Source organism: Dromiciops gliroides, chromosome 2 (genome assembly GCF_019393635.1).
Source record: "Dromiciops gliroides isolate mDroGli1 chromosome 2, mDroGli1.pri, whole genome shotgun sequence".
Lineage (NCBI taxonomy): Eukaryota > Metazoa > Chordata > Mammalia > Microbiotheria > Microbiotheriidae > Dromiciops > Dromiciops gliroides.
In genome coordinates, this window is record NC_057862.1 from 192809421 (window position 1) to 192926105 (window position 116685).

At 40.3% G+C, this 116685-nt stretch overlaps 1 protein-coding gene across 1 annotated transcript; it reads right to left on the reverse strand.

The window, feature by feature from the left end:
- Positions 1 to 845: 845 nt before the first annotated feature.
- EHD4 (EH domain containing 4) lies at positions 846 to 111006 on the reverse strand. The gene is made up of 6 exons (XM_043988956.1): positions 110771 to 111006; positions 94939 to 95115; positions 68314 to 68411; positions 31406 to 31818; positions 16512 to 16676; positions 846 to 3823 (listed from the first exon to the last, which is right to left on the reverse strand). The coding sequence occupies exons 1-6, from the start codon at positions 111004 to 111006 to the stop codon at positions 3287 to 3289; spliced, it is 1626 nt and encodes a 541-aa protein (XP_043844891.1). The 3' UTR covers positions 846 to 3286.
- Positions 111007 to 116685: the final 5679 nt, after the last annotated feature.

Sequence of the window (116685 nt, forward strand, 5' to 3'; positions counted from 1 at the left end):
ATGCTAAGATGAGAAACTGGCATTCTCCCATCTTTCCCCTATAAAAGTTCTTCACTTTTTCTTCCATCAGTCTCTCAAGAGGAACAATTTCCTCATGTTAGACAAATGGAAAAATGGAAACATGAGTTTCTTCTGTTTGCTGTTGGTAAGGGCAATGCTGAAGCCCCAAAGGACACATAGACAGATATAACATGGCACTCCATTTCTTTCTGAGAATCACTCATGGCAGACACTGCATCCTGGAATCTGGAATCCTTGGGTCCATGCAGCTGTATCCTCACTCCAGCCAATATGGGGCAGTCAGCCTCTGTGCTCACCCACATTTGTACCTGCGCCCTCATCCTCCTCCCCATTCCCTTCCATCTCTTACTCAGAGAATTTCTAGAAAGGGTTTATTAATCCACTGCCCTGTGGCAAAGGCTCATTGTTTTTGTTTCTCTCAGATCCTAACTCCATCAGAAAAACCTCCTTAGGTCAGTCAACTAGCATTTATCAAGGTCGTACTATGTGCTAAACACTGTGTTAAGTGCTGGGCATTTAAGGAAAGGCAACCCCCCCTAAAACCCCCCACAAAACCCATAATCCCACCCTAATAGACAAAAACTCCAAGAAAAACTTTCCTAATTTTGCCTTTTATCCATAGCACTGAACACAGCACTTGGTATATGTTTCATCATTTTCAGTTGTGTCTGACACCATTTGGGGTTTTCTTGGAAAAGATACTTGAGTGATTTGCCATTTCCTTCTCCAGTTCATTTTTCAGATGAAGAAACTGAGACAAACAGGGTTAAGTGACTTGCTCAGGGTCACACAGCTAGTAAGTGTCTGAAGCCAGATTTGAACTCAAGAAGATGAGTCTTCCTGACTCCAGGCCTGGCACTCTATCCACTGTGCCACCTAGCTGCCCTTGTAAGTGCCTAATAAATGCTTTTCATTCACTTATATCTCACACTGGGCTATCACTCAACTATCAACGGTCCAGAAAACTTAATGATTCTTTTTGTACAAAATACAAAAAAGTTGAGTCTTTTGGAAAAGGCCTTGGAAATCATTTAGTTCAACTTCTGCATTTTACAGGTGAAGAAACAAGAAATGATGTGTCCAACGTCAAAAGTTATAAGGGTCTTTTCAGAAGTTCTAGGATTCAAACCTTATTTCCTCTGATCCCAAATCCAGTGTGAAATTCGCTTTACTATGCTGTTTTTACACACATACATATACACACACACAATCTCTGTGTATAAAGTTTATATATGTATGTCTACATATGTTCATGAATATATGAAAAAACACCGTTTTTTATATATATGACAATCAGTTGAATAGTTAAGAGAATAAAAATAAATCTAAATAGAGAATCCAGCAAACTTCAGAGTAAGCTTTTGATCAATTTAATGCCCCTCCCACCCAGCCTCATTTTGTTCTTAAGTACAACACTATTGTGGTCCAAGAACTGAGCCAACGCTCACTCAGAAATGGGGGGAAAATTTGCTTTGGTTTTAGTACTGGGCTTATAAATGCTGCCCTAAATTATGTTTTAGAAGTTAATTAGTTAAAAAAAGAAGTTCATTAGTGGAAACAATTTGCATTGTTAGACATTTAATTTCATTTAATATAAACATAATTTAGAAAGTTAAGCTAGGGAGTATGGAGATTGAGATAAAAAAAATCCAAACCAGAAACTTTTCCAAACAAATAGTGATTCCTCTGAATTTAATATTTCTTGCTTTGGTACTTCAGAAGACAGAGAAAGGGACAAACAGGCGACCAGTTGGTTTTTTTCTGGAAAAGCCGTGGGGGACTGTTAGGATTTCATTCATTTACTTCCTATGACTGTTGGGGCTTCGGCTAAATAGACTGAAGTCTTTGCTGTTTTCATCTAATTTTAAAAAGATCACACTGGTGATTTCCCCATGCTGGTGCCTAGGCAGAGATCTAACTACTACCCTCCTCCAGACACAAGAGTGAACAAAAGGTCCAGAGAAAACAGGGCTACAAGGAACATTAGAGGGGGGAATATAGTCAATTTTTGGTTAAATGCAAACATAAAAATGCAAATCCCATCGGAATTAAGGCATTGTTACATATCATGCCTGAATTTTTAAAGAAAGTGGTTAGTGAACCATCTTTGGAACAAGGCTTTTATTCCACCACCACCAGCTGACCCCCTTTTTTTGCTGTTATTAATAAAACCCCCTGACTTAGAAAACAGTAATTGGCTTTTGACACCAGCTGATGATGTGGGAACTTCGGTCTTCTAAGTCATTATAACACTATATAATGTCATTACGACATTTCAGAGAAAAACCTCTTCCACTGAGGGTCATCTAAGGAAGACAGAATCTGCTACATATGACTGGACACACAAACAAGGAAACGGTAATCATGAGACCTGGAGGGTGTCACAAAATGGTGGCAGGTACACTTTAAACTGACACTATTTCATATGGAAGTAGCCAACTAGTTGCTGACTACCATCCTATGCTACTATTCTTGCTTATGGTTAGAGAAATGTTCCCATTAGTTTCCTAGATGAATACAGGTTTGGTAGAGGGGGAGAAATGGTCTCAATCAGCCTTGGGGTTTGCCGTTTCAGACTTCATTCACTTAGGCAAGGGTGAATGCTCCAACCCTTTAGGCCCAGAGCAGGGATGTGAATACATAGACTGAAGAAAACTTCTCATTTTCAAATCTAAGTTTTGAGGGTTCAAGAAGTAATTTTCTTCTAGTTAGTAGGCAGTTTGGCAATTGTGGAGACAATCCCTGCTCTCTTTTTAAAGACGGCAGAAGCCAAATAAATAAGACCATCCCTCTTTCTCCTCCTATGACCATGAAAGGTAAAAGCAGCTACAGAAGTCGTTGACTGATGCTAAACAGACCTGGGCCTGTGCAGAAGGCTTGCTGCAGATGGTATTTTTGGTGGTTCAAGTAGAAAGTGATATATGGTTGAAGTTACCACAAAACCCAATTTCATTTCATGATTCCTTGAGGATTCTGAATAACCTATTGGACAATTTTACTCTCTTCTCATTCTTTCTCCCATAACCCTTTTTTCTGCCCCTGACCTAGAAAAGAACCGTTGAATTCTAGAGATGGGAAAAGAAATTGAAAAAGGTATCTAGTTCATCCTCCTTATTTTAAAGATGAGGAAACTGAGACCCAGAAAAATGAAGTCAAAGTCACACAGTGAGAGAATGGCAAATTGAGGTCTAGATCCCAGATCTCTAGATTCCCAGTCCAGAGATCTTTCTACCATATCCCATGGCCTCATTTTGCTTCTTGTCTCTTAATCTATATTAGACAGAGATTTCCGGTGGGATGGGGGTATGAGGTGAGGGGGCAAGCTGCTGGGCAATTCATAACCATCTAGTTTAATTTTGATGAGATGTTTGGCCAATGCAAATTCTTCCTCATCCAACATGCCATCATTGTCGCAGTCCGCGAGTTTCCAGATCTTGCCCAAGACGCTGTTGGGCAGCTTGGAGGTCACCATTTCCTTCTTGGCATTGACACCTGATATCTTGCCATTGACGGGTGACAGCGTATAGAAAAGCTCATCGTAGGCTGGTTTGTCCTTGGCTACGACCCACTCCTCCTCGTCGGCTCCTTCCTTGGCCCCTTCTCCATAGCCCTGGTTGAAGGGCCCCTCGGTGGTCCCATCGAAGGCCCCACCATGCACCATCTGAGTGGGCATGTTGAGTTCTTCTTGGCTGATGAGGTTCATCAAGGAGGAGATCTTGTTCGTCAGCATGTTGTCCACAGCTTCAATCAGTTTGGGCTTCAGGGAGTGAAACTTGGTGAAGTCATAGTTTTCCAACTGCTCCTGTCAAACGACAAATTGCAGACACATTTAGACATTCTCCCAAGGTGGGATAACATAATTGCTTTTCTTTTCATTAGTGGACCTGGGGAAATGACTTTTCTTTTAAAGCAACTTTCAAATATTTAAACCCGGATGTACACTTATTTTCTAGAGCCTCCTCCCTGGTGGGGACCCCGAGGTCTGCCCTTCCCACACACACAAATGATTTTCAAACACAGAGCACATTTATTTTTTTAATATCTTTTTTTTTTTTAAGTGAGGCAATTGGGGTTAAGTGACTTGCCCAGGGTCACACAGCTAGTAAGTGTTAAGTGTCTGAGGCCGGATTTGAACTCAGGTACTCCTGACTCCAGGGCCGGTGCTCTATCCACTGCGCCACCTAGCTGCCCCACATTTATTTTTTTAATAAACAAAACTAAAGCTTCTCTAGACATATCTTAATTTTTTAATAGAGGCATTGTCTTCTGCATGTTAGAGTAATAATAACAATACCTAAATTTAAATATTGTTATATAGTCTTTAAAGCATTTGCACGTCATAACAATTCTGGGAGGAAGGAAGAGGAAGTATTACTTTCCCCAGTTTACGGATGAGGAAATCAAGGTCTGAGGTTGACTGTCCTAAAGTGGTTGCCTAGCAAATTAATGGCTGAAGCAGGACTAGGATTCAGGTTTCTCTACCTGTGGTCCAGGTTTACTACCATACCATACTGTAAGTCAGAGTCATTGTAGTTATGAGACTCAACTTTATTTGGGCTAAAATTATTCTAAAAGAAAATAATTGTCCCATAGATGTTTTTCTTCCTAGTTAAAAAACAAAACAAAACCCCAAAACCCAAACCAGGCAATTTCAGATGGCTTCTAGCTTGCTTAATTTTTTTTATCTGTATATTTTGTTTTTCCATCACCTTCTTTCCAAACATTCTTCCCTTGCAAGTTATCTCTTGTAACAAAGAATAAACAAGAAGGGGGAAATTCAATTATGCAAAACTAGGTACTATATTAACTGAGTTTTCAACACCCATCGTCCTCCACCACTGTGAAAGGGGTTGGGTGGGTGGGGGGAGTGGGGAGGGAAAATCTCGCATACTTTTACAATTAGACATCAATGCTTCCTTTCACAAGGTGAGCTAACAATCTCGGTCTAGTGTTAGGCTGAGCTTTATGATCTGAAAGTGGCTATAAACTAACTATTACACAAAGGGACTAGTTAGAAGCCTTGATACTACATCAAAAAGGTATTTATAGCAGAGGCAGGGCTATTAAAATACTCTGGCCACTGAGCTGTCATATCTATTGAATCAGCTGTTGTTCCAAGGGAGTCAGACAAAGTAAAAGCAGAAAATAAAAAGAGAATTATATGAAAAAATTTAATTAAAAAATAAGTTGGATCAGAGTTTATAAAGCCTCTCAATTTAAGTAGCATGTCAAGACAAAAGACCTACTTGTGGCTCCTGGTGAGGGGCCCCTCCCCATTGGAGGGACTAGGACTAAGACTTTTGAGTGGGCCACTGTGGAGAAAGACTAGAACTCTCCACACTGGCCAAAATCAGACAACAAAACCTCCCTGAAAGCTCTCCAAGACTCCTATAGAAGGGCTTACATTTTGCTGAGGATATCTATTGTACCCCACTTCTAAAATCACTGAGGCTGTATGTCTCTTCTGCCAACGATGCCGGACAGTCAAGCAGACTTGGAAAAGACAAACAAGCTTGCCATGACATTTCCTTAACCAAGAAGCAAACTGAGGAGGAGGAGGAGGAGAAGGAGAAGGAGAAGAGCCTACACAAAAATGCCAGGACTTTGGTGATCAACAAGTTAAGATTCCTCTGGGGCGGATACACACACCTACCCTATCTCCTTAGAAACCACACTCGAGCCCTTTCTCCCAGGGATGCTAAGACAGCACAAAAGAATCCTTTCATGGGGGGGGGGCAGTGGGGGGGGAGCAGACAGACAGGTGGGGGGAGCGGGAGGGAGGGAAGGAACCCAGGCCTGAGGGGCACACATATGGTGAGGGCAAATATGTGGACAGCTGGTGGGGGGAAATGTCAGCGATCTGCAGTCAGGAGGCAGGAAGTTTCTACAGTGTCTATGCTGGGGAGCAGACAGGAAATGAATCCCCGCTGCTCCACTGCCTGCTCCACTGCCCGGGTCCTCATAGACAAGCCTTCCACAGCCCCTGCCCCCTAGCTGCTCCCCTTCTAAAAGAGACTCTTCCTTTTGAAGGATCATTTCCATGCACAGGCTTCCCGGTTCTATCCATCCAGCCACAATGTCTCCCCCGAACTTTATTCCTGCCTTCTTTACACAACTGCCATCTGACTATTCCAAACTCAACATCCCACAGGCATCTCAAATATAACATTCAGAACTCATTATCCTTCCCTCCCCGCAAATCTTCCCTCTCTCCCTCTCTCCCTCTCCTTCCCTCCCTCCCTCTCTCTCTCTCTCTCTCTCTCTTTTTCTTTTTTTTTTTTGGGTGAGGCAATTGGGATTAAGTGACTTGCCCAGGGTCATGCAGCTAGTAAGTGTTAAGTGTCTGAGGCTGGATTTGAACTCAGGTTCTCCTGACTCCAGGCCTGGTGCTCTATCCACCATGCCACCTAGCTGCCCCTCCACTCTCTTTCAAACTATGGCCCAGTATGGTTCTCCAAGTCTCTTGGGTCTGGAACCTGAGTCATTCTGGACTGTGGCTCTCTCCCCGACAACACAGGCAAACAACCTGCGAATCTCTCAATCTCCATAAAACACCTTCTAAATCTGAGCCCTCATCTCTGCTCATAGAGCTAGCCCCTTAGCTCAGGCCCTCGACACCACTTACCTGCCTCCTAATGGGTTTCTCTGCTTCAAGTCTCTCCCCACTCTGGTCCAACCCCTACACTGCGGCCAAAGTGATTTTCCTTCAGTGCAAATCTAACCATGTCATTTCCCTTCTCAAACAAGTCCAGGGGCTCCCTGTTGCCTCTAGAATACAATCCAAACTTTTCTGTTTAGCTTTTAAAGCCCTTCATAAATCTATTGTTTTAGGTTCCTTGGTCACTACAGATCCTCCAGAACTCTGATACAGTTGAACTAGTCATCGCTGTTTCTCACATACTCAATATTCACATTCTCAATGTTCCATCTCCCATCTCTATACCTGTGCACAGCCTGAGCCTCATGTCTAGAATTCCATCCTTCCTCAGCTCTACCTCACAAAATCTCTCTCCTCCTTCAATATGTACCTCAAAGAACACCATTGACAATATGCCTTTCCTGATTCTGATAGTTCCCTCCCTCCCAAATTACCTTGTATTTAACTATTTTGTATTTATTTTCTTTATTTTTATTCCATATATGTACTTGTCTCCACCATTAGGAGGTAAACTCCTCAGCAAGTAGGGTGTGTTTCATTCTTTGTACTTGTACCCCAGCACCCAGTATAGTGCCTAGCATATAATAGGTGCTTAATAAATACTTGCTGAGCACTGAAGTGACTGAGTGCACACTACAGAGTTTGTTAGACTTATCTGCTATCTTGTTCTATTCGATGCTGTGAGGCTCAGTGTAGAGAATAGACTTGTACACCGGGAAGAGTTCTTGGAAACAGAAGACTTGGGTCTCCTGTGTTTGTGTGTGACCTTGGGCAAGTTACTTAACTTCCTTGGGCTTCACTTTCCTCATCCATAAAATGAGGGGGTTGGGTAGGATATATCCACATCTATAATCCTATGGCCCATCCATCAATCAAGCAAGTAGATTAAGCACCTGCTAAATTCAAGGCACCGAACCAGGTAGTGGCAATACAAGGACAAAAATGAAATAGTCCCTGCCCTCAAGTAGCTTACAGTCTATTGTGGGAAAACAACACACACACACACACACACACACACACACACACACACACACACACACACAGAGGAAGTCATTTGTAGGCGGAGGCATTACTAGCTGCAAGGAAAATGATGCCTGAATTAAGCTTTGAAGAGAATAGTGATTAGGTGACAAAGGAGTACATAACAGTTGGGGCTACACAAAGACATGGAGTCAAGAGATGTGGTGTCATATATGAGGAGCAGTGATGAGGCCATTTTTACCAGACTGTAGGACACACAAAGGAGATTGATGACTGATAAGCTAAAGAAGCAAGCTGGAACCAGGTTGTGAAGGGCTTTAAATGGCAATGGAAGAGGGGCAGCTAGTGGCAAAGTGCATGGAACACCAGCCCTGCATCCAGGAGGACCTGGATCAATTCCATTGCCTTTTTTTTTTTTTTTTTTTTTTTTGGTGAGGCAATGGGGGTTAAGTGACTTGCCCAGGGTTACACAGCTAGTAAGTGTCAAGTATCTGAGGCCAGATTTGAACTCAGGTCCTCCTGAATCCAGGGCCTGTGCTTTATCCACTGTGCCACCTTGCTGCCCTCATCATTGATTCTTGAGGTAATAGGGAGCCAATGGAATTTACTGAGTGGTAGACTGATATGGTAGGGCCTTATCTATGCTTTAGGAAAATAATCTTTCCAGGAAGCAAAAGTCAACTTTTTTTTCTCAATTTAAGCTTTGTTATTCATCATTTCCTAATTTAGAGAAAAGATAAGGCTCCCTTAATCATGTTCCTTTGTACTCTCTGGGTGAGATGGGCCTACATGTTTCACCACAACCTTAAGTTAAGAAGACAGGGACCCATGTTTGTGAACTATCAATGTTCACAGGGCTCTTTGAACCTCAGTTTCCCCATCTATAAAATGAGAACGCTGTACCAGACTCTCCAAAGTTCTTTTCAGTTCTGAAATCTTAAATCCTACATAATAGAACAGCATTTCTTTTTAAAAAATTATTCTTTTAAAAATCCCTTTCATTTCTAAATATATCCTTGCCCCTCCAATCATCCACCCCTTGTAACAAAGACTAAAAAAGAATATGGGGGGGCATTTGAGCAAAACCAACCACACATCATGAGGTCTGACAATATATGCAATTTTCCACACCCATAGTCTCCCAGAAATGTACTTCTGCAAAGAAATGAAGGAAGGTGTATTTTCAACTCTTTGGGGGAGTGTGGGGGTGGGTTGAACGAAGGTGGAGGGGTGGGTGGAAAGCAGAGCCTTTCAAACCTGAGGTCCTTAACATCTAGATGCAAAGATAAAGTTCTGCTGCCCTCTGCTGTTGTAATGCATACATCAGCTTGCTTTTCAAAGCTCTCCTAAGTAATTCAAGGTTGTTTCCAGTCATCAGTACAGTGGATTAGTCATATATTTTCCTGCATTCTGCAGGACTGACACATCCATGCAGTAAAATTAGCCTAGGTTTGAAAAACAGAGTCCTATTTGCACCTTGCTAATAAGGCCACAGATTAAGCACTTGCTAGCCTTGGACAGCTGGAGGAGGATCAAGAGCCTAGAGTCACATTTGTGCTTTGACATTCAGGACTCTGGACAAGTCATTCGATCTTTCTCTTCCTCACTTTCCTCATCTACAAAATGAAAGGGATTTGTCTAGGTGACCTCTAACGTCCATTCTAGCACTGAGTCTCTGAGCTTTTCAAAATGTCTTTAAAATAAATGTTCGTATTATTTTCACTTTTGTTTCTTCTTCTTCTTCTTCTTCTTCTTCTTCTTCTTCTTCTTCTTCTTCTTCTTCTTCTTCTTCTTCTTCTTCTTCTTCTTCTTCTTCTTCTTTTGTGGGGTAATGGGGGTTAAGTGACTTGCCCAGGATCACACAGCTAGTAAGTGTCAGGTGTCTGAGGCCGGATTTGAACTCACGTACTCCTGAATCCAGGGCCAGTGCTTTATCCACTGTGCCACCTAGCTGCCTCCTGTTTCTTCTTTCTTGAGGTTTCCCCCTTTTGTTCTGATTCTCCTCTTACAACATGACTAATGTGGAAATGTGTTTAACATGAATGTAATGTATAACCTATATCAGATTGCTTGCTGGCTTCAGAAATGGGGAGGTAGGGAGAAAAATTTGGAACTCAAAATCTTAAAATGAATGCTGAAAACTATCTTTACATGTAATTGGAAAAATGAAAAAAAATACTATCTTTTAAAAAAATAAACAACTTTAGCAAAGTAGCAGGATATAAAATAAATCCACATAAATCATCAGCATTTCTATACATGACCAACAAAGTCCAGCAGCAAGAAATAGAAAGAGAAACTCCATTTAAAGTAATGGTAGATAATATAAAATACTTGGGAGTCTACTTGCCAAGATAAACCCAGGAACTCTATGAACACAACTACCAAACACTCTTCACGCAAATCAAATCAGATCTAAATAATTGGAAAGATATCAATTGCTCATGGATAGGCAGAGCTAATATAGTAAAAATGACAATACTGCCTAAATTAATTTACTTATTCAGTGCCATACCAATCAGACTACCTAAAAATTATTTTATACAGTTAGAAAAAATAATAACAAAATTCATCTGGAAAAACAAAAAATCAAGAATATCCAGGAAAATAATGAAAAAAAACTCACAGGAGGGTGGGTTAGCGGTACCAAACCTGGAGCTTTACTATAAAGCGGCAGTCATCAAAACTATCTGGTACTGGCTAAAAAATAGAGTGGTAGATCAATGGAATAGGCTAGGCTCAGGAAATGCAGTAGTAAATGACACTAGTAATGTGGTGTTTGATAAACCCAAAGACTCCAGCTTCTGGGATAGGAACTCAGTATTTGACAAAAACTGCTGGGAAAACTGGAAGATAGTATGGCAGAAATTAGGCATAGACCAACATCTTACACCTTATACTAAAATAAGGTCAAAATGGATACATGATTTAGACATAAGAGGTGATACCATAGGTAAATTAGGAGAGAAAGGAATAGTGTACCTATCAGATCTTTGGAAAGGAAAACAGTTTTTGACCAAACAAGAGATAGAGTATATTATAAAATGCAAAATGGATGATTTTGATTATATTAAATTAAAAAATTTTTGTACAAACAGAAGCAATGCATCCAAAATTAGAAGGGAGGCAGAAATCTGGGAAACAATTTTTGAGGCCAGTACTTCTGATAAAGGCCTCATCTCTAAAATATATAGGGAATTAAATCAAATTTATAAGAATCCAAGTCATTCCCCAATTGAGAAATGGTCAAAGGATATGAACAGGCAGTTTTCTGATGAAGAAACCAAAGCTATCTATTCCCATATGAAAAAATGCTCTAAATCTCTAATGATTAGAGAGATGCAAATTAAAACAACTCTGAGGTACCACCTGACACCTATCAGATTGGCTAAAATGACAAAAAAGGAAGATAATAAATGTTGGAGAAGCTGTGGGAAAATTGGAACACTAATGCATTGTTGGTGGAGCTGTGAACTGATCCAACCATTCTGGAGAGCAATTTGGAATTGTGCCCAAAGGGCGATAAAGCTGTGCATACCCTTTGACCCAGCAATTCCACTTTTAGGTCTTTTTCCCAAAGAAATCATGGAAGGGGGAAAGGGACCCACATGTACAAAAATATTTATAGCTGCTCTTTACGTGGTAGCAAGGAATTGGAAGTTGAGGGGGTGCCCATCAATTGGGGAATGGCTGGACAAGTTGTGGTATATGAATACAATGGAATACTATTGTGCTGTAAGAAATGATGAGCAGGAGGAGTTCAGAGAAACCTGGAGGGTCTTACGTGAGCTGATGATGAGTGAGATGAGCAGAACCAGAAGAACATTGTACACAGTATCATCAACATTGAGTGTTGACCTACTGTGATGGACTATATTCTTCTCACCAGTGAAATGGTACAGAAGAGTTCCAGGGAACTCATGATAGAAGAGGATCTCCAAATCCAAGAAAAAAAAAAAAGAACTGTGGAGTATAGATGCTGATTGAACCATACTATTTCTTTTGTTTTGGGTGCTGTTGTTTTTTTTTTTTCTATTTTGAGGTTTTGCATCACTGCTCTGATTTTTTTTCTTGTAACAGGATTAATGCAGAAATAGGATTAATGTTATTATGTGTATATATATATGTGTGTGTATATATATCTATCTATATGTATATGGATATGATATATAGATATATAGATATAACCTATATCAGATTACCTGCTGTCTAGGGGAGGGGGGAGGGAGGGGAGGGAGGGAGAAAAATCTGAAATTGTAAAGCTTGTATAAACAAAAGTTGAGAACTATCTTTACACGTAATGGAAAAAATAAAATACCTTATATGTAAAAAAAAATAGAAAAAGAATGTTCAACTCTGTAGAACTATAATGATCAAGCTCAGGCTCAGAGAAAATGCAGCTCCGTTCCTTCTTTCAGAAGTGGGATCTGTGGGTGTGGTACTGAACTGCTTTTTTTTTTTTTTTTAAATAAGGGATGGTTTCCTGGGTAGAGGAGGAGGAGGAAAGTAATATGTTTGGAAATAAAGATGATGTAAAAAACAAAAGATATCAATAAAAATGTGAGGAAAAAAACAACAAATGTCAGCTCTTAGATATAATTTCTCTCTCCTAAGCTTGTCTGAAAACTGTTGCTGACCAGCTGATGTTGGTCAGTGTGAACCTCATTAAAATTAAAAGGATAGGAAAACAATAATAAAAGGATAGACTCCAAAACGCTAAAAACAAAATAAAGAATCTATAGCCTTGGACACTTACTGGCTGTGTAATCCTGGGCAAACCACTTAACTTTTTACGTGACTCAGTTGTTTCATATGTAAAATGAAGGGGTTGGACTCAAGGACCTCTAAGTTTCTTTTTAACTTTAAATTGAGGATCCTATGTTTGATACTGTAAAAATCCCACACAAATGTAAGGCATCATTCTCATGAAAATGATTAGTGAAAAAAAACAAAACAACGATTAGTAGAGAGAGCATAGGGACATGGATTCTCTCCCCAGTCAGGATTCCTCTCCTCCCTCCCTCTCTTCTAGGAGATGTCAGCCTTCTCTTCATCAGTGGCTCCTGCCCCTGACAGCACTGGAAAGCACCAGAATGTCCCAAGGTTCCCCATGTCCACTCCAAGTCTAGTAAGGAGAACTTTGTTCCAAACAGCTCTACTAAGAAAAAATGTTAAGCTAGCAACAGCCATATGAAAATGTTGCAAATCACTAAGGGGAGAAATGCAAATCAAAACAATTCAGAGGTTTTATCAAACTCATCAAACTGGCAGATGATAAAAGGTGGAAGTAGCCAGAGTTTTGGGCAGCTAGGTGGCACCATAGTGCACAGAGTAAGTACCTGGCTCTCATCTTCTGAATTCAAAACTGGCCTCACACACTTGCTAGCTGTGTGACCTTGAGCAAGTCACTTATCCCTGTTTACCTCAGTTTCCTCATAAGTAAGATGAGCTGGAGAAGGAAATGGCAGACCACCTCAGTATTTTTGCCTAGAAAACCTCAAATGGGGTCATGAAGAGTTTGATGTGATTGAACAACAACAAAGCCAGGCTTGCAGGGACTGTGGAAAGTCACCAAACAACAAGCTTTCACATTCTTTGAGCCAGTATTCCCCTACTGTACATATATCAGAAAGATGGCAGGCTGGGCATCAAAGACAAGAAACAAAGAACACACATATTACAAAAAATCCATGGCAACACTTTTTCTAGTCACACCCCCCGCCCAATATCAACCCTAGAAACAAAGCAGGTGCCCATCAGTGGGAGGATGACTGAACAAATTGCAGCGTGTGAATATGATGAATATAATGGTGCTGTAAGAAATGCTTAATATAAGAATTCCAAGAAACTTGGGAACACCGGTATGGACTGATGCAGAGTAAAGGAAGGAAAGAGAATATGTGATAACTGTTATATGTATATATTCAGTCATTTTCTTTCTTTCTTTTTTTTTTTTTTTAGTGAGGCAATGGGGGTTAAGTGACTTGCCCAGGGTCACACAGCTAGTAAGTGTGTAAAGTGTTTGAGGCCGGATTTGAACTCAGGTACTCCTGACTCCAGGGCCAGTGCTCTATCCACTGTGCCACCTAGCTTCCCCAATTCAGTCATTTTCAAAGACACTGGAGTGGTTTGCCATTTCCTTCTCCACCCATTTTACAGATGAGGAAACTGAGGCAAACAGGGTTAAGTGACTTGCCCAGAGTCACAGTCAGTAAGTGTCTGAGACCAGATTTGAACTAAGAGACATGATTTCCTGACTCTAGGTCCAGTGCTCTAGCCACTGTGCCACAAAAGACCCTTAAAATGCAAAGTCAGATTTAACTACAACAACATATCTTGGCTTTACTCCTCTTGGTAAAAAGGTGGTGGGGGTGTATGTGGGTAACTAGGTTATGGAATATTGCATGCATTGTGAGATAGTTGTTTTGTTTGTTGGTTTTACTTAACTGGTTTTGTTTTTTGGTTTTTTGGAGTTTTTTGGTTACAAGGAAGGGATTGATTGTGCATATGTAAGTGAGGCCTCATTTTCCTCATCTGTAAAATGAGGGTGCTGGACTAGATCGTCTCTAAAGTCCTTCCTGGCTCTGGATTTATAATCCTATGTATGGCTGACACCCAGAGAAGTTAGATAGCTTACCAAGGGTCAAATAGATAGTAAATATTTGAGTCAGAATTTGAACTCAAGTCTTTCTGACTCCAAGTTCAGCATTCTATATCCAATATGCCAAATGATGGTGGTAGTAAGCAAACAAAACAAAACAAAACACAAAACCCTCCTTTGTGTGTGTATGTGGTCATAGTTATATTATTCCTCCACAATATCTTTTTAAATTTAAGTAGGAAAATTAATTCTTTCCATGAGTATCTGAAGAATGCAAACACCCAAATAACAGCATTGTTGTTTATTGAAGTATAAGCCATAACCAAAGACATGTGAATTAGAATGAGGGCATGCCTTCTATTAAAATTATTTTTTAAAACCCCACAAAACAAACAAAGAAAGTAAAAGTATTCAGAGGGGCAGCTAGGTGGCACAGCGGATAAGAGCACTGGCCCTGGAGTAAGGAGGACATGAGTTCGAATCTGGCCTCAGATACTTGACACTTACTAGCTGTGTGACTCTGGACAAGTCACTTAACCCTAATTGCCTCACTCCCCCTCCCCCAAAAGTATTCAGATGCTAGGTGGCACAGTGGATAGAACGTTGGGCCTGGAATCAGAAAGACCTGAGTTCAAATCTGGCCTCAGGCACTTGCTTGCCATGTGATCCTGGGCAAGTCACTTAACCTTGTTTGCTTCAGTTTTCTAATGACCTGGAGAAATGGCAAACTCCTCTAGTATCCTTTTGCCAAGAAACTCCCAAATGGGGTCATGTTCAGTTGTCAGCAACGATTCAGATGATGGGATTTTTCATATTATGGAAGAATTTCTTTAAGCCACCAAAAGAAAGAGTGAGTCAGAGTATCCGAGTTTGAATCCCAGCCCTACCACTTCCTACCTGGACCTCACTCCTCTACAAAACCAGATGGGCAGGACTAGATGATGTGGGAGGTCCCTTCAGCTCTAATCCTGTGAGATGGCCCTCAAATTAGCCACTCTTGCCCAAAGATAACAATTTGTTATTATTTATGAGATTATCATATGGTGCTTGAACTGAGCCGAGCTTTGAGAGGAGCTAGGTAAAACTAAGAGGTAGGGTGGGGGGGAGGAGTGCATTATTGAATGAAATAACTGAATAACTGACTCACGTAAGGAAACACAGTCTAATGGAGTGGGGAGAGCCTTGTTAGCAGAAGATGTGGCTCTAAGTCTCACTCTACCACTTATCAGCCACCATGAACTTGGTTTAGCAAGTTTGTTGTTGTTCAGTTGTTTCAGTTGTGTCCAACTCTTTGTGACCCCATTTGGGGTTTTCTTGCCAAAGATACTGGAGTAGTTTGCTATTTCCTCCTCCAGTTCATTTTATGGATGAACAAGCTGAGGCAAACAGAGTTAAGTGACTTTCCCAGTGTCACAGAACTAGTATTTAAGATGAGAGTTGAACTCAGGTCTCCCTGACTCCAGCTAGTGCTCTATCCATAGCAGCACCACCTAGATGCCTGGTTTAGCAATTTGCTTGCCTGAAAATTGGGATGACACTGCTTATTCCATCTACCTCACAGGGTGATGATAAAAATCAAGCTAAATCAAGTGTTATATAAACATAGGCTCTTGTTGTGGCTTTGGCACTGAGCTTGGACGCAATACCAAATCCCAGTAGGTTGGTGCGGCACAACTTACACAGGCAGAAGAAGGGTCAGGCTGAACGACCTGCTGAGCTATTTGTCATCCAGCCTCTGAGAATCTAATCAGGAAGAAGTCACCTGCAGGGTGTGAGTCATGCAGTTTGCTACATGGCTCCATAGGCTGTGATTAAGGTCCCTGAGTTGCAGGTCTGGAAGCCGATTGCTAGAATGTAAGAGCATACAACAGCTGGAGAAATACACCTCCTCCTTCTTCCCCCTCAAGAAAGACCAGCAAGGCACCAGTTCCAAGTCAAGACAAAGTGCTCTGGCAGAGCCCGAGAGGGCTGCCCGCCTGCCTTCTCTCATAACTTGGCACACAGTCACAGTGTGGACACTTCAGAAAGCTAATTTATTCTTGCTGCTTCTGCAATGCCTAAAGGGAGGGAAGGATGGTTTAAAGAAAGACTTGGTGAGTTTTTACCTTATTTGCAAGGACTCACAGGGTGCTTCATTTATCACACTTTCCTTGGCCCTAAGCCATATGAATCTCATGCACAGCAAACAGAGAGCCACCAGACACAGTCTACCTTATTTCCATGGAATTAGCCACTTTGCTTCTACTATACCTGCATCAATTTGACGTCAGGGAAATCGCCTGCTGAAATCTGGTATTCTCGCTGTAGTTGGAGATAGATTTCTGGTAACCTATTGATAAGCTCTCTCTTCTTATTCTCCTTCCCGAATACTGCCGGCATCTCCTTCTTCAGGTGGCTGATGATGTAAGCATGTACCTGAGATGAAAAGATGGAAACTGAGTTGTACTGAGCTTATAATTTTTAAAAAATGATTCTTTGTGGGGAGAGGGGGAAAGGGAAGAACAGAACTGTGATTTTATTGATGTAAGGGACTCCCACCATCAAAACAGACTGGCAACTCACCTGTAGCTTTTAATGTATAAGGTATTTTATTTTTTCCGTTACATGTAAAGATAGTTCTCAACTTTTGTTTATACAAGCTTTACAATTTCAGATTTTTCTCCTTCCCTCCCCTCCCTCCCCCCTCCCCTAGACAGCAGGTAATCTGATATAGGTTATGTCTATATATCTCTATACATTCACCTGTAGCTTTTAGTCCTAGAGAGACGCTGAGACAATTACTTGGGGCACCATGAAAGGTTAAGTGATTTGCCCATGGTCGAACACCCAGGAGGTGTCAGAAACAGGACTTAAGCCTAGGCCTTGACCCCAAGGTCAACACTCTCTCTTTTGTACCTTCTCTGCTTTCTATAAATCATCACAAACTAAGATAACCAGTTCTACTTATCTCGGAACTGTGCCTTACACCAGGTCTGCTCAAAAACTGTTTTTCAATGACAATTCTCTGGCCTTTCTTCTAGCCTACCCCTCATTTAAGATTGACCTTAAGATTACAAAACTTAATTATTTATTAGCAAGTTAGTCCTGCTGAAATATAATGATTCACTTTCTTAAAGGAGAGGGTCTAGTTTTTGATTTGAAATGACAGCTGCTGAGAACTTCATTAGAATTCCAAGGGGCTGATTGTAGTGGAATGGTATTGTGCTATAGGAAATAACAAACAGGATGATCCCAGAAAAACCTGGAAAGACTTATATGAACTGATGTATAGTGAAATGAGCAGAACTGGGAGGTCATTGTGTATAGTGACAGCAATATTGTTCGATGAGCAATTGTGAATGACTTAACTACTCTCAGTAATAGAATGATCCAAGACAATCCCAAGGGACTAATGATGAAGCATACTATCTACTTCCATAGAAAGAGCTGATAAAAAGAGCACTTGTGGATTGAACATATATAGCCTATACCAGATTGGTTTCTGTCTTCTGGAGGGGGGAGGAAAGGGAGGGAGGGAGAAAAATTTGGAACTCTAAATCTTATGAAAATGAATGTTGGGGGCAGCTAGGTGGCGCAGTGGATAGAGCACTGGCCCTGGATTCAGGAGGACCTGAGTTCAAATCCAGCCTCAGACACTTGACACTTACTAGCTGTGTGACCCTGGGCAAGTCACTTGACCCCAATTGTCTCACCAAAAAGAAAAAAAAGAAAATGAATGTTGAAAACTACTCTTGGGGCAGCTGTGTGGCACAGTGGATAGAGAACCGGCCCTGGAGTCAGGAGGACCTGAGTTCAAATCCAGCCTCAGACACTTGACACTTACTAGCTGTGTGATCCTGGGCAAGTCACTTAACCCCAATTGCCTCACCCCCCCCCCAAAAAAAAAAAGAAAAAGGAAAACTATCCTTACATGTAACTGGAAAAAATAAAATAAATGTTTGTTGCAAAAAAAAAAAAAAGAATTCCAAGGGGCCAAGAGTGAGGCAACTTGGAAGGAGGTTCTGAAGATCTTGGATGAGAGGATGGGAAGAGAGTAAGGGCAGACATCTCTCTATTCCCCAGCCTTGTCTCTTCACTGAAAGACTCCAGTCAACCCATTATTCAGTAAACATTTATTAAGCTCCTGCTATATGTGCCAAGCACTGTGGTAAGTGCTTGGGATACAGAAAGAGGAAAAAGATAGCCCCTGCCTTCAAAGAGCTCACAATCTCATGGGGAAGACAACAGACCATAGACTTCCTTTGTGGTTTTTTTTTGGGGGGGGGCATGAGGGTTAAGTGACTTGCCCAGGGTCACACAGCCAGGACCAAAGACTTTAAATGACATCGCTGTAGCTGATCAAATTATACATGACTGCCAAGGAGGAGACAGTCAGTCTCCCACTGAGGTCCCACAGACCCCCTTTCTGCTCTAGGGATGCCCCCATCTTCTTTTCAGCTCTCCTTTACCTTTCAGTCTTGTCCAGGCAGAAACAAAAGCTCAGGCTGAGGAACTGGGCTGGGGAAGAAGCCCCATAGGACCTGGCCCTTTCCTGTTCTCTCTTGGTAGCAAAGACTTTAGGAAGTATATCATATTATTATCAAATTTTTTTTTGTGGGGCTATGGGGGGTTAAGTGACTTGCCCAGGGTCACACTGCCAGTAAGTGTCAAGTGTCTGAGGCCGGATTTGAACTCAGGTCCTCCTGAATCCAGGGCCGATGCTTTATCTACTGCGCCACCTAGTTGGCCCCAGTATACCATATTATTAACCTAGAGGGTAAAGTTTGGCCCAAGGCAGGCCACCCCCAAACTTGTCTGAGGGGGTTTCTTTTTGAAATACCAGAAGAAAAACCTATATTGCAAAGTAGAGAAACTCCCTGTTGTTGGATGTTTTCAGCCAAGTTTCAGGCAGACAAATGGATGACTATTTATTCAGGGTGCTACAGAGGGGAAGTTCCTTTATTAGGAAAAAGCTGGATTTGATAATCCAGCAAGTTCTGAGACTCTGCAAGCTTTAGCAGAACACCACTTTGTCAAGTAACCATCACCCCCAAGGTTATTATTAAAGTGTGGCTCCAGGATATTCTACTGTTTGGTAAGCTATTATTGGGAGGTGTATCCATTTGTGGTTAATGTAGTTATTTGTCAAATGAGACACTATTTTTAAAGCCCTTAGCACAGTGCCTGGAAGGAACATAATAGGTGGTTAATAAATGTTTGTTCCCTACCCTGCTCCCCTTTCCAACCTGTCAATTTACCAACATGTGGTTTCAAGTGTGACACTGATTTGGCTAGTGCCACAGTAACTGAAAGAGAATTTTGTTTTAGATTTATTCAAACATTTGATAACGATCTCTTGAATATCTACTATGTGCAGTCGGTGGTGGTTGCAAGGACAAATAATCCCAATACTTGACCTTAACAGATTTAGAATCTTGTTGGGATGACACATGTACCATTAATTGTGTTACAAATGATGCAAGGCAGAATGTGGTGCCATGAGAAATAGAGACACATCTCATCCTTTGCTGATGTCCCCTCATACTGGGGCTTCCCAACTCATCAACTTTCTCTTTCCTCCTGAGCTACACATTACTCTCCCTTGGCCATACACAGGGATGGATCATACCCTGGATCTCATCATCATGCACATGTGCTTCCCACCCATATTCCATAACTCTGAAATTCTTCTATTGGGCCATACCCTCCAAACCCTTCCTCCTCTCCCTGTGTCTCACCCTTCCTAAACTTACTTTGTCCTCACTGGAACCTCCATGTCATCCTGTTTTGCCAGGTCATCCTCACCACCCCATATCCCCTCTCCTCCCTTCCCTATTGTGGTTCACTTTCCTATTTTTAGAATCCTGACTTTTTAATTGGTCAGTTTACCTTTACGCTGTTCTTCAATTTGTATTATATGAATGTAATGGAATAGTATTGTGTATGAGAGATGACTTCAAAGAACTTTGGGAAGTATGAACAGATTCAGAGTGAAATGAGCAGAACCAGGAAAACAACTTCTATAAAGGCAGCAGTAATGCAAAGGAAGAAACAAAACTTTAAAGGCCTAAGAATTCTGATGAATTCAATGGTCAACCATGGCTCCAAAGGAACTACGATGAGGCATGTTACCCATCCTTTTTGACCAGAGTGAAGGATACAAGGTGCAAAGACACACACACACACACACACACACACACACATATATATATATATATATTTGGAAATGGCCACTGTATGCATTTGTGTTGCTAGATATTACTTATTTGTTACAAGGGCCTTTTTCTTTCTCTTGGGTTTTTTTTTTTTTTTTTGGCAGGGCTATGGGGGTTAAGTGACTTGCCCAGGGTCACAAAGCTAGTGTCAAGTGTCTGAGGCCAGATTTGAACTCAGGTCCTCCTGAATCCAGGGCTGGTGCTTTATCCACTGTGCCACCTAGCTGCCCCCTCTCTTGGTATTTTAATTGGAGCGGGAGGAGGGTCAGCAATCATAAGGCCAAAAACAAAAGAAGGTTATTGTAATATTTTTTTAAATGCACAGAAGAAGAAGGCAGCTAGGTGGCACAGTGGATAAAAGCACCGGCCCTGGATTCAGATGGACCTGAGTTCAAATCCAGCCTCAGACACTTGACACTTAGTAGCTGTGTGACCTTGGGCAAGTCACTTAACCCTCATTGTCTCGCACTCCTCCCCCCCCCCAGAAAAAGCACAGAAGAAAACAGAAGGAAGCAGAGATATGCTCCCCCAACCCCTGCAAAACCTTAGACTCCTTGACTCTTAAATCCCATGACCTATTGCCCATTGGGAGCTCATCCTTTTCTAAACCCAAACACTGAATTACTTCCAGCTAAGGAAGAAGCTCCCTCACATCCTCCCCTCACATTCTCTCTCAGCAGGTACAGTAGTCTGTCTCATCAGCAGCCACAGCTATTAAAGATTCAAAACAGAAAGCTGTTGCCATAAATTCCTTGGCAGTGTCGAATGACTCCACATCGGAAAATGATGTAGTTTTATTGGTAGAAACAATAAAGAAGATATATTATCAGCTACTTTGCTGCGGGCAGCCTAAGGGCTATGGGTCCTTTGCATCTGACTTGTTGCAGTTTCCCCCTGTATGGGCGGCTGCCCCCCACCCCTCACCTGCACTCCATTAGAATGTAAGCTCAGAGAGTGGGGACAGCTTTATTTTTTATCTGTATCTAGGCCTAGTATTTAGCACACTGCCTTGCACATAGCAAGTATTTAAAAATGTGTTTTTATCCATTCAAGAGGAAGTATACCATTGTACTATCCATTTGAATGTAAAATTTAGCATAAGGCAAATGCACCCACTCGAAAACCTGTCCAAAGGGGTTTATTATTGGAGAAAACAGCTTTCTCTACTCCTGCTCACATCTTGCTGAATGCCACTGAGGGAAGTTACACAACCATGCTAAGTGGGCCCACTATAAACTTGTTATCCAATCTCACCGATAGATGCTTTTACGCTTCTCTGATTGGCTCTCTACACCACTTTAATATTGTTGTTCCCATGATATGATCAATAAGCATGAAGGCTCACTATGTACTAGGCATTGTGCTAAGCACTGAGGGTACAAAGACAAAAAAAAAAGATACATTTTCTGCATCCAAGAAACAAATTCTTTTGGGTAGCTACGATGTGTACACATATAAGTAAATAAAAGGTAATTTTGGAAAGGGAACCACCATCTTTCACAGGTTTGCAACCTCAGAGTCTTCCTTGACTCTCATTGGGGAAGGGCATTCAACACGGAAGGGGGAACAAGAGAAGAGGCACACGGGGAAGAAAGTACACTGCTGTGTTCAGGGAACAGCAAGTATTCCTGTTTGCCATCTACAGATTAGTGAAAGGCTAGACATTTAGGCTGTAGCTAGATCACGGATGGCCTTGAAGATCAGGCAAGAAGTCCAAACTGTGTTCAGTTGGCAATATAAAATTATTGAAGGTATTTGAGCAGATTTTTGGATATACTAATAGTCATCCTAATGTCTGTGCTGGGGATAAAGAAATCTAGAACAGCAGATGTGAGATCTCTACTACCCAAAATGCAGGACAAAAGGGAATACAGAAGTGCAGAGAGAAGGGCTTGGGGAAAATCCTGTGAGCAAAATACAGGAAAAGTCATTGAATACAGGAATAAGAAAACACTTTTGAACATGAAGTAATGGATGGCTGTGCCACAAAAGATCTTTTCTGGGACTCAATTCTTATGGTCACTAAGCAACAAAATGCTTACCTGTGCTAAGTGCTGAAATAATGGTCAACCAACAATCGAAGTCCTACTGGGGTGGTTAACCTGAACAAAGCAAGTAACCAGACCTTACTTGCAATTATCTCCCTGTATGGAGTTTATACACTGCAGCAAAGTAGTAATGTAGGGTTTTTGCACTATAATTAGATGACTGTGTTTGTGCCAACAGCATGGAAGAAGTAACCCCCTTTCCTGACTCTTCTGCTTTTCTATAGCTTTTCATTGTTAGGACATATTCAGAAATGTTCCCGTTCAAAGCTAAGTGAAGTGTATAGCTGGCACCTTGAACTCTATAAGAAGTAATACTCTGTACAAGTCAAATAACTAAAACAAGAGAGGATGAAAACCAGGAGAGTAATTACGGAGAAAGACAATGAGTTATAGGAAGTTGGAGAAAAATGGACTCGGACTATACTCTTGCTGGCACAATGAAAATTAATGAAGGAAGTAAATAGATACCTCCATGGGGGCTCATCACTGGTCACAGCTAGTATGTGTAGGATGCATGCACTTCATTGAGGCATTAACTTAACTGCTAAATAAAATCAACAAATATAAAAACTGTGCTTCCCAAGGGCATGGATTCTAGCTGTTTGAAGGGAGAGGAACAAAGAGTAACCAAACAGAGGGGTTTTTTTGGTAACATAATGAACTTTTGATTTATTGAATGCTGGCTTCATCCCATTCCCCTTCACACAGCCGAGGGAATGTTATTTTAGCTGCTTGACACGCCTCGACACAAAGCACCAACAATGGAAAACCAAATTTAGAAAAAAAATCAAACTTGTTAGCACTTGACAACCACTGTTTATCTTTCCTGTTTTTCTAGCTTAAGAATACACTTTTGGTAGTACTTGCTACTGTCTGTATTATTCTTTTTTGGGGGGGTGAGGCAGTTGGGGTTAAGTGACTTGCCCAGGGTCACACAGCTAGTAAGTGTTAAGTGTCTGAGGCTGGATTTGAACTCAGTTTGTAGATTTTAAGTGATTCTAAAACTTCATTTCAGCTATTAAGTTTCAAACATCTCCCAGAAGGACTGCTAAGCACAGTGGATGGTGTGCTGGCTTTGAATCAGGAAGACCTGGGTTAGAATTTTATCTCAGCTAGTTATCAGCTGTGGGACTCTAAGCACGTCACTTAAAATCTATAAGCCTCAGTTTTCCTATCCACAAAATGAGGATAATGATAGCACCTACTTCACAGGATTATTGTGAAGATCAGATGAGATAATGTTAAGTGCTCTGCAAACCTCAAAGTACTCTATAAATTGTTGAGTTGTTTTTCAGTCATGTTCAACTCTTCATGACCCCATTTGGGGTTTACTTGGTAAAGATACTGGAGTGGTTTGTCATTTCCTTCTCCAGTTCATTTTCCAGATGAGGAAACTGGGGCAAATGGGGTTAAGTGACTTGTCCAGGGTCACACAGCTACAGTAAGTATCTAAGGCCAGATTTTAACTCAGATCTTCCTGACTCCAGGCCCAATGCTCTATCCACTGCCCCCAGATAGCTGGCTAACTCTATAAATGTTAGCTATTAAATGTCTCTTCCAACAAACCTACTACAAAAGAACAAAATCAATTGGAATGAACTTCAACACCTCTTCATGTCCTTTTATATCTTTTGCTTCAGTGGATACTAGGCACCATCATGAACAAATGGCAAATAGCAAGACAAGTGAGTCAATCTATCAATAACCATTCATTAAGGGCCTACTATGGCCTAGGATGGAGCAACTAGGCAGTGCAGTGGATAGAGTAGCAGGCCTAGAGTCAGGAAGACCCCTCTTCCTGAGCTCAAATCTAGCCTTAGACATTTACTAGCTGTGTGACCCCAGGCAAGTCACTTAACCCTGTTTGCTTCAGTTTCCTCATGTTTAAAATGAGGTGGAGAAGGAAATGGCAAACCTCTTCAGTATCTTTGTCAAGAAAACCTCCAATAGAATCATGAAGAGTTGGACACAGCTAAAATGACTGAACAGAAGGAACAAATGTCCTAAGAACTATACTAGGCACCAGGGATGCAAATACAAATTTAATAATTAGTCCCTGTCCTCAAGGAGATTAAATTCTATCATATCACAGGCCTGGATACTCAAACTGGATGACCAAGAGTTGGACTCCAAACAGACAAATCACAAGTCAATAGCACTGACTTCAAAGACACATTCTTGGGGCAGCTGGGTGTTGCAGTGGATAAAGTACCACCGACCCTGGATTCAGGAGGACCTGAGTTCAAATGTGGCCTCAGACACTTGACACTGGTTGTGTGATCCTGGGCAAGTCACTTGGCCCTCATTGCCCTGATAAAAAACAAACAAAAAATTCCACTGTACCTGTCACATCCTCGGCCCTTAGAAAAAGTTTATTTAAAAAAAGACTCATTCTTATATAGATGGATATGTTTCTAGAAATTGGAAAATCTTGAATTCAGTGTGTTGTCAATAATGGCGGGGCCAGGGGGGGGAGGGGAGGGTATTAGGCATGGGTGTCCAGTGGGGGGTGGGGTGGGAAATTTGGCATATTTTGGTCCCCTGAGACTTATTCAAGGGTCGACCTTGAAGTATCCCTTGATTGGTCACCATTGTGTGGGAGGGTATGACCTCTGGAGGAGGTCCATTCTTAGGGAAAAGGGAAGAGCTTCATTAGGAAGCATTAGGCAGGCAGCAATTAGTTATACCTTTCGTGTGAGGGCATTTATCTTGGCGTTGGCCAACTTCCCTCTCAGTGCCTGGATTCCTGAGCGGCTTGACTTTTGTGGGCATCAAACTGACAAAACTCAGCCCAGGGGAATGGATGCAGGGCATTCCTCAGGACACAGAGAAGCCAGAGCAAGATACAGGAAATCAACACAAATGGATGATGGATTCTCATACCTGCTGTGTTGTTCAAGCTGCTGTTGCAGATAGTTTTTTAAACCAGCTACTACTAACTGCCTACTAGTTTGTTCTCTCTCTGTCTCTCTGTCCTATTTCTCTGTCTCTGTCTGTGTCTCTCCCTCTCTTTCCCTGTGTGTGTGTGTCTCTCTCTCTTTCCTTCTCCTTCCTTCCCTCCCTCCCTCTTTCCTCTTTCCATTAATTCCACATTCACATGGGAAAGACCCCAAGTAAGGTTTCCTACCTCACCATTGTACAAGCTTGAGTAGGATCTACCTGGACATTCAAAATCTGGCTCTCTGCACATATACTAGTTTCCATACATGTGGGCCCTAAAGCACATACATGTACATGTATACATCCACATCCGCAATGCACTCACACACACATGGACATTTTCATCAGCATATGAATATTATTTGTCCACATTTTTAAAAAATCCCACAAAGTAGCAGCCATTACACCTGGAAGAATAGCAAAAACCTGTGTGTGAAAGGTTCTTACAGTTCCCCAAAATGTCCAACTTAAAACCAGGAAGTAACTGACACAACTCAATGAGTCTGGCTCAGGGCCAGATTTATACTCCCAGAGATGACTATAATGGAAAGGCCTTGAAGACTAAGCCCATTCTATATAACTTCTAAAATACCCAACCCAGCTTTTTCTTATTTCTCTGCAGCTTTTCCTTCCTCACATGTTGACTCATTCTCGCTGTGCATAAATCCATAAACAATTGAGTTGGAACGTTTCCTATGCTATTGAAAGGTGTTTTAAAAAAAGGGTACAGGGGTCAGACAATGAACACAGCTCACCCTCTGCAGCTCACGCCTCATTTTCCTGCCAAAATATTATTCATAACTAATTAGTAAGTTCCTGTATTTAGTCTGATTTTGATTAGTAGAATTCAAGAGAAATCTACTAAGAATTCCCTACACACACAAACACACACACCTTAAACACTTCTTTTATCTTTTCCCAGAACAACTTTAAACTGTCTTTGAAAGAATAAAACCAGTGATCATGGATGTCTATGGATAAAATTGTCACCTTTAATTGACCTGTCTCATTGGTGCATGAGCTATGGAAAGACAAAAGTGGTCTTCTCAAGTGAGAGAAAGAGCTAGTTGGGAATGCAAAATGTTCTTGGGAAACAGTAGAGTAGAAACAGCACCAGATTTTGTATCAGGGAAGCTGAGTTCAAATCCTGACTCTGCCACTTATTAGCTGTGTGGTCTTAGGCAAATCACTCTACCTCTCTGGGCCTTAGTTTCTCCATCTGTAAAATGAGAGGATTGGACTAGATGATCCCTTTTAGTTCTAAAAAATTTATGACTGTATGATTCCCTTAGGATTCCCAAACAGACACTACTGAAGGGTTTTCCTTTATTTTGAAACACAGAGTTTTAAGGAAAGGTATCAACATAGCATAGGCAATTCAGCAAGAATCATATGTATTCTGACAAAATCAGAGTCGTTCATATCATAAGACTATCTCCCAATTTCCATGGTTTTAACACCAGGATGTGTGAAAACACAGATGACTGTCAAACATTTCTTTTATCCTTTTCCAGAACAACTTTAAACTATGTTTTCAAAAGAGTAAAACTGGCATGTCCAGACAAGACACTTGGCATAGTAGAGGGAGCACTAGTCTTGGATTTGAATTTTGCTTAGACAATTAACTAGCTGGGATTATTGAAAACTCTTTTTATCCTCATAATTTTAACTCCACTTTTCTCCTGTGTATCTCTATATCCTCATGTAGTTTCTTTGATGAATGTGTCTGGTAGGGGCCAAATTTAACATGTGGAGAGTTACTCACTTAAGGTGATTAGAGCCTTATGAAACACAAAGAAATGTGAATTAGAATGACTGAGACTTATTTCTGGATGTGTGATGAATTCTTGCTGATTATGAGGCTACTGACTTCAGTTACTGACCTGTCACCATGATGAACAGCTGTATACTCTATTTCAACTCAGACCCTGGAACTCTCAGTCTCTGCAAATTATCCTCTGTGCCTCCCCCTGCTCCCTTCTCTAAATATATTTTATTGAAACAGCTTGTATTCTGAAGGAATAAAGACTTTTATGGAATACATTGAATGCATGATTAATATAAAAAGCAAGGAAGCAATTAGAGTACTATCTCAGAGGCTTGATCTATAGTGCATGTACATGTAAATGTTTGGAAAAGGCTTCTTGTTTAATATTTCAAAGTGTACATGTGAAACAGAGAAATTGAATCAGGAGGGACATAAAGACTGACCTACCAAAAAAAAAAAGAAAGCAGGTTTCTATAAAACATAAATAATCTAAGGAGAATAGTTCAGGTGCTTCATACATTTAAGCAAAGGAAAGCTTCCCTAGCTAGAATCTCGTATTACAGGTAACATACGTGCAAAGGGATCCAGTGTGGTGTGGTGGAATGCACACTGGATTTGGCATCCAAGGATTTTAATGGAAAATTCCAGCTCCAACACTTAATGCTTTGTATGAACTTGGACAAATCTCCCGACCTCCCCAGCCTCAGTTTCCTCATCTGTAAAAATGAGAGGGTTCGACTAGATGATGTTGAAGGTCTTTTCCAACTCTAACCTATTATCTTCTGCCATCAGTTATCTTCAAAAGATTGTATAATTCAGACCCTTGCTTCTTATATACTTCCCCACAAAGAAAAGAACCTTTTCTGTGACCCTTGCTACTGTCCACTTCTCTCTTCCTACAACTATCCCATCATCTCCCTAGTTAGTATATACTAATCTTCACTCTATTTATGGTGTAAATGTTTTTACATTATAGAACAGAACACACTAGACAATGTTCTTAAGGAAAAGAAATCTCAACTTTCCTCCTTTAAATGTCTGGGTCTTTTTCGGGAAGGCTGCTCCTCCTTCTAACGACCCAAGGATCTTCTGTAATTTACAGTGCTAGGATACATATGTTTGTAGCAGAGATTGACCCCTTAGCTAGGAGTCCCTGCACTAGCTCCAAAAGAGGGCTTAACATCTCAGGGAAGGTGCTAAAAATTTAATCACTTAGAACTTGGGGAACAGAAGGCTGAATTTGGAGTGAGGGGAAACTGGGTTCAAATCTTGTTTCTGCCACTTATTACCTATATGACTGTGGGCAGGTTATCTAACCTGTCTGGGCCTCAGTTTCTTAATCTGTGACATAATGGATAGAAAACCTCTGCTGCCACTTCCAGCTCTGGTGGGAGGATCCTATGAGTTTTTCAGTGATTTTGCTTCTCAGTTTCCAGTACACTATACTCATCTGCATACATCCAGGAGAAGGTAAGCTCCCTGAGGGCAGTTTCATGTCAGTCTTTGTCTCTCTGGCACTCATAAAAGCTATTTATTTTTCTGTGGGGCAATGAGGGTTAAGTGACTTATCCAGGGTCACACAGCTAGTGTCAAGTGTCCAAGGCCGGATTTGAACTCAGGTCCTCCTCAATCCAGGGCCAGTGCATTATCCACTGTGCCACCTAGCTGTCTGCCCCATAAAAGTTTTTTACACATGAAGTAGGCAGATGTTAACTATGTGTTTACTGATCTAAAGTAATTTTTATTTCTGTTCCCTATTTGTAAGATTGAATGCAAGTACAACTCAAACCCCCTTTCTTAGAAAGTTACAAAGTAAAATACTTCCATCACCTGCTCGAAATCCTATCAGCCCACGGTCACCGGACTGTTATGTTCACACGGTACTTTGTGGCTTTCCTATTGGATAGGTAGTTATTATCATACTCATTTAATGAACAAAGAAATGGCTTCAGCAAACAGGGAGAAAAAGTGACTTTACAGGTGCAATGCAGGACCTGGATTCAGGAAGATCTGATTTGAAGTCTTGCCTCAGACACCTACTAGTTGTGTGACCCTACATGAGTAATGTAACCTCTGCCTGCCTTAGTTTCCACAACTGTAAAAGGGGGATAATGATAACTGTCACCTCTCAGAACTGCTGTGAGGAGAACTGAGATGATATTTTTACAGTGCTTTGCAAACCTTAAAGGGCTATAGAAAAGCTGGCTGTTATCACCATTACTAATTGTTACTATTACTGTTTTAATATTACATAGCTAATGAGTGACAGAACTAATACTAGATCCTGGCTCTTCTGAATTCTTTTCCAGGGCTCTCTTCACTATACTAAGCTGGCTCCTATCATGAATGTTAAATAATAAGTTTGAAAGTTTCTGGAACCTGAAAAGGAGGTGACATGGTTTTACACCCACTCCAATAGGCCAGTCCATAAAAGTAGGCTTGTTATGGTACCTGCAGGTTGGCAGGCTACCACCTCGCTGGATCATTTGGGGTAAGGGAAGACAATACATGCAGAGAATTCAAGAGAATGGACTGAATTCATTACATCATTTTTTTTTTTGGTGGAGCAATGAGGGTTAAGTGACTTGCCCAGGGTCACACAGCTAGTAAGTGTCAAGTGTCTGAGACCAGATTTGAACTCAGGTTCTCCTGAATCCAAGGTTGGTGCTTTATCCATTGCACCACCTAGCTGCCCCCTCCAAATTCATTACAAGGGAAGACGTTTTCTCTAAGAGCAATCATAGATTTGGAAAGAAAGCAACTTGTACTGGAATGAGAAACATTTGTTAAAAAAGGAAAGGTAACCAGGAGAGTACTCACCCAATTACTCGATAGTTGTACATTAGCTGAAAGATATGGGTGGGGGCAGCTAGGTGGTGCAGTAGATAAAGCACCGGCCCTGGATTCAGGAGGACCTGAGTTCAAATCTGTCCTCAGACACTTGACACTTACTAACTGTGTGACCTTGGGCAAGTCACTTAACCCTCACTGCCCCAAAAGAAAAAAAAAAGAAAAATATGAAATGCATGTCTTTTAGGCAGAAGTTGATAAATAGACAGATGGGGCAGAGGAACCAAAAGAGTTATTTTTATTGACAAAAGAAAGGTGTGGCTATGAAAGCCTGCTGGCATTAATACAAAGTCAGCCCAGATTAGAAACAGAAATGGAGGAGCTTGCGAAAGGTCGTAGTGTTCCCCGGGGGGGCTGAGGGGAAGGGGCATGGTATCCAAAGGAAAGTGATGATCAGATCCAGAATGGTGACTGACTAGGCACCCAAGGTCAGCAGGAGATCCTGCTATGATGTGGGAAAAGGAGGGAGAACTGACTCACTCTCTCCAGAACACAATAAGGGACAGGCAACGGCATTCTCTTCCTAACAAAAACACCGATGATCTAGATTTAGAGGAGGGAAAGGTTAGTTCCACTGTTCTCATCCCTTGGGATCTGAAGGGATGGGAACAATGGGAAGAACAGTGGACCAGGAGTCAGAAGATCGGAGTCCTGGCCACATCACTGTTAATGAACTAAGCTGTGTGACCCTGGGCATGGTCTCTTGTCTATAAAATGATTACATCAGATGATTTCTAAGGTCTCTTCCAGTTTTATGATGCTAGAGGGAAAAAAATGCTTGACTAGGGCAAGTAATGTAACCTGTCTGAGACATATCTGTCAAATGAAAGGGTTAGGCTACCACTCCAAGATCCCCTCCAACTCTAAAATTCTGCCCAAACACTTTTTCTATATTTTTTCTCTTGCAGGGCTTATTTCCTTTCCCTCCACAGAATATCTTTAATGGATTTCTTTTTCTCAGGTGGCCTGAGTGGGAAAGCCTTGAACTAACCATCTCCAGAATGCCAGGGATAAGATATAATAATTTCCACAGGGTCATGGTCTGTTTAATGATCTCCCCTAAATCTTCACTCCATGGGCCTGTAAACTTTGATGATAACTAAATGGTGACCACCCATTACTCTTTCCCTGTCAGCAAAGCCATAGGAACCACTCAAAGGGAGCTACTTTAGTATGACTACAGGACCTTCCTGATTTCTGGCGGTCATTAGAATTTTGTTGAAAATCTCCATGTCATGATTTCTCAGCTTCCCTGGGAAAGAGAGCCCTCCCGTTTTGGAGAAGGGGAAAAGGAAACAATTCAGAGGAGAAAAGGCTAATTCCAAAGGCTATCTGTTGGGTTACCTTGGCCAGCCTTGCTCTCTTGATGAGGTCATTGAGTTTGCGCACAGCTGCCTTTTGAGGAAGGCTTTGGATATCTCTGAAGAGATCCTGTGCTTCCACCTCAAAGAGTCTTCGGTTGTCAGTATTCTGAAGGGGCTGGGCCCAGAAGGAGCCAATATAGACTCGGAGCACTTCCGGAGTGTTGATCACCTTCCCCAGAGACCACATGAGCGCACCATAGACTCTCATAAGCTGCTGAGTGTCTACTTGGTCAGCCTTGTTCAGCACAACACGGATCTTATCATCCTGGCCTCGGAAGGCTTTGATGGCTTCTGAGAATTCATCAGAGATATCAAGTTTGTGAGCATCAAAGAGAAGGATGATTCTGTCAACCCGCTCTGCAAACCACTGGAGGACTTGGCAGAAGTCATAACCTTTAAAAAGAAAAGAAAAAAAAAAGAAATGTAAGGAAAAACGTGTCAGTGTAGAGTCCTGAAGAATACTTTTTAAAAAAAAAAAAAACCAGAGTGGTTTAAGTATAAACCCATACCTGAATATTCTTCCCAAAGACCTTTTCTCACTTTAGCCCAAGGGAAAAGTCCAGCCTCAAAAGGAGGCAATGTCTTACACTGTTTCAGAACCATTCAAAACTGAGATGACCTAGCAATGGGCCCACGGAAACAGTCAAGTTCTTGTTGGATAACTTGGGAGATCTTATATAGGAAGAAATTTGGCTTAAAAAGGGTTATTAGATCTAGAGTTTTTAAAAGTGATTTTTAAAAATGTACGTTTTGCCAAATGACAGACCATGAGTCAAATGTTCCCAGCGCTATCAATGTCTTGGTTCTCTGAAAGACTCATTAGGCACAGGTTCTGAGCCAAATGACTAAGTGGTAGGATGTGAACTGGCAGCTATGAGAGAAGGAAATGACACCAAAGAGAAAACAAGGCAAAAAGCATTGGAGACAGGAGCAAGAGATTTCTCATCTGTGCTAGGCGGTGATCAGTAATTGTAACAACAGGAGAAACTTGTTCTTTTGATCATTTGAGTTGTAGAGTTTTAAGGAAGGTGGAAGATTATCCTTTTGATATACAAGGCTCTTGATACATTGTTTTCTCTAATTATGCCTCACAACTTGTGAGGTAAAATGTTGTCCTTCACCTTCCAAATGATTGTTAAAGCACCAGCTTTGTAAAATCTTGATTTGCATTTGCTCTTCTAGTGCACACTTCTCCCCCACTCTCAATCTCTTCCTGCTTCTTTCTAATGTTCCCTAAGTCACTTGGCCAAGTAAATGCCAGTATCGGGCTACATAGTAGCTCCTCCTACCAGAGTTATCTTGTATTTACTTACTATTTTATAGCTACTTAATGTCAACATGTTCTCCATTCGCCCCAACAGATTGCAAGCTTCTTGATAGCAGGGATCTGTTCCTTTTTTGTCTGTGTATCCTCAGTGCTTAGTGCATAGCAGACAATACAATCTTGAGACACTGATACTGATGAGAACCCAAGAAAAATAAAATACAAAGAAAAGGAAAACTACAACCCATTTCTCTTATGCCTGATTAGCGTCTGAATTGCAGAATGTTTGAACTGTAAGGAGCCTTCAAGATCTTCTAGTCTGATAACCCCATAATGTTACAGAAGAGACTCACATCACCCAGCAGAGGCCAAACTAGAACCCGGATGTCCTGACTCCCAGGCCCATATTTCAGCCACTTTTCCATAAGACCTTTCTTGGCTTACCTGGGTCTTCTGGGGGGTTTAAAGATGAGGGTCAAATTCATTTTCATAGCTAGGTGCTCCCAATTTAGAATTGAGAAAAAGTAATTACGAGTTAAAGGAGGGGGCTACACTGTGCTAAACCAGGACTTTAACTCAAGATTTTAATTCCTAGTTTTAAATTCAGTAGATGAGAACAAGCATCTCCCAAGTTAACAGCAAGTCCCACTGTCATCTGAGACCTATTTCTGCACCAGGAAGCATCAGCTCCGCAGATATTTTATCCTTAGATAAAAGAATGAACGAGCTATTGTTTGTACACAAAGATGACACGCCAGCCCCCTACCCTGATTAGGGCAGGCAGACTGGAATTCTCTTTCCAATAGTTGTGACAGATTTGCACAGATGGATTTCTTTTACCTGGTTTCCATAGTGACCAATGAGGCACAATTAGAGGAAATCGTTACTTCTCTCTTGGAAGACAGTTATAAACTACAGGTCATTCGGAGGGTGGCTGGTTTAAGCTGAGGTATCCTCTGTGACCCTATCAGAAAGTAGAGCTAATTTTCTAGGAATCCAAAACCTTGACCTCATTAGTGGGATGAGCAAGCCAGACACAGACACTCAGATAATAGCTAATCAAAATCATGTCAACTGCACTGTAGAAAATATTAAAACTTTTTGTTTGTTTTTGGTTAGGCAATTGGGGTTAAGTGACTTGCCCAGGGTCACACAGCTAGTAAGTGTCAAGTATCTGATACTGGATTTGAACTCAGGTCCACCTGACTCCAGGGTTGGTGCTGTATCCACTGTACCACCTAGCCGCCTCATTGCTCACATTTGAAAACCAGATCAACATCCCCAAACCAATCTCCTCCTTTGTAAAGTTCCTTTGAGATCCAATTCTAACAGTCTAAGTTCAGGCACTCCCTAGCTTCTTAAAGTCAATCAATTAACACGCATTTATCAAGCACCTACTACCAGGATTGCTATGTATGTGCTAGGAGCTGGGGAGACACATATAAAGAATGAAACAATCTTTACTTGCAAAGACTTTAATGGGGGCAGTCCCAAGCAAATATAAAGCATATGCAGTATAACAAAAAGTTTAAAACAATATAAACATATACAAAGTCATTAAGTACAAGGCAGTTGGATGGGGAGGGCCTCAGCAGAAGATGATGCTTCAGCTGTGTCTTCAAGGGAGAGAGGGATTTTATGAGGCAGAAGAAAGAAGGGAATACCTTCCAAGCATGGGGCTGGCCAAAACAAAGGTCTGGAGACTCATAATGATAGCTAACATTTATATAGCACTCTCTATGTGCTAAGCCCTTTACAATCATTAGCTCCTTTGATCCTTTCAACCCTGCCAAGTAGGTGCTATTATTACCCTCATTTTATAGTTGAGGAAACTGAGGCAGGCAGAGGTTAAATGAGTTGCCCAGGGTCACAGATAAGGAAGTATCTGAAACTAGATATGAACTCAGTCCTCTTGACTGCAGGCCCAGTGTTCCATCCACTTCAACACCAGCGGTATTGTGTTCAAGGGTCAGCTGGGCTGGATCTCAGCGTTCTGGAGGAGCAGTTGTGCAATGAGGCTGGAAAGGAAGGCTGGGATGGGTTGGGGAGTTTTTTTTGTTTTGTTTTTTTGGTGAGGCAATTGGGGTTAAGTGACTTGCCCAGGGTCACACAGCTAGTAAGTGTTAAGTGTCTGAGGCTGGATTTGAACTCAGGTCCTCCTGAATCCAGGGCTGGTGCTTTATCCACTGTACCACCTAGCTGCCCCCTTGCTGGGGAGTTTTAAAGAAGAAACAGAGGCATTTATGTCCTCTTTCTGAGGCAATAGGAAGCCACAGGAGTGGAGTGAGCAGAGGAGTCACAGTCAGATCTCTGCTTTGGAAAAATTACTTTGACAGCGGCTTGTAGAACAGAAGGAGCAATGAGGAGGCTGATGCAATGAGTTAGGCAAGAGGTTACATAGGCTTTTACTAAAGCAGCAGCTGTATGAAGGCAGACTGCAAGGTTTTGGCAATTGACTGGATATGTAAGGGGAAGGGAGAGTGATGCGTAAAGGATAATGTCACAGTTATGAACCGGAGAGATTGGGATTATGGTGGTGACTGAGAGAAAGGAGGAAGTTTGGAAGAGGGGAGGGTTTGGGAAAATAGAGAGAGAAAAGAGAGAGTGAGAAGAGAAGAGAGAGAGTGGAGAGAAGAAGGGGGAGGGAGGGAGGGAGGGAGGAAAGAGAAAGAGAGAGGAGAGAGAAAAGAGGAGAGAGGGAGACAGAGACAGAGAGAGGGGGGACCTTGGACAGAACCTTAGGGATCACCCACAATTGGGGGAAGATGGTGTGGGTGATGAGCCAGCAAAGGAGCCTGGGGAGGAGAGGACAGTGTTAGGAAAGAGTGTATTCAAGAAGTCTTATGCACACGGCCTGAGCTATAGGACCTAGGTTTGGCTCCTGCAAAAGCCTCAGAAGGTAAAAAACATGGATGGATGGAAGAAAAGAAGGAAGGGAGGGAGGACAGAAAGGAAAGAGGAAGGAAAGGACAGAGGGAGGGAGGAAGGAAGGAAGAAAACATTTCTTAAGCACTTCCTATGTGCAGGAAGTGTGCTAAGTACTTTAAAAAATAGTATCTCATTTGATCCTCATAGCATCCCTGAGAGGTAGGTACTGTTATTATCCCTATTTTCACAGTTGAGGAAACTGAGGCATTTAACTTATATTAAGGCACTTGCTAAGGGTTATACAGCTAATAAATGTTTGAGATACGATTTGAACTCAATTCTTTCTTTTCTTTCTTTCTCTCTCTTTCTCCCTTCCTTCCTTCCTTCCTTCCTTCCTTCCTTCCTTCCTTCCTTCCTTCCTTCCTTCCTTCCTTCCTTCCTTCCTTCCTTCCTTTCCTTCCTTCCTTTCTTTCTTTCTTTCTTACTTTCTTTCTTTCTTTCTTTCTTTCTTTCTTTCTTTCTTTCTTTCTTTCTTTCTTTCTTTCTTTCTTTCTTTCTTTCTTTCTTTCTTTCTTTTTTGTGCAGGGCAATGAGGGTTAAGTGACTTGCCCGGGGTCACACAGCTATTAAGTGTAAAGTGTCTGAGGCCATATTCGAACTCAGGTCCTCCCGAATCCAAGGCTGGTGCTTTATCTACTGCCCCACCTGGCTACCCCGAACTCAATTCTTTCTGACTCCAGGTCCAGCACTCCATGCACTACCCCTGCTAGCTGCCCTGAGACTACTACATTAACAAGCATAAATTCATGTAGCCCTTTTCATCTGCAAAGTGCCTTATATATTTTCTCATTTGCACCTTACAGAAACCCTATGAGGCAGGTCAGAGGGGAAATCTGCACTGAGGCTTCAGTGAGTCCAGACCCAGCCCTCTATTCACTACACCAGGCTTCAGGACAACTGAGGGCTCCCAGCAGGTGCCATATTCATGATACTACCAGGTTCCTTTCTTGTGTGGATGGGGGAATGAATTTCCCCACAGAAACATCATAAATGGTTAGGTTCCCATGAATACCACAGTTGAGCCCCAACATTACAGAGTGAATAGATTTTATGGGCTGGGCACATTTTTTTGTTTGTTTCTTTTGTTTTTTTTTGTGGGGGGGGCAATGAGGGTTAAGTGACTTGCCCAGGGTCACACAGCTACTAAGTGTCAAGTGTCTGAGGCTGGATTTGAACTCAGGTCCTCTTGAATCCAGGGCTAGTGCTTTATCCACTGTGCTACCTAGCTGCCCCCCTGGCACATTTTTGGAACACAGCTTGTTGGTGTGGCCGTACCTCTTCTTCTTCAAATTTAACATATTAATTTAAATATAATTGTTGTGCACCCCACGAGACCTTTGGAGTTCTGTTAAAGGGATACAGTTCAATAAAACTTAGTCTCACTAAACCTGTTCTAAGACATGCGTCTCCACAAATGGATCAAAAGGCACGGAAGTAGAAATGCATTGGTGGCTTGAGCCTACAATAAAGAACAGATCTGTAAGTGGGATCAGTTTCTCTATTGACAGTCACATTTAGTTGAAGAGAGTACCTTAACTCCTTGGCCAAGGTCAGGGTTATGAACTACTCACAACCACGACAGTACACATCTGACTATTTTTAGAGGTCTTATGAGCAGACACTTTGCTAAGTGTCCTACGTTCTGACCTCTCTGATGATGTGCCCCTCACAAGGGCCTGGGAATGAACCCCCAGTGCTCCAAGGTTGTGGAAATTGGTTCAGTGGGAATTGGGGCCAATGCCATGTACGCTCCTATGGTGGGGGTCTACTGGCAAACTGGATGAGAAATGGGAGAAATCCCAGGTGAAATAATAAAAAAAACCAACCCTAGGCTGTGGTGCTCGCTATTTGGGGCCAATGAAACTTTTGCACAATTTAAAATGACTAAACTGGGGAGATTACAGTTCTGTAAAGAATACAAATCAAACTCCAATCAACATGGGGGCAAAACAAGGATAAAAAAATCACCAATTTACTGCACTTACTATTTGTAAATACCATATAGTATCTTTCCACGTTCTGGAGGCCCAGAAACTTTACATCAAGACATAAACACTATATCCTAGGGGCCGGGGGAGGAGAGGATATGCTACTTAGGAGTTTGGATCTTGGCACACAAATATTCTGAGAACTGAGGGTGGAGGCAGGAAGGAAGGGGCTCGTCCACCCAACCCACACTTCCTGCTACAATCTCCTATATTGTGGACTTAAATCTTGGACTCAGGAGAGAAAGACACTATCGGGAAACAGGGTCTGTATTTAGATCAATTGTTACTTGGCACAGGTAAATATAGGGTGGAGACCTTACGGAAGCAAAGCTGATGAACTATTTCTAAGCGAACAATTAATTTAAGACGGACTATTCTGTCAAATGGGCTTCATCAAACTAATGTACAAAAACAAAGCACAAGAGAAAAGTTAAGTTGAAATATCTTCCCAGAGCCAAGTTTCCAATTCCATTTGTTTAAAATAAGATTCTAGCTTAACAATAGACTTCAGGACTGATAGTCACATGAGCCAGGACACCAAAATGCCAAACCTGCTCCTCAGCCTCCCCCAATCCACTACTCCATTTTCTTCTTCTCTGAGTAATACTTCACATGATTTAATGACTTCAGTCCTAGACTAAGTAGTAAGCTTAAACCTTTGTTTGGTGAGTCCTAGGTTGGTCAGAAAGTTGGGAGACAGATAGCTGAGCAGAGACAGGAATAGCCTAGCTAGGAGATAACAGCAGCTTCAGAGAGAGCAGGGATTGACACTTGTCTCTGGTGCTGTTATCAGAGTATTGCACCAGAGTCTACTTTAACTTTTCATAATTGATGTCCAGAAGATTTTAACTATTAACACCTTTGCCCTAATCAGGTCACCACAGCAACTGCTAAAAATGCCTCACAATCTAATATATAATAAAGAGATCAAGTTAAAACAAGATTATTGGAGGGAGCAGCTAGGTGGCACAGTAGATAAAGCACTGGCCCTGGATTCAGGAGGACCTGAGTTTGAATCTGGCCCCAGACACTTGACACTTTCTAGCTGTGTGACCCTGGGCAAGTCACTTAACCCTCATTGCCCTGCCAAAAAACAAACAAACAAAAAAAGCCCAAACCACCACCACCACCACTGACAACAACAAAAAACAAGATTATTGGAGTAGGGCTGAATTTTGAAGGATGTGAAGTAGATGTTGAGCTAGAAGAAAAAAAATTAGAGGAGCTACACCTGACGCTCTAAAAGAAAAGATCTTTTTCTTCTCATAGACCAAAGAGGGAGCTAATGAAAATAGAATAAACTTAGATTAGAGTGTCAGCAAGGGAGAACTAACCACAAAGACCCCAAGGGTCAGGGTTGAGAGCAAGAGTTCAGCAGAAGCAGAGGACTTGGGTCCTGCTACTTCCTTCCTGCATGACCTTGGGCAAATCAACCTCTCTGTGCCTCAGTTTCTTCATTTGCAAAATGAAGGGATTGGTGGTGGGGTTGGGGTTGTTGGTTTTACTGGATGGCTACTGAGGTGCCTTCTCCCTCTGGCCTTCCCCCTCTGACATTCTATGACTAGATATGTTCTCTGAGGCTCCTTCTAGTTCTAAATCTTCAATCCCTTCCCATCCTGGTCCTCACTGAAGTGCCAGATGATCCAAGGTTCCTGACCTGTAACTACAAACTCTGGGAAGCCTCCCACTGACAGCTTTCTGTTTTTGTTTTTGTTTTTTTTTGTGGGGCAGTGGGGGTTAAATGACTTGCCCAGGGTCACACAACTAGTAAGTGTCAAGTGTCTGAGGCCAGATTTGAACTCAGGTCCTCCTGAATCCAGGGCCAGTGCTCTATCCACTGTGCCACCTAGCTGGCCTGCACTGACAGCTTTCTGTGAGCAGGCTTCTCTCATATATTCATTAGTCTTCCTTGTCCTGCCCCCAATCTCATGCCCTCCCCTTCTTCTGGTGTTCTGGATCTAACAGAACTGTTTTTCATCAGATGGACATGTCCATCAGATTCTCCAGGTTATCTGGAGCCGAGAGCCTCCTAAATGGCCTTGGGGGCATCTTACTGAAGCCCATCTGAAAGCTCTCCAAGACCTTTTCTCATCTCCAAATGGCTTGATTCTGCTTGGTGCCAAAAGGCAGAACTAGGGAGCAATGGAAGATGAAGACTTAAGCTTCGTGTCAATGACGACTTCTTAACATTTAGAGCAATCCCAAAGTGGATGAGGTGATAAGGGAGGTAACGAGTTTCTCTTACAGGATGTCTGTTCACGAAGACTTCATAGCCACTTATTGCGGTATATTATGGAGGGAATTTTGTTCAAATTTGAAAGCTCCCTTCTGACTCTGATCCTGAGATAACTAGTTTCCAACATGACTCTTGGGAGTAAATGATATTTTTCAGAGGCTTCATTTTTATCTAATGGTTGTTCTCCCAAATCCTCAAATTAGAGGGTTGAGATATATTTTTAAAAGGTGTGAGGTCTTAGGAAAAGGAGTATCTAATTATTTCTGGTATTAAAACTTGCAAGATAAGCTAGCACCGAAGTTGCATAAAATCTCTTCTACAAGGCCAAAGTAGCCTCTGCACTGAATAGGGAGCCTAGGTCTGTGTGCATTTCAAATCAGCAAAGGCGGGGCAGCCAGGTGGTGCAGTGGATAGAGCACTGGCCCTGGATTCAAGAGGACCTTAGTTCAAATCCGGACTCAGACACTTTACACTTACTAGCTGTGTGACCCTAGGCAAGTCACTTAGCCCCAATTGCCTCACTAAAACAAACAAACAAACAAATAAACAAATCAGCAAAGGGAAAAGTGGGCTTTTCTGAAAAGAGGTTAGAGTTTAGCTTTATGCCATCGGATTAATAACATTTTCATTCTGGAGGTATTCAATAATATTGTCAAGAATTCCCCTTTTCAGCTAAAGATGCTTAAAGAGAGTCTGAATTCCTAAGTCCTCTTATGCAAGGGTTGTTGCAGTCATCCCCATAAGGGTTACCCCTCAAGAAGACCCTGACAGAATTACTTTGAACAGCTTTGAAGAAATCCTTACTTGGGGGCAGCGAGGTGGCGTGGTGGATAAAGCACTGGCCTTGGATTCAGGAGGACCTGAGTTCAAATCCGGCCTCAGATACTTGACACTTACTAGCTGTGTGACCCTGGGCAAGTCACTTAACCCTCACTGCCCCACCAAAAAAAAAAAAAGAAAGAAAGAAAGAAAGATAGAAAGAAAGAAAGAAAGAAAGAAAGAAAGAAAGAAAGAAAGAAAGAAAGAAAGAAAGAAAGAAAGAAAAAAGAAATCTGCACTTTTTCAAGGCATTAACTAAGGAACTCACCCACACCTCAGTCTACTCCAGCCCTGAGTCTCCCAACTGGTTACAAAGAAGCCAATGCTTGCAAATTATTTGCCTTTGAAATCAAGCAGGACAGATTTTCTTCTTTCCCTCTTCTCTTACATTCCCTTCTTCCCCATCCCCTTCACACTCCCTGGTTTACATTGGACTAGATCTTCATCCTTGGCATAACAGATAAGACCTAAATTCAAATCTAGTCTCAGACACTTACTAGTCGAATGACCCCAGGCGAGTCACTAAATCTCAGTGAGCCTCAGTTTCCTTGTCTATAAAATGAAGATAATAATAGTATTTCTATCCTAGTGGATATAAATATAACCAAGTGTTTGTGAGGATCAGCTAGATGAACCTCTATAAGTAAATGGGTATGTATACATATAGATGGTGTGTGCATGTATATAATATACACATATGTATACATACCTCTTTATATATCCCTTGACTAATGTGTGACTATACATATAAATGCATGTGTGAATATTCCTATTATTATTACTCAATCAACCAACATTTATTAAGCACTTACTATATTCCAGGCACTGTGCTAAGCATTGGGATATGAAAAAAAGCAAGAATAGTGCCTGCCCTCAAGGAAATAATATTTTACTCAGAGAGGCAAGATATAAATCGGATAGAAAAAAAGATATATCAGATTAAAAAAGATAAACTACAGAGTACAAAGAAGGAAACCTTAGAGGGGAGGCCCTAGCACCTGGGGTGGGTGGGTGAGTGGAGAGAAGTGGTACCTGAGCTGAATCTTAGGGGAAGCCTGGGATTCTAAGACAAGGAGGAAGAAGGCTGTAAGTTTCAAAATTGTACACAATAAGGAAAATAAGTATTTTAATGAGAATTTTTTTTTGGTGGGGCAATCAGGGTTAAGTGACTTGCCTAGGGTCACACAGCTAGTAAGTATCAAGTGTCTGAGACCGGATTTGAACTCAGGTCCTCCTGAATCCAGGGTTGGTGCTTTATCCACTGCGCCACCTAGCTGCCCCCTAAAATAAGTATTTTGAGGGGGTTCTTAAAAAATGAAAAAACAAAGCATCTTATCCCATTATTGCAGACAAACTGGGGGGATGCAGATAGTTAGGTGTATTCAATTTGGTATAGTAAAGGGTGCTACACTTACAGAGGACCTGAGTTTAAATCCCAGCTCTGCCACTTACTGCTAGGGTAACCTTGGGCAAATTACTTAATGCCTCTGGGGCTCATTTTCCTCATTTGTAAAAATGAGGGGGTTGAACTAGATGACTTTTATGGTCCCTTCCAGCTCTATAACCTATGATTCAGATCTTGAATGACTGGACCCAAAGAGTGGCAATTAATAGATGGTTCAATATCAGCCTGGAGGAAGGCTTCTTGTAACATATCCCAGGGATATGACCTTGGTCTTATTCATGCTATTAGGATGAAGAGATGAATTATATACTTATAAAATTTGTGGATGGCATGAAGCTGGGAAGGAGAGCCTCTACTTGGATGACAGAATCAAATCTCAACAGGCCAGAACAATGGTATATCTAACTCTAAGATGAAATTTAAAGGGGCAAATGCAAAGCCCTATGCTTGAGTTTTTTTAAAAAATCAACTATGCAAATACGAAATGGAAGAAGACATGTCTAGACATTCTGTACTCTGTACATAGAAGGTATTTAATAAATGTTGAATTGAATGTGAAAAACACAGGGATTTTAGAGAGTTGCAAACACATGCAAGTCAACAGTGTGACAGGCTGGCTAAAAAAAGCTAACATAATCTTAGGCATTATTAATAGAAGTGTGGTATTCAGAATGAGGGAGGTGATAATCCTGATTTACCCTCTCCTGGCCAGGTCATTTCTGGAATTCTGTGTTCAGTTCTGGGCCCCACATTTTATGAAAAACACCAACAACCTGGAATGTGTCCAGAAAAGGACAAACAGCATGGTGAGAAGCCTCACAATCATGCCCTGTAAGGATGATGATAAAAGAAGAATTTCCATTCTTATAGTACACTTTAAGGTCTGCCAGATGCTATCTGTTAATAATGGAAAGAACTAGGGTTCTTCAGCTTGGAGAAAAAAAGCCTAAGGGAGACACGAAAGTTTTCTCAAGTCAGTCCATCAGTAAGCATTTATTAAGGGCCTGCTACAAAAGTATCAGAATGGCTATCATGTAAAGAATTGGCATTGTACTACTTATCTGTCCCCAAATGAAACAACTAGGAACAATGAATAGATGAGGTACAGGGAGATTTGGGCTCAATATAAGGGAAAAAAAAACCTTCTGAGCACAAAGAGACATTTAATATTGCAAATATTGATCAGCACCTACTATGTGCAAGACACAGTGCTAGACCCTAGGCATACAAAGATTAATTTTTTTTTTTTGCAGGCAATGGGGGTTAAGTGACTTGCCCAGGGTCACATAGCTAGTAAGTGTCAAGTGTCTAAGGCTGGATTTGAACTCAGGTACTCCTGAATCCAGGGCCAGTGCTTTAACCACTGCGCCATCTAGCTGCCCCACAAAGATTAATTTTTAAAAATTACACTTTCTGACCTCAAGGAGTTTACATTCTACTAAGTCTCTACTACTTGACCCCAAAATGGAATAGGATGTTCCTTAGGGGGTGAATTCTTTACCTCTGGAAATCTTCCAACTAAGGCTGGATGACTACAGATTTAAAGAGAAAGGGGAGCTTAGAGATCTGGGGACTAAATCTCCTTATTTGAGTAGCAAGAAAGACATTGCAGGGGTGATTGCTGCTCAGGCACAGAAAAGCGCTAGAAGATTTTTGAGGCTCTCCCAAACCTATCATTCTCTTGTCTGAATGTTTGTAGAAGTACGGGGCCCAGATCCTAGGTCTAGCTAGTTCTGGAATCCCTAACAGAAGCTACATGGGAAAGGTTGTAACCAGTGGTGTGCTGGTAAATGTTTAACAACTGGCTTTCTGGGAAAGAAAAATACACACAGGATACACCTTTAAGTTTAATCTGCATTATTAATATTTTCTAAATCACTTTCTTGAGTCTAGACAATCAACAAAATAGTATATCAGTAGCATTTCTGAGGTGTAAATGTTCACACTAAAAATTTAATAACAAAGTGCTGACTCCAGCATACCCCAATTGTTTTTTATTTTATTTTATTTTTTAGTGAGGCAATTGGGGTTAAGTGACTTGCCCAGGGTCACACAGCTAGTAAGTGTTATGTGTCTGAGGCCGGATTTGAACTCAGGTACTCCTGACTCCAGGGCCAGTGCTCTATCCACTGCACCACCTAGCTGCCCCAGCATACCCTGATTGTAAGCAGCTGCCAGGTAAGGGACACTTTAGAGAAGAAATCTATGTGCTTTCCTATTGGTGGTAAAGTTTCTATTTTGTTCATCTGTATGTGAAGAACGGTCACGTGGCTTCAGCATGTCCTTATTCAGGCTGTCCTCCAAGTCTGTGATGCTCTCCTTTTTTGGAATTCATAGCTCCCTTCAAGGACACAAGGAAGGCCTCAGGCCCCACATGAAGTCTTTCCTGAATCTCCCCATCCCCACCTCAACCCTCAAATTGTTAGGACTCCTTTCCTCACCTCTGCTCTTCCCACCTGAAACTGTTGTTGCTCTGTCATTGTAGTTGTGTCTGACTCTTTGTGATACCATTAGGGTTTTCTTGGCAGAGATACTGGAGGTCTTCCATCTCCTTTTCCAGCTCATTTGACAGATAAGGAAACCGAGGCCAACAGGGTTAAGCGACTCTGCCCAGGGTTAAACAGCTAGTGTCTGAGGCTGGGTTTGAACTCAGGTCTGAGGGGCAGGTAGGTGGTGCAGTGGATAAAGCACCGGCCCTGGATTCAGAAGGACCTGAGTTCAAATCCGACCTCAGACACTTGACACTTACTAGCTGTGTGACCTTGGGCAAGTTACTTAACCCTCATCACCCCACCAAAACCAAAACCAAACTAAAACAAACAAACAAAAAAATGAACTCAGGTCTGCCTGACTCTAGATTAGGCACTTTATGCACTGCATCACCTAACTACCCACCTGAAAATACTGTGTCCATATTTTTTGTATTTTCTTTTCTTTGTTCATGTTTTTCCCCAGTAGAATGTGCGTTCACTGAGAGCAGGAACCTTTTCTAAAATCTTTGTAACCCCACAGCCTAGGGCAGTGTCTGATGCATAGTAGATATTTAATATATAACTTGCTGAATTAAATGGAAAGTTTTCAAATACCAATCATTGATCCTCTGGTAAATTTCAGTATTGGCTAGAATGACACTCCTGCTTTCAACGCATCCTGATATATTTTACTGATGCTGAAAGGGCATCCTGTGGAATGCACAAGCAAAGGGCTGACCCTGGGAAAGGATAGTGTCCCGGTTATTCTTATCCTCTGTCTCCTGTCATCTCTTTGGGATTTGATCCAAGAAACTGTAATTTTATTTTTCTGTGTTTATTTCCTCATAAAACAAACAAGCCCATGATCATAACCTGTCCCTCCCTACCTCATGAGGATGTTATAAAAAATAACGTCCTGGCAGATAGATGACTGTGATGTCCCTCTCAACTCCAGGAGTACATGAGAATATAAATAAAAGCAACAGAAGATATTATTACATTTGAATTTTATAGATAAGGGAACCAGAGAAAGAGTTTTACTTTTTGGTTGAGCCCACCAAAATATTTTGACTTTTATGTTTATGTCTATACCTGTGATTTCATTGTGATTCTGGCATCATGAATTCCCGGGAAGGAATTCCCATTGATAATTATTCTGCAATTTATAATATTAGGGAATTTGCCATTTCCAGGTCAAGTTTCTTGGCCTAGGCAAGGCAATATGCATCAAAAGGCAGGGCTTGAGGGGCAGCTAGGTGGCACAGTGGATAGAGCACCAGCCCTGGAATCAGGAGTACCTGAGTTCAAATCCGGCCTCAGACACTTAACACTTACTAGCTGTGTGGCCCTGGGCAAGTCACTTAACCCCAATTGCCTCACTTAAAAAAAAAAAAAAGGCAGGGCTTGAAATGAAATTGTCTTCCAGACTCAAGGCTGGCTTTCCAAACACCACACCATATGGCCTCTGGTCATGAGACCTCACAAAAGGGACAATTTGAATGATAAGATGGGATATTTTGCCATTTTTCATTATTGAAATGAAAAAAAAGATAATGTGCAGAAAATACTTCAAGAGAAGGGTTTTAAGGGCAGAGAAGACACTAATGTTATCACTTTCTTCATAAATACTCAGGAAAGTAGAGTACATGAATAGAATTAGACCCATTTTATAGATGAGGAAAATAAGACCAAATAAAATCAAGTAGCTTGCAAGGTCTTGATTGTAAATGTCAGAGCCAGGATTCAAAAGCAAGTTTTCAGCCTGACTCGCAGTCCATTGTCCTTTTGAGTACACTGTCCAAACATGGCTCTGGAAACATTACTGGTAAAGTCTGGAACTACTGGAGCCTAAGGTTAAATGCTCAGGGAACTGAATTTGGCTCATGTCCTCGAGTAACAAAACCCAATGGCTCAGGCACTGACCATTTACAGTGCTGATCTCTCATCGTAAAGAACATTTCAGCTTACTGTGCTTTAAAGTGCTGAGAAATGATTAAGTGGGATGAGAAGAATGTTATTAGATGCTTAGCGGTGCGTCTCGCAGCCCTGCTATAGTGATGCCTTTTCCTGACTTCCAGCTATTGGTGCACATGCTCACTCACACTCTCATTTGCACATTCTCGTTCTCTCTTCTCTTCTCTTCTCTTCTCTTCTCTTCTCTTCTCTTCTCTTCTCTTCTCTTCTCTTCTCTTCTCTTCTCTTCTCTTCTCTCTCCCTCTCTCTCTCTCCCTCCCACCCACCCTCAACTGACTTTCCCTAGATTGTGTGGTTATTTCCCCTTGTACACTATATTCTCCCAGGAGAAGGTAAGTTTCTTGAGGGCAAGCACTCTTCTGGTTTTTGATCTTGCCTTCCCTGGCACCTAGCACAGTGCCTAATATTTGGCTTATTCAAAAGAACAGTGAGTTAGGAGAACCGGGGTTAGAATCTTAGGTCTGCCACTTACTACCTGTGTCACCCTGAACAAGTCACTGGACCACTCTGGGGCTCCTCAGTTTCCTCTTCTATAAAATGAGGGGTTTGGACTTGATGACTTCCAAGTTCCCTTCCAAAGCTAAGGCTATGATCCTATAAATGATCAAACTGAATTGAATGTCCCCCATCTTCCCAGCACTACCCCCTGTCCTCCATCCTGTATACAAACAGTTCACCTTTTGAAACCAAATGTAGTCATTCATGGCCAAATTGGATGGGTGGGTTTGGTGTAGGGAGGAGGGAGAGAGTAGACCATTCATATTGTAGAAAAATATTAGTTACCCAAATTGAATTGTTTTTGACAAAATTCCATTCAGTTTTCTACTGAAAGATCTTACTAGTTGGGTCTTACTTTTTACAAGAGTCTTGAAACCACATTCAGGAATCTAAGTGTCCTATAAACGGGAACAATACCCATCCCCCACTTCTCTCAGGGGGCTTTGTGTACCACAGACAAGAATTTTACACGCAATGTGTCTATTAATCACATGGAGTCAGTCCAGCAAACAGTATTCCTCAATTTTTTCAAGGCAAGTTGCCAAAAATGTACAGACTCCACCCAAGAGCCACATGGCCAAGCAACAATTCAAACTCCTGGAAAACAACAATACATCTTGTCATCTTGTGGTTGGTTCAGAAGGGCAGAAAGACAATGTTCTTCAGGTCACTGAGTTCCAAAAATGAAAAAAAAAAGTGAAGTCAAGACAGAAAAATTGGGGCTCTGATTTTCTAAGAATTTCTAACTTCCTTACTGTTCCACCCTATTGCTCCTTTTATTTATTTATTTTTTGGTGAGGCAATTGGGGTTAAATGACTCGCCCAAGGTCACACAGCTAGTAAGTGTCAAGTGCCTGAGGCCAGATTTGAACTCGGGTCCTCCTGACTCCAGGGCCAGTGCTCTATCCACTACACCACCTAGCTGCCCCAGCCCTATTGCTCCTTTTAAACAAGAGGCAATTCAATATCACTGATAGAACATGTTGAATCTACCAGTTAGGAGATCTATGTTTTAATCCTACCATATGCACTTATAATAATAGTTGGGTGATCACGGCAAGTCACTTAACCAATCAATCAACAAGCATTAGTAAGCACTTACTATGTATCAGGTGTTCTAGAGACAGATATAACGAATGAAACAATTTCTACTTGAAAGGAACTTCTATTAACCTCTCAGAGCCTCAGTTCCTTCATCAGTAAAATGGGGAGAATAATACTTGCCTCATGGAATCTAAAAATGTTTTGCAAACCCTGAAATGCTACAGATGTGTTACTATATGTGATGTAGACATTTTAAAACTTATTTTGGACAATAGTTAAATAAAAACAATTATTCATACCTACAGTCCTCTCTTCTTCCTCCCTCCCTCTCCTGTCTTTTCCCTCTCTCCCAACTGTCTGTGTCTCTCTCCTTCTCTCTCACACACATAGAGGTATTTTCATTTACAGTGAGTATTGAAAAAAGGTGAAGCTAAATCTAGAAAAAGGAGAGTTGGCTAGGTATAAAGAAACACTTCCCAACAAGTAGATCCAACCCATCCCAAAGTGTAAGAAGTTGCCTTTGGAGGTCATGGATTCCCCCTCACTAGCAGCCATGCAATGATAGACCTAGGGCTAGAAGGAATTTCAAAGGCCTTTTAGTCCACTTCCCCTAATTTCACAGATGAAGAAACTGAGGAATGACTAGTCCAAGGTCACATGGGTCCTAAGTGGCAGAGGAAGGATTCAAACCTAGGATCTTTACAAATAAAGGCTGGATGACTACTTGTTTAGAAGGGATTCTTGTTCAGGTGTGGGTTAGATTCTATGTTTCTGATGTGGCTTTCAGTTCAGAACCTTGTGACTTTCACTATAACGTGAAAGAATGGGCTGCTTTATGGCAGTTTCTTTTCTTTTTTCACTTTCTTCTATTTATTTATTTATTTAGATTATGTAAAACATTACCGCATTTGTAATTTTGTACAAGGAAACTTGATTAAAAGAAAAAAAATGGAAGAAAGTGAAAAAATAGCGTGCTTTAGTCTATTCCACCAATATCAGTCCTTTCTTTGGAGGTGGATAGTATGTTTCATCAATAGTCCTTTGGGATTTTCTTGGATCATTGTATTGTTGTGAATAGTCAAGTCATTCACAGTTCTTCATCAAACAATATTGCTGTCTCTGTGTACAATGTTCTCTTGGTTTTCTGCTCACTTCACAATATATAATTTCATACATGTCTTTCTAGGCCTTTCTGAAGTCATCCTGCTTGTCATTTCTTATAGCACATAATATTCCATCACCACCATATACCACAGCTTGTTTGGCCATTCCCCAATTGATGGGCATCCCTTTGATTTCCAATTCTTAGCCACTACAAAAAGAGCTATGGCAGTTTCTAAAGAGCAGACTCCCGAAACTAGGTAGTCTTGGAAAGCTTTCCACTACCTAGAAAAAAGAAAGGGCAGGTTGCCCCTCCCTTTGCATGATGAGGGATCATGAGTATGGGACACTAAATATAATGTCAAACTTAGTTAAGGTGTGGGTCAGTTTTCCTAACATGTTTTTTTTTTCTCTTTTTAAAAACTGTTATAATAGCTTTCTGGGAAGAGACAGTGTTATAATGATAAATGAAAGTAAGTTAAAAAACAAAAGATACACCTAAAATTTAAATTAAAAATTAAAAAGAAAGGGGAAGAAAATTTCTCTTTAACACCTCATCTTGGGATTCATGTTCTGGACCCCTTCACATCTCCTTCCCTACCTCGTCCACTGAAGACACAGTCTAAACTTTTTTTTTTTTGGGCGGGGCAATGGGGGTTAAGTGACTTGCCCAGGGTCACACAGCTAGTAAGTGTCAAGTGTCTGAGGCCGGATTTGAACTCAGGTACTCCTGAATCCAGGGCCAGTGCTTTATCCACTGTGCCACCTAGCCACCCCCACAGTCTAAACATTTTAATACAAAGCAAGAGGATCTGAGCATACAAATCTATCCAAATGAATACAGGTCTTATGTAACATGGTTGCTTAGGCACAGATTTCAAACACTAGTCACCTCTCCCAGTTTCACAATCACCTTTAGTCCAGAAGGTGCCTTTTGGAGTTTCAGGGTCATAGATTTTAGGTTCCTTAGTGCTGATCACACCCCCTTTATCTATATATAGTGTGGGAAACCCAGACCCAGAGGTGAAGATATATAACTAAGGGAATACAAGTAAACGGCAGAGTTGGAATCTGAAACCAGGTCATCTGACTCGCTTGATGATCTCATCGGTTCAAAATAGGTTCAGTGATCACCTCTACTATACATAGGACTCCCAGGTCTATACATATCTCCTAAGCTTTGGTCAGACATTACCAATTGCCTTTTGGGCATCTTGAACGGGAAGTCCCATAACATAGGCTATCAAACTTGACATGTCTAAAACAGAATTCGATCTTCCCCCAGACCCTCCCCTCTTCTAAACTTGGTTGTTATTGTGAGGACCCTACTGTCCTCCCAGTCATCCTGAACTCTTCTCTCACTCTCACACCAAATATTCAATCTGTCACCAAGTCTTGGCATTTTCACCCTTACAACACCTCTTGTGTAAGCCCCCTTCTCTCCAGTCACATAGCTACCATTACCCTGGTGCAAGCCCTTGTCTTTTCATGCTTGGACTATTAAAATAGCCTTCTGGTTGGTCTCCTTGCCTCAAGTCTTCCCCCACTCTAATCCATTCTCCATTTATTAACCAAAATGATTTTTCTAAATAAAGTGTAGGTCTGACTGTATCAGATAGCTACTGGGCAGCTAGGTGGTGAGGTGGATAGAGTACCAGGCCTGGAGTCAGGAAGACTCATCTTCTTGAGTTCAAATCTGGCCTCAGACACTCACTAGTTGGGTGACCCTGGGCAAGTCATTTAACCCTGTTTATCTGTTTCCTCTTCTCTAAAACGAGCTGGAGAAGGAAATGGCAAACCATTCCAGTATTTTTGCCAAGAAAACCCCAAATGGGGTCATGAAGAGTGGGACATGACTGAAAAATGACTGAACAACAAATAACTAATGCAGTGATCTCCAGTGCTACCTGTAACCTCAACTCAGATTCTTCTTTTTTTTTTTTTTTTGGTGAGTCAATTGGGGTTAAGTGACTTGCCCAGGGTCACACAGCTAGTAAGTGTTAAGTGTCTGAGGCCGGATTTGAACTCAGGTACTCCTGAATCCAGGGCCGGTGCTCTATCCACTGCACCATCTAGCTGCCCCCTCAACTCAGATTCAACTCAACTCTACTCAAATTCATCTCAAATCTACTACACCTACTCCAAGAGGCCTTTTCAGATCTCTCCTCCCACTAATGGCCACTGCCTTTGGAGATGACCTTCCAACTGCTCTTTATATATCACATGTATTTAGTTATTTTCATGTCATCTCCTCCATTAGAATGTGAGTTCCTGGAGGCTTAGGCCATGTTTTTTGCCTGCCTTTGTATCCATGAGGCTTAGCATGGTATGTGTCACATAGTAAGACACTTGATGCTTGTTGACTGACAAATTCACCTTCCCACTACATCATGGTGGGTGAGATTCATTTATTTTCCTACTAATTTATTCTGCTTCTAACCCACAGTCCAAGGGGGGGGCATGTTTCCTTTTGGTCTTTGGAAAAGCAAGGTTCTTTTCTGTCAGAGCCTCAGGGGTCTCTCCCTTCAGTTTCAAGCTTAAACTGCGGACCTTTGAAGCCTCTTGAATTCCAACTCCCTGGACCTTTTTTCTCAAACTCTGTGACTAGTATTTCTTCTGTTCTAGGCTGTCTTCAATTTCAAACACCATCTCAGGTTCAACCCAGTTTCTCCTTTTCCACTTTACTCATTTGTCCTCTAAATTTTTTTTTCAGTTTATGGACAACTATGTCCTTCAGAATCATCAGACCACCAGAATGGAAAGTGGCAAATTATCTAAACGTGGGATGTGCCAGCAATGTTCTTTACTTTATAATATTCTTGTGCTTAAAACCCTACATTTACATTTTAACACATGTACTTTATCAGTCTAGCGTCCACCATCAACACACACTAACTTTTTTTGGGGGGGGTGGGAATAGTCTTTGCTGAAAGCAGCAAGGGAAATTTATGTTAAATAAAATGGAGCATAGGGGCAGCTAGGTGGTGCAGTGGATAAAAGCACTGGCCCTGGATTCAAATCTGGCCTCAGACATTTGACACTTACTAGCTGTGTGACTCTGGGCAAATGACTTAACCTTCATTGCCCTACAAAAAATAAATAAATAAAATAAAAGGGAGCATTTCTCACTATTGGCAGTGAAGGTTATTATACTTCTGAGTGGATTATTGAAGATTTTGGAAATTTTTCTCTTTAAAGAGATCTTTAAAGCCACCCAACAGTGAGCTTCTACTTTCTTCCTTAACACTTCAACATTTCTGTCTTTACCCAACGCATCCTTCTATCCTGTTTCAAAAGAAGAGGTGGTTTTCCTTTTTTTGGCAAAGATAAACTCTCCAACAGTGACCTTGAGTTTTCTTCCTTTAAACTTCTCCAGAACCATGCCCCATCAATGATCACATCTTCTGTCTCTCCTACACTGCTGTTCTTTTCCTTTTCCCTAAAACATACTTATATCTCTCCCTTTACCTTAGAAAAACCTTCCCTTGACCATTACCATCACCATCTATTTCTCTTCTTCCTTGTACATCAGATCAATCCTCATTGCTTCACAGCTCAGCACCCTTAAGCCCTATGGAAATTTCTATGGTTCACATTCCCATGACCCTACTGAAAATGTCATCTAAAAAACAGACAATTCCCAAATCTAATATTTTTTTCTCCGTCCATATTCTTCTTGGCTTCTTTCTAGAATCTGCTATTATTGTCTGTCCTCTTCTCCCTTCTCCCTTGGCTTTTGTGACACTGCACTGTCTTCCCACTTCTGTAACTATGCATTCTCTGCTTTAATGGTTCTTCCTATTTTGCGTGTGTGTGTGTGTGTGTGTGTGTGTGTGTGTGTGTGTGTGTACACATACAGACACACATATATGAAAGAGGGCAGGGAGAGAGAGAAAGAGGAAAGCAGGGAAGGGAGAAGGCAGGGAAGCATGGAGGGGAGAGGCAGGCGCCCCTACAAGTTTCTGGCCTCAGCTTCTATATAGATAACTTTGGCTCTAAGCTTTCTCCCACAGCCTAGACCTACATTCCAAACCACTTACTGGACATCTCCACCCTGGACACCCAGAGGGCAATTCAAACAACCTGAAGTTTGAACCTAGCCGGTCATTTTTCTCCAAAAACCTGTCTTTCATTGTGACTTTTCTATTTCTGCTAATAGCACTGCTGCTCTCTTAGTCAGCCCTGCTTGAAACTTCCCTGTGATCTCTGACTCCATCACTATTGTCTTTCATTCTACCTCTTGACTTGTTCATACATCAATCCCATCTTAGACATTCCCAGAGCCACTACCTTAGTTTAGGCTTTATACTTGAGAGGGGATAGAAAACCTAAAAGCAGAAAACTGCATTATGGTCCATGGCAACCCTTCATCACTTCCAAAAGGTTAAATTACATAGAGAATCCCTTGCTAAATAAATAAATAAATAAAAATTAAAAAGCAGAAACATATGAAATACAGTTTAGAAATATTAACAACAAAGAAATGATTGACACAGAGGAGAGGGAGGCATGGGCCAGCCTGAGGAAATTTCCTATATTCACAAATTAATCTCTTTAACTAGGCATTAAAATCTCCTGTGTCTAGGGTACAGGACTATACCAGCAGCTCTCTAAATTCAGGACTCTGAGGCCCTCACCTAGTTCTGGCTTTGTACATGAGACATTTTAATGCTTGAAAGGATAAATATTGATTACTTGGAAAATTAACTTAAAGGTACCAACTGAGTCTTTAAGGTGGACACACGAACAAGCTATTGCTGCGTTACACGCATCTGACTGGGTGACTCAATTCATTGTCCTGATCTGTATGTAGCACAAGGGTTTGTCAGTCTATTCTAGAATATAAACTTCATAAGGACAAAAAGACATCTATCTCTTTCCCCCATTATAGCAGTGTCAGGGTATCTCGGAATGTTGCTGTGTTCATAGTGGGCACTAAAAAAAAAGTTATCTAAAAAGAATGTTAATTCCTTGAGGTCAGTGGCAGTTTCATTTTTTTGTTTGTTTGTTTTATCATTTTAGCACAAAGCCTTGAAGGGCAGGCAGGTTTTTGAACTGGAGGACAAACTTCCCTGGAATGGAAATAACAACAACAACAATCATTAGAATAGCAAACAGACAGGGGCAGCTAGGTGGTGCAGTGGATAGAGCACTGGCCTTGGAGTCAGGAGTACCTGAGTTCAAATCCAGCCTGCCTCAGACACTTGACACTAGCTGTGTGACCCTGGGCAAGTCACTTAACCCCAATTGCCTCACACAAAAAAAAGAATAGCAAACAGATGAGGAAACTGGGGCTGGGAGAGGTTAAGTCATTTCACTCAGGATCACCCAGCTCTGAAGGTCTAAGGCAGGATTCAAAGTCAATTCTGACTCCAAGTTGGGCACTTTATCCACTATGGCACCCCCCTCTCCCCCCGCTAAAGTATTTGTCTTTAAAAGTTCTGGGTTATGTCAAGTTAATAGTAAAAATAACAACTGACATTGACATCACAAAATTTTCTCACTTGGGCCTCACAACAACCCCGCAAGGTGAGTGCTAATGGAACTATTAGCTCGATTTCAGAGATGATGAAACTGAAACTCACAGATGTTATAAGTGATTTGCCCACGGTCACATAATTAATAAGTGCCAGAGGCGAGAATGGAATCAAGCTTTTCCTGACTCCCAGGGGAACATGGGAGCTTCTGTACCTTATGGCTTCTGTCAGTTCAGGTAAAGTCAGATGTCATGAAAAAGCATGCATTTAAAGTGTTACATGAGACTCCAAATGCACAGCAGGGAGCTGATATTTACCTCTTTGAATCTCAGTGAAGAAAGAGATCACATTAAGAACAGAAATGACAACTGTGATTTAAAATTTCCTTTGGTGCCAGCTGGAGGAGACATGAATTGTTTGTCAGCAATCTTTCCGGAACAAAAGGAAACCAGGATTTCCTGTATGAGGGCAGGACCGTGGTATCACACTTTTTTTAGAGCCTGGGTCTCCTCATCTCACTCAGGGTGGAAGTGCTACGGTTGCCCATGGGGTTGATCCCAACACTGATCAGCATGGAAGCTTTAACCTGTCGTTTTTCCAACTTGGTCCAATTCTCCCTTCCTTAGGCAACTTGCCAACCCTCCTCTCCTGGGGGGTTTTGTGCACGGCCACCCAAATGGCTTTGGCCCAGCTGGAGCTTGGGACTTCTGAACTGAAAAGATCTACCGGGGGTGGGGGGGCAGCTAGGTGGCTCAGTGGATAGAGTACAGGCCCTGGATTCAGGAGTACCTGAGTTCAAATCCGGCCTCAGACACCTGACACTTACTAGCTGTGTGACCCTGGGCAAGTCACTTAACCCCCATTGCCCCGCCCAAAAAAAAAAAAAAAAGATCTACCAGGCTCAGCCTCCCCGAGGAGCAGGGATTACATGCGTGCACCACCATGTCCACATCCCACTATCTTGTAATTGTCTCTGTTGTGGTAATAGGGTATGGCTATTGCTGTTCTTAAATCTCATTACTAAATAAGGACCTTCTAACTTGACCTTGCTTGTGCTTTGGTTCACATCTGCTGCTGCATCTGTCTTTGGCACATGTACAATATTGCCCATTTCCTTCTATATACTGTCCCTTCCAAAGCATAGGTTTGTCTTTTCCAAGGAAAAATCTTAAAACCTCATACGATATTTGACCATGCAGGGAATCCCTGGTAAGGAAAATCCCTTTACTGATATACATTAGCAACTCTTTTGCAGCTTATCTTCAGAGAGAATTGTCAGGGACACCGAGATGTAAAGCGACTTGCCCAATATCACATAGCCAGAGATTTTCTATAATTGTTTAAAATATTAGGAAAAGAGAACACTGTTTCTGTTTTCACTGTCAAAGAAACCTTAAAGCATTAAGAGTTGTTGTTATTGTTGTTTCTTGTGACAACAACAGTTATAATTAATATCAGTCAGTTGAAAGCTGCAAAACAAATGGGGGGGGGCAGCAGTGGATAAAGCACTGGCTCTGGATTCGGGATGACCTGAGTTCAAATTCGACCTCAGACACTTGACACTTACTAGCTGTGTGACCCTGGGCAAATCACTTAACCCTCATTGCCCCACATAAAAACAAAAACTAAAACTAAAAATAATAGTGGTAGGTCTGGAGTCAAGACCTTGGGCTAAATGTCTGCTTGGGCCATGCACATCCCATGTGATTGTGGACAAGTCATTTCACTGGGCCTCGGTTTCTTCCCTTCTAAAGTGAAGGGTTAAGACTAAGGACCTAACACTAAATCTAGATTTCCCTTTGGAAACCAGAGGGATACTAGAAAGGGCACTGGATTTGAGTCACAGGAGCAGGGTTCAAATCTTGGCTCTGCCATGTACTACTTGTGTGACCTTAGTTACTCAGCCTCTACTGAGCTCACTTTTCTCATCTGTAAAGCAAGGGTCTTGGATGAGATGACCTCTAAGATCCCTTAAACTCAAAATCTATGATCCCATGAGACATTGTAAAAGTAAGATTTATTATTTTAAAAATATTTCTTTCTTTAACAATTTGGTATTTATTATTTGGCTGACATTTTTGGCAATTTAAGGAGGTTCTTGAACACAATACTTCCTGACTCCTAGTCTGGTCTCACACCCTATTCACTATCCTGGCTCCATAATTTTTATCTGCTCCTCTCATTTTAAGCTTCTTAACAAAGACACTAGCATTATAGTTAGAGCCATAGGGGGGCAGCTAGGTGGTGCAGTGGCTAAAGCACCGGTCCTAGATTCAGGAGGACCTGAGTTCAAATCCGGTTTTAGGCACTTCACTTACTAGCCATGTGACCCTGGGCAAATTACCTAACCTTGTCTGGAAAACGGGGCAAGGTGAGATGACCCCAAGATCTCCTCTAGTTCTAAATCTCCAAGGTTATGGCATATTAAAAATTAAGCCCTCAGAATGGCAGAAAGTGTTATACAAGTGGACTAATAGTATAAAGAAATCAGCATCAAACTAAATTAACCAGGAAAAGAAAATTAGGATGGACAGATGCTGGTGTGATCTCTCTCTCACAATCCCATTTAGAGACACCAACTTCCAGGATAACCTCATTGAACCAAGGACCCACTAATTGGCTCATCTCATCCACTACTTCCTTCCTTAATAAAATTATCTTTTAGAGAGAGAGAAATTTAATGTTCCAAATCTCACTCACTGACCTCTTTCATTGAAATGCAACCATCATAAGAAAGAAATCAGGTTCTACAGGATGTTAGGCTTCTACATGACAATTTGGGCAAAATTACTGATATAAATACTTATTGGTAAGGCTTCTTGGCATAATGGAAAAAGGCTTAGATTTTAAGTCAAGACCTGGGTTCCCATCTTGACTCAGATAGCTAGCTCTGTGACTAGCGGCAGGTCATTTAATCATTGCTTACCTCACAAATGCTGAGTGGAAAATACTTTGTAAACCTTAACTTTTAGCTATTGTTGCATATTTGGATACTCACATCCCTCTTGCTGTTTTGAGAGAAATTGAAAAAAACCAAACACCCCAGTCTTTATTTATGGAATGTTGCAAACAGGAAGTAGCCAATGAAGTCACAGATTAATAATTAAACAAAAAAAATGTAGTTGTGTACTTTTTCTTCTGTTCCTGAGGACCTGCTGATAATCATAAAGAAAACCAAGGAAACTCTTGAGTTGAAGGCTGCCCATGATGGGAAGGAAGAGTTACAGGCACCCAAATGAAGGAAGAAATTAAAATACTCCCACACCAATCACCTGGGTCTTTTTTGTTTATAGAACTCCTAAAGACAATGGCTTGGTTATTCCTGGAAACTGCTTAAAAGGATACAGGTTATTTATTTGTATCTACTTCTGTAGCCATAAAGAAGTCATAAATACAGGCTTCCCTGAAATTATACTGTATTTATTTTGTGTATATACATACACATACACACATGTATACATGTATGTGTGTATATATACATACATATATATTTGTATATATGTGTACATGTTTCTCCTGTAAATTATAAGCCCCTGGAGGGCGGAATGTTTTATTTTTGTCCTTGCACCCACAGTGGCAAACATACAGTAAGCACTTAATAAATACTTGCTGAATTCAATTAGAGACTAGGAGATTTTTAATTCATACGGTGCACTGTTAACTATCCTATACCAATTCTAAGATTTGGCTCATGGAAGGAGAGTATTAAGAGGCATTTTAAATAGTAAACGTAATTTCATACTTGAAATGCTCTGTACCTTGTTTTACAACAATTACAGCAATACTAATATTATTATCATATAGGAACAGTAGGTCTTTCCCTGAATCACATAATTATTTAGTTTGGAGAAGAAAGATGACTGAAATATTATTTTAATCTTATTTTCTCTTCCCAGTTATTATAAGGATAATGATGATGATGCCTGGGTATTTCCTATCTCTACCTGGAACAGAGGAAAGAGGCTTTAAATAGTAACAGGGCAAAAATTTTAATTTCTTTATTTCTGGGAAAAGGCTTTATTCCTGGTACCCCTACCACAATTTACCTGGCAATATACCTAATATTGTGAAAAGGAAAACAAAAGATCAAACTTCAACAGATTTAAGCCTTCAAAATGTACATCTGATTGACACTACATTGCAGAAATCAATAGATGCACTTGACGCAAACTGTAGCTATGATGGTGCTGAACAAGAAAGATTTCCTGCTTAAGCTGCAGTAACTTTTCTCACTATGGATCTTTATTCTTTCTCTGGCTGATTTTTACAGTTCCTCTAATGTGTCTGATTGCATGACTTCAATTTGAATGCATGGTTGTCTCAGATTTCTTGACAACTCACTCTCTTCTGCTAAGAGCCTCTGATAAGTTTTTTTAGAACCTTTGGCTACCATAGCCACCACCATAAGAATGCCTGAGTTCATTCTATCAAAACTGCCTTTCATGGGTCCATAATTTGATGCTGCTCCTTAAAATTTTGAAAACCATTACCTTTCCCATTGCTACCATAGTTACTGCCACCAAAATTTCCTCCTTCACAGTGACAATCTTATCTCTCCTCTACCACTACCACCCTTATATCTACCATCTTGGTTTCTGTAGACTGGTCCACTACCACCACTACTACCACCACCACCATAACCTTCTCTGCTTCTATAGCCAGGCCTACCTCCATAGTTGCCACCATCTCCATTAAATCCATCATATCCACCATCCCTACCTCCATAACTGCCTCTGCTGCCACTGTGTCTAAAGAGTCTTCTACACCTTTAATGTTTCCTCTGCAACCCATATAGAGCTGCCTGAGTCACTTCCAAGACCTTTTTCTGAGCCAGCAGCCAGCAGCCAGCATCTCTTCTTTTGAAAAGGCCTTTTCTCACACCAGTTATACCAAGTATATTTCTGAATGATAATTTTCTCAACTGTATCCTGGCCATCAAAAGGTACAAAAGCAATTCTGTCAGTATTTCCTATTTGCCAATCTTTCATAACTTCTATGGTTCAGTCTTACCCTTCCTTTCAAAGTGGCCTTTTAAATTATACTTTTCTGTATCTTTAATGCTACCAACAAAAAATCGTCTTCATGCTTAGATGTGCCCCAGGTTTTACAGAATCTCCTAGAAATAATGTCATTTGGTTCCACTATATACTCACCGATCTTATATGGCTGAGCGTACACATTACTGCATCTGCCTCTTCTGCACAAGAGTAAATCAAAAACAGCCAAAACCTCTGGAATACTGTGCTTGGGAAGCTCTCATCACCACCCAATTTGTGCTTGCCTCATTTCTCACAAGCAAAGGTTTCAAACATGTGGCCTACAATATCCCGAACTTTGACTGAATCAAATTAAAATCTAAATAGGAAATATGTGAGAAAATAAATTAAGATACATTAAGACACAGACAGCATTACATTCTAAAAAAAGACATCAATATGAGTACCGCAGGTATGCTTATATGTGGATTAGTGGCCCTCATTTCTACCACTGCCTTAAACTATCATCTGTATCAACAGTTTTCTTAGTTCTTCTGGGGCCTGACCCCACTTCGCCAAAAGCAGCAACAAGTTGGATGGAGCAGGAAGCTCCTTTCCCTCCATTTTGAGATCAGACTCACCATCTCCAAGAAGGAAGAATTTAAAAGAAAGAAGTACTTCCTGGATGATTAGGTTGTTAGACATTTGATTACTAAGGTTATGTAAAGTGACTAAGCAAAGAAGGTAAACCATAACTATAGCTACTATGACTCAAATGTGTCTTTTCATGTACTATTGTCTTAAATCAAATAGTATTTACTAAGTGGTACAAAGATGAAAATGAATCCTTGCCCTCAAAGAGTTTATATTCTATTGGGATGCTCTATGGGGAAATAGTTCATAGGTTTAAGGGCCCTTCCTGGGCACATAGCTTCAGGAAGGTGGAAATATTTCTCAGTATCTCCTAGAGATTTGTTCATATTAGGCAGAGAAAGTTGCTTAGTTTGATTATTTCAATCCTAGGAAGGCTTTTCCTCTGCTCCCCACCCCATATCTGTGTGTGTGTGAATAGAAATTAATACATGTACATGTACACACACATATATATTATGCACATAAAGAGGTAATAAGTTTGAAGATATATGAGATTCTTTGATATTTTTTAGTTAAGAACACTATAGTTAACAACACTATAATCAGGGATGAGGATTTAAATGCAAGGGTACATTGAAAATGACACTAAAGTATAAAAAAATGACTGGTAACACCTTCCTTTCTGGCAAGTGTTGCTGGGGCTGGGAATTGTGGAACAGAGAACAGAACAAAAGAGAGCAGGGAACTTCACAGCAAGAGAGAAAAGGGAGCAGAAAGATAAGACTGGGTCTGCAGAGAGACTTACTTCCCCTAATTCATGATCCTGCTTGGGACCTGCACTGTCTGTAGTAATTCACTGATAGCAATATACTCTCAAAGTCAGTCTGATGGACAACAAAATCTACTTTACTATATGAGGACTTAGAGGGGTACAGATTCTATATAGCACAGGTCGGTAACTGATAGTATAGACAAGAGACACAGGGTAACCGTCTATTCCTATATTCTATAATGTACATCATAGATACCGTATCTGTTCTGGATGCTTCCTATTTAGTTACCTATCTGTGGCCAACCTATAGCTGTTATCTGAACTATCCAGGATGTGTATACTCTCTAGTTCATTGTGCTCCCCCCCCCAAGATGGAACTTTCCTTAAGTTCTAGAGGCCACCAAAGAAGTCTAGTTCCCTAGTTCCTGCCTTTTTTTTTTAATAAAGTATTTTATTTTTTCCCATTACTTGTAAAGATAGTTCTCAACTTTTGTTTATACAAGCTTTCCAATTTCAGATTTTTCTCCCTCCCCTAGTTCTTGCCTTTTTAAAAAACACAAAAACAGGGGCGGCTAGGTGGCGCAATGGATAGAACACCGGCCCTGGAATCAGGAGTACCTGAGTTCAAATCCAGCCTCAGACACCTAACACTTACTAGCTATGTGACCCTGGGCAAGTCACTTAACCCCAACTGCCTCACTAAAACAAAACAAAACAAAACAAAAAAACAGGGGTGGCTAGGTGGCGCAGTGGATAAAGCACCGGCCCTGGATTCAGGAGTACCTGAGTTCAAATCCGGCCTTAGACACTTGACACTTACTAGCTGTGTGACCATGGGCAAGTCACTTAACCCCCATTGCCCTGCAAAAAACCCCCCCAAAAAACAAAACAAAAAAACCACAAAAAACTTGAGATAATATTTGGAAAGCACCTAGCATGGTGCCTAGTATATGTTAGGTGCTTAATAAATGCTTCCTCAGGTAGGATAGCACTTCAAATCCATTCTCTAAGGAAATTCTAATTGGTTCCCAGGTTCTGTAGTGCTCTCTCATTCCTCTCTGCCTCTCCCCTACCAGCCTAGTTACCCTGCTGCTTATTCATTACCCAATAACTTTTTTTTTTTTTGGGTCAGGGCAATGAGGGTTAAGTGACTTGCCCAGGGTCACACAGCTAGTAAGTGTCAAGTGTCTGAGGCCAGATTTGAACTCAGGTCCTCCTGAATCCAGGACTGGTGCTTTATCCACTATGCCACCTAGCTGCCCCTGATAACTTTTAACATGTAATGAAAACCAGTTCCTTCCATACTTCCAGGATTTCTGGTTTCCTTTACCTGCCCACATCCCACACAAATACTCTTCAGTGGGCTCCTCTGGCTGAAAGAGGTCATTGCCTTGCTGTCACGATCATCTTCTGAATGTGGCTAGGCTGGTCCTCAGATAAGAGACAACCAGTCTTTTGCTGGGTCCATGATGAAAGCCTCTCTGGTTTGGAAGGACCTACCAAAGCTTGTGTTTCACTCCTACAGCCTGCTAGGACCCAAGGTGGCACTGGAGTAGACCTCTGATAGCATGACTGTGGTTGTTCAAACTTGAGACTTCATAGGTGTCAGGACTTCCTGATAAGGTTACTCCTCTTGCCCATGCAGATAATACCCAATAGTTAGCTTTCATGTAGCCTTTAAGATCTGCAAAGTGCTTTACATTCATTATCTCCTTTGATCTTTACAATACTATGAGGCAGATTCTACTATTATCACCTTCATCTGATATATGAGAAAACTGAGGTTAAGCAGTTAGATGGACTTACGCAGTCCCACGAGTAGTTAAATGCCACTCTGATATGCAGAAGCATTCACTTACAAATTTCAAGGGGGCAACATTCTGTTCACAGAAACAGCCTAGGTTGGAACATATAATTGGTGGTGAGGATGGGATCCCACTTTTGTCACCGCAACTGTCCTACAGGGCTTGGGAGCCCCACAGGCTGAAGGGACCCTGAGACATCATCAATCTTGAAGTAGTCAGATTCTCATTAGTTCAATTCATTCAAGAAATGGTATTTTTGATGTGGCTGGACCCCATTAAAGGTTTATAAAAGATCACATTTGTAAACCATATCCTTCTTAGATAAGGCCTCTACACTGACAAGAGACACTGATAAGCTGAAGATGGGTTACTCAGCCTCAGTGCTACTTTTCAAATCAGTCAGTCAATTAACATACATTTATTAAGGGCCTACTATGCACCAGGCCCAAAGAGAAAAGTAAGAGTTCCTATCCTCAAGAAGTTTACCTTCTATTTGAAAGAAAACAACATCTATACATATAAGTAAATACAAATTAATTTTTGGCAGGGGTTGGGGAGGTAATAACAGTAGAGGCAAATTGGAAAATGAGATAGTGGTTCTGCTGGGATTTGAAAGAAGCTAGTGTCAGCTGTGGCCCCTGCCCTATGAGGAATTTGGGTTTACGCAGACCAGATTCCTCCACCCCCAAGAAGATAATCATTTCTCTTTGGCTTCACCTAAGCCCAGGGAAAAAACTCCTGAAGAAAACTTATGTGTGGTCCATGTCTATGTGAATAGCAGGGTCTCCAATTCCATTGAGAGCATCTCAGTATGCCACATGGTATGGACTTTGTTTCCCCCTACTACAGAAAATGCTTATTATTCAAAGTCACTGGAGCCTATGAACAGATACAAGAATACAGAACACTCAACCTGCCCATTAGACTTCTCAGACATCCCCTCTCCCCAATAAAGATACTTTAGAGCAGTCACACAACCACTGACTATTTGAAATAGTAAGAAAGAAAAAGCAGAGAGAAAGAGAGAGGGGCGGGGGAAGGGAGGGAAGGAGGGAGGGCGGGGGAGAGGGATAGAGAGAGAGAGAATGAATAAATGAATGAATGAATATGGGAGAGTACAGGGGCAGCTAGGTGGTATAGTGGATAAAGCACCAGCTCTGGATTCAGGACGACCTGAGTTCAAATCCGGCCTCAGATACTTGACACTTACTAGCTGTGTGACCCTGGGCAAGTCACTTAACTCTTATTGCCCCACCAAAAAAAAAAGAGAGAGAGAGAGAGAGAGAGAATGGGAGAGTATTAGTAAAGGCCATGGAGCCTGTGGATAGCAAAAATGAGGATTTAACCAAAACTAAGTCATACTATTGACTAAATTTTTAAAAATTGAAAATATATTCCCCATGCACTTCAGATTTCCACCATCCCAGCAATTTAGAGGGGAAAGGGCAAAAGGTAATGGAGAAGACGGTAGCCAGAAGAAGAAAAATACTTCCCTTCCCCCAGCTGCCTCTTTTTTTGTCTCTCCAGGAATAAATACTGCTGAAGTGACACTGGCATTACAGAGGGATGGAGATTTGCTTATGCTGCAATTAAAGCCAAAGAGGAATGACTTCTCTGAATTTTTTTGCTTACAGACCTAAAGCTTCTAGTTATTCTCCATTTATTCTGTGCTGGATTCCTAGTTAGTTTATAGATTCTGGGATTTTTTTTTAATGGATCCCTCTCTATTCTTTATTTTATTTTAATAAACATTTTAATTTAAAATTTTGAGTTCCAAATTCTATCCCTCCCTCCCTCCTCAATCAGTTATAGGTTATACATGTACAATTATGTAAAACATTTCCATATTAGTAATTTTGCATAAGAAGACTCAAGAGTCTGAGTTTTTAAGAAGACTTGGTGGTGACAGTAATTTGGAAAGTCAGACCTAATATATAAAAATACAGAAAGAAAAAATGGAGACAGTCAGAAATAGAGAGATAGAGATAGAAAGAGAGTATTCTTGCTATCTTAACATGAAACAGGCATAAAGTATCATATTTTCTTTATGTGAAATTGTTGAGAATGCCTATATTTTGGCATAATATATTTTAGAGTGATAAATCTGGGCACTGAATTCTTTTCCTAGACTGATTTCTTTTACGTCCTTTCTTACACCAAGCAGTATTGTAACGTAATATTGGTATTGTTATACTGTTTGATGCCATTTACTTCTTTTTTATCATAAAAGAATTTTATTATCTTCTAGTTACATGTAGAGATAGTTTTCAACATTTGGGTTTTTTGTTTTTGTTTTTTTTTTTTTAGTGAGGCAATTGGGGTTAAGTGACTTGCCCAGGGTCACACAGCTAGTAAGTGTTAAGTGCCTGAGGCCGAATTTGAACTCAGGTACTCCTGACTCCAGGGCCGGTGCTCTATCCACTGAGCCACCTAGCTGCCCCTAAAATGGCCTGAGTGTTAGAAGAAGCTGCCAGCTCACACAGCATTTGTCCTGCAAAGGTTGTTTTTTTGTTTTTGTTTGTGTGTGTGTGTGTGTGTGTGTATGTGTTTTGCGGGGCAGTGGGGGTTAAGTGACTTGCCCAAGGTCACACAGCTAATAAGTGTCAAGTGTCTGAGGCCGGATTTGAACTCAGGAACTCCTGAATCCAGGGCCAGTGCTTATCCACTGTGCCACCTAGCCGCCCCCCCCAACATTTGTTTTTATAAGATTTCTAGTTTCAAATTTTTCTCCCTCCCCCTCTCCCCAAGACAGCAAGCAAGATGCCATTTACTTCTAAAGCACCAAAGCTTTGTGCTACCCTACTGATCTGCACAATGCTATAACAGGGACAGGATGTGAGTCAGGTTATTACAAAGTGTCTTTGAAAGAGCCAAATTTCAAAGCATACTGAAAAATGGGGTCCCTTTTTTTCTTTAAAGAATATTACAAGTAATCTACATGTTAAAAATAACAAACCCAACCACCACACATCTGCCACATGTGCACACACACATAAAACTACTGACTACTTAAAATAGAAAGAGAAGCCATAAAACAGAGAAAAATTAGTGTAGCCCAAGATGACTCGATAGCAAGAAGCTGGATTTGGCGAAAAAGAAATCACACTGTAGACTAAAACTGAAACAAAATTGAAAACATATTCTTATAATATGTCCTTAACCAATGGACACAAAATCTCTCCAATTTACTGAAAATTACTGTCCTTGTACTGCTACATAGGAAAATGGTCTCTTGACTGTCTGGACTTCAAAACTGTGCCTTCAACAAACAAACAAACAAACAAAAAACTGTGCCTTCTCTATTGCTGGTTCATCCTTGAACATCCCTTAGCATCTGGGGCTTCCATGTCCAGAGACAGCCTACCATGCCAGTGACCTGCTCACTGAAATATTCTTCCAACCCCCATCCCTCCAGTCCTGTTCTGTCTGGTCCTTTTCTTTTCAGCTCCCATAAGCCTGTAATTTTCCTCTATTAGAATGTAAGCTCCTTGAGGCCAGGGACTATCCTTTTTGCTTGTATTGCCAGTGTTTAGCATAGGGCTGGGGCCAGAGGAATCACTTAATACTTTTTCCCCCCTTCCTTCCTGCTCTAAAATTTTAATATTCTATGACAATGAGTCCAGAGCTAAAGACTGGCAGCTTGATAAATCTGTGTGTTTAAAAAGCACTCAGCAAAGATCAGAACTGACAAAACTAACTATATTGGGATAGTACAATTATTCTTGGAGGCTGATGGACAGCCTAGATGGCTTTGTAAAAGATCTTTTCCAGTCCACTGATTTCGTAATTCAAGCAGACTCATTGTTTCCTTCCAATTCCAAACCACAGAGGGGCTTACATTCGGAAGAACTGTTGTACAAAGAACTGATCTCAAAGAACGGCCATGTGTTCTGTGGGAGTGGGACTAGCTGAAAAGCCAAGGCAGCATTTCTGAAATGCCAGTAGAAAGGGATGCTTATCTTGGGTGTATTTACTTTGTACTTTTTTCTTCCCCTTCCTTCTTTGTCCCTGGATACTTCCCTTATCCTGTCAATCCTTCCTGTATTCCTGCCCTGTGGTTTCTATTAGAGCTGGTTTGACCATCTCAGAGAGTTAATTGCCTCTGTGAAGTGGAAGGGAGAATGTATAGGTGCTTTAAGGGTTCTGGATCCTAGTTACTACCTGATTATTGTTTCTCAATCACAGACACAGACACAGACACAGACACACAGACACACACACACACACACAGGTATACATGTAATTGAACAAAACAAATTCCTCCACTGGCCATGTCTTAATACTCACCTATGGGTTCTACTTTTATTTAGGCCAGTGGTTCCCAAAGTATGTTCCAGGAGCCCTTGGGGATCCACAAGACCCTTTCAGGGAGTCCATAAGATTAAAACTATTATCACAATCATGCTAAGATGTTTTCATTAATAATATAGTAAATATCAATAGATAGAATCCATATAAACAAAAGATCTTTGGGGGGAACATCAATAATTTAAGAGTGTAAATGGGTCCCAAGACCAAAAAGTTTGAGAACTGCTATGGGTGAGGCAATGGCATATCTAGTCTGCTTATTTATTTGTTTGTTTGTTCATTTATTTATATATTTTTTTGTTTTGCAGGGCAATGAGGGTTAAGTGACTTGGCCAGGGTCACACAGCTACTTATTTAAAAGCAAATAGCAAATACATCTTTGGAGATTCCATTTCCTTAAAAACAGAGGGGACTGACCCTTTGAAATAATTTCCCAGAGGTTGCTTTACATAATTGAAAAGTTTTTTATGGCTTCTTTAGTGCAAGCCAAGTGAAATTTCTTTACTCGGATTTCCTGTGTCCTGAGAATTATGTGCATTTTTCTTTCTAGGACTAAATGGTACTGTCATTCAGGGAATTCCAGGGACCTCCAAGGATTATCATCTTATAGGTGGAATTATGCAAAATCCAATTCAGACATTTCAGACATACTATTGAGTCCCATTATTAAGAACCTTCAGGAAAAAAAAGTTCACAGAATTTTCAACTCTGAAGCAAAAAATTCAGAGAGGTTCCTTTGCCTCCCAGCAATGTAGCAGTTATGTGAGTGGTATTTCCACCTGGGAAGAGAGAAAAGGAAGCTTTCTTGCTCTGACACTGTTCTGTACCGCTCTGATGCAGACTAAAGTCTAAGTGAGCAATTAATGCAAAAAACAAGCAAATGGCCATGCACTTTAGGTACATTTGGTTTATCTGAGGTAGGAGCTGGTTTTAAGTGCATCATTTTATGGAGTTGTGGAGGTCCTTAATACCTCAGAATCTGTTCCTTATTGTTAGTCTGTGACTTCCCTGTTAGTTTTTTTGGGTTCTTTCAGCCCTGAAGTTTCCCACCAAGCTTTGCTGGCATTACTTTGATAGTGGCTACATCTAAGAACTGATAAAACTGAACAGTAGAAAGATATAGGAAGTATTCATCCTCTTCTGGCTTGAGAAATAGATAAAATTATATTTGATAAATAATATAGTAAAGAAAAAACTGAACAATTATAATAATAAAAAAATGATTCACCTCTGCTAATACGTTGTTTTTCTCCAGAAAGAATTCCAGGGCTGTCAATGATACTTATACTCTTCAGAACTTGGTTAGGTAGCTGGGAACACATGAACCTAAAGAAAAAAATGTATCAACAATGGAATTAAAATAATGTCCGAATGATACCAACTAGCTAGTTTTATGACCTTAGGTAAGTAACTTAATAACTCTGGACCATAGTTTCTACACCTGTAAAACAAGGGTGTGAGATCAAATTTCCAAAGATGATTTAAAAAAATAGAAACTATCAGTGTTAGAGGGGCTGTGGAAGCTAGATACACTAATATAGTATTGCTGAATCTATAAACTGATCCAACAGTCCTGGGAAATAATTTGATTTATTAGAAAAAAGCACATTAAACTATTAACTGGATAGTTCCAGTACAACTAATGGACAATTCTGTAAGAAGGTCAAAGACAGAAAAAAGTCCTATATGTAACAAAATATTTATAGCAGCACTTTGTGGTAGCAAAAATCTGGAAACAAAATGGGTCCCTGTTGATTGGGTAAAGGTTGAACAAGTTGTGGCATACAAATGTAATGGAATACAATTGTGCTATAAGAAATGTCAAATATAAGGAATTCAGAGAAATATAAGATGACTTGTCTTGTATGAAGTAATGCAGAGTGAAGAAAGCAGAATCAAGGGAACAATACATACGGAATAAACAATGAACAAAACTAAAAATCAATCAAAAGGAGGAAATAAGTATTTATTATGTGCTCAATATGTTCTAAGCACTGTGCTAAACACTGGATGAGTATTATCTTGTATAATCCTCACAACAATCCTGGGAGTTAGGTGCTATTACTGTTCTCATTTTACAACTGAGGAAACTGAGGTGATTTGCTTAGGGTCACGCAGGAAGTGTCTGGGGCTAGAACTGAACTCAGGAATTCCTGATTCCAGGCCTCAGGCTCTAGCCACTGCACCTCTTAGCCAGTTTCCTTTAGCTAACATATACTCTATAGCGTAACTATCATCATCACTTTTTACTACAACATCATCCGAGGACATCAGAGTTCTACTTCATTCACATTGAGCTCTGATCAAATATCTCACATTAAGGGGGAAAGTACCTTGTACTCATTAGGCCAACAAATGAGAACACTGAAAACATATTAAAGAATGATGGTGTTAAGGGCTAAAATTCTAGCTAAACTGTCTAAAATATCTAATGAGTGGTCGCCAATAAATTATAAGCTTTAGCAAGAGTTAGACTTTTAAGCATTTATTAAGGAGATTAAGAATTTGGTAAAGAGAGAGAGAAAGGCCTAGATTCCTATCTATTAAAGGGAGAGCACATTTCTAGCTCCGCTCTCCACCAGAGTCCAAAGGAAAGAGAGTGAGAGCGAGCACCAGTCTCTTCCTTCCTCCTCCCACTAGCCCGCGTCACTTCCTGACGCCAAAGAAAAGACTCCTGGTCTTGCCCTCAAAGACCTTCACTTCATGGGCGGAACTCTTCTATAGTAAGTCTCTAGCAGGTGGTGTTATTCCAATCGTTACAATGGAAACTCAATCTGCATTGGTCAATGCTCACGGAGGTGAATTGGAGAATTCAGTGATAACAATACTTTGCTTCACAATTATAAAGTCCCTTTTAGAACCTTCAACATTCTCATGAATGACAAGTTCAGGTCCAGGCATTGGTACTTACTAGATTTGAGATTGTGTAAGTCATTTCCACATACAGATGCAGAAAGTCTCTACATCTCTGAGCCACAAGGTCTTTTTTAGAAGGAGGTGAAGTGCATGATCTACAAGCTGCCATCACTAAACTCTATGATTGTAGTGAAACAAGGAGACTGAGATATATACACAAAAGAGGGTAGAAAGGTATTTATATGTCTTTTCATCAAGTGAAAGTACTCATCAATGTAAGAACATAACCACAACTTCTGTTTGTTTGTTTGTTTTTGCAGGGCAATGGGGGTTAAGTGACTTGCCCAAGGTCACACAGCTAGTGCGTGTCAGGTGTCTGAGTCCGGATTTGAACTCAGGTCCTCCAGGGTCAGTGAACCACAATTTTTAAATTAAAGTTAGGGTATGTTAATACAGTGTCATTAGTAATGTGTGAAATAGGTTGGCTAGGGTCCCTGGATGACTGGGGTTGAAATCTCACTTCTGCCTATGGGACTTTGGGTAAGTCACTGATATTCTCAGTTGACCTTGGCCACTCTCTATGAAATGCAGGGCAGGTCCTAATGTGTAAGTGTGGAAGGGGAGTTTTCAACACCAAAAAAACCCATAGGATCACAACAGAAAAACAACCTCCCCCCCCCCCCGCCCCACCCTACACACACACCTGTTAGAACAGAAAAGGAAGGGTTAGAAAAAGTACTTGCTTCTCAGGAAAATCCTGCTTAGAATTCTCTCTTGTTAACATAAACTTTTGACTTCAGCCTCTGTTTATTCTACCAAGGACATGATGTACACATAGATGTAGAAAGTATATAATGATCTTCCTTTTTTGCATTTCAAACAGCTGATGTGTAAGCCAGTGGGCAGACATTTCAAAAATTTGCTTAAAACTCAGTTTTTTTCCACTCTGTGGAATTAGTGGCCATTAGTCAGAAGGTAAATATGCCCAGAATGCGAGATGAGGAATGACTGCTTCAAACTCTACCAGGATATGTATGGCTAAGCAAAGCCACTGCATAATGTAATTTATGCAGGAATGAATAGGCGGCTTGGGACGGGAGATATAAATGTTAGCAAAAAAAAAAAATAGCTTTCTCACGTGGATCTCAAAGGGTTTCACATTTATTCTTTCAGTTATCTTAAAATCATCCCTATGAGAAGATAAAGAAAAGGATCATGGGGTCCCAATGACAGCAGGAAGTACCCTTTAGAAATCACTGAGTCCAATGGTCTCATTTTGCAGATGAGGGAACTGGGGCCTGGAAGGGTGATGTGACATACACAAAGACAACACAAGTAGTAAGTCACAATGCAGGGATTCAAACCCTGAGCTTGACTAAATCTAGCGAGCTTTCCATCAAACCATGCTGCCTCTCATAAAAGATTACATCTATTTCTCCAGCTGGAGAAATTCAAGCAGGGAGCAGCTAAGTAGTAGGTAGTTTGGAGAATGTGACACAGAACTCCTAAAAGCAAATTTAAAATTCAATTTCCACTAGAATGTAGATCAAGGGTTTTGAAAGCTAGCAAAGTTAAAACAAGAAGTCAAATCCAATTAAGAAAACTCGTTCATTTCTACTTTTAAAAAAGTCTGTTTAACAAACATCAGTACTGAACAGAGAACAGACTTTGCTAAAACAAAATAAACATGGATTACTAAAAATATCCTGTTAGCTTATGTGTTAAATGTACAACACCTTGATTTATTCCTTACCTGACTTATTCCTTGGATTTAGGGGAGGAATAAAGTGCTGGGATGTACCTGAGGGAATGGGAGGTGGGTTGCCAGACAACAAGTCAATAGTAATCTGGTCCATCTCTAATAGAATCCTGCCCTCCACTGAAATGCTTCCCCCTTGCTGGAAAAATAGCACGAAGTGGAAACTATTCTAGAAGAGAGAGTGTCATAGAGATACTGACAAACTTTCTCCAGAGGCATGAAGCCTGTACCACATTACAATTTTCCTGAATTTTCCAGAACCTCTTCAAGGTGCTGGGTGGAGTTTAAAATGTACAACTGGAGACTATACAGGCAATTCCTGCTGAACAAAGTTACTTTACAATGCTGGAATTACTCCCAGGGTGATGCAACAGTGACTAGTTACATAGGCGCTCTATCGAGAAGAAAAGAAGGAAAGGAATATGGAGATTAAGAACAAACAGGGAGCTGGCTGAAGGTTCAGTGCCACATAATCAAAGAAAAGTAGCCAGTATCTAAGACAAGTATATTTTAGAGTTTTATTGATGTCTTTTTTGTTTTCACATCACAATAATTTTTCCATATACCCCCTCCTTGACTTTAAATGCTTCTTTGTGCGGAAGGTACTGCCTGACCCTGTGTTCTGCAGGCATTTTTTGGTTGTTGAAAGAAGAAAAAGAACAGTTGTGTGTGGAGCACTGATAAAATCAACTTGAAAAGAAACACTGTTACTCAGATAAAAACCCTTGAGAAGAGACACAGACTGTTCTGAGAACCTAACCGCTGCCTAGTAATACCAGATTTCAAACAATACTACAAAGTAGTAATTATAAAAATGATTTGGTACTGGTTAAAAAGAGACAGGTCAGTCAGTGGAACAAATAAGGTCAATGTGTAAAAGCCAACAGTTAGTTGCATAATGTTTGATAAACCCTAGCTATTGGAGTAAGAACTTGCTATCTGAAAAAAAGTTGCTGGGAAAAATGGAAAGCAAATTGGCAGAAATTAGATTTAGACCAATGTCTCAGATTATATCAAGATAAGCTCCTAACAAATATACATGACTTAGATACAAAAGGTTATATAATAAACAAATTTGAGGGACAAGGAAGAAATTTCCTATAAGATTTATGGATAGGGTAAGAATAGGGGCAGCTAGGTGGTGCAGTGGATAGGGCACCAGCCCTGGATTCAGGAGGACCTGTAAGGGGCTAAAATTCTACCTATACTGTCTAAAATATCTAATGAGTGGTCGCCAATAAATTATAAGCCTTAACAAGAGTTAGACTTTTAAGCATTTATTAAGGAGAATAAGAATTTGGTAAAGAGAGAGAGAAAGGCCTACATTCATCTATCTATTAAAGGGAGAGCACATTTGTAGCTCCCTTCTCCACTGCAGTCCTCAGGAAAGAGAGTCAGAGCGCCAGCCTCCCCCTTCTTCCTCCCACAAGCAAACGTCATTTCTTGACGCCAAGGAAAAGACGCATGATCTTGCCCTCAGAGACCTTCTCCTCATGGTGGAACTTTCCTACAGTAAGTCTCCAGCAGGTGGTGTCATTCCAATCATTACAGACCTGAGTTCAAATCTGGCCTCAGACATTTGACACTTACTAGCTGTGTGACCCTGGTCAAGTCACTTAACCCCAATTGCCTAAAAACAACAACAACAACAACAAAGCCCCCACCAAATTTATAAGAATAAATCATTCCCAAATTGAAAGTCCAAGGATGTGATTAGGTGTTTCCTATCAGTTCAATGAAGAAATCTAAGTTATCAAAACCATATGAAAAAAGTACTCCAAATAACTAATAATTAGAGAAAAGCAAATTAAAACAACAAGGAAAGAAAAAGACACATGTTGGAGGGGCTATAGGAAAATATGTAAATAAATACACTGTTGGTAGAACTACGAATTATTTCAGTCATTATAGAAAACAATTTGTAACTTTGCCCCAAAAGTTATTAAAGCATGCATACTCTTTGATCCAGCAATACCGGTACTATTTTGCCCCAAAGATATCAAAGAAAAAGGGAAAAGGACTGATATGTACTCTCCACCAAATCTTCAAGTATTGGCAAGAATTGGAAACCATGGGGATGTCTCATAAGCTGAGTAATATCTGGATGGATTATGGCATAAGAATGTAATGGAATATTATTGCACCATAGGAAATAATGAATAGGACAGTTTCAGAAAAACCTTGGAAGATGTATATGAACTGATGCAGAGTGAAGAGAACAGAACCAAGAGAACAATTTATATAGTAACAATAATACTGTAAAAACAAATAACTCTGAAAGATCTAAGAACTGTGATCACTGCAATGGCCAGCTAGGATTCCAGAGAATTTATAATGAACTCTGCTGCTGGATTCAAGATACAAAATGACACATATATTTTTGGACATGGCCAGGGCAGGATTTTGTCTTGCTTGACTATGCGTATTTGTTGCAAGAGATTTGCTTTTCTTTCTTTTCCTTCAATGGGCAGAGGACTAGAAGTAGAGAAAACAAATGCTTATTAATTTATTTTTCAAAGTAAAATTTAAGTTACAGAAAAAATTTAAATAGACATAAAAATAAATATTTATTTTAGAAGTAAAATAAAACTTGCATAAAAAAGAAAGCAGCCCCTCAAATAAATGTACTGAGAAGATCTGTTTCAAAGCAGTTCAGAGGTAAGAGCACTGAATGAAGCAGTGATTGCTTTGTGCTTCTTTGTACAAAATTGTTTTTTAGAGTTTTGAAGAATAAAGCTCTTTGGGGACAATGAGAAGATTACAAAAGGACTGAAGTCATATCTTATAGTAAATTGGATTTTTAAAAAAATTCACAACATAAGGTAGACATTAGTCACTAAGCACAGACATGCCCTGATTTGAGACATCTGAAGCCAGAGTGATGGCCAGATGGAGATAGATACAAAGGATATGAGATGAGAAGAAGCTGAAAACAGGGAACAATCATAAAAATCTGATGACAGGAGGCATAGGAGGCAAAGAGAGAAACTGATTACAGAATACAGAAGCTGACTAAGCACAGCTAATAGGAAGGCTTTGCAGAGCATATAAGGAGCTGTTGGATTACAGTGCACTGTAGTGGCTAGAAGTTGGCTAGTGGAAAGCAGAAGAGCTGAGTTTATTTTTCTTTGGTGCCAACTACTTCCTGAGAAGGAGAAACCTCTTGGGGTACCTATGTTGTCCTTATTGCCCCTCTGGTTTGAGAAGGGGAAAACCTTCATAGTTCATAGAGAAGAGAGGTGAATTAGCCTGATTCCAGGCTTAAGGAAATTGCTTTTCTCCAAAATAATGTAATGTTGACAGATTTTGCTAAAAGAACATAGCACTTCCTCAGGACCCTGCCATGAGAGACTATGTGCTAAAAGAATTTCACACCATTTCAGCATCCAAAGAATGGCAGATAGTTTTGTCCAGCAACAGAGCTCTGTGGACCAGAAAGGGAGCAATTAGGAGTGAAGTGGTCTTTCAGGCAGCATATAAACTTTCCCTATAAGACATCAAGGCCTGCAGTCCAGAGTTTTGAGCTGCCTTCAGCACATGGGTTTTCCTGATCATGGGGCTCACTGACAGGTTTTTATAAATCTACTCCCTCTGACCCACAGATATTGCTATGTGCATCAGTGGGAGGGTATGACAGGTTTACGAATGACCTGTGATATTTTGATAATTCTTGCTTTTGCCTTCTATTGAGTGTTGTGATTATTTTTGCATTTGCCTCCTACTGAGTTATGATTATTATTGCTTTTATCTTCTCATTTAGTAAATATATTCTTAGATATGTCTAAGAATCAATATCATCATGACTGACTATGTGTAAATGGAGACCACACCAATGGGGACTCAAGAGCTTAAGTGGCAAGTAGTAGAAATATATACATACCCACACCCACCCCCGCATCCACCCAACCCACCCTCACCTCCACAAAATCCAAGACGCTGAGAACTGAGTAATATCAGCATAGCATATCCTTCTCTGGGAAGCTCTGCCTTGCCAACATTATTACTTTAGTTGGGTGTGTGAGACAGTCCATGTTTAGGGGGTACAGGTGACAGATGGCATGCCATGCCTGAGCTACATTTGTAAGACAGAAAAAATAATGTAGTAAAACCACAAAACATAGAGATTGTAATATTTGCATCTGTAGTCCTCCTGCCTTTCTAGCAAAAGGAAGGAAATGTGCTTCATTATCTGTTCCTCTGGTCAAAATTGGTCATTACAATTAATTAGAGTTTGGCAGCCTTTCAGCGATGTTTTCATTTACACTACCATAATCATCATGCATGCTGATGGATCTTGGACAATTTTAACAATTAAGTCAACATTTCCCAAAATATTTTGGGAAACTTGGGTTTGAAATATAATCAGCAGAATCCGTAAGTGTTTGAGAGTGGATGAGTGTGAAGGTATAAAATACCCCTAGGATAAAGATGAATTGAGGAACTATTGTGACAAAGTAGAGGCAAATTAGCCTATTTTCATATTGAAAAACTGCTGCATATAACAAATAGTCTAAAACATATGCAATTTCATATTTAATATTTTAGGAGATAATATCATCACATTAAAAAATCTTTAGTTTTGTGGAAGTTAAGGATATACTGTTAGATGATTCTATCTTATAGAATCATTGCAAGTACTCTATTAGCTATGTGATAAATGTTTCCATATATGCGTATCTAACCTTAGACTTTTGTGTCAAATCAGAAGGCACTGACCAGTCTGGCTCTCACATCATACATCTTCAGTAAAGCTACAATAGTAGTTTCAACAAAAAGATTGACCTAAAAAATTTTCTATTTAAAACTGCCCCCAACACCTTCCCCAAAATTGATTGTGTATTAGGACATTAAAATCTCACAAACAAATGCAGAAAAATATAAATAATAAATATTCCCCTTTCAGACCGCAATGCAATAAAATTTACATTTAATAAAAGCCCATGGAAGCACAGATTAAAAATTAATTGGAAACTAAATAATCTAATCCTAAAGAATGAGTCAAAGAACAAATCATAGAAACAATAAGTAATTTCATTAAAGATAATGAAAGCAATGAGACAACTACCAAAAATTATGGGGTACAGCCAAAGCAGTACTTGGTTGTGTGTGTGTGTGTGTGTGTGTGTGTGTGCGTGCGTGCGCGTGTGCATATGTATCAATGCATATATTAATAAGAGAAAAAGATCAGATCAATGAATTGGGTATGCAACTAAAAAAATTAGGAAAAGAACAAATTTTAAAATTCTCAATTAAACAACAAAATGGAGATTCTGAAAATCAAACAAGAAATAAAATTGAAAGTAAAAAATTCATTATACTAATAAATAAAACTAGGAGCTGGTTTTATATTTTAAAAAATAAACTATTGGTTAATTTGATTTTAAGAAAAGAAAGAAGAAAACTAAATTACCAGTATCAAAAATGAAAAAAGAAAATGTACTATTGTAGGCGTTAAAATTAGCCTCAGGCTCCCCAAGCAGAGCTACCCCATCTCCTCCATTTCAGCTGCAGGGGGCCTCTGAGCCAGGCTAAGCTGTTCGGATGAAAAACCCCAGGCCCTGGGAGTGGCACAGCGCAGCTGTGAGCACAGCAGAAAGGCGCACGAAAAACCGGAGGGACGCCGGAGTTTGTTTAGCCCAGCCCCCAGTTCCCTGTGTGCGGCAGCATGGGGCTCAGCAGTGGCCCTGGGCGTGGCCAGCCTGAGAGAAGAGGTCAATAAAAAGAGATATAGGGAGACATAAAAGGGGGGGGGGTCAACAAAGTGAAGGGGGCTTGGAGTTAGAAGAAAGGAGCAAAGCAGTGAAGCAGGGGGCTTTTCAGTGAGGGGGGATGCTAGAAGAAAATTGGTTGGTACAGGGATGCTAAGGAGAAGCAGGGGGACGCTAAGAAAGTTGCAGGTGAGGCAAACAGTAAGCTCAAGCAGCGGCAGGAGAGAGAGTTAAAAGAGAAAATGGAGAGTTTGTTGGCTGAGGTTTCAGGTTGTATATCTTGCTTTCCTGTATTCTTATTTCTGAATTGTTTCATATAAATAAACCCTGCTTTGATTATTTAATTAAAAGAGGCGTTTGCTTATCAATTTAGGAGAAGCAGTGTGGGAATTTATAAACAGCCCATATTATATTAAGAGCAGTCAGAAAGCCAGCCAAAAGTCCACAGATTAGGCCTAGTTAGTTAAAATATTTTTACACTACCAATGAAGGTAAAATCAAAACAATTACAAGGAGTTATTTTGCCCAGTTATGTGCCAGTAAAAATAATAACAATTCATCTGGAAAAACAAAAGGTCAAGAATATCAAGGGAATCAATAAAAAATGTGAAGGAAGGTGGCCTGGCTCTGACAGATTTCAAATTATATTACAAAGAGGTAATCATCAAACAATCAGGCACTGAAAAAGAAATAAAGCAGCAGATCAGTGGAACAAATTAGGTACACAATACACAGTTGTAAATGACCATGTTAATTTAGTGTTTGATAAACCCAAAGATCCTAGCTTTGGGGGGCAAGAACTCAGTATTTGACAAAAATGGCTAGGAAAACTGGAAAACAGTTTGGAAAAAATAAGGCATAGACAACATCTCACAACATATATCAAAGCAAGGTCAAAATGTGTACATGATTTAGGAATAAAAGGGTGATATAAGCAAATTAGGGGAATGTGGAAAATTTCACCTGTCAGATCTAAAGGAAGAGTTTATGACAAAAAAAGAGAGATGGAGAGGACCATGGGAAGTAAAATGGGTAATTTTGATGTCATAAAATTAAAAATTTCTGCACAAACAAAATCACTGCAGCCAAAATCAGAAAGAAAGCAGGAAACGGGGGAAATTTTTTATAGCAAGTTTCCCTGGTGTCTCATTTCTGTGAGAAATAATTATTAGTAACCAATATCTTGGGGGAGATTCAGCACTCCTCCACTTCTTCCAAAGTCCTGACTTAGTAGGATTTTCCTTTTAGGACATAACTGATGAAGAGATTGCATTAACTCTCCTCCATCTTGGTCAGCCCCAACCCAACCACGCAAGGACTTTAATCTAGGGTGAGGGAAGCTCATTGTGTTCTACTCAAGCTTGGAAAGAGACAAATACTTTTGTCTAGATAGCCAAGGCTTCTGTCCAGGGGTCATTTGGTTCCCCCCACCTCCACTAAAAATGGTATACATTTTTTGAATTGATAGTCTAAAGCTATGGGTGGTCTGATATAGCCCTTCATTTTAATATAGCTCACCTCCAATTAGTTAAATCAATTAGATTTGATTGCTTTTTGATGGACCACCTACTGTTTTGAAGGGTACATGAACCCTGATTGTCTTTGGTTTGGGAGAGATGGCCAAATGACCATCCTTTTATTAATAGCCTGCTGGTCTTATTCTTTATTCAAATCTGGCCTCAGACACTTAACACTTACTAGCTGTGTGACCCTAGGCAAGTTACTTAACCCCAACTGCCTCACTAAAAAAAAAAAAAAGACCTGATCAACTCTTGAACACAGACTGAAGCATACTGTTTTCAGGTTCTTTGTTTCTTGCTTATTTATTTTTGCAACATATGGAAATATGTTTTACATGACTTCATATGTATAATGGATATCATATTTATTGCCTTCTCAATGGATGGGGAAGGGGTGGAAGGAGGGAGAGAATTTTGAACTCAAAAAAAATTTTTAATGAATAAATAAAAGAAAGAAGGAAGAGAACAAAAGAATCACTCTAGGACTAATTTATAGAATTGTTAGGCGCCATCCTCTTATTTAAACTTTGTATTATTATTCCCCCCACACACACACACCAGTGCCTACCCCAGTGCTTGGTTAATGTTTACTGAACTATTAAATGGAATAAAAATTCAGCATTTCATATTAAATGAGATAAAATATGCAAATCACTTTAAGCCTTATGTGAGTTTTTACTTTTGCAGACCTGAGCTTGTATAATTAGGTAAAAGGACTGGTTTAATCAATAGTCTAGCACTCATGACATCATTTCCCCATTCTTGGGAAAGTGTATTGATAATACCATCTTACATTTATACAGCACTTCATATTTTATAAAGTACTTTCCCATACAAGCTAGGAGATACAGTGGATAGACTGCCAGACCTAAAATTAGGAAGATATGAGTTCAAATTTGATTTCAGACACTAACTAGCTGTGACTGCTGGCAAGTTGCTTAATTGCTGTCTTTCTCAGTTTCCTCAAATGTAAAAATGCAGATAATAGTAGCACCTACTTTACAGGGTTCTTGTGAGGATGAAATGAGGTAATATTTGTAAAAATGCTTTGTAAACCTTAAAGTGCTGTATGAATACTAGCTATTATTATTATTTGATCCTCAAGATAACCCTTTATTGTGAGGATTATTCAGAGGGGAGTTAATAGCAGCCCCATTTTACAGAGAAGGAAGAAGCTGAGAAAGATGAAGTGACTTGCTCAAAGTGCCACAATAAGTGGCAATAAGTTGTGAACCTAGGTCTCTAACTCCAACCCTATAGACCACGCAATCTCTCATGGGAAGCCAAAAAAAAAAAGTGTGTGGGGGTGGAGAGAAGAAAAGTGGTTATAAAATTTTATTTGCATTGTTCCTCTTCTAAAGTCCTACTGTAAAGTCTGTGTTGTGTGGAGGCATTCACAAAGGCTACATGAGGAGAAGAAACAAATTTGACATAGGCTTAGTAGTCACATGAGGGCCAGAGGCTGTCCTCCAGGAGGCTGGCTAACAGCAATTCAGGATGAGCTTCCATTAAGTTAGCAGATAAAGTTCTTGTGATTTGCAACAGTGAAAGAGGAAGCTTTACAGGGATGAAATCAAAGATCTTTTAAAGTATTCGAACATCTTTTCTTTTTCTTTTTTTTGTAAGTAGGCCAACACCAAATGCTGAAACTTTTTCCATGTGTTAAGCTATTTTAATTGTTGCTGTTGAGTTTTGTTTTTGAAATTTTTTTGCATTTTTAATTTACATGATGAGCATGATCCTAAAAATGGAAATAAAAGAATAATGTAGGGAAAATATGGTGCTTTTATTAGTCATTTAGTGCTTAATAAGGACTTCTTCAGGTGTGGAAGTTCTAGGAGTTCACAATAGAGGGAGGAAACTTGCAAGGGAATTTATATCCTGTTAAAATTGCTCTTCCCCACCTTGAAATAGATGCCTTGGGGGGCGGCTAGATGGCACAGTGGATAAAGCACAGGCCCTGAATTCAGGAGTACCTGAGTTCAAATCCAGCCTCAGACACTTGACACTTACTAGCTGTGTGATCCTGGGCAAGTCACTTAACCCCCATTGCCCTGCAAAAAACAAACAAACAAACAAAAAAAGAAATAGATGCCTTGGCTAATGTTTGAAAAAGGACGAAACTACAGCAGTCAATGGAGCAAGGGAGAGTGAGGAAGGAAAAAACGTAGAATAATTTCAGTAACATAATGAAGACAAAACCACAAAGGTTGTAAAGGTTGTCATGTTACTATGCCTTAAAGTTCACATGTGGACTAAAATATGCCAGATCTTCACAATAACTGCCCTCAGCATCCAGGCTGTAGAACTAGAGCAAAGTGTCTTCTGACGAAATCCTTGCAGATTTCAGTAACTAACGCCCTTGAATGGAATCCAAGACAGACTTGCCTTATGCTGAATTCCATTATAAAGTAAGTGTAGGGTGCCGTGGTAAGGTTTCAATGCAGAAAATAGAAACACCTCACCCATATTGTCACGATTCTTTTCTGAAGCTATTAAATTTCCTTTGTTGCAGAAGTACTGAATTTCCACAAGGCCTTGCTTGTTTCTCAGAAATGCATGGCAAAGATCTGCCTTGTTTCCTTACACACCTGTATGTACCTATGTGTGTGTGTGTGTACATATATATATCTACATATATATGTACGTGCACATATACATATATAAATATAGATGTGTATATGTATGCATGTATATATGTGCTCCTATAGTCTGCTGAATGCTTGGCACTTTCAAGACTAGTTCAGAACCACTCTGATCTGAGAGCAATCCCACAGATTTCTCCTGGGATGATGCACATGCTACAGTAACAAGGATAAAGGAGATGTCATAATCTGTCCCTTGGGATGACTGCTTGTTGCCTAAAGCAAGAAGCAACTCTAATGACCATTTATTAACAAGGGCTATTTGAAAGGATGAGATAATACTGAAATGAAAATAGCATTCTAGTTACTTGGCTAATTTCTCTCAATGTACTCCGTCACACTTGTGTTCAGCATGTTCCCTGGGCTACCAGAAAAGTCTAAAGAGGAGATTTTGTTGCATATTTGATCTGACCAGAATATGCTCCTTAGATGGACACACACAAATTTACCTCTAAGAGAGTGAAGCTTTGCCTAATGCTCTCTGATGACAATCTTGCTAAAAAATAATATAAATACCAATCAATTAATAAGCATTTATTCAGAACCGTATGTAAGGTGCCAGAGATAGAAATACAAAAGGGAAATAATCCAAGTCCTCAGGGACCTCATATGACTTGCCCAGGCTCACACAGCTAGTATCAGTAGTAGAATTTAGACCTGGGTCTTCCTGACTAAAAGTTCAGCACCTATCATAAGCTATGATTCCTTTTGAAACACCATTGTTTATTTGTTTGTTTGGTTTTTTGTGGGGCAATGGGGGTTGTGACTTGCCCAGGGTCACACAGCTAGTAAGTGTCAAGTGTCTGAGGCTGCATTTGAACTCAAGTCCTCCTGAATCCAGGGCCGGTGCTTCATCCACTGCACCACCTAGCTACCCCCGAAACACCATTGTTAATTAGGATCTTATTATCTATTTTGAACATAGGAAGTACTTAACAAATGTCTGTTAAGTTAAATTTGTTGTTATATTTATTTATTTTGTAATTTCTTTTTTCTTATTATGAACTTGCTATACATGAAGATTTGTAAAAATTTCTTTACACAAAAAATAGAAAAAGAGGCTTATAAAGAAAATAGGAATTTCTATTATAGAACTTTCTTTCACACACACAGACACACACACACACTTTATTCTGTAGTTCCAGTGCTGCTGTTTGTTCTCTTATGAACTTTCTTCTCTTTACGTATTTTTTTTTGCATAGAATGATTTTAAGTTAAATCTACATTATTCATATTTTCTCCAACATTTTCTTTTTTCTTTTGGTGGAGCAATTGGGATTAAGTGACTTGCCCAGGGTCACAAAGCTAATAAGTGTCAAGTGTCTGAGGTCACATTTGAACTCACATCCTCCTGACTGCAAGTCCAGTGCTCTATCCACTGAGCCACCTAGCTGTCCTTTATGTATTTAGAAAAAATCTTTCCTTGAACCTTTCTTTTTCTTTTTTCATTACCACCATCTATACCCTTCCTTCCATAACTCTGCCTTCCCCCCCCCATATAAATCCCTCCCTTGTAACAAGTACAGTCAAGCAAAACAAATCGAGTATTGGTTGTATAATGAAAACTCTGAATCTCCAGTAAACTAGAGGTCTTTCCACAGACCCCATGCAAACCCAATACTCCTCAGTGCTGTTGAACCAGATTAAATTGTAATTGGGAAGCATTTAACAAAATAACAAAAATACAATAAAACATAGGTAATATTTTATATTTTAAAATTAATTCAATATGTGGCTTTTAGTGACCCTTATGTACATATTAGTGACTCCCATTACTGTTTGATTTTGATATCACTGCTCTAGTCCATCACCTTTCTGCTAAGGGGTGGGAAGAATGCTTCACCATTCATTTTGTGAAGTCATGATTTTTGTGGGTTTATTTCATAGCTTCCTACTTTACTGGTTTTTGTTTCAATTAATTTTTGGCTGAATACTGTTCTCTTAGTAAACCATCATATTATTTACAAAAAGTGGTCATTCTTATTCTGGGCCTGTATTCATTCCCTCAATTTCTTCTTTTTCATATTTTATTGCTATAATTAGTATTTCTAAAACTATAATTAGTATTTCTAAAATAAAAATGGTAATAATGAACATTCTTGCTCTGGCCTTGATCTTATTGGGAAAATTGCTAGCATTTCTCTATTTCATATAACTTGAGGTTTTTGTTTTAGTGATACCATTTTCTACAATAATAAACGGCCCATTTATTACTAAACTTTTAAATAAAAAAAAAAAACACACCAAAGGGGACAGCTAGGTGGCACAGTAGATAAAGCACCAGCCCTGGATTCAGGAGGACCTGAGTTCAAATCCAACATCAAACACTTGACACTTACCAGCTGTGTGAACTGGGCAAGTCACTTAATCTCAATTGCCTCACCAAAAATAAATAAAATAAAATAAAATATGCCTTTGTAGCCCCTTTGCTAATATTTTATTCAATATTTTGCATCAATATTCATTAGAGATGTTGGTCTTTAGTTTTCATCCTCTATTTTAGTGGTGTCAAACTCAAATAGAAAACAGGGGCAATGAATCCATACATGAGGATTTCTATAGGCCATATACTGACTTAGTTTTAAAAGAAAATAGTATCTATGTTTTATTGTATTTTAATTTATTGTTAACTATTTCCCAATTACATCTAAATTTGGTTCTGGCCACACAGGATTATTGTGAGACACGGTGTTTGATACTTCTGCTCTTCTTAATGTCTTACTTAGGTATCCATGCCATATTTGTTTCATAGAAAGAGTTTTGTAGGTTCTCTCACTTTTTGCAAACAATTTATGTCATATTGGAACTGTTCTCTGAATGTTTGATAGAATTCAATTGGGAGTCCATCTGGTCTTGGGCTCCCCCTCTCCTCCCTATTTGGGAGTTCCCTCATGGCTTGTTCAATTTCTTTGTCTAAGATTGGGTTATAGAGATTCTTTGCTTCATGTTCTGCTAGTCTAGGCATTTTATTTGCATAAATATCAATCCATTTCATTTAATCTTGTGGGAACTTACGACCTGGTTAACTCATCCAAAGAATTGGAGGCTTATAGTGAATCTTGTTAAAATAAAGAGAGATTTCTTAGGAGATAGGGATATATGGTTGGAAGACAGAGCTGTTAAGGAGACTGTCTCAATGAATAAGAAAAGAGCTGGTCTCTTTATATATTTACACACAAAGAAAGCTGTCAAAACAACTGGGGGGAGGGAGATTACAAAACAACTGGGAGGGGATTGAAACAACTGGAAGGAGATGCCTAGAGTTTGAATAATGGGCTATCAACACCCATCTATATCTTGTATATCATTTTTGTTCCTTGCAGACAAGGTTTTTGTGCTTTGGCTACAGCCACATTCCATATTTCAGAGATGGGAGGCAGATCTGTTTTTCCCTTGGGAAAGTTTAAGGATTCTTAAATTTCTTGGGGTCCCTATTCCACTACACCCATTACAATCTATTAATTTTGTTGGCATATGATTAGGTAAAATAGTTTCTAATGATTTCCTGCATATCATCTATATTAGCTACAAATTCTTCTTTTTCTTTTTAAAAACAATTAACAAATTGGTTTCCACCCTTTTGTAGCAGATTAGCCAACAGCTTAATTTACTAGTTTTGAAAAAGGTCCTAGTTTTATTAATCAATTCAGGTGTAACGATTGGAATGATGCCACCTGCTGAGAGTTACTATAGGAAAGCTCCACCATGAGGAGAAGGCATCTGAGGGCAAGCCATGCAGTCAGGTCCGTGGTGTCAGGAAGTGACGTTTGCTTGTGGGTACTGTCTATCAAAGCTACCAGCCAATTAGCTTGGAGCTGTGTGTGCGTGTGGCTGGGGTGATGCTCCCAGTTTCACAGGAGGCTTCTGGGAGGAAGGAGGAAGTGTTGGGTCCTTTTTGTTCCTGACCTTGCCATGGCAGGACAGATGATGGGGTCTCTTAGAAATAGTTATATTTTTACTTTTCTCTCTGATCCTAATGCTCTTTAATAATTACTTAAACACTTAAATACTCTTGCTAAAGCTTATAATTTATTGGCGACCACTCATTAGATTTTAGATAGTATAGCTAGATTTTTAGCCCCTTACACAGGTTTTTTGTTCATCTTTAATTTTCAAAATTCTTGTTTTTTGTGTTGTTTTTAAAAATTGTTGCTTTTCTAGTTTTCTTTAGTTGCATGCCCAATTTTTTGTTTGTGAAAATATTTAGAGCTATAAATTTTCCTATAAGGATTACTTTGGCTACAACCAAAAGTTCATATGTTGTCTTATTGTTGTAATTTTATTTAATGAAAATATTTACTGTTCAAACAGCAAAGAATATGTTTAATATTTCTGATTCATTGGATTTGTTCATGAGGATTTAGAAAATGATCAATTTTTGAAAAGTTACCATACACAACTAAGTAATATGCATACTTTTTATTTCTAATCAATAAAAGCCAGATAGATATGGCTATCTAAATTTTCTAAAATCCTATTCAATTCCTTAACTTCTTTTCTTGTTTGTCTTTTTTCAAATTTGCCTAGTTCTGAAAGACACTACTATATATAATTTTGCTATTTCCTTGTGAAATTTGACCTTTTTAAAAGTATTTTGATACTATGCCATTTGACATAATAAAACGCCAAATTAAGTATAATATTATATATTATTAAGTATATTGTTAACTATGGTACCTTTAAGTATAATTTAATTTCTCTTATCTTCTTTGTCTGCTTTTTAAAATTTGCCTGAAGGGTAACCAATTTTTCTACAGTCCCTAGTTTTACTATGTAGATCTTTGGTTCAAGTACGTTTGTTGCAAACAATATACTATTAGATTCTACTTTCCATCTCCATTTTGTCAAGAAGTTTATGTCATTGGGAATTATGATTATTGGTGTGCTTATTATTTTGCCTCCACTGTATGCTTATTCTTTTTTCCCTCCCATAGTATTTGTAAAGAATAGAAAGAGGAAAAAGAAGGAATGTGATCAATATTAGCAATCTAGAATTGAATTGGACTCTTCCTTCTCCTCCATCCTTCTTTCATTACCAAGTCCAGACCCAGATCTTTGATTCTTACACTTTCTTCCTCTTTTTAATTCACCTGTTATTGTCCACACTCTGTTATATTTTGCTTGTGACTATTCTTTTTCTGACTCTCCTTTCTCTTAAACTCCTTCTTCCCATGTCCTACCTATTTCCTTGTTGAGTTTAAGATATTTCTAAACCAAACTCTTTGGACGTGTGTATATGTGCGTGCGTGCGTGCATGCGTGCGTGTGTGTGTGTGTGTGTGTGTGTGTGTGTGTGTGTTCAACTCACTTTTTTCTGGTTCAGATAAGAATGGGGTTCATGAGATACCTGTGCCTTCCATGACTTCCTTATCTGTTGTATATTCTTCTTGGGCATTCCAATTATGCAAATTAGTAAATTCCTTTCATTTCCTCCCTATTCTTTTTTCTTTACCTTTTTTCTTCGTCTTAAAAAAAAATTTAGGGGGCAGCTAGGTGGCCCTGAATTCAGGAGGACCTGAGTTCAAATCAGACACTTGATACTTACTAGCTGTGTGACCCTGGGCAAGTCACTTAACCCTCATTACCCTGAAGCTAAAAAAAAAGAGGGGGGGGGAGTAACAAAACCATGTGTAGGCCCTGTATTTGTCTTGCTTTCCTTCTTCCACTGGTTGCTGTGGGCTGAATTAATACTTATTAGTATAGCATTTTCCAAGGAAGCTTCACATTTTTATCTTACTTGACCTTTACAATAAACTTTGTGAACTGGATAGCAAATAACAGCATCCTTTTCATTATGTTGTTTGCAATAATGTTCAATTTGGAATGTCTACCTGAAATTTAATGAAAACAGTATAACAAAATTAAGGTCTTTAATCAGGGCAGAGTAGTTATAACTCATGATACTACCATAGCAAGTGATAGGATTACCCCAAAGATGGGAACTGGGGACAGGGTTTATATAGGGTAACAGAACAGAAAGAGGGAAGAGATTGCCTCTGGAAAAAGTAAGTTTCTCACAGATAGATTCTTTTGCATTAGATAGTTTCTTTTGAATAATAAGCTTAAAGTCCAGGAAGAAAGCTTGGGAACTTCTAGGAGGGAAGAGCCTGGGAGGTCTATAAAACAATCTGAGGCTGGATTTGACAAAGTCTGGTCCTCCCCAGGAAATTCATTGGCCTGGGAATTGAAGTCAGTCAGTTCTCAGTCAATTAATTGTGTTTGTCAGGAATAAAGTTGGTTTGATGGGGATAAAAATTAAATTAGTCGGGGCGGCTAGGTGGCGCAGTGGATAAAGCACCGGCCCTGAAGTCAGGAGTACCTGAGTTCAAATCCGGCCTCAGACACTTAACACTTACTAGGTGTGTGACCTTGGGCAAGTCACTTAACCCCAATTGCCTCACTAAAAAAAAAAAAATAAATTAGTCTTGTCTTATTTGATACCATTAATTGTAGGCACTGTTAAAAAAAAATCACCCTTAAAGATTTTGTTGCTGGTTTACCTGAGATTTGGTTATTGTGAAGAGGTCTAATACTGTAAAAGTCTGAAAACTGCTGTTTTAGGAAATGGAGAACCATTGCTAAAATGGCTTAAATGAATAACCTCACTTCCTCTTTTCTATATTCTTAGTGATGCAACTAACTTTTCACTTCTTCCTAATGTAAAAAGGAGTAGAGTGGGACTAAATACTTTCTAAAGTTCCTTCTATCTCTACATTATATTTATAATTTAAGTTTTGGACTGAACCCTGCCCCCCAAAGCACTGTTTACTTCCCTTCTCTAACTCAAATGATACTGGTATATTCTTAGGAAATAGAAACTCATTTTCAAGCAAATAATTTTTAGGAAAATGAATCAAAAGGCTCCACCCATAAACAATTCTCTCCACCTCAGCTTCCAGTCTGGTGGAAGAAAGCCAACCAAGTAACAAATACCTGTAAGAAAAATCTAATTAATTTGACTTTAGACTAGGAGCTGTTATAAAGTTGGCTTGTTTACTTTCCCTTCAACAATTAAAAATAATTTGCTAGGAAAATTAGTTATATCAGCAAGATTACAGAGGAAATGTTTACACACTTAAAAGAACAAATATTTTAAAACACTTGTACTTAAGTAGATGTTTCAAGTAATCACAAGATTAACAGAGTATTATTTAGGCTGATGGTTTTTTTTTTTGTTTGTTTGTTTGTTTGTTTTTGATGAGGCAATTGGGGTTAAGTGGCTTGCCCAGGGTCACACAGCTAGTAAGTGTTAAGTGTCTGAGGTTGGATTTGAACTCAGGTCCTCCTAACGCCAGGGCCAGTGTGCCACCTAGATGACCCTGCTGATAAATTTTTTTTAATCTTTACTTGATCTATTAATCCCCACCACCTATCATATCATCTATCTCTCTAGTGCATCAGGTGGTATAGTATACTGGGCCTAGAGTCAGGAGAACCCAATTTCAAATTTGGTCTCAGACACTAGCTGTATTACCCTGGGTAAGTTATTTAACTTCTGTTTGCCTCAGTTTCCTCAATTATAAAATGGGGATAATAACAGCCCCTACCTCCCAGGGTCTTTGTGAGGATCAAATGAGATCATATTTGTAAAGCACTTAGTCCAGTTGCCTGGCACACGGCAGGAATTTAGTAAATGTTTGTTTCTTTCCTCCCCTCCCTTTTGTGGCTAAACTCCTTGAGAAGATCATCTACAATAAGCATAAGCGCCTCCGCTTCCTTTCTTTCCACTCTCTTGTAAATTCTCTAAAGTCTGGCTTCTGACCTCATCATTCAAAGGAAACTGCTCTCTGAAGTTATTAATTTCTTAACTGCAAAATTTAATGGCCTTTTCTCAGTTCTCATCCTTCTTGACTTCTCTGCAGCTTGTGATACTGTCAATCACCCTTTCTTCCTTGATACTCCCTTTCTCTCTATGCTTTTAGGACTCCCTCTCTCTCCTGCCTCTCCCCACCTATCAGATTGATACTCAGTCTCCTTTGCTAGATCCAGCCCAACATGGATGTAATAATACAGGTCTCTCTCTCCTGGATGCTCTTCTCTGCTCTCTCTATACTAGTGTCACTTGTCAATCTCATCAACTCCATGGATTTCATTATCATCTCTTTACTAATAATTCTCATATCTATTTATCAAGTCCTAACCTCTAGGCTGGAGGTCTAGTTTTTCTAAGTGCTTATTGGATATTTTGAACTAGATATCCTATACGTTAAAACTCAACAGGTCTAAAACTAAACTTATTATCTCTCCTCCAAAACTTCCACATGACCGTCAAGGACACCACCAACTTCCTGGTTACCCAATCTCATGACTTGGATTCGTCACTTTCTCTCACCCCCTATATACAATCTGTTGCCAAGGCCTGTTTCATTTTACCTTCATAACACCTCTTATATACTCCCCCTTCTCTCCTCTCACATAGCCACCATCTTGATACAGACCTTCATCACTTCATGCCAGGACTATTGCAAAAGACTGTTGGTGGGTCTGTCTTCCTCAAGAGTTCCATCTTCCACCGAGCTTTCAACGTGAGCTTCTGAAATTTCAGGCCTAACCATGTCACTCTCCCCCTCCCCCAACTCAATGAACCCCAGTGGCTCCCAGTCACCTCAAGGATCAACTGAAAAATCCTGTTTAGCATTCAAAGCCCTTCATAACCTGGCTCCCTTTCTACCTTTCCCTCATTCTTATACCTTATACCCATTACACCACCCCTATGTACTCTGCAATCTGAGGATACTGGCCTCATCAATGTCCTTTTATTTTTTTTAAATGCAGGGCAATAAGGGTTAAGTGACTTGCCCAGGGTCACACAGCTAGTAAGTGTCAAGTGTCTGAGGCCGGATTTGAACTCAGGTCCTCCTGAATCCAGGACCAGTGCTTTATCCACTGTGCCATCTAGCTGCTCCCCATCAGTGTCCTTTGACAAGACGCTCCAGACTTTTTCAGTGGCTGTTCCCCATACCTCCCTCCATCAACTGATTTCCCTGGCTTCTTACTAGTCCCAACTAAAACTTACCTTCAACAGAACTCTTTCCCCACCCCTCTTAATTCTAGTGCTTTTCTTCTGTTGATTATTTCCTATTTATCCTCTATACAGCTTGTTTGTATATATTTGTTTACTTTGTCTCCCCTACTAGATTGTGAACTCCTTGAAAAGAGACTATCTTGGGGCAGCTAGGTGGTATAGTGGATAAAGCACCAGCCCTGGATTCAGGAGGACCTGAGTTCAAATCCAGCCTCAGACACTTGACATTTACTTACCAGCTGTGTGACCCTGGGCAAGTCACTTAACCCTCATTGCCCTGCCTCCCCCCCCAAAAAAGAAAAGAGAGTATCTTTTATTTTTCTTTGAAGCCCAAGCACTTAGCACATAGTAGGTTCTTAATAAATATTTATTGACTTACTGATTATCTATTTATTAAAGCAAAACAACATTTTATTGGTCTACTTCAAACTACTACAGTAGGCACCTGAAACGAAAGCATATATTTTAAAAGTATTCTATAACTCATAAATGTAATTAATTCAGTATAACTTCCAAATTAATTGAAATTAGTGAGGATTAGCCATAATGAGTTCTGAAGTTATTAAGAAATTATTTCTTGATTATGTTTGTCAGTGATCCTCTCTACTAGTATGGGAAAATATTGTTGACTAAGAAGAAAATGAAAGGCCAACATCCAGTTCCAAATCCTAATACAATAAATCCCTATCAGGTCAATGTACAATTTATACACAGTTTGGATGCAATGGAAGTTAACAACTCTATTCCTTCCTATAAGAGTGAGGATTATCATGCCTTGCCACCTGCCCTGACCTAGTGATACTGCCTAAAGAACCCTTGGCTCTTGCCATCTGTCTTGTAGCTGAACTTTTAAGGGTTGACTATCTTGATTTTTTTATTTGTCTCATCATCACTTAGCACAGTGCTTGGCACATGGTAAGTGCTTACTAAAAGCTTTTTCATTCATTCAATGAATATGAAATCTCACTGTATTGTGATGAATTCTGGGGAAAGATGAGGAAAACAATGAAACCAGTTCATTTCAGGACCATCATTACCATGGTGTAAGTACTTTTTTTTTTTTTTTTTTGGCAGGGCTATGGGGGTTAAGTGATTTGCCCAGGGTCACACAGCTAGTAAGTGTCAAGTGTCTGAGGCTGGATTTGAACTCAGGTACTCCTGAATCCAGGGCTGGTTGCTTTATCCACTGTGCCACCTAGCTGCCCCCTGTAAGTACTTTTACTCTTGAATGAAATGGGTGCTGCCAATCAGCAAACCCTGTGTCAAAGAGCCTTCATCTGGGAGAAGAACTCCTGACTGCTCCCAGGCCTGGGGGTGTTATGCCCCATCAAACTCTAGAGATCAGAAGAATTGAGGAATATGTATTACACAAAGAGCATTTGCTCCATGACTACTTATTAATTTGGTTTGTGAACCAAGCTTACTCATCCAAGGCTTCCAATTTCCAAAGCTCAATCCTCACCTGGCTGACTTTTTTTTTTTTTTACTGGACACAATGTTCTGCAAATCATTTTCTATAATGACATGTGTAATTCACTATCTGAGTTTCCAGCTTCCTTATGTTTTAACTTAGCACAGCTTGCCAAATTGTTTGAATGTTCTCTTTAAATGACAATGGGAAGGTAAAAAAACAAAAACAAACCTAAGTCTTTCAGAGAGTATTTGCACCTCCATATATTTTTAATATAATTTCATTTTTCTTAACATTTCAATTTATTATTTATTTAAACATTCTTTTCTTTTTAAATTTTGAGTTCCAAATTCTCTCTCTCGCTCCCACCCCTCCCACACCCACTGAGAAGGCAAGAAATATGATATCAATTATACATGTGAAATCATGCAAAACATTAATACAATTTAAAATTCAATAATAACAGTGGGAAATCCACATTTTTTGGTTATTGAATTCCCACTGAATCAAGACACTCAATTAAATATTTAATGTTTTGTCTTGATGGGAATGAGAGAGATTCAGAAAGGTCATCTAGTTCACCCTTCTCTGGTCTTTGGGCAGGGTAATACTGGAGCTTTCCCAATGTATGAGTATCTCTTCCCACTTTGAAAGACATTTACAAAGGGGAAGTAGCATTTCAGGACTTCTGTCAGGTCTAAGTCTACTCCCTATTAGCCTGTGAGCTCCTCCAGGGCAAGGGCTGTCTTTTGTCTTTCTTTGTATCCCCAGCTCTTAGTACAATGCCTGGCCTGTGGAAGGCACTTGACAAATGCTTCTTGACTAGTCCCCCATTCCTAAGCCGATAAAATGATTACTCTAGAGCAAGTCTTCCTTGCCCAACTACTTGCTCTGCCTACTCTCAAAGCAGGGGAGAAAAAGAGGAGGGAAAGGTGAATACAGAGAATAGGAAAGAATGAAGGGGGGGGGGCAGCTAGGTGGTGAAGTGGATAGAGCACCGGCCCTGGATTCAGGAGGACCTGAGTTCAAATCTGGCCTCAGACACTTAACACTTACTAGCTGTGTGACCCTGGGCAAGTCACTTAACCCCAATTGCCTCACCAAAAAACAAAACAAAACAAAAAAACCAAAAAGAATGAAGGGAAAGATTATGAATTAAAAAAAGGAGGGAGTGAGGATAGTAGATATGAGGGAAAGGGAGTGACATGTCAGGGTTTTAAAAAAAAAAAGAAGCACCATTAGTCCCTAAGATCTACTGTCAGTCTTTTCTTCCTCCATGAGAATGAGACAAATAGCTTAAGGACATGAACTAGACCTGTGATTTCACTGTAAGTCCATCAATAAGCATTTATTAAATACCTACTATATGCTAGGCACTGTGATAAGTGCCGGGGATACAAAAAAGTACAAAAGACAGTCCCTGCCATCAAGGAGCTCCCAATCTAAACCCCTGGTATAGAGAACTCCCAGGTGAAGAAACTCCTTCCACCAAAAGCAGATCCAAACATTTTCCCCAAGATCTACAGACTTAGAGCAGGAATACTTAACCTGGGGTCCATGGATCCCCATGGGAGTCTGGATAGATCCCAGGCATCCCATGAATTTGGATGGGGAAAACATGATATTTTTATTTTCACTAATCTCAAAATGAAATTGAGCATTTCCTTCAATTATTTAGAAACATTATTCTGAGAAGGGGTCCAGACCACCAAAGAGTAACAGAAAAGGATAAGAAACCCTGTCTTTGAGAGTTGCCTATAGCACTGAGGTTGAACAATTTGCCCAGGGTCACACACCCCATGTGTCAACAGCAAGACTTGAACCCAGGTTAAGGACAGTTAGTTCTCTGTATGCTATGTCACACTGACTCTCATAGTAGTAACACATATAGTAAATCCCCAGATAATCCCAAACTCTTTTTTAGCCAATAATTCCATACATCTCCCCCAAATAACATTGACCGGAGTTGCTAATAAGTAGCAAAATTCTTTTTGTTGTTGTTCTGAAATTATTTTATATGTTAAACAAAAATACTTTAAAGAGGTATATATCGGGGAGGAGGAAGGGGCATAATGCAGCAAAAGAAGCCAGGCAATGGATAAATCAACCCAGAGATCACTGAGACGTTGCAAACCTATGGAGATGAATGAACACAACCTCCTCCCTAATGCAAGGATCCGTTCTCCAGTACCCTTCTGAGAATGGCCAGCACCTATAAGTGACTAAGGGCTCATTCCTAGCAAGGAGGCATATTTCCATTTGTGGATGATTTTAATTAGGAAAGTCTTTCTTACAGTGAGTGTAAATCTGCCTCCTGCTAACTTCTACCCACTGGAAGTTCTGTGGCTACACAACCTAAATCTAACGTCTCTTCCATGTAATAATCAGTTCTTCAAGTATTTAAGACCACTATCATATTCCTCCTTAGGTTCTCTCTTAGCCAGGTTAAACATGCCCAATTGCTTGAAGTATTCACAATACAAACTTTCGATTTTCTGGCAGCCTTTTTCTCACCACACTTCAGTTCGACACTGTTGTTCTCAAAATGTGGCAGCCATAATGGAATGTGATATTTCGGATGTGGTCTGATACAGAATACAATAATATTAGCTTCTGGCATATGGATATTCTATTTCTAATAATTCTCTTATTAATTGCATTAGAGTGTTTAGTTTTCTTGGGGCGGGGGAGGGTTTGGAAGCTGATTCTGACTGTGTGTTCATATTAAACTTGGAGTCAACTAAAAGCTCTTTTTTTTCCCCCACATGACAATCTATTAATGTTAATCCTGGTTTTCCAAATCCAATATGTATTGCATTACTGACTAAACCTAACTCTAGCATTTCACATGCATTTGGCTGCCAGTCAGAGGAAAAGAATCTTCCTTAAGACAAACATAACATGACAAAAGATGAGGAAGTCTTTCTTACCGGTTCAGGAAGGCATTTCCAAAGCGACTAAGTTTTCGGAATGGCTTTTTGGGATCCACAACTAAAGCATTTCCAGGGGTGCTGCCTTCAGTTTCTCCATACATTACAGCAATAAAAGAATCTGTTGTGGGCTCTGGACCAATCCTCATACCTGGAAAATCCTGCTCCAGTAAGTACCTAATAAAGAAAAGGAAGGGGGAGGAAAAAAAAGAGAGAAAAAAAGGAAAGATTAACTTGTGGCACAAAGCAAGAGGCCAAAAAGCTTCCTGGAATGAAAGATTCTGGTATGTGAAGCAAATTCATTTTGAGGGATAGGGCATGCAGAGGACAGTCTGCCATGGTTAGGTGACCCACGTAACCTTCTAGAGAGAAGAGGAATGGGAAGAGTAAGACAGGCAAAAGGCAGAATGAGTTATGGGGAAGGATCCTTGTGGCAGTCACTGGAGAACAAAGGAAACGCACCCTGAATGTTGTTGCTCTTGGGGGCGGGGGGAAGAGATCCTGTTCACCCCATTGTGGTTACAATTCTGGCCACTTTTGGTTGTTTGCTGTTGTTCAGTCATTTCAGTCATGTGCCTGTGCCACCCCGTTTGGGGTTTTCTGGGCAAAGATACTGGAGTGGTTTGCCATTTCCTTCTCCAGCTCATTTTACAGATGAGGAAACTGAGGCAAACCAGGTTATATGACTAGCCCCAGGGTCTGACCATTTTACAGAGAGGAAAATCTAGAAACAACTCTCCAAGAAAGGAAAATTTTGATATTTCACCATCTTGCTAATGAAGAATCATCCAAGTATAGTCTCTCTATTTGGCTTACATCTAGAATCTGGGTAGGATCGGTCACTTTTGATAGAACTGCTTCTATCAAAGAAAGCATGCTCTTTTCTAGCATAGTGTGCCACATTAGTAGGCACTTCTGTTGACACATCAGGCATAAACAGAAAGTGAAATTCACTCTGGGAGATGTACTGTTTTCTTATCACTGAGGAGGGCTTCCTAATCCTTTTCCCACTTACTGGCCCACTTACATATTTCTTAATTTGTTGCAGTATCCCAGGAGGCAGTGGTAACAGTAAAGGACGTTTCCATCAAAAATTAAGCAGGAGGGGGCAGCTAGGTGACACAGTAGATAAAGCACCTGCCCTGGATTCAGGAGGACCTGAGTTCAAATCCGGCCTCAGACACTTGACACTTACTAGCTTTGTGACCCTGGGCAAGTCACTTAACCCTCACTGCCCCACCAAAAAAAAAAAAGGGATAGGGAAAGATTCAGACTAGATGTCACAGACCACTACATCCAGTAATAATAATAATCAACAACAACAACAACAACAATAGTAGGGCACATCTAGGTATGGCTTTACAGTTGTCATGGCATAATGGGCAGAAAGCTGGCCTCAGAGTCGGAGTCCTGCCTATGATACATGCTGGCTGTGTGGCCTTGAGCAAGTTACTTAACCTCTCAGTGCGCTAGTCATTTAACTCTCTGTCTAGATATTGCATAGAAATTGCTGACTGCCACTGGCAGAGTTTTCTCATCTTGGGATACCCTATGCCCATAATGTAATCACAGGTCTAGTACCTATCTATTGACAGTTGAACATGTACTTATTTCATAACCATCCTGTGGGGTAAGGCAGTACAAGGGTTACTATCTCCAGGATCAGATCAGGACACTGAGGCTCAGAGTTTAAGTGATTTGCTCGGGGGTCACTCAAACTGTAAGTAATGAAGCCAAGACTTCAACCCTCATTCCTCTCATTGGACTGCAAGTCCAAGGAATGATCTTCCCATCATACCGTAGTGCCCAAAGCAAGCCTCATACTAGGGACCTACCAAGAAGGGTGAAGGGAATAAGAAATATAGGAATGGTCTCTCAGACAAGGCCTCTGGGGAAAAGGAGCGAGAGGAGGAACTGCAGGGGAAGATTGTTTTGTTATGACAAACCATTTTAGTCTTTGCAAACCACTGCTGTGCCCCAATCACCGATTGGCTAGCATGCTAAGACCTACCCATTCTTGTGGACTATTGCACAGACTCTCAGATACAGCTGATGTGTTAGTTTACTTTGCTGAAGTAATTTTTTTCCCTTTTTTGAAAAAAAAATATTTCTTACAAAGGAAGTTTTGCTAGAGAGGGGAGAAGAAGCAAAAAGTATATCTGGATATTAATAGGATATAAAAGTAAAAGGCACTTTTAATTCACCTATTCTAATGATCTTCCACTTAAATTTTTTTTTCAAAGTACAGTGTGTCCCCAAAGTCTTAGTGCTTTAAAGCTGCACTATGACTTTTGGGACATACTGTACAGATAGATTGATAGATTGGTAGATCTATCTACACACACACACACACACACACACACACACACACACACAGACACGCAGACCTTGGGATGAGGAGGGAAAGAAAAACCTTGAAGACTGATTTTGCTCCCTCTTCTTTTCTGACCCACTTTCTTCTTCCACAAGTAAGAGCAACTGGGGGTCGGGGGTGGGGAGTGGGGAGTGGAAGAAAACCTCTTGGAATGTACTGACTGTGGGATAAAGCAATGGAATGAAATTTAAAACCTCAAACAAGAACTACCCACCACTCCTTCCTGCCTTCACAAAGCCCCAGTAATAGTTCAGTCTAAATGCTGAGAAACTCTTGATGTGTCTGGGCACATCTGGCAAAGAATGAGATTGTGGTTCGGAGGAGAGTGGGTCAGGATCACCAGGTTATCTAGAAGGGATCTTAAACTGTCATGCAGTACAGGCATGACACAGGTGGCAAAGTAGATAAAGCACAGGGCCTGGAGTCGAAAACACTCCTTCCTCTTCCTGAGTTCAAATCCAGTCTCGGACACTTCCTAGCTGTGTGACCCTGGGCTTCACTTCACCCTGTTTGCCTCAGTTTCCTCATCTGTAAAATGAGCTGGAGAAGGAAATGTCAAACCACTCCAGTATCTTTGCCAAGAAAACCCCAAATGGGGTCACAAAGAATTGGACACAATGGAAATGACTCAACCAAAAGAATAAGCTCAAGGCAGACTTACACTGGATTGGCACCCAGAAAACTGCTGATTTTATTTAAAGATCTCTAAGGAAGGAAATTATGCAATTTCACTTAGTTACTCATTCTGGTATCAAACAATCATTTGGGGGCAGAAATGCTTTTCTATCTAACCTAAGACCCACCATCATGGAGGAAATGGGATGGACATCAGCCTGTGTGTCAGGTATGTCCTGTCTGCTGGATAGGCTGGAGAGGGGATTCTTAGCCAAGCTGAGCTAAGTGACTTCTAAAGTATATCCTAACTCTGAGGTCCTATGAATTCCTATCTACGACAGTCAGGCATAAAGTCTTTTTTTTCCCCATATAAATATTTTATTATTTTCCAGTTACATATAGAGATAGTTTTCAACATTTGTTTCTATAACATTTCTTGTTTCAAATTTTTCTCCCTCCCTCCCCAAGACAGCAAGTAATCTGATATAGGTTATATATGTACAATCACATTAAACATCATAAATAGTCTTCTTAAGCCAGGCTCTTGTTGTCTGGGGACTCCGCTGTATCATCAGATGGTCTTCTGAAACACTAACCTAAATTAAAGTCCAATAAACCTCATTAATTTGGAATAACTGGGGTGTGTATGTGTGTGTGTGTTGTCCATTTAGAACAATGGAAAACATGAATTACAGAATTTTAAAAAATGAGGTATTATGACTTTTGAGCACACAAGCTAAAAGGAACAGCTAAGATTATATAAATCCTCCCGGAACTGCTTTAATGAATAGATACATTGTTTGTTAAGTAATGCAGGGATTGTACGTATGGAAATGAGAGCTACCAAAGGAAAAATAGCAGGAAATCTACAAAACCCTCCAATGGCTCCCCATGGCCTAGGATAAAATACAGCCTCCTGGGGGGGGACTCTACCAGCTGGCTCCAACCTTCCTTTCCATCCTGATTTCAATTTAATTCAATCCAACACAACATTCATTAAGTGACTGCTATGTGTCAAGCTCTGATGCTATGCCCTGTGGGTTACAAAGACACCCCCTCCCAACATTCCTTGACTTTGTTCGATCTGCCCACCAGCCAAACGAGAACATTAGCTCTTCTTTGACCTCAGCCTGTCCTTTCCTGCCTCCATGAATTTGTGAGGGTATCCCCCATGCCTAGAATGTACTCCCTGTTCACTTTGGTCTACTATAATTGTTCTCTTTCTTCAAGGACTAGCTCAGGTACCATCCCCAGGTGAAAGCAATCTCTCCCACATGAAAATTTCCTAGAGTACATTCTTAGAATCTCTTCTTTGTTCTTATTCCTGTCTACCAAGTAAGTACCATACCTCTCTGCATATATGCCACACCCATCCTATCAGACTGTTAGCTCCTTAGGGTTGGCAGTTATAGCATTTTTTCATGTTAGCACACAGCACAGTCCCTTCCACATTTGTTGGTGGTGTTGAGTAGTTTTTTTCAGTTGTGTCTGACTCTTTACAACCCCATTTGAGGTTTTCTTGGCAAAGATACTGGAGTAGTTTGCCACTGTATTCTCCTGCTCATTTTACAGTTAAGGAAACTGAGACAAACAGTGACTTGCCCAGTATCACACAGCTAATAAGAGTTTGAGGTCACATTTGAACTCAAGAAGATGAATCTTCCTGACTCTGGGCCCAGCACTCTATCCACCGAGCCACTTATCTGCCTCCCTTCCACATAGTGGGCATTTAATTACTGTATGCTGAACTGAAAAGAAATAAAAATATTGCCCCAGCAAAAGAACTTTGTAAAAGTCAATTAAGCCCATCTCCCAATGATGCTGTAATGGGGAGGAACTAAGGAGATACTAATCCCACTTCCTCATTAAAAGGTTTACCAAATGAGATTGTCTTACCCTCATCTGAAAATTGTTTTACTACAGTCTAATAAAGGCAGCTCAAAGTTGGGATTGCGGGCAGCCCCATTCCAACTGCTTGATGACTTGGGGTACCAAGAAACTCCTTTTGTCTTAAAAAAGGTCAATCCTAATGCAGAAATGTTTAATGTGAGTGTATGTATATAACCTATATCAGATAGCTTGCTGTCTTGGGGAGGGGGAAGGGAAGGGAGGGAGGGATAAAAATTTGGAACTAGAAATCTTATGAAAACAAATGTTGAAAACTATCTCTACATGTAACTGGAAAATAATAAAATACTTTAATGATTTTTTTTTTGCGGGCAATGAGGGTTAAGTGACTTGCCCAGGGTCACACAGCCAGTGAATGTCAAGTGTCTGAGGCCACATTTGAACTCAGGTTCTCCTGAATCCAGGGCCAGTGCTTTATCCACTGTGCCACCTAGTTGCCCCACTTTAATGATTTTTTAAAAAGTCAACTGAGCTTTTCTTAAATTACTATAAAATAAGACAATGGAACGCTATGATCTCTAAGGTCCCTTTTAAAACTCATTTGATGATTACATATTTTGCTTATTTTATTAATTTGCTTGGTGAACTCTTGTTTTTTTAATAGATGATAAAAAGATTAACTTTATCACAACCCTTGTCAAAATGATAATTTCCAGGAATCACCACAGTTTACTGTATGTAGTTTACTTCAAGAATCAATTTGTGGGGCAGCGAGGTGGCGCAGTGGGTAGAGCACCGGCCCTGGAGTCAGGAGTACCCGAGTTCAAATTCGGCCTCAGACACTTAACACTTATTAGCTGTGTGATCCTGGGCAAGTCACTTAACCCCAATTGCCTCACTTAAAAAAAAAAAAAAAGAATCAATTGGTGAGTTGGTCATTAAAAACACACGGATCTGGTAAGATCCTGAGATGTTAATGTAACAAAGTAATCCTATCAAGGAAAAGTCATCACCTACAATCTTCTGCATCAACTGGTTTTACTTGGAAGCTTTTTTTCTTTATGATAAGGTGAAGATTCCTTGGAGGGGGTGAGGAGAAGGATAACGTGACATGTCTGTGGTGTGAAGAAAAAAAACAACCCACCAGAAGGCACAAAATAAAGCTTTTTAAAAAAAAAGTCATTCCAGTACTGAAGTCTGAAATTTTAAACTATATCTTGACATTCAAACAGGTTTAATCTGTAATAATTCCAAACTTTACAAGCAAGTTTTACTAGAATATTATTGTTTTGCCTGAGAAGATCCTAAATCCTAGAACCCTGGGCCAGGCTATTATTTGTGGGGTACAAGTGGAGGTAGGGGGTTTTGTTTTGTGGGTTTTTTAAAAATAAAATTTAAAAGTACTATCATGGCAAGCTTTGGCAGATGCTGAGAATGCTAGTAGAATTAGTTTAATTAAGGATAGAGTAGAAAATTATAACATGAGCAATCAAGAATTCCTACATCAACGTGGTGGAGGGGCAGAGAAAGGGAGAAATTGCCAATCTAACAATTTGGTTTTTCATATAGTACTTGCTCAAGAAGCCCGAGAACAGTCACAAAGAAATTTAATTTAAGAAACCAAAAGGTGTCTTGGCCCTGAAAAAGCCTTACTGTTTGTGTGTGTGACTGCTTTCAAATAGCACTGAACCATGGCCACAGGAGGTACACAGTTGGCCCCAATTCTAACGTTTGGATGTTCGGGCTGCCAAATTTTTTTTAGGAGAGTCCTACTTTAGCATAGAATGCTATCTTTTCTCTTTGACCCTTCAGGTAGATCACACATGTCTCGGTGGTCATTTCCACCTTAATATCTCACTGTCAACTCAAACTAGACACGTCAAAATAAAACTTATAATCTTTCCTCCCTGACTTCCCAATTTCTATTTGGTTCCACAAAAAGCATTATCAGGTGCCTACTATGTGGTAGGCACAAAGGGATAACAGAGAAGAAACAATGTCCTGCCCTCTACGGGCTTACTTTCTTCTCCAAGTCACAAAAGCTTGAAAGCACAAGTTTTTGACTCCTTCCCTCTCATTTGCTCTCTTATGTAACTCTACTGTAAACAACTTCACAAGGTTTTAATTGCTGATTTTTTTTTTTTTGGTCTGAGATCTCATTAGGTTCTATTTCATCCTTTGTAATCGTTTTATTCATCCTCTCCTTTCTGTTCCTATTGGTACCACTTTGGTTTAGGACCTGATTATCTCATGCCTGGACAATTACGAAGATCTCATAGCTGATCTTCTGTTTGGTATCTCTCCACTCTAATTCATCCTGAAGGAAAAATTCATTTGCCTAAAGAATAGCTGACTACATCATTCTCACCTCTACCAAAAAAAAACAACCAACCAACCAACCCACCCTTCCATGAGCCCTAAAATTCTTTAGCTTAGTATTCAAGGCTCCTCACAAGCTGGCCCATCTTTTTGACCTAAGTTCCCATAATTCCCCACCCTCCCTTCTGCTCTTGTCAGATTTGTTTCCTGTTCTCTACCTTCCCCTCTAAGCACACCACATTTTCCATCCTTGCTACTCTCTGCATGAAATGTCCTCTCCTGATGGCCCTAAATTCTACCCATAAGGCCCAGTTCAAATGTTACTTCCTCCATGAAGCCCTTCCTGATTGTCTCACTTAAAAATGATCTCTTCCCTCTCAGAAGTCACTTGGCCAAGGTCACACAGGTAAAAGAAAATAGCAGAAGCAGGTCTGTAGACCATGGTCCTGTCCTCAAATCTTGTGCTCTTTCCACTTTTCCATGCTGACACTCCATGTGCTAGGAGCCATCTTGCATGGTCCCACATACCTGACCACAGAGGTAACCATCGGCATGAAGCTAGTGGTCCTGTTGTGACTATTCAGGTCATCCATGACAAGAAGCTTTCCTGACTGCCATTCAGGAGGAATTCATGGGACACTGTTTTGTTTCAAGATCATCTCCTATCCTTTTGGACCCTCATCATGAGTAGTTTAAGCCTTTCCCATCCCCACCCCCCTTTTAACCACTCACCTTTATTTTTCTCCGATTACTTAACTTTTGAAGTTATATCTTACCCTTTATCTTTTAATTTTACAGTGACAAATACTTTCATTATAATATTAATAAAAACTCACACATAGTACTTTAAAGTTCCAAGTTGCTTTCCTTATATTAACCCTGTAAAATATCTAATGCTAACCTAGGTCCTTATAAATAAGGAAACTGGTTCAGAGAAGTCGCCTTGGCCACAATCACATATCTTGGAAGTGTCCCAGATGGGAATTCAAACTCAAGTCTCCTGATTCCAAGGCCAGACCTCTATCCACTTTACCCAGGCTGCCTCTTTCATTAGCTTCTGTTCTTTTCCAGCCTTTGTTGAAGTCTATAACACATGTAAAGAGATGTCTCAGGAAACATGTTACTTTCAGAGTGGCAGAACAAGGACTACTGTAAACAACTTCACAAGGTTTTAATTGCTGATTTTTTTTTGGCTTAAATCTGCCTAGCCTCTCAAAGAAACAAGCATATAATCTCAACTCACAAAAACCAAAGGACTTTTAAGATGAGGAAGTACTAAAACCTGCCAAGCATTCAGCCATACAGAAAAAACAGATCTTTTTTTTTTTGGGGGGGGTCTCCTAGGCTTTCCCAAAGCTTTGAACTTTGAGTCCAAGGGGTCTCTTTGACTTTGCCTCCCACAACAAGGGTTCGAAGAAACACGATATTACAGGAAGGCTAAGGAATTTAATCTCATAATCTGCAGACACATCAATTTGCTCAATATATATGCTTGTTGAGTTGAAGCTTCTAGTATTTGTCCCTGATTTCTAACTGAGCTGTATTCCTCCTGAGTTCTCAGAAGTAGCTGTCAATTCTAGCAATGACCTGAAGTCTAGCTATCAACATGAAACATACAAATTTAAGTTCCAAGTTAAAAATAGGGAAATAGGGTCCTAGATCCTAGTTCAATGCACCAGTCTTGTAGAATTTCCACATCAGCCTAATCTGAGTGGTTCCAATCTAGTGACTCTAGACTAAAGGAATAATTTTAAACAAAAGAGATACATGAAAAATTTCTTTAAATTTTTGCTTTATGGTAAAAAAAAACACACACAACCACACTATTATTTGCTCAATGAGTCTATTTTCTCTCACATATGGGCAAAGGTAATGAAGAGAATCTGTTTGACGTACCTCGCCCACTTTGAAAACTGCAATCTTCCTTAAGTCACTAAAAAATCAACAGTCATATCAGTAGTTGGCATTTAAATAGCTTCCATGTTGTCCTAAGAAATTTGCTATACAAATTCTTTCTTTTTTATTTTTCCCCTCAGTTAAGTCAGGTGAGATATTACCAAGAAGAATGCTGACTGAAATAAATTTGAAGGTCAATTCCATGTTTAAAACTCTCCAGAGGGGCAACTAGGTAGTAAAGTAGATAAAGTACTGGCCCTGGATTCAGGAGGACCTGAGTTCAAATCTGGCCTCAGACACTTGACACTTACTAGCTGTGTGACCTTGGGCAAGTCACTTAACTCTCATTGCCCGGAAAAAAACCCAAACACACAACCCCCCCCCCCCAACAACAACAACAACAAAAACCCTCCAGAAAAGGAGTGTGTGTTAGACAAGTGGTCAGACAACAGTAGTCTGAAGATGTATGTCTCTTTCCTTGTGCCTTTTCAGTTCCTCACCTCCTGACAGAGGGTATGTTTCATTTCATTTTCGTCCTTTTGGCCACATGGTTTATCATCCCATTAATCAGAGTTCTACAATTTTTCAAAGTTTATAATATTGTTATCATTGTATAAGTTCTTCTCCCTGTCCTGCTCACTTTGTTCATTAAGGTCTTTCCCATTTCCTCTGAAACTGTCTACCCCATCATTTCTCAAGATGCAATCACATTCATGTGCCATTCCCCAGTAGGACAGCCTCTTAGTTTCTCGTTTTTGGCTATCATGAAAAGCTACTATATTTTTTGTACCTATAGATCCTTTTATTCTTTCTTTGATTTCTTTGGGGCAGGCCTACGAGTGGAATAGTTTGCCCAAAGGGTATGCATATTTGGTAACTTAATGGGCATAGTTCCGAATTGCTTTCCAGAATGAATCAATTCACAGTTTGGTCAAGAGGGCAACGTTTATCATTTTCCTCTTTTGTATTCTTTGTCAGTCTGATAGTAAACTTTCACCTTCTCCCTTGTAAAATGGTGATAAGGTCTAGACCTGTGATTTCTTTGGTGTAGGGAATTCCCAAGGGGGGCGGGGAGGGGAACTCCTTATACTGACTCAAGCCAGTACTTTCTCTATAACTTGTCTTAGAGAGTTGCTTAGAGCACTATGCTGTCAAGTCTAACCTCTTCATTTTACAGATGAGGAAACCAAGGCACAGAGAGGTTAAGTGATTTGCTAAGGTCATGCAATTGAGTGAGAGAGGATTAAACCCATATCTCCTGACTTCAAACCCAGTGATCATACTTCTGACCCTATTGAGGTCTCATTTATTACACCTCTTCTCCAAAGTGTTAAGCTTCTTTTTCTTCTAATTCTTTTCTATTTTCAAACCAAACTCAGATCTTCCCTATCTTAACAAAACTTTTCCTCCATCCTGTCTCCTGCTCCTGCTATTTGAGCTTATCTTGCCTAACTACAAGGAAAGAGGTTGGGCACAAGCATTTATTAAGTGCCTCTTACATGCCAAGAACAGTGCTAAACACTTTAAAAATATTATCTCATTTGATCCTCACAACAACCCTGGGAGGTAGGTGCTATTTATTATTAGCACCTGATTTTTACCATGAAGGAAACTGAGGCAGACAAACTTGCCCAGATTCATCTTCCTGAGTTCAGATCTGGCCTCAGACACTCACTAGCTGGGTGACCATGGCAAATCACTTCACCCTGTCTACCTCAGTTTCCTCATCTGTAAAATGAGCTGGAGAAGGAAGTGGCAAACCACTTCAGTAATTTGCCAAGAAAATCTGAAATGGGGTCATGAAGAGTCAGACAGGATTGGACAACTTCTTTAATAAACTGTTAATGAAAATCGTTCCCCTCCATGTGACAAAGATAAAAGCAGGAAGAATACTCCCAAAACGATGACATGTCAACATTTAAACCAACTGCATTTCCACTGAAATTCATTCATCACTTTTTAGGGTTTTTTCTAGTTCATTTCTTATTTTTTACTTGGACTGTAGCTGACTAAGAATGCAATGTGTCATCTTCAAGTCTGTAAAGCTTCAAGTTAGTTTTAATAAATGATTAATGAGAGCACATACAAGGCATGATGACAAAAACAAACTGGTATAACAGCACCAGCTCCTCTGAACAAGTAATATCTGGGGTACTATAATTACATACTGCGTACTTACATTGTGCCTTTTATCTCTAGATGTCATGGAATTCCCATCACCCACCTCAGTGACTGTCTTTTAGTACTTGTGAATCTGAAAGATGCTCAATGGAACTGAGTCCTCAAATATAAAAGTTATTTGCTTCTTTTCAGGCAGAGATTTCTGGTAGAGAATTTAATGTGTAATTTATTATTTATTTATTTATTTAATTTTGGTGAGGCGATTGGGGTTAAGTGACTTGCCCAGGGTCACACAGCTAGTAAATGTCAAGTGTCTGAGGCCGGATTTGAACTCAGGTCCTCCTGACTCCAGGGCCAGTACTCTATCCACTGCACCACCTAGCTGCCCCTAATGTGTAATTTAAAAAACATATTTAAAAGTACCCCTTCTTCCCGCCCCCCAACCCCACCCCTAAGATAATTTACAATGCTCATTCATGTCCTCCTACAAAGCTTTATGGGACAGATTTGTTGTCCAGAAATACTGTTTTCAGAGAATTTCAGAGTTGAGGGGGTCATTAGGGGCCATCTAATTCAACCTGTAGATGAACAAAAATCACCTCTCTAGCACCCCCTTTCAGGGGTTATCCAGCCTTTGCCTGAGGACCTGTAATAAAGAGGTCCTTGTTACTTCTGGAGGTAGTCTATACCATTTTGGGAGAGTGCCAATTGTTAAAAAGTTTTTTCTTACATGGAGCAAAAATCTTGTTTCTCTGCAACCTCTACACACTGCTTTTAGTTTTCTCCTCTGGGGCCAAGGAGAATAGGCCCAAGCCCTCTTCCCATGTGACAATTCTTTATATAGTTAAAGGTAACTATGATGTCTCCCCAGCTTGGCTCCCCTCTCTGGGCTTCCCCCCACAACAGTCTTGCTTTCTCCAGGCTAAACATCCCAAGTCCTTCAAATGAGCTGTGTACTTACTTATATAGTTATTTAGATAGCATTTACAAAGACTGTCTAATTTTATCCTTAACCAACAAACCGTGAGAAGTAGGTGCTATTAATATCCCCATTTCAAGATTAGAAAACTGAGGCTGAGAAAGGTTAAGTGATGTGATTTGTCCAGAATCACACAGCTAGTAAGTGCCTGAGGCAGGATTCAAACTCAGGTCTTCCTGACTCCAGGCTCAATGCTCTTGTCTAGCTGACTCTAAGAATGTGTGGCATGAAGATCTTCAGGACCTTCACCACTCTAGTTGATCTCCTTCAGACTCCCTTCAGTTGATCAATATGTTTCCTAAAACATGCATTTTGAATTTTAATTTCATTAACATATATTGTTTATCACTAAAAAAAATAAACATATATTGTTTATGCCACAGGCATAAATACATTAATATAGTCTTTAAAGATTTACAAAGAACTTTCCAGGGGCAGGTAGGTGGTACAGTGGATAAGGCACCGGCCCTAGATTCAGGAGGACCTGAGTTCAAATCTAGCCTCAGACACTTGACACTTACTAGCTGTGTGATGCTGGGCAAGTCACTTAACCCTCACTGCCCCATCAAAAAAAAAAACAAAACCCAACACACAAACTCAAAACTTTAAGTAAATAAATATTGCATTTTCTTCTTTTTTTTCACTTTAGTCTTTTTATATAAAATGACTAATATAGTAATGTTTTACATAATTGTACATGTATAACCTATATCTGATTGCTCACCAGGGAGGGGAGAGGGGAAGGAGGGAGGGAATGAGAGAGGGATAGAATTAATAAAATAATTTTCCTTATAACAACTCTGTGAATTAAGTAGTATAAGTATTCTTATCCCTAATTTACAGATGGAGAGGAAGTGGGGAGTAGTGGAGAGAGAGCTGGCCTTCAAATCAGAAAGACCTGGGCTTAAGTCCTGTGTCTGACACTGGCTTCATGACCCTGGACAAGTCATTTTACCTCTTAGTGCGCTAGCCAAGTCTCTAAGCCTATGAAGGTGCTTACCTGTGTTAGTAGAGACTGTTGCTCACCAAGAGCATCCTATACTATACTGGTCCAGCCAAAATCAAAAATACTGTGTATATGTATGCATATGAATAGCTACACGTACATAAATCCACATCCTTGCAATCAGGCCACAAATATCCTATGATAACCACTACATTTTTCTGCATTTGTAGGAACTATTCAGGGTACTGGGGCAGAGAAAAAGAGGTCATTGTCTAAAAGAGATGACATGCAACCAAATATGGAGGCAACTTCCTCAAATCCCTGTAGAGTTTATATCATTTATGAAGTGGTTTCTAAACCACTTTTTTTTTTTTTTGCCCTAGGAAAACTGGGACCAAAGTATAAATGTTCAGTAACTATGTTTCAAGACAAAACCCTGATGAGCAAAACAAATCTTGAAAATCTTTTTGTTGAAGAAGTGAGCTTTGTTAAGGTATTCATTTTACAAGAAAATAAATGCCTCAAAATCAAACATCATTTTTAGGGAAATGATTTCCCACAAAAAGTTGGAAACATCTAAAGTTGCCTTCAAGGCAGTTATTGATTTGAATCATAGGGTCCATGTAACTACTTGCTTTTAGTAACAATATAAGTATTATAAATGTTTTCAGTTGCCAAGGATGAAGAGGGAACTTCCCACCTAAGGAAATGGAAACTAGTAATGATATATTGGCCTTTACCACAACAGGGAGAAACAGCTGGCATGGTTATGCTCACCACCTTGTCCTAAACTCCAGATCATCCCTGAAATAAGTGAGTGGAAACAGGGACTGGAAAGAGTCCTGAACTTGTGGTTAGGAAGACCTGGGTTTGAATCCTACTTCTGACTCAACTAGCTGTATGGCCTTAGATAAATCATTTACCTAGTCTCAGTTTCCATGTCCATAAAATGGAAAGAATAACACTGGTAGTACAAATCTTGAAAGGTAGGATGGCTTAGTGGATAGAGTTCGATGTACAGTCAGGACAACCTGGGTGAACCCCAGCTCCGCCTCTCAGCCATACTAGCTGTGTGATCATAGATAAGTCACAACTTGTGAAGATGCTCAAATGAAGTAATGTACATACAACATTTTGTAAACCTTAACACTCTATATGAAATGTCAGCTGTTGTTACTATTATTATTAATTGTAGTTACAGAGAGCAGGTGAGCTTATGGGAACTAAATTGTGGTTACTGTGGAATGAAGGTGATAGAAGTAATCTGAGTTGTCAAAGACACACAAAGGTTAGTCAGGAGATCTGGGTTCAAATCATACCTCCACTACTACTTGGGAGAGTTAGCTTAACCTCTCTAGACCTCACTTTCCTCCTCCGTAAAATGAGGGGGTTAGATGATATGATTTTTTTTTTTGGTTGAGGCAATTGGGGTTAAGTGACTAGCCCAGGGTCACACAACAAGTAAGTGTTAAGTGTCTGAGGTCATATTTGAACTCAGATCCTCCGGAATCCAGGGCCCGTGCCCTGTCTCTTCCAGTCCTATATTCTAGGATCCAGGATCCTATGTCCGATAGGGAGACCCTCTAGTCTATTCCCTTTCCTCCCACCTTTATATTAACACACCAACTAGCCCTAAAACCCTTATCTGCCCACACCTATCTTCAAAGTGTCCCTTGTCCCTCTACTAAATCATGGAGCTGTTTCTGTTCTGTCCCATCTCTTCTATTCAACTCTGGCAGGGCAGCTAGAGGCGACCTTTCTGTCAACTGAAGATAGAGGGCCCTGAGAATAGGACTGTAGAAACAACATGGGAATAAAAGACTGTAGACCTTTTTTTCTAGCCTGGTGATTAGTAAGCAAATGATGATTATCTATCTTCCTTGGGACTGTTGGGATGATTCCCAGCTGCACCTTAACGTGCAAGCACTAAGGGGGTGGGGAGGAGGCCGGCACAAAACTTAGACTAAGTTCTGGGAAGGGAGTCCGCATTTACTGAGATCATGTAAGGGAGGTGAGGGTAGAAGAAGGGAAAGAGGAAGTCCCGGGTGGTGTGGACAGTAAGAGGGAGGAGAGAGTTCAGACAGACCAGGGAAGCTAAGGTCCATGAACGAGTGTGTAGATAGAGAGATTGAGATAAAGATAAATACAGATCATTGTATTTCAACATACTAAGTTTCCCTTTGTAATCTTGTGCATTTTATTTTATGCATTTAGTTATGCATTAGTCTCAGAAAGGTTTCACTAGCCGGTCAAAGTCTTGTAGACACAAAAAAAAGGTTAGGAAACTCCAGAAAGAGGAGAAAACAGTATGGGGTTAGAGAGAGAGAGGGTTGGAATAAGGGGGAGAGAAACTCCAGAAAGAGGAGAAAACAGTAAGGGATGGGGGGGGGGGGATGGAATAAGGGGGAGAGAAAGTCCAGAGAGAGGAGAAAACAGTAAGGGATGGGTGTGTGTGTGTGTGGAATAAGGAGTAGAGAAACTCCAGAAAGAGGAGAAAACAGTAAGGAATGGGGATGGGGTAGGGTGGGGGGCGTGGAATAAGAGGGAGAGGCACTAGAGGCTCCCCAGACAGGACACGAAGAATACATCAGTATTACTCATTCCAGGAATTAAAGTTGCCGGCAGGACTCGAAGCTTGGCGGGGGAAGGGGGCCGGTCCTTTGGGGACAAGCGAAATGCCGAGCTAAGGAGGACGGGGTCGGGGTGGGGGTACGGCGGGGCGGAGGTCAGTTACCGGATGAAGGTGGTCTTGCCAGTGCTGTACTGGCCCACCAGCAGCACCATTGGCTTGTTGTCGAAGTCGGCGTCCTCCAGCGCGGGCGAGTGGAACTCGTGGAAGCGGTACGCCTCCTCCAGCGGCAGCACCTTGCGCAGGTAGAGCGAGCGCAGGCCGCCCGTCACCGTCTGCACCGCGTCCGCCCCGCCGGCCCGCTCCCGCCCGCCCGCCTGTCGCCCCATCCAGCTGAACATCCTGCCGCCGCCCGCCCGCCCGACTCAGTCCAGACCCCGCCCCGGCTAGGCTCCAGACCCCGACCCAGCAGCACAGCGCAGCGTAGCTCCTATAGCCGGCCGGACTGAGCGAATGAGCCACGGGGCGCCCGCGCGCTGCCACCGCCCCAAGCCGGGTCCCCGCCCCTCGAGGCCCAGTCCAATCGTCCGGAGCTACGTCATGATTCACCTTCTCTGCCGAAGAGGTTCCCTAGGGTCCTTCCTGGTTGGGTAGCTTCTAGGCTACCAGCCTATGGAGAGGAGTTTCCTCATGAATTATTAATGAAGGAGCCGGGCATCCCGCTTTCCGGGTGCCTCTGGGACTGGGCTCTTGCTAGGTCACTTACTCTCTGATTCTCCCCCCTGGCCAGATGGCATTCGCTTCCGGACAAGTCAAAGAGTCTGTGTGCCCACTGTTACATGGCATGTTACAAATCACCCTAATTTAAGTACATTAGCTCATTTGTTTCTTAAAATCTCAGGGATGGTACAATGAACTTTAGGCACTTAACTTCATGCCAAAGTAGCACATTTGAATCATTCTTCATATAATAACGACAATACACATTATATATACATATGTATACATGTATGGATATACACACATAAACACACTATATGTGTATATTTGGTGTATACATACACACATCGTATTTTATTTGATGTCACTGTTATCTCAAGGATACCGCACATTTCCTCTCCAATTCAGTGTCTTTGAAACTCCCCAAGTCTTGAAATGTACTCACCTCATCACCACCCCATAGAATACCTATTGAGTTTCAAAGCTCAGCTCAAACCACCTCTTTCTTGTTGTTGTTGTTGTTGTTGTTGTTGTTGTTGTGACAATGAGGGTTAAGTGATTTGTCCAGGGTCACACAGCTAGTAAGCGTCAAGTGTCTGAGGTCGGATTTGAACTCAGGTCCTCCTGAATCCAGGGCTGGTGCTTTATCCACTGTGCCACCTAGCTGCCCCCAGACCTTTTCCCTTGTCCCCATCTGTTAGTGCCTCTCCCTCTCCTTTCACCCGATTACCTTGTATGTAGTTATATGCATGCATACGTGTTATTTTCCCCATAGCTGATAAGCTCCTTGAGGGCATGGACAAAATGTTTTTGTCTTCATAGTCTCAGAGCCTAACATGATATCTAGCCCATGGTGGAAACTTAATAAATGCTTGTTGATTGGTGTTCTTTTCACATCTGTAAAATAAAAGCGGATGACTAAATTACCTCTAAGATGCCTTGCAGTTCTGGAGTCTACAGAAGTATTATTTATTATACCATTTTACAGATGAGGAAACTGAGACCCAGTGGCACTTAACTAATGTTATACTGCTAGTAAGTGGCAGAGCCAAGTCTCAAACCCCAATCCTCTATAGGGGTCAATAAGGTGCTTTCCACCCTATTTAATAGGGTACTACAACATAGAACAAGCCCCAAGAAATGATCCCCATACCTCTAGAACCCTTGATTGTCTAAGGCATATGTTGGTTGGTCAGTCTCCATGTTGCACTTGACTTCCAGTCAAATTTTTCCTTTTTGTAGGTCATGTGGTCATCTTCTGCCTTCAAGCAGGTAAGGTATTATTATTCCCATTTCATAGATAAAACAATCAGGGCCCAGAGATCTTAAGACTTGCTCAATATCAGATGACTGGAGAAAAACCAGAATCCAAATTTGTTGTTTCCTAATAAAATGTCCCTCCCACTATATTATTATTATTTTTTTTTTGCAGGGCAATGGGGGTTAAGTGACTTACCCAGGGTCACACAGCTAGTAAGTGTTAAGTGTCTGAGGCCACATTTGAACTCAGGTCCTCCTGAATCCAGGGCTGGTACTTTATCCACTGTGCCAACTATCTCCCCACCCTCACTATATTATTTTGCTAGAGTTTTTCATGAGTTGTCCCCCCTGTCTGGAACTCTCTCCCTCCTCATCTCTGCTTCCTAGCTTCCCTGGCTTTCTTCCAGCTTTGGCTGAAGCTTCTCAGCTTCTGCAAGAAGCCTTTCCTGATTCCCCTTAACGCTAATGCCATCCCTCTGTTGATTATCTCCTGTATATATCTTGTTACTATATAGTTGAGCTCAGGGACCATCTTTTGTCTTTCCTTATATCCTCAGTGCTTAGAACAGTGCTTGGCACAGAATGAACACTAATCAAAGGCTAATTGACTAACTGCTAGTTGACTTTCTGTGATTTATGTTTAAATTTCTTTCACCTGAGCAGCTAGGTGCATAGTGGATAGAGCACCAGGGTTCAAATACAGCTACAGTGACTTACTAATTGTATGGCCCTTGTCAATTCACTTAAACCCATTTACCTCAGTTTCCTCATCTGTAAAATGAGTTGGAGAAAGAAATAACAAACCACTCCAGTATCTTTGCCAGTGTTAAAAAAAGAAACCTGTCTCCCATAAAATTGGAAACCAGAGTGAAGCACAGTTATCTAGACAAGTACTCATTTTATTTCTCCTCAGCAAGACAGACATGCATGCATGGGGGAATCTCAAGAAAGAGAGGGACAGACCCCAATCACTACTCCAGGAAAGGAATATTTTTTAAAAGTAATAAACCTTTTTTTATTCATAGTTTTGGGTTCCAATTTTTATCCCTCCTTCCCTCCCTCCCTTCTCCCCTTCCTGAAGCAGTAGGCAATCAGATATAGGTTATACATGTGCAATTATGTAAAACATGACCATATTAATAATTTTGTTCTAGAAAACTTGAATAAAAGAAAAAATGAAAGTGAAAAATAGCATGCTTCAGTCTGTGTTCCATCAATATCAGTTCTTTCTTTGAAGGTGGATAGTATGTTTCATGGATAGTCCTTTGAGATTGTCTTGGATCATTGTATTGTTGAGAATAGTTAAGTCATTCACACTTCATCAAACAATATTGTTGTCTCTGTGCACAATGTTCTCTTGGTTCTGCTCTCTTTACCATACATCAGTTCATACAAGTCTTTCCAGGTCTTTTCTGAAATCATCCTGCTTGTCATTTCTTATAACATAATAATATTCCATCACCATCCTATACCACAGCTTGTTTAGCCATTCCCCAATTGATGGGCATTTATTTGATTTCCAATTTGTAGCCACCACTAAAAGAGCTGCTATAAAAATTTTTGTACAAATAGGTCTTTTTCTCTTTGAGGGGATGTGAAACAGCAGGGCCACAATTTTAGGAGGTGCAGTTAAAATTATAGCCTTGTTTATTTCTTGGTAAGCGAGACATCTGTACAATGAGGAATCTGCCACCTGTGCTGATAACAACACTTGTATTCCCCATTCCATTTGTAATCTGGCAGTTCAAGCCTCAAGCATAAATAGTAAGACGAAAGTAAGTGAAGAGTCTCTGTAGATAAACTGATATGAGCTAAAGTTGCTTCAGAGGGTCAGTTCCTGGCCACTGCAATGGATTGTTGGTCTGTTTTCATACAGTCCTCTGGTTGCCTAGATAACTGGAAGCTCAAACAATTTAGGGTACCCCCATTTTCCTCTACATCAAGAAAACCCCAAAAGGGGTCACAAAGAATCAAACATGACTGAAAATGGTTAAACACAAAATTCTCTCAGTGTCATCTAATTTTTTCTTGCTTGGACCTCTATGACAATGGGAAATTGTTCATTGTTTTCATTATAACCACTCACACTGACATAGAATTGACAGGTACCATATAGCCTTCTCTTTTCTAGTTTGAAAACAACAATAATTTGTTGTAGACCTATTATCAACCTCAAAGGCAGAACTTTTTTCCTCTGGTTTTATATTTTAAACTTTATACCAAATAAAAATGAACATTTCCAAATATATAGTAGAACAGAAAAAGAAAACCTGAGATAAAAATGAAGACTCTTGCTTCTCTTTTAAAATACGTAATAATAATTATAATATACAACTAATTGTAATAATATGTAATAATACATTCTTTTAAAATATGTAACATTCACCTTTGGTATTCTGTCCAGAGGTCCAAAACCCCCAACCATTTTGATTTCTTATTTGTCATACTAACATACCATCTCCCATAGTGAGGCTTGTTTCTTGTTTTGTTTTCATTTGAGTTGGAGAATATTGAAACATTATTCTAAAGATGACAATTTTATATCTATTAGAAGAGGACTAGTAAATGTCTCTTACCTTTTTCAAGATAAACTGTCCCAACCTTATTCAAATCCTACTAAAGTCCTAATTCTTCAGGTAAAGGTCCTATGATAATCAATTCCAGGGAAGTATCCAAATTCTTTTGTCATACCCATCTTTTGTTCTATATAATATTGTAAACTAGGGAAATATGATCACCTAAGAGGTCTGCCAGTGTTGGTGAACATTCCCTACACAAAGCCCAAATAAAAGAAATTTCCCCAATTTATTCCCAAATGCTCTTATTTACATTAGACATTGTGCTTTTAAAATAGTTTGTTATTTGACTAATGTGGAAATGTTCTACATGATTGCACATGTATAACCTATGTCTGATTGCCATTTCAGGGAGGGGAGAATGCAAGGAAAGAGGGAGGGATAGAACTTGTACTCAAAACTTTTAAAAAATGTTTAAAAATTGTTTTGACATGTAATTGGGGAAATTATTATATTACATATTAAAATAATTTATTTTTATTTTCCAAGTAATTAGTTTTTAAAAATTAATCTGTCTACTCCCATCCCCCTAAATTGAGCGAATCATTTTTTGCATGAAAATCAAATGTCTCAATACATAGCTACATAGTCTCAGAAAACAAATCCTCACATTAGTGATATCTAAAATGTATGTGTCTGCATTTTAAGTTCACCTGTCAGGATGTGAGTATCCAGTTTCACCATCTTTCTTTTGGACTTACATTTTGTCATGGTTTTGATCAGAGTTCTAACATGTTTCAAAGGGGTTTTTTCCATTATAGAGGAAGGAAAAAAGTATTTATTTATTCCATGCTTACAAATTGTTAGGCACTATGCTAAGCTCTGGGGATACAAATAAAGAAAAAGATAGGCAGTTCCCTCAAGAAGTTAAGGTTCTGGGGGGCAGCTAGGTGGCACAGTGGATAAAGCACCAGCCCTGGATTCAGAACTTGAGTTCAAATCCGGCTTCAGACACTTGACACTTACTAGCTGTGTGATCTTGGGCAAGTCACTTAACCCCCATTGCCCGGCCAAAAAAAAAAAGTTAAAGTTCTAATGGGAAAAGAAAACACATAAGAGGGAGCTAGAAAGTGGGAGTGGGAAGGGTGGGACAGGTATGGGATGTGATTTTAAAGTCTCTGGACTTTAAAAGTAAAAAAAAAAGGGCTAGGAGGGATCTGAAATCAGGCCAGCCTGGGCCCCTCCACAATATGGAAGATCCAGGAGTAACTCACCAATGGGAGATGGGCCACAGGCCATCGTCTGTTCCAGAGCTAGGAGGCTCCAGGTGTCGAGGGATGCTCCAGCAGTAGCTGGGGAATGGTTTTAAAGTAAAGAGAAAGTCAGGAAAGAACAGGACTAGGAGAAGAATAGGACAGGTAGACTTTTGCTTTTCTACAAAATGGAAGATCCAGAAGAATTGCTATTGTATAAATTGTCCTCCTAATTCTACTTACTTTTCTCTGCATCAGTTCACAAGTCTTCCCAGATGTCTTTGATAATTGTCCATTTCATAATTTCTTTTCTTTTCTTTTTTTTTTTTTG

What these genes read in the sequence shown, in the direction of transcription:
- EHD4 (XM_043988956.1), bottom strand. Translation starts at nt 111,006, where the DNA reads ATGTTCAGCTGGATGGGGCGACAGGCGGGCGGGCGGGAGCGGGCCGGC. An exon ending in AGAGAGCAAGGCTGGCCAAG is followed by an intron (nt 16,677 to 31,405) that starts GTAACCCAACAG and finishes TTTTCATCTCAG; the next exon opens with GTACATGCTTACATCATCAG. An exon ending in CTGACGTCAAATTGATGCAG is followed by an intron (nt 3,824 to 16,511) that starts GTATAGTAGAAG and finishes GTCGTTTGACAG; the next exon opens with GAGCAGTTGGAAAACTATGA.